Source organism: Pipra filicauda, unplaced genomic scaffold (assembly GCF_003945595.2).
Source record: "Pipra filicauda isolate LSUMZ 115617 unplaced genomic scaffold, ASM394559v2 scaffold234_size1211729_pilon, whole genome shotgun sequence".
NCBI classification, from domain to species: Eukaryota; Metazoa; Chordata; class Aves; order Passeriformes; family Pipridae; genus Pipra; species Pipra filicauda.
In genome coordinates this window covers 460,084-593,201 of record NW_024104348.1, presented here as the reverse complement: position 1 = coordinate 593,201, position 133,118 = coordinate 460,084, and the positions used below count along the sequence as shown (strand labels likewise).

General features: G+C 39.6%; 2 protein-coding genes across 3 annotated transcripts; one reads left to right on the top strand and one right to left on the bottom strand.

Moving 5' to 3' along the window:
* Positions 1–7,143: 7,143 nt before the first annotated feature.
* Positions 7,144–12,970, bottom strand: LOC113988464 (trypsin-like). The gene is made up of 5 exons (XM_039381634.1): positions 12,899–12,970; positions 9,451–9,707; positions 8,592–8,845; positions 7,812–7,948; positions 7,144–7,401 (listed from the first exon to the last, which is right to left on the bottom strand). Exons 1-5 carry the CDS (start codon positions 12,968–12,970, stop codon positions 7,252–7,254), a joined length of 870 nt encoding a protein of 289 aa, XP_039237568.1. The 3' UTR covers positions 7,144–7,251.
* Positions 12,971–64,938: 51,968 nt separating this feature from the next.
* Positions 64,939–123,074, top strand: PRMT8 (protein arginine methyltransferase 8). 2 transcript variants are annotated; one of them, XM_027722104.2, is made up of 11 exons: positions 64,939–65,085; positions 66,024–66,167; positions 97,160–97,345; positions 99,348–99,503; positions 105,211–105,274; positions 108,966–109,108; positions 109,497–109,584; positions 112,126–112,241; positions 117,410–117,560; positions 119,843–119,964; positions 121,622–123,074. In XM_027722104.2, exons 2-11 carry the CDS (start codon positions 66,093–66,095, stop codon positions 121,703–121,705), a joined length of 1,185 nt encoding a protein of 394 aa, XP_027577905.1. In that variant the 5' UTR covers positions 64,939–65,085; positions 66,024–66,092; the 3' UTR covers positions 121,706–123,074. The 2 variants fall into 2 exon arrangements, with proteins under 2 accessions (XP_027577905.1, XP_039237567.1); XM_039381633.1 differs by lacking the exon at positions 64,939–65,085 and having other exon boundaries at positions 65,508–66,167.
* The last annotated feature ends 10,044 nt before the right edge of the window (positions 123,075–133,118 follow it).

Below are 133,118 nucleotides of genomic sequence, written 5' to 3'. Positions count from 1 at the left end.
TAGGAGAAAACAAACAAACAAACAAACAAACAAACCAGTTTCAAAACTAAATGTAAATCTGTTTTGAAAAATAATGGTTTCAGGACTCTCAGTTGAAGCATTAAAATGGGACAGAAAAAAACAAATTTGTGGACCTACAAAGTTTTCTGATTTAGGAGGTAGAGGAAAAGTTCACCTTGTTCATTGCTCATCCTCCCCCTGGACGCCTTGGTGAAAGGACACTGCCAGCAACTGGGCACACCGCTGAAGCAGCAGCAGTGGCTCCAGTGCAGATGTTCAAGAGGAAGGGAAGCTCACTTACCCAGAGGAGCCAGGATGGCCACAAGGAACCAGTGGAAATCCATTGAAGAAGGCCACCTCCTTCCAGCAACCTGCCCCTGGTGACAGCACAGACACATAACTGTGTACAGAGGAAAGGCTGAGAGGAAGAGATACATGTCTTTGTGGGTGGGCAGGGGAGTGGGAGGGAGTCAGAAGTGTGAGAAGGCAGTTGTCTGCCTGGGAACAGTGGGAATGACACCTGCACACAGTCCTGAGGTGCATGTACTCTGCTCCACTGACTTCCTGCTCTGTGTGTGTGTGTGTGCATGAGTAGGTGGAGTTAAGTGTTATCACAGGAGCATGATGGGGCTGTGTGGCAGCCTGAGTGTGGTCATGGCACAGGGATGCACAAAGAGGCACCAAATGAAGGGAAGAGAAAGGGTCCTCAGGAATGCATGTTTGTGTCTGTGCCCACAGCTTTTCTCCTCTCTAGACACGCTCAGACACACAGACTCCCAAGCCGGCAAGCTGCAGAGTGGAATCTTCTTTGCTGATCCCAGTCAGGCCTGACGTGTTGCCCAGGTATGGAAAAAGTGCTGACCTGTCATCCTGGTGTCTGTTGTTGCATGCCAGAGAGTAGTTCTTTAACTGTTCTTCTCTTACTCCAAAGGGGGATCTCAAGGAGAGAAAATGCTGTCTTTGGCTCTGTCCTGGGGCTACCTCTTGAGAGACTGCACCCCAGAGAGATTTCTGAAGAGAAGGGTGTGCCCCAGGGGATATGCTGGTACAGACTTTCCTTCTCCATGCCAGAGAAGAATTGATGCTCTCCTGCACTCCTTATCCAACAGGACAAGAATGGACAAAGCTGGAGAAAATAATGTCTTCTTCTTGACACAGAGCCTTGTTCACCATCCCAAGGCAGTGGGAAATCACTGCCAGCAGGAAGAGAGGCTGATAGTTTGTGTACACTGGGTTGGCGTACAGAGATCTGACCGAGACTCTGCATATCCATGCTGTGCTGCTGGCCAGCAATGCAGGGCAGTGTGAGGCTGGCCTGTAGAAGACAGCAAGTGATCCGGTTGCTCAAGGTTCTCATGGACCTTGCAGTAAAGATGTTCCCCTGTGTCCCTTCAGCTGAAGAGAGCAGCGACACTTCCAGCTCCCACCCCCTCTGTTGCAGGTCTAAGTATGTCCCATTGCATTCACTTCCACCAGCTGCCTACAGAAGATTTAGGAAAGATCCCAGTTTCCTCCAAAGAAAGAAAAGGGAGAAAAGAACAAAGGGGGTGGGTTACATTGTGCAGGCAGCTGGAAGGAACCGCACACCCTCACAACACCCCCAGCACTTCAGTTGAGAGGAGACTCAACTGGCTTTGTATGTGGAAAGGGACTCCATTTCCCATGGGATTCCCTGAGGAGTGCAGGTGACAGGGCAGTGCATAGGGAGCCTTGCAGAGCACATGGTATTCAAGGAGTTAGGGATCTCAAACAGGCATATCCGCTCTGTTGGGCCTTGTATTTAGGTCTCAAGAAGCCTGTATGTTAGCATGGGAATCTGCAGTGTGGGAACCTTCTGGAATCCCTGCTACTGGCCTGTGCCACACACTGGTATATGTTATGTATGACAGAAAGGATCACAGAATCACAGAATGGGTAACGTTGTGAAGGACCACAGTGGGTGAATCAGGTCCCACCCTCCCTGCTCAGGCAGGGTCTTCCTCAGAGCATGTTGAACCGGATTTTGTCCAGGTGGTTCCTGAATATCTCCAGGGAGGGAGACTCCACAAACTCTTTGGGCAACCGGTTGTCGTGCTCAGTCACCCTCACAACAAAGAAGTTCTTCCTCATGGTCAGGTGGAACTTCCAGTGCATCAGTTTCCACCCATTGCCTCTCGTCCTATCACTCAGCACCACAGAGAAGAGCCTGACTCCATCCTCTTGACACCCTCCCTTCAGATACTTATATCTCTGGAGGAAGTCCTCTCTCAGTTGCCTCTACTTGAGGGCAGTCTGGCCCAGTTTCCTGAGCCTTTCCTCATGAGAGACATGCTCCAGGCCTTTAATTGTCTTCAGATTCCTCCACCAGACCTGCTCCAGGAGCTCCATGTCTCCCTTGTACTGAGGAGCCCAGAACTGGACACAGTCCTCCAGATGTGCCTCACCAGGGCTGAGGAGAGGGGCAGGATCACCTCCCTCAACCTGCTGGCAATGCACTTCCTCATTCACCCCAGGATACCATTGGCCTGCTTGGCCACGAGGACACACTGCTGCCTCATGGACAGCTTGTTGTCCACCAGGACCCCTAGGTCCTTCTCCACAGAGCTGCTTTCCAGCACATCGGCCGTCAGGCTGTACTGGGAAGCAATGTGGAGTTATTTGTCCCCAGGTGCAGGACCCTGTATTTGCCTTTGTTCAATTTCAGATGGTTCCTCCCTGCCCATCTCTCCAACTTGTCAAGGTCCTTCTGAAGGGCTTCACAGCACTCCAGTGTCTCAGCCACTTCTCCCAGCTTTGTGTCATCAACCAACTTGATGAGGAGACTCTCCAGCTGTTCATCCAAGTCATGGATGAATAGAACACTCTGTCCTGTTGGAAAATTTCAGTTAGCTGCACGGCTTGCTAAGACAGTCTTTGGGAAAGGTAAACTGTGTGTGGATCAAGGGGTGGAAGGCATTGATCCTGACCCAGAGAGCACTGTACATGGAGGAGTTAGTGATGCACATAACAGTTAATGGGAGTAGGCACAGACCTGTGCTGTGCTGCACACAAACCACAAACCTTGGCTACATAACAACCACAGAGGAGTTGTTGCAACAGAGGAGCATGTGGGTAGCTCCCACTTGGAACTGGCTACTTCAACACCTGCCTGGTCTGACCTTGCCTTTATGTAAAGGTGCACCAGGAACTTCTCACGCAAGCATCCTTTTTGTTTGAAAGTGAGAATAAACTCTCAGCATCTGAGAAGAGGAAGAAGGGAAGGCTAGGAAGCAGAGGAGGTAAAGACTTGGAAGCAATCTCCCTGCTTGTGCAGCACCCAGAAGGAGGAAAGCAGGTCCTGTTTGTGCAGGGAGAGGTTTGTGCTCAGCTGCCTCAGCAGCCTAGCCGCTGTGTTTCACTCTCAGCACAGTAATACATGCCAGAATCATAGAGAAAGGCATGCTCTATCGAGAGGATCATACTGTCTCCTTGTATCTTACTGGCCTTGAAATGACTCTCAAGATCCTTCTCAACAACTGCATTACCACCTTCCACTGCAGAAGCCACTGGGGTCAGCCTGGAGTCCTTCCGTGAAGGCAGCATGTACCAGTACATAGCTGTGCTGGAATCTTTCTTCTTGGAACATCTCAGAGTCACAGGGTGGCCTTCTTGTATCACCGTGTCTGCGGACTGTTCCAGGGCCAACACTGGATAGGTAAAGGAGTAGCATTAAAGAGAAGGAAAAAATGGAAAAATGTGAACTAGGCACTGTGAGTTGGTAGAGAAGAGGGTACACAAAGAATTAAAAATAGACCGCCATTGTAGGAGATTTGAGGATTCCTTCCCATCTCGTTCATTGCTCATCCGCAACACTTTGTGGAATGAAACACTGCCAGCAACTGAGTACCCAGCTGGGAGAGCAGCAGTGGGATTGATGCAGGTGCTCAGGAGTGAGTTGAGTTCACTTACCCACAGGGGCCATCATGGCCACAAAGAAACAGCAGGAAACCATGGGGGAAAAGCCCCTCTCCTGTCAGCAACCTGCCTTCTGTAGCTGTGCAGAGATATGTGAAGAGTAGCACTGAGTGAGGATGAGACATATTGGGGTGGGGTAGGACAAGAAAGCATAAACCCTTCAGTGATGCAGTGGGCTGGGCGGTGGGGGTGGTGGGGGTGGGGGAGAGGCAAGAAGGGGGTTGTATGAACAGAACTATGCTGATGTTGCCTGGCAGTCTGAGTGTGCAAGGCAGAGGAATGCTGAGAGCTCCCCTTCTCCTTCTGAAGGCCTTGAGAGATTAAAGAACAAGATATAAAGGACACACATTGGTCCGTAGAATTTTTACCATTAGTTTTCCCTGTCCTCCCCAGCCATGACTGGTTCAGTTCCTGTCCCACCGCCCCTCTTCCCACCCAGCTGTGTGATGGCTCTTTTTTTCCTATGTGGTACTGTGAGCACAGTAAATAACATCAGTGAGAGGCAGGATCAGGAAAGACACCCCAGCAGCCCATGCATTTCAATTTCTGAGGGCTCTCATGGACTTTGCAGTGAGAGGGAGAGGAGAAGAAGGTAAGTTCCTTTGAAGAGCCCAGGGACAGTCAATGAGCTGACATGGGAAGAAAGAAGGGAACATGTGTGGCCCAAAAGGAGAGGCATGAGGGAGAAAGGTGCTGAGGATCGTGGTCAGAGTGACCTCTCCCTCCACTTTCCTTGCTGACAGGACATAGCCTAAGTTCCTCCAGAGATGGTTTCTCCCTGGGACCTAGTGCCAAGTTGGAGAACCCTGGCTGTCTCAGCCTGGTGCTGCCTCTGGGACCAGGGCTTCTGGCAGTTCTGCTTTGGGAGCACACTTCATCTGGCAAATTTGAGGATTGCTCAGGGACTGAGACCATCTGTGTCATTCCCCCCTCTGCCCTATGAATCCAGCTGTGCAGGGTGGTTTGCTTTCCTGGCAGGACTGAGCTTGTCCTTCAGTGAGGTGTGGAGGGTGCCACTGGGATACAGCCAGTGAAAGCAACTGTACAGTGACATTTCATTCACTCGTGCTCTGCCAGTGACACTTCTCTGCTGCTCTGCTCACCAGCTGACGAGATCCAGGCCGCTGGCATCCTCTCCACTGTGCCCTCAGGTGTTTCTGCTCTGAAAAACCTCCCTGTGGCCTTTCCTACATGGGGGGAAATCTGCAAAGGATAGCTGGAGAGCCTGACGAGCACCGGGATGAACATCTGGGAGACTGGCAAGGGTGAAAGGAACACAGGGAATAAATGACAGAGGTCTTCACTATGCCAAGCCCTACTGGCAACACCTTTCCCTCTTCCTCCTCCTCCTTCCTGTGCCTGGAGCTCTACCTGATGACAGGGAAGGAGACTCAAGTGAAATGGACTAGGATTCCTGGTGGTACTTCTGTTCATAATGCTGGGAAGGAGAAGGCACTAGTCTTCTCTGTGTCACCCAACTCAGTGCTCCTGCGAAGAAGAAAGTTCATTGAAAGTCATGAGGAAAACTGTATGCAAGTGCTAAGCAGGAGACAGGATCAACAGGTGGAGACTGTGATATGGTGCTGTGTTTTAGATTTAGGATGAGAATAATGTTGATAACAGAGTTTTAGTTGTTGCTGAGCAGTGCTTACCCGAAATCAAGGACTTTGCATTTTCTCCTGCTCTGCCAGCCAGGAGATGCACAAGAAGTTGGAAGGGAGCTTTTCCAGGACACTTGACTCAAACTGGCCAAAAGGACATTTCACACTGCAAACCATCATGCTCAGTATATAAACTGCAGGGAGTTGGCCAGAAGACACCAATTGCTGCTCAGGGAGAGGCTGGGTATTGGTCAGTGTGTGGTGAATGACTGTATTGTGTGTCACTTGGGTTTATTGAGTATTATTCCTCTCTCCGTTTTCCCTTTCATTACTGTTATTATTATTATTGTTGTTGTTATTATTGTTGTTGTTGTTTTTATTGTTGTTATTTTGATGATGATGATGATGATATTTGCATCTCAATACATGTGTTTTACTTTTTTCCTTTTCTTATCCCCATCCCACCGGGGGCAAGGGGGTAGTGAGCGAGTGGCTACATGGTACCTAGTTGGTTACTGGCGTTAAACCACAACAACTGGCATGCTAGACAGCATCTCCCTTTTCCCACAGCTACAGCATGAACTACAGCCCCCATGACCAAACCTATGCTTCTCACTCCATTAAGGAATTTCCAGCTTCTGTCCTTGGTGGATTGTGAAAAAACCTGAGCATCAGATTGCTCTGGGCACTGGCATTCTCTTTTGCTTATCAGCAGCACTACAGATAAAGAAGAGCAGGCAAGTCAGGATAGCCCTCATCTTGCAGCGAGCAGCAGGGGATGGAATTGATGAACCAAAAAAGATGCTAGGAAACACCAAAAATCTCTTCTGAAAATCTCTCCTGGACTTCCTCCTGGTCATTGTCCTGGTCACCAGGACCATTCCATGACTAACCTGGGATGTCTCCTGCTGCAGGCAGGGACAACTGACAGTTTAGCTCCTGTTGCTTCCTTCATCCCTTTAAGCCATAGACCTCACTGTTTACCAATACAGGGCAGCTGGGGAGACAGCCTATGTATGTGGCTACAGGTAATTACTGTAGTCAAATTAAGGTAGCCCAAGTTAATGCCTGTGTTACCTCTACCTGGAGGTCTGTGATCTTGATAACCTCATGTCCTAGGCAGCTGGAGTTGTGGTTTGCAAGCTTGTGACTGAATTTGCATGGTTCCCAACAAATTCAAATGTAGAAATTGTGCATCAACGATCCTCAATCTCTTCAAGTTACTCTGCTGTCTGTGATCAACATCTCTAGTTACTCTGCTGTGCGTGATCAACATCTCTAGCCTCAGTTTGTCATCTGTGGTTCTCCACAAACCCAGAGTACCTAGGTTTCATGCTGAAGGGATTGGAGAGCTACACATGGAGGAGGCAGAGGCCTGAATTTTCCTTTTGGAAAGGAGAAATGGGTAGAAACTGACATAAATGGAAGGCTCCAGAAACAACTGCAAGTAACTAACTGAAAGACTCCTGAAGATAGTCTGCAAAGTGTTCCAAGATGCTACCACTTGAGGAGCACTACAACTATTAACTACTTTGCCCAAAGTGACGTTCATTGCCTCTGTCCTCCTTATCGCAGCCGAGGGAAGTTCCCAGAGAAACAGTGCACAAAGTAGGGGTGCCTGAAAGTCTTTATTAATTTTTCATGGTGTTTGTTTGTCCAGACCCAAAAGAGAGGAAAGGATGATGAGAAAAAGCAGGTCACATTGAGTGAGAGGGTCTCAGTTGGCGGCGATAGTGGATTGGATCCAGGAGACGTAATTGCAGACCTTGGTGTAAACTCCAGGGTAGCCTTTCTGGGCACATCCAATGCCCCAGGAAACAATGCCCTGGAGCTCTCCGTTGCAGACCACGGGACCGCCGGAATCTCCCTGTGCACACAAAGGATATGGATAGTCAGCCAATGGCATCAGCCTGAGCAATGAGCCCGAGATCCCTGAAATCCCTGACATTTAAGGAACGTCTGTCAGGCTTACTCTAGACAGAAATTCTGCAAAGGTAGAAGGTAGTTCTACATTTCTGATGAGCACTCTCCCCCTGATGCTATCATGCCTGACTTGAGCTCCAAGGGCACCACAGCTAAGGATGAAGAAGCTGCCTGGTTTTGCTGGATGTCGTCCTTGTCAGATGCTTAGGATATGCGTGCCCTAAACCTCTGCTGTCATTCAAAAACTCAGATGTGCCAGGGCAGGGAGTAGAGCTGATTGTGTGACATGAAGGCCTCTTTGGCTGGGAAAAGGCAGGAGAGAAGCAAATGGGACAGGAGAGGCAGAGGATTTACCTGGCAGGAATCTTTTCCTCCCTCCAGGAATCCTACACACATCATGTTGTCTGTGATCTCACCAGGGTAGGCGTTCTGGCAGTCAGTGGCAGAGAGCACCGGAGCATTCAGGCACTGCAGTTCATCTGGATAGTTACCTACAAGAAAACAAGGAGAGATGGTTGATGACATCGCTGAGTTCCTTTCATGGCCCAGAGAAGTTCTTGTTTAACAGGCAAGTAGTCACTGGACAACCTATTCCAGCAGTTGTCCTTTTTCATCTGAACAGTAACCACAGCATGGATTCTTTCTGTTTAGATGGAACAGACTCTACCCATGGGCCCACCATTCTACACTGTAGCCACCTTAATTTCTCTGGTACCTAGAAAATCATCAGTTGGCAAGTGTGGAGCCACTCTTGTGGCACATATGCTGGAAGCAGCCTGAGCCTCAGGACAACGATCCTCTCCTCTGGTGCAGGTTTAGCTGTCATCAGTGGATTAGATATCAGTCACTATCCACCAGTGTAAGAGAGAGGAGGTGTCTAGTAGGAACTGTAGATCCCCAGTCCCAGACTTTGCCCTTATTCTCAAAGAATTGACAACTCTGTTGACAATAGTTACATTGCTAGTGCTTGGCATGGCACAGCTGAGAGCACCGGGCCACAAAATTAATGGCTCTGTGAACGTGCTGGTAAACAGTGCATGGGTGGCTTCAGTGATCCCATGTTGGAGTTAATGGTGAGATCTCTGAGAGTGTCGCAGGCCCCCGGGGGGCTGTACATTCCCACAGAGTACTCACTGCCACTGCTGAGTGTGTTGCCCCAGCCGGAGATCAGGCAAGTGGTGCCGGTGGCCACACAGCTGGTGGGCAGAGAAACCGTTTGGATAGCGTTGCTGAGCTGGGCTGGGGTGGCAAGCTTGATGAGCATGATGTCATTGTTCAGGGTATAGGCACTGTAGCCAGAGTGGCGGATGACTTTAGCCGAGTTAATAAACTGCTGTGTTGATTCTGTCAGGGCCAGGTTATGTTTCCCGAGCTGCACTTGGATGCGACTGCAAAAAAGAGAAGGCACAGCATGTACTTTTCTGTTACCCTTGTACAGCTTAAGAGAAACCTCTCTGTCACTTGATGCCCTTGCTTCAACATTGCTGCCCCAGTAGCTCTTTTGGGTGGGTTATCTTTCTTGTCCTGCATAAGCCGAGGGAATCCACACTGAGATCTTTACCCACTCCCAGTAGGTGTGGTGGATTTCTGTAGGGTTATGTATGGATGGCAGTGGAATATATTGCAGTGATTTATAGAAACATTCTGGAAAAAGGCAAACTACCATCAGCCTGACCTCATTGCTCTTCCTGTTCTGTAGTGACCCTGCTTTAGCTGGATTCATGGAATGGACAGGAAATCATAGCCCGTAACTTGTTTCTCGATTATTCCATTGTCATTCCAGAAAGTGCTCTGCGTTGACAGAAACATTTGCAGAAGGAAAAAACCCTTTTGGGTGCCTCAACCCACCTTCCTGAATGAGCCACCCATCCCTTGGTTGTCTCAGGTCAGAACAGGGCCACTTCCCTATTTGTATCTCATAACTCTGAATTCCTGCTAGAAGTGAGCTGGAAGAGAGAAGTCAGTTGGAGAAGAATGTAAATTTTCCACTTACTATTTGTAGCAGTGAGCAGCTGACAGGACCCACTGGCTGCTGATGAGGGAACCTCCACAGAAGTGATATCCGGAATTCAGGGACACCTGATAGGGAACAGAGTTCTCTGCACAGGTGTAGCCTCCCACGATCTTGTCGTCATCATCCTCAGCGATGGTGGGGAAGGCAACTGGGAGATAAGAAGTGCCACATGTCAACACCTGGCCTAAGGTACCTTGTGCACCCCACTTGGAGGTTGTGCTTCTATAAAACTCAGGCTAGCAGTGGTGAGCAAGTGCAATGGACATTCACTTGCTGCACCCTCCAATAAGGTGATCAGGCTTAGTCTGGTGTCTCCCAAGTCCACAACTAAAGCATGTCCAGTTACTCCCTGAGTGAACAGAAGAACATAGAAATTTGCTTGATGGATGGGAGGAAAGGTGTGTCTTCCCCAGGATCCTGTCTGCAGAAATGGTCAAGAGTGGACTGAACACAAAAGTACAAAACAAGTCCAGGAACCCCGGTGCCATTTCCTTGGAGCAAGTTGAAACGAGGTGTGGCTTTCCCACAACAGGCTACCTTGCCATTTTGCTCAGAAAATCAGCTTCCTTTTACATTACAGAAGTAGAAGTAAAAATCTACTCACCAGCCGCCCCAACAAAGGCGAGAAACAGCAGGCACTTCATGGTCTTGATGCAACCTCAAGCCCAGACAGGCTGACTGGAAGCAGGAGCCGCTAGAAATACATTTTTGGATATGGTCTTATCTCTAGTCCAAGGTTTTCTCCAGACAAAAAGTACACAGTGGAAAATTTGAAGATCCAAACGTGGGCATTAACAGGCCCTAGTAGAAAGTACAAATAATATATCTGTTAATCATAAACCTCTCTTATGACAGAGAGCTATTTTAAATTATTCCAGAGGGTAGCCTTCAATTTAAAAATACAGTTTGGCTTTGGCAGATGCCTAGTTGTTTGTCTGCCTCATTCTTAAACTCAGCACCTGTTGAGAAGAAGTCTCAAACCCCTTTGAGATTCCTCTGTGCTGATGATGTCTTTCTTAGAAATGCATGTTTTCACCAGAAGCTGAATTTTGTAGGTAGTGGACAGAAAGATACAATGCATTTATTTGGGGAGATGGGGGAAAGCCAACAAACCACTGGTTAACTTTGTTAAGTTTATCCCTTTCCTTGAATAGTGTCTGTGTGTTTTGCCATATAGAAAACAGTGATTTCCTAAATAAAATTCCTCACAAGTAATTTCCAAAGGGAGTATGATGAAAAACTATTTTGTGTCGTCCACCACTTCCCAAGTTATATACTTCAAATATGGGAATGTTCACCTTTCCTAATTTCGCGCTCCAAATCTCTAAGAAAATACCTGCCAAAGCACCAAGGCCTGCTTTTTGTTCATCTTTGTAGTGTTCCAGAGACTAATTTTTGCGACAGAAGAATTTCAGGGTCATGCTGATGTTTATGAATGTAGTGTATATGAAAAAAAATACTGGGAACACAAGTAGCAAGTTTTTCTGAAATCCTTCTTGGGAAGGTGGAGGATTTCTGTCATGATGCAAAGTTTGCTAAAGCTTAATGCATTTGATGAAAAATCCTTTCAATTTTCCAGACAGGTGCCAACTTCATCATGTTAGCTCCTGAAAGACATGGGATACTCTCAAGAGACATTAAACAGAAGCTGGATTTTTTGAGATGCTTGAATAGCAGGAGAGACTAAAAAGGAATACTCTTTCTATTCCATTCCATGATCCATGTTTTGAGAGCCCTGGAGGACTGACACCCAAAGTGGCACTGTCCAGATGAAGTTTTCCTTTAGGCTAAAGCACATGTCCAAGGCCAGCAACTTTTCTAAGGGGCTGCATGGATTTTGTTGACCTTTAAACTGGTATCACTGCCCAGCTTTGTTAGAAGCATGTTTTATTTTGGGAAAGAAGTAAGGATTAGAAGCTTTCCGTGGTAAAGCAAAAGGTCCATAACAGCACCCTTTGTGGAAAGATTACCAAAGCTATCCAATGCCATCATAGCTAAGCAGAACAAGAAGAATTTCTAGTCTACAAGAATGTATAATCTGATCTCCCTGTGGATTTATAATTTCTTTTTCCAAAACATGCCATTGGCATTAAGACAGGCTGTAATCAGATACACTGCTGAACATTCCATATTATATGATTTTATAGGGTCTTTGAAAGAATACACTCAAGGTTGTACATCTGCTGCTGCAAACGAATCTCTCGGTTCATGCAGTGATGCTGCAGCAGAAAGGTGGTGGCTTCAGGGGCACAGGAAGGAGGAGGACTGGTGAATTGAGGGCAGCTGTACTAGGTATTATCCATGGACAAGCAATGGCAGTTTACATTTCTAGAACTCTGTCTTCCTACTTCAAGTGTTTCAGTCAGCTGTGTCAACACTGGACTCAGATAAAGGAAGTCCATTTGTCCAGGTTGATGAAAGATCCCGGGAAAGAGAAACCTGGTGAGACCATGGTCTGACAGAGATAAAGCTTCCTGTGAACAGAAATCAGAGGAGCTTCTGAGGTTAGTCCTTTTACATCTCGCAGAGCTTGGTCATGAGGACACCATTGCTTCTCTCTTCTCAAGTTTCTCCTGTGTAGGAGCAGCTGCTACATTCTCCAAAGCTCTCCACATCTGAGCAAACCTGCTCTTGCAGCCTTTTGTTGTATTCTTTTTTCAAGTGTTCCTCTTTCACCTATAGCCTCTAATGCTTTTCTTCTAATTCTATCCATGCCAGAAACATGGATTCTTAGTGTCCTAGAGAGAAAGAAGACATAGCACATGACAGTGGCCTGAGGAGCCAGGGGAAGGATGGTTTGTTTGTTGTCTGTTTCTCTCCAAGAATCAGGGAGAAACATGCAAAGCTTGGGGGTTGGGGCTGGTTCAAAACACTTCCTCCTCTTTTAGGAAAGCTGTGATGTCCTTCCCACAGGTTTTTGTGAGAAAGGTTGCAAAAGCTTTACATGGCCTCAAAAAGAGCAGGGACACATTTATGGAAGAAAAATTCATGGAGGGCTATGACATCTGATCTGATCTCTCTCATCCTCAGGAATGACTTGGTGCTGGACAGTTCCCTGCTACTGTAGCCCAGTAAGAGAGCAAAGATTATCATAGATCTCTCTGGACTGTCACCCGTCCGCCAGTGTGTCACTCATGACCCAGAGAAGGACAGGTAGAGTTGCTTAAGTCCTGCATAAGTTTGGAGAGTTACCCAAATGCATCCCTTCATTTTCTGGAGCATAAAAGGTCTCCTGGGAGCATCACGGCCCCTTTTGAGCAGGATGGGAGGGTCTGATCTGATAAAGGTGTGTGTTAGAAGGTGGGTTTATCTCACAGTGTTGTTGGGTAGTTCAGGCAGAGATGGAAGTAGGGATAGCACTTAATGATGGAACACTTGCCCTAGTGGTTCCAAGTTCTGGAAGGGGTTTTCTTGGGGTGTAAAATACCTGTATTTCCTGGGCAACATAAAGGGTCCTCAGAGCATTGTTTTCCATTGCCTCCTCCATCACCTCCTCCATCGCTTCCTCTTTCTCTGCTTCTGCTGTGTTCTTCCACAACCTTTTTCTTTTACCTTCTCTTTCTCTTCTTTTTCTTCTCTGCCATCATTTGCCACCCCCTCCTGTCCCCTCCTCTGTCACCTGCACTTATTCTGCAACCTTCTTCGTCCTCTTCCATCACCCTCTTCTGACACTTCCTTCTGCTGCCTTATTCCACCACATTCTCTATTGCCTCCTCCCCTCTTCCTCCACCATCTTCCTTTGCATTCTTTTGATGTCTTATTCCGCTACCACCTCCTCTTCCACTGCCTTCTTCCTGTACCCTCTTCTGCATCTTACTTCTGTCAACTTCTCCATTGCTTTCTCCCTCTCTTCTTCCACCACGTTCATCTGCCACATTCTTCTGTTGCTTTCTATGCATTTTCCTCCTTTTCCTCCTCCAATGCCTTCTTTCACCACCTCCTCCATCACCTCCTTCATTTCTGCTGCCACCTTTTTGACCACCTTCTTCTACCACCTTCTTCCATCACCTCTGTCACCTCTGCCTTTTCTCCTTTCACCACCTTCTTCCATCTGCTCCTCCTTCTCTTCTTACACCACTTTCTTCCACCACCTCTTTTATCACCTCTGTCGTTGCCTTCTCCATCCCCTCACTTTCTCTTCTTCCAATTCATTCTGCTGCTGCCTTATTCCATCACCCCCCCTTTCTCGTTTTCTGCCACTTTCTACCACCACCTCCTCTATCACTTCCTCCGTTGCCTCCTCTTTCTCTTTTTCACCTGCCTTCTTCCACCACTCTGTCACTTATTCACTCTTTTCTTCCACAGCCTTCTTCCACCACCCTTCTGCCACCTTCTTCCATTGCCTCCTCCTTCTTCTGTCACTTTCTCCATAGCCTCCTTTTCTTCTTTCGCCACCTTCTTCCACCACCTTCTTCTGCACCTTCCTTCTTCCCTTCTTCTACCCCTCCTTCTCTTCTTCTGCCACTTTCCTCTGTCACCTCCTTCATGGTCTCCTCCTTTTCTTCCACCTCCTTCTTCCAGTGTTGTCTTCTGTCACTTCTTCACATTCTCCATCACCTCCTCCTTCTCTAATGCCAACACCTTCTTCCGTTGCCTTCTTCTTTCACCTACTCAGTCACCTCCTCCTTTTCTTCCTCTGTCCTACACCTCTGCTGCTGTTTTCTTCCTTCCCATCCTCTTTCACTTCTGCCCTCTCTTCTTCCATTGCCTTTTTCCATTACCATTGCTTTCTCCTTCACTTCTTCTGCCACCTTTTTCCTTCACCTTCTCTGTTGTCTCTTCCTTCTTCTTCCACTGCCTTTATCCATCTTCTTCCATTGAGTCCTCTGTTGTTTCCTCCTTCTTTACTTCCACAACCTCTTCCATCCTCTCCTTCACTGCTTTTTTCCATCGCCTCCTTCTTTTCTTCTTCCAATGTCTTTCTGCTGCCTTCCTCCGTTGCCTTCTCCATAGCCTCCTCTTTCTTTTCTTCCAACACCTTCTTCCTTCACCTCCTCCATTTTCTTCTGCTTTTTGTCTTCTGTGACTTTCTTCCTCTGCCTTTTTTGTCACCTCTTCCATTACCTCCTCCTTCTATTCTTCTGCCTGTTTCTGTTGCCTTCATCTGCCACCGCCACCTTCCAATGCAAAGGCCTTCATTCTGCCACCTTCACCTTCTTCTACCTTCTTCCGCCACCTTCTGCTGATGCCTCTTTCCACTGCTGCTGCCTTTTTGCACATCTTTCTCTCCTGCCTTCCTCCCCTGCTTTCTTCTGTCACTGCCTCCTGTCAATGCAGTCTACTGTCACATTCCATCACTGCCTCCTGTTTCTGCCTTCTGCTTCCGCCACCTCCCACTGCTGCCACTTTCCACTGCTGAATTAATCAGCCACTGCCTCCATACGCCGAAACTGCCTTTTGTCTTCACTGCCTTTACCACCACATTTCTCCATCACACCCTTCTATGACTTTCACCTTTAGCCACTGTATTCCTCCACCTTTTGCCTCTGCCTCTGCCTCTGCCACCTTCTTCTGTCACCTACTCTGTCACCTCATCTATCATCTTCTCTTCCACCATCTTCTTCTGCCTCTTTCTTCTATCATCTTGTCTGTCACCTGATCCTTCTCTCCTACTTTAGCCTTTTGCCACTTCTTTTGTCACCTTCTCCTTTACCCTCTTCTTCTCCTCCTCCATGGCCGCCTGCTGCTGCCTGCTGCCACCCCTTGCTTCTGCCACCTCTTCCACCATTTCCTCCTTCTCTTCTTCCACATCTCCAAACCATCCTAATGAAACACTTATTGGCAAGCCCAGTAATGACAACTGTTGTTGTTAATGACTATATAGGAATTTCCGTGTCAGGTCATGAGTAAATTATTATATTGGAAAATTTGTATTTGAAATTATAATTATGAGAGAAGTGTAGCATTTCAACAGCATAAAGAAGATTTTTTTTTCTCTAGTATATTGCTCACTGGTACTACTCAGGTCCTAACTCTGCCTCTGTCAGTAATCTTGTGCTACTCTACTGACTGTTGAGTAAATAACATCACTCTTCTATGTGTTTATCTTTCTGCCTTTTTTGTGTGTCTTAGCTATATATGGTGGAGATTTTAAGATAGGGACACTTTACATTAGTTATTTTCACTTTGCCCAGCATAAAGGAAATACAATGGGATCTTTACAGCAAAAAGTAGCACTGAAGTGTCATATTCAGACTATCCTTTGAGCTCTTTGGCAACCAAGACACTATTTCATATTATCACAGGACATTTTTTGCATGAAGGAACATGCAGGGGTTGGGGTCTGTGGTCCAACCTCGAACTTAAAGCAACACCAGTTTTTAACCTAGAAGAGGTTAAAAAGGTTAAAAAGAGGTTGATTAGGGACTTACCCAGTTGAGAGTTGGAAACCTATAAGGAGGGAGATTCTACAGTCTTTCTGGGCACTTTCTGTTCTAGCACTGTAGGACCCTCAATGACAATTTTTTTTGCTTTTATTCCTGCAACTTGTAACTATTCCCTCTTGTCATTATTGCACATACTATGTCTCTATGTCCCTACATCTGCCTTTTTTGGCAGTGAAAGATTGGAATTATACCTCCCACTGTTCCACCTGCCCTTAGCTTTCTTCTCTTCAAGACAAAGAATAACAACTCTCTTGTTTCTTCTCGTATGTCATGTGCCACCTAATCATCTTGGACACTAATCAACTGGTTGGCCATATGCTGGAAATTCTCCAGGTTGTTAATACTACTTCTGCATGGAGGTGAAGGTGTGCACAAAACTGGACTTTATTCAGTCCTTTACAGTAGTCAGGTCTCTGTAAGGAACATAAGGGGTTAGTCATCAAAGTCAATAACACAGGTCAGGCAGAAAATGAATAAAAATGCTTTTTGCTAATGAAATAGGTCTGTACATGTGATGACATAAAAATGATCCATGTTGCTCTTAAGTGGAGGAGGGCCAGAAAATTTTTTCACTATTTTTACATGGTACAAAAGAATGTTAGCTATTTTTCCTAACCTAGGAAGCAGGGTAAGAATACTGGTAGTACTGCCATCAATTTCACTGAACAAAAGACTGACACAATTTTTAACATTTTTCCCTGTCCTCCAAAGGATGAGTATATTTTCTTACATAAGACCTCAGTTTTAATTCAGTGCAATTCTGTCTTAAGGATAGGAGTAATTTTAAGGTATCAAAGCCATATCAACTCTAGCATGCATCTTAGTTGTAAGGGCTAGTCTATATTCTGTGTATGTAAGTTGTAGGTAACAGAAGTCAGATGAAAACGGCTCTATGCTTTGACACAAGAAATTTGTGAGAGGGAGAAAACTTTCATTTGCACTTCTGCAAGAGTAGGCCAGTTAACAATGGAATCAAGCTTGGGGTTATTTATTATATCTAGCTCTATCTATTGCTGTATTAACAGCTAGTGCTCATGGGACTTGGAAATATCGTTCTTATTGGACAGCACATTTCTGTACAGCTCTACATTGATTTCAAAGTTCTACAATTGTGTTTGTATGGTACTGTAACCCAATATGTCAGGCAGAACTTCTGTTATTTAAGGTCCACAGAAATTCCCTTGAAGTCTGTCGGATTCCAAAATCTAGATATGAGAAAAAGAAAACTGCTAAGTTTAAACGAAAGCCTTGGGCTGACAGAGACTGGGAAAAAACCTTCATCCAGAATCCAGACAAGGATCCATTGATGTCATGGATTTGGAATGTCCTGCCTAAGCCCGGAGAAACCATACCCTGATCTCATCAAACCTATGCAGAAGACCTTTTGTGCTTTATGTCTCCCTTTATGTTCCCTGTATCCTTGCATTCTGTAAACCCAATACCTTTTTCCCCATGAAAATCCCCGAGATAAAATGGGTTTTTCCCCATGAGGTAATTCCTAAGACCCCAAGAAATGTAACTTGGATTTTCCCCTGATGTCATCTCTGTGAAAACTCCAAATTGCGTGTCAGGTTTTTCCCTTATGTCATCCCCTGAAACCCCCTGTTTGTAATAAATTGCAATAGTTACAACCCCCTGTTGAATATGTAGACCCTAAACCCTTGAAATATGAACTTCTAAGTCCAATAAAGCATTCCAGTTTTCTGCCTCTGCTGGGATTGTCGTAGTTATTGACTCGCTACAGAAGTCAGAAGCAGGAAGATGATACTTCAATCGCTATGAACAGTACACTAATGCCTTTGGAAAGTAAATACTCTCTGGAGCATATCGTGTGATTTCAGAGTTCTTCCTTCTTATTTGGGTTATTCTCACTGTTTGGGCTTTCACTTGATGTTATTCTAGCCTTTTGAAAACTTACTCTGATAATTATTAAATATTTTATTATGCAGCATCCTGCAGCTTCAGGGCATGCTGAAGGGCACTGCTATGATGTTTTATTGGAGTTGCCAGTGAATGTGGTAATGTCTGGGGTGTGCTTTTCTCTGGAGTGTTCACTTTACATTCTGTTATCCTACTTATTTCCCCATTTCTGGATGCTAAAATGGATGCCTGTAACTGTAAACAAAACAAAATTTGGATCGTAGTTATGAATGATTCTGGATGCTCTCTGAGTAGGATGGTGTTTTACTGGAACAGAAACTCACAAGGGCTTCCTGTACAGTTAGATATAAGTGGTCAACTAGTATTTTGGCTTGCCCATACGCTTGGCCGGACATGAAACCAAATCTGTTCCCAAAGCCATTTATACATGTTAACATAGGACTGAGCCTGATCAAAGAAGCGCTTAATCTCAAGACTAGAAAAGCCTTCTGATCCAGATGCAGTTCACAGCAAGAGAGGACCTAGCTCACAGCCAAATAATTAAGAAAAGGTTGTCTTGCTACTAAATCTTTATTTTAGAGCAACTTCTTTTGTGTAACTGTGTTTCCATTTCTCCCAATAAAATGCATCTGCATGGCAAAGTTTACTCAGGATTTTTTGCTGAAAATTACCACTTTGGACTATAGCTTGTTATTAGTAGTCACAGGAAGAACATGTTTCCTTAGATAGCTTGCAATGTCATGTGTTCATATCATGTGCTTTACACTTGTGAAACTGAGAACAGAAATAGGCCAAGTAAACAGAGTTCTTTACTGTAACTACTGCATGTTGTTAAGCTTTTGTCAGTGGTCAGTTTATGCTATGTGCACTCTTTATAAGCTCCTACTGAATATTTGCAAATACTCTTTAAGAACAGCTTTCCCTTTCCTTCTCTTTTCTCACAGCTTTCTGCTAGTTTTTTACTGCACTTCATTTCTCTTCTCAGAACAAGGTCTTTAATCTTCCACTTGCTGACTCAATAACTTACTGAGATTTTAAGCAAAATGGATTCATTCAGAGAACTCAGAGAAACTTGAGAGTTATGAAATTATTCATATCCATTGAATTATACTATTGATCCGTTAAAAACTTTTGTTGTAAACTAGCCCCAGGGAGGAATGAGTTGAAGAAGTCAATAAAATCTTTGCTTTGACTTTTGCTTAGTTAGTATGTTGAAAGCCATTAAATCTTACAGTCATATCACACATATGCTTTGTGTACTTCCTGAATTGTTTGACTGATGGAAAAACAACTGAAACAGGGCTAAAGACCTGGAAAGTAAAACATTGCATAAGATTTACATTTACCGTGCCATTGATGTTGCTTAAGAATTATTCTTTTGATACCATTGTTTTCAACTGCAAGAGAATTTAGTTTCCCCTGGGCAACTGAAACATAGAAGAGAAACTGACTTGAACCAAATAACAGCAAAAATCAAAGCCCAGTGTATGTTGGCTCAGTTCTTCAGAGCTCAGGAATACACTGAATGACTGGTGTCTTTTTCAGGCCTGAAATGAGAAGCTTTAATAGATATCCCCAGTTATGGGAAGTGGTTGTTTGCAAACTCATACCAATTAAAAAACTCCCAAATTATTTTCACTTTAATTTGGAAAACTAGGATTTAATGGAACAACTTGCTTTGTCCCTTGATCAGAGAGCTCTGGCAGGAGGATCTGGCAGTCAGGCAGATAGCATTCTTGAGTCCCTTCCCCTGGCTGAATATAATTTTCTTAGTTCAGGTAAGCAGCCCAATCAATCTGCCAGCACAGAACACAGATTTTGAGAGTGAATGCAGAATTTCTTCCCACATTTCATTATTTTTAAAACATAAAGAGGTTGCAAAGGCAATATCCATGTTTACAAAAAGAGATTGTGGTCTTCAGAGCCAATGTACTTACATATTTACATACCTGATCACTGGTACTTAACTGTGCACAGCTGCAGTTCTTCTGTGGAACTCTCAGAGGCATTGTGTGCCAGGAAACAAAAAGTGGCACTGTCAAAGCACAAGATTTTCAGCCAATAATGACCAGCAGCAATAGACTTTACCCATGCAGAACAATTATAAAAACAAACAAACAAAAACCCCAAAGAAACCGAACAAAGCCAACAAACCAAAACATAAACAGTTTCTGGATTTCTAAGTTGTTTCTGTTATAAATGGTGGCTTTAATTAACACATGTGAAAAGTTTAAGAAACAGAAATACAAAAGATTTAACAGAGACAAAGCCCAAGCGTTTCTAGATGAAAGTCATCTTTCATCCAGGGTGAGAGAAAGGGTGAAGGGCATCTAGTAAATATCCCTTTGAGAAAGTCATTCTTTAGCTCTTAAATCTGAGGCTTCTTGCATCTCCCTTTGAAGCACCTGGTACTTGCCTCAAGGCCAGTGTACTACTTCTGTGTTACCCTTAGCATCTGATGAACTCAGTATTTGCTTGGTTGTATGCTTGGAAAGATGTGGGAAAAACATGGACTTTACTCCAGTATCTTCCCAATTACAGCAAAAATAAACTGTGGTGTTCACTGACACCTTAGGTGTCAAACTATGAGTTAAAGCTAAATAAATACCAAGCATATTTTGCTGCAAAATTGCATTTATTCTTGCAAATGTCATGTCTGGTTTCCAGTGAAGAAAGATGAAAATCATCATGTTGCACTTCAGATCCATTAACCTAGTGGATGTTTAGAAAACACCTGTATTTTTATCCCCTTTAAAGTTCCAGACATCACTGCTAAGAATATTTTATGACTTCCAGAACTCCATTCTCTAGAATCATTAGTTTGCAATTGTCCAGACAAACAGGATTAAAGGCATTCATCAGAAACTGAAGTATCATTTGGTGCATTAGGTTTTCTTGCCAAGTGAAGCAGAGAGACCTCATTAAAATTAATTTTAGCACATCACTAATGGAATATTCTCCTGGTAGGTTCAATATTTGGTTTTTTTTAATAACTACTTTCTGGAGCCAAGATAACTACCATACTTTTTATGCAGAGTTGTACATTGAGGAGACTGTGCTTCCGTATCTTTGGCAAAGTATGTTTCCCCATGTGTATTGATACAGCTTTTTGTTCCATGCTGCTGTTTCCTTCATTCAGGATGGTACATTTAAAAACGAGAATTTGAGAATAGCTATTTACTCCCTCTAAGCCCTGCAGCATATAAACTAGACTGAAAGAGCCACGTGGCTGATTTCCACACTGTCCTTGTGCTATAATTCAGAAGAATCAGAAAAGAATCCCCACACTCTTCATTCTTCCTGTTTGGTAGCATTTTCCACCTTTGACAGGGCAAAAGAGGGGTGCAGCAAGAAAAAACATTCTTGCCACAATCTCATCTGAAGAAAGTCTTAGAAGCATAATTTTTTGCCTTGTTTCTTTGCTCTGTGTAGCTCAGCAGAGATCAGAAGCTACCCTTAGCTTCCAGGACCTCAGGGGCAACTACTACTTTTCACATTTGGGCAATTTTGATCAGGGCACAGTGAGATGTAAAGAGATGGGTGATCAGAGAAGTAGCATCTTAATGTAAACATTGAAACTGGGTGTAAGGTAATGGAAAAGCAAACCACATTACTCTGTAATTTCCTTGTCTATTTATTGACTTTTCTTTTAATTTTTATATATGAAAATCATGGAAGATATATCCCAGCTCTAACCTGCCATACTTCTTGAAAAAGTTCCAGCCCACTCTTGGAAACATTCAAGGTCAGGTTGGATGGGACTCTGAGAAACCTGGTCCAGTTGAAGATGTCCCTGCTCATTGTAGGGGGGTTGGACTAGATGAGCTTTAGAGGTCCCTTTCGCTCAAACTATTCTATGATTCTACAATTTTCAGAATTGCAGCAAAAGCCTGGTGGCATAGGAGGCAAGGTCATGACACCAATATAAAGGACTATTAAGTGCTCGTAATGAAGCTGATGAGAAATTATATTTTCAAAAGGTGACTTTTTGAGTGAAAACCATTTAGAATTTTGCTAAGAGCTGGTCTACATTGCCAGTTTGATTTTTCAGGATAATTGTTTCCCTTTTCTGAAGAAAATTTATACCTGAGTTTGATGTCTCCTCTTGCCACACCTGGCTTTTCTCCAAATTAAGTACGTTGATGGCCCTTGAAATAGAATAATTCTGGTGTTCTCCAGTCCATAGCTCTGGAAGTCTGATGCATTTACCATGGTGTCAGGTCTACCATGTTTCTGGCAAACTTATATACCTGGATACAAGGATTATACTCCTTGTTTGAGTTCAAAGGAGGCTACTCTGTCCTTACTGGCATTGATAAATCTACTGGACTTTTCTAAAGTGTCTTCAATTTGCAGCAGTGGGTTGCAAAAAGAATCAAAAAAAAGGGACAAGAGGGGATAGCATGAGTGTCCTATGGGTACAGGAATCTTACAGAGTGGGAATGTCTAGAATTGTTGGGAATCTGCTGCAGGCCCAAATTAACATAAAGTATTAATAGAAATTAATATAAAGTATTAATCAATTTAGGCTGCAGGCCTAAATTAATATAAAGTATTTATCATTTTTGTGGTATATTCTAGTGATTCTTCCTTAGCAGGAGCATCTCAACAAGTCAAAATGAAAACATGGCCTTGGATGAAAAAATCTCAGCCAACCACAGCTTTTGTGCAGTGCATCAAAGAACTGGTGACCAAATGCAGCTGTGCAGAATGCAGTGAATGCTATGTGAATATGATTATGAGCATGTAAGGAAAGACATAAAAAATAAGAGTTTGCACTGAGAAGAAAAAGAAGCAATGATAAAGTGTTTCAGAGTTTAGCCTTTTAATAAATGGAGTGGATGAAATTTTGTATTTATGCTCTTGTCACTTGCTTATTTGCTCTGCAGCCATCACAGAACTGCCAGGTTCCTCAGTTTGTCTACTTGTAAAAATTTGCATATGTAATATTGTGTGCAGATTGTGGTGCCCTTTTATACCAACGCTCACTAGCCTGAAAAATAAGGCAGCAGTTTAATTATATCATAGGTTCTGCCAAATTTTTGTTTTCATTCTTTCTTTTTTCAGACATCTTCATACATGCAATTCCTAATAGCTAGAGGTATGGTAAACCTTTCTTGGATTGTTTCCTTTTGGAGAGTATAATTTGATTATACCGAATTCAACTCACAGCAAATTAAAAATATACAGAATATAGGTCTGAATATATATTATTTTAATGCAACTTCTTGAAAGTCTAGTAACTGAAAGGTAGCTACCATAAAGGCATATAACTCACTGTAACCTGATCAGAGTTGTTTTCTACCAGCAATTGGATAGCTTTTTGTACTGCTTTTATGTAATTCAGTTGCTTAAAAAACCTTTCTTTTTATGTACCTTTATTGAGGTTGATATGTGCTTATATACTTTGATGTCAGTTCCTGTGTTTTGATATTCCTGCCTATGGAGTACTTATTACTTGACCCAATAGGGCTGTAATACTATGCCTCAAAAAGTGAGTTAGAGACAACTACCATAAATCTGTTCTTGATCCCAGATATATGAGTGTAATCAATCAGCAGTTCCAGTCAGCAGACTTTAGTGAATCATGTGCTTTGGTCTACTTTTGGTGGTTGTATAAGATATATTAATCAACAATCCATGCATGTTTAGAAAATACTAGACTCAGCCTTTGCTTTTCGATTTTAATTTTTTACATTGCTTTGATGATTATAACATCATTAGGTATAGAGGGTGGTTTGCTCATCATAGTCTGATGATTTGCTGATGATTTAATCAAGCACTAAATTCAGAGAGGAATGTGACTGCATCTGGCTTCCCTTACTATTTTTAAAGAGACAGGGGGCAGTCAGTATTCCAGGAACATGACAGCTTTGCAATCATATTGCTTATATTTAAGTTTTTTGTAAAGATGTTCATTATGTGAAGTGTTTATGCTAAGGATGATTATGAAATCAGTGGCGAATAAGGGGCTGGCTTTTCCATTTATGAAGTCTTAATGGGACCCTGGACCACTCTTGCAATGTACAGCACAGTAGAGTATCAAGACAGTCACAAGGTGGTCTTCTGAAAAGCTTCATATGCCATTTGAGAAGCTGGTAATGAAGGTGTCTGGTTAGAGGAGATTAATTTCACTAACTAGTGTCAGACAGAAACACGCTCTGGTCTGATATAGAGAGAAATGTGCCTTAACCTGAAAGATCCTACAAGAACTTACAGTATCAGTATAAAAGATTTTAAAAATTTTTCAAAGTATTGGGAAAGGATTTTTTTGTTTGAAGTTAAAGAGCAATATGAAATTGTTCACACAAAGTCAATGGTAATCTCTGCATATAGAGCTATCTAGAAGACACGTTGATAGCAAAAATGAAATTGATTTCATAAGGTTTTTGTTGAAAGAGGTTGTAGAGTAGCATTGGCTTTCTGGTTGTTCATCAGTTGCCAGTGTAGCTTTTTACTTATTGTCCTATTTCGCATTTAATCCATACCCAGTTTCCATTACATATAGCAGCTAAAAGTCCAGACATCATTGATCATTTTTGAATTACCTCATTCCAGAAGTAATTTTTTGACTAATTATCGCTACTCTGGCTTCATCCATGAAGTGTGATCTAACTGAAATTATTATCTTGTTGAGATAAGGAAGACCAAAACATACTTTACTAATTCTCATGAACAAGCTGTGACATATAAATAGCTATACTGCCCACACAGTGCTCCTCTGTTAGGGAATCAGCATTCCCTAAGACAGTCTGCAGAAGTGGACTATCGGCGGAGAGGCTCGGAACAAATTGCGCACAGGCCAATGTGGTCAGACCATGTCCAATTTATTATTTAAATCAGTTAACTTTCATACAGTTTAGTTTGTTCCAGGTACATGCTCACAACAAGGCGATTGGATAGCTCAGTCTGTGCACGCATCTCATGCTTTCAGTTTATTGGACCTGGTGCTCTGTCCACGCGGCCTGAAATCATACTTGGCATGCAAAGTCCCTTGTATTGATCTGCCTTTAGGGGTTTTCCCGAGATCTGCAGGTGTTTCGTTATCTCCAGTTTCTCAAGGCTTTCTTACTATAAACATACTATTTTCTCAAACCTTATAACTATAAACACACGGCTAACAAGTATAAACATTGTGTAGTTTCACACAGCTTACAACTTCTAAAATAATGTCAAGCAAGGCCTACAGAAATGCAGGAAAAATTGTTCAGAGAAAACTCTCTGCTCTGGCCACAGTGGAGAGGCAAAATTTTTAGTCACTTTCTCTCTTGGTCTAGAATATTGTCTTAAAAAAAACTTAAAACAGATTTGCACTACAATACCAGACCACGAACATGTGCGTCTGAGGTTTATATCTATTCTAGTTACTCTACAAATGACTTCGTCCAACCAGTCTCATTATGTTGTATTATTATAAGAGCATTTCAGGTAGCAAATCTACTATGATAAATGTCTACATGAAGATAGCATCTTCTTATTGAATAGACTTGCTCTCTGAGTGTATTCAGAGATTCATGTCCTCCCTTTTGTTACTGAAACATCTCTTTTTGCTAGTTTTTATCTCTAGTTCTCTTTCAAAGTCTGAAGAGAGGAACGAGAGCACTTTGAGAGAGTGATGATATGCTTTCTTTTATGTTATCAATCTTTTTGACTCAGTAGACAATTGTTTACAATAGAAACTAAATAAAATTGCCTGGGAGTTGTTACAGGAACATGACTGAGGTGCTACGTTTGTAAAGGAATAAAGGAAATTAGTCACTCAGTGACTAATATTAGCATTAGTAGCTAGATGTGCTGAAGCCTCAGACCTCAAGCTGTGAATTTTTTCCTAGATATGCTGAGTTTTTCATCTTAAGTAAAGGGATACCTCAGAGCCGGTTCACACTGGAAGATAAGGAAGCAAAGAAGGTCACTACTCCCATCACCAGAAGCTGAAACCTTAGAGTTAGGAGGAGAAACAGCCCACCTAGAGACAGTGAAGACAACCAATGGAGAACAAGAAGACCCTAATAATACCATTGGACCAAACTGTTGCATGATGGGCAGGAAACTTAGATTGCAACGGTGTAATTCCCATGGATTCCTTTGTTTGGGGTACCAAGCCTGAGCCGTTCCTATTGTTGTACCAGTGGAATATTAAATTATTTCTTCCTGGAATCAAACATCTGAGACTCTGCTGCAGGAAAGCTGGGGTGAAGACATTTTTTAACACATTTACATAGATACCAGTGAGCATCCTAATTTATTCTGCAGAGTTTTGTTGCTAGCAACAATAAAAATAGAAAGTTTGGCTCAGATTCCAAACTGTATTTCAAGGGATGACAGCTAAATTGTAAGCAAAAACTATTTTGACTATTCTTTCACCTGAAGTCTAAGCTTGGTACTTCATAAATTTTTATGTTCTATTAGAATACAACAAAACTTTATGAATGATAAGTCAAACAATCAATGGTTGTTAATATTGTTTACTGTATCATACTACCAATACATATTGCCCTTTACAGAGTCCAAGAGAGAAGTCCTTACCTTTGCATCCCATTCTTCTTGGGAATGGCAAAAGCAAAAGAAGAACACTTCAGAAGTCTTTTCACAAAAATGACACAGGTACACAGGATCACAGAACGGGTTAGATTGGAAAGGACCACAGTAGGTCATCTAGTCCAACCTTCCTTCTCAAGCAGGGTCATCCTAAAGCACATTGCACAGAATTGAGTCCAGACAGTTCTTGAATTTCTCCAGTGAGGGAGACTCCCCAACTTCTCTGGGCAACCTGTTCCAGTGCACAGTCATCTACACAGTTAAGAAATTCTTCCTCATATTCAGGTGGAACCTTCTGTGCAGACAGATGACTCTTGGTGTCTAGTAGTGGAATTTACCCTTTCCATTCCTGCCTATACTAGCTTCCAATAGACATAAAGAAGTGCAGAGGTTCTTTTTTTTTTTTTTTTTTTTTGTTCAAACTTCGTGATTCACATCTGAAAACTTACTCACATACGGTGAATTTTCTATACCTTGTAGTGAAAACAGTGCTCCATCTGTGAGTGAGCACAGGGAGAGTGCTGGCAGGAAGTAGCTATCTGTTTACTGTCACTGTTGGCAATGTAGATTATAGCTGGTTCTCAAAGGATCAACAATGAAAATTAACCATTCTTAGGTGTGTGATATTCAGCTTGGCACTGCCCTCATCACTCAAAAGCTATCACAGAATCACACAATATGCCGAGTTGGAAGGGACTCAAAAGGGTCATTAAGTCCAACTCTTAAACCTGTACAGGATACACCTGTGCATCTCAAGTATCTCACACTTGTTGTATGAGTTCATATGTGAAGAGCGCAACAGATTGACTCCAGAAGACTGAGCTTTCCTGGCATCTTAGATGCCTTCTAATTGGTATTGAAACTTGCATGTGTTGAGAGAAAGCAGTTGTAGTGGGTCAGTGAATTGTATACATGGGACTGCAGATCTGGGTCAAGAATCCAGCTGACAGTGTTAGATTCGGTATAGAATAACACAAATCAGATGTGAAAAGCATTGTTCTCAACAGTGTACTTCTTATAAATGTTTTCAGTAGTGCTGACCACTATTTATTGACTTGCAAGAACTTTAAGTATTAGATTAAATTGCCATTCTTTACTCATCTCTGCCAAACCCCACAGAGTGGTGATTGCAGGTATGCTCTTTCCTTTCCCCTTAAATTATATCATATTCCTATGATGTGCAGAGTTCAGTTTTACCATGTTACTAATTAAATGTCTTCAGTTACTCAGCAACACCACAGTCATCCATACAATTTTGTAAATGCATTCTTGTCCTGGTTTCAGATGGGAAAGAGTAAATTTTCCTCTTAGTAACTGGCACAGTGCTGTGTTTTGTATTTATATGAAAATAACATTGATAACACACTCAGGCTTTAGTTGTTGTTATGTAGCATTTACTCTAACTCAAGAACTTTTCCATTTCCCATGCTCTGCCAGAGAGGAGATGCACAAGAAACTGGGAAGGAGCATGACTAGGACAGCTGACCCAAACTGGCCGAAGAGATATTCCATACCATGGAATGTCATGCTCAGTTATATAAACAGTGGGGACCTGGCTGGGAGCTGTTGATCACTGCTCAGGGACAGGTTGAGCATCAGTCAGCAGGTGGTGAGCGACTGTATTGTGCATTACTTATAATATTATTGTATTTTATTTTGTTTCAGTTATAAAACTTTTCTTAATTCATAGGGTTTACTTTTTTTCCTGATTCTCCTCCTAACTGAGGAGTGAGTGAGCAGCTGTGTGGTAACTATTTGCTGGCTGGAGTTAAACCATAATAACTCCATATGATAAACACATCCTGCTTTCATAGCCTTCCTGGTGAATAAAACCCCTAATGTTTCCCAGTTCAGTTCCTATGAAATTAAAACAGTTGCCAAGGTAGTCAATTAAAAGGGAGCTTAAAATAGGGAAAGAAAGCATTTTTAGGACGGGAATGTTTTCAGGTTTTTTTCCTTTTCTTTTTTTCTTCCTTTTCTTTGGCTGGCTTTGTTTTTCTGAAAAGGCAGTACCTTCTGAAAAGGCATACCTTCAGAGATGAATGTAATCAAACTAAAGAACAGTGTTTTGGTCAACCTCAGCCTATTTCTGTAGGGATTTTAAACAGAAATATTGCATCACTCAATGGTTCAAGGTAAAGCAGGCAGCTCTCACTGTCTTGTTTTTATAGTCTAAGCTGAGTGCTATGAAAATAGTAAATGCTTGGCACTGACACTAAAAAAAACTGATTAAAATCATCACCCCTTTTATTTCCCCCTAGTTAATCTTAAAATAATATTAAAATTATCACATTCCATTGTGATTATGGCATCAGAATCATATTTGTTATTCTTACCTTGCTTCTGTAGCATTTCCATTCAACTATGTTTAGTGTCCCTACATGTTACTGGCAGAGTTTACTAATTAGTTGTGATTTGTATTCTCTGCAGTTTGGATTTATTCTTCCTTAATTTGAATATTCTCTTATAACTTAACAGCTATAAGATATTTTTATTTAAATGTACTATGTTCTTTTTACATAGCCCAAGAACTTCAGTAGTGATAGATCACACCATGTTACATAGGATAATAAAAAAAAAAAATGGATTGGATTCTCAGCTTCTGGTATAAATCACCATATTTACAATGACATCAGTAGTGCTGTTTCAGTTTACATCACTGAAGCTGTGACCGAGGGTCTGTTAAGATATCTTTACAGGTAAATTCAGACATATTTTATATGACAGCTTTTTAATACAGTTTTTTCTTCACCCACCTTTACCCATAGAATTTAATTTCCTTGTGTCTTATGTCAAAACATTCTTTCTGAGAATCATTTAGTGGATCTGTTTGGCCTCACTAATTGGGATAGATACATCATTGCCTACTACACATTTCTGTACATTTGGTTTTATTTCTCATAGCAGGAAAGAAAGATGTATTGTTATTTTATATTCAAATAATGCTTTGTTTATCACTTAATCTTGCAATAAGTTTTCATTTAGAAGTGCACAAATAAACAGACTTTCTTTTTTTTATTGTCTCAGTTTTCTTTTATTTGTTCTTATTTAAAATGTATACTCTCAATTGCTAGCACAGAGCAGTTTTGGAGCTAGCCGAGACATTTACAAAGGCTTATTAGTATTATGGGTTGATAAATCTAGAATTGCATAAAATTTGAAAATATTAATAATAATATTCTCAAAATGCTGATGCCTGGCATTCTGAATTTTAGTACAGTCAATAGACTGTATCTATATTTGGTTAAGTCTGTATTCCATGACACTAGCTATTTAAGGATTGAAAACAGCAAACAAAGCACACATGACAGAAAAAGGGGATGTTAATTCCTTAATTAAGATTTTGTAACTCACAATAATAAGTAGGGAGATGAGAACAGGTAATTTGTAGGAACTTCATATGTGATTTGTTGGAGCTTTAAAAATACCACGTAAAACATATTTTTGACCATATGTGGCCATCTGGAATTACTAAGGAAGGAAAAGGAGGCTTTTAGCTTTTTCTTATCTTGTTTGTCTTCAACAGATTTCCATGGTATAGTTCCCCTCATGGCAATACTGTAGTGAAATTCTTTTGACTATAATTAATATAATCTTGATATCCATGAGAAGAAAATTAGGCTCATAATTAGGAGGCAAGACTTGCCCTCTGAAGCAAAAGATTTTAGTGTTGACCTGACAAGCTTATTGCAGGTCAAGTGAACATTTTCGATATTGCACACTGAATATCCTTATTGCTTTTCTAGTAGGGTCTTTAAAATAATGAGATGATCTCTCTCAAGTCAGAGACAGATATATGCAGAAATGACTATGATAGCATCCCCTAAAATCCTTAAAATCCCTTACCATCCTTCCCGCACAGCTAACAAAGTAGAGCATCTGTGTGTTTCTCATTTTTTTCATTCAAAGGTGGGAAAATCCAGAGCTGTATGGAAGGCTTCGTCAACAAGGGCAGGCAAAATTATTTTCACTGTATTTAAGCGTTCAATAGAAGTCCCCAACTAGCCATAGTGGTTTTTAGATCTATGTTGCATTTGCTTTAAAGATGCTTATTTCTGGCAACCTCACTGAAATTTTCTGAAACTCTCTTTACTGTTTAAATTACAATATTTTTGGCTATAGATTGCTTTTAAACAGGCAATGTAATGCTGAGGAAGAACAGGTTGTTTGCTTTTTGGATTTGTTTTTGTATATGTTTTTTTCCTTGGTAGGGGAAAAGAGCTTAGGGAAATTAACATCGTTTTTTGAAAAGAACCCCTGAGTTTAAAATGTGCATGCACAATTTGATTGTAATTGCTGATTTTGAAATAGGAAAAAAAACCTTTCATTTTTCAGATTTAAATCAAATATATGGTTGTCAATTTGATAAATTTCAGCTCTTTTCTTCTCCCCCATCATATTATTAGAGAAAAGCAGTTTATGAGGCTTCTCTCTATTTTTATTTTTTTTTTTAATATATAGCAAGCAGAGGTTTGGTCCATGTCCTGTATGTTAGCAGCAGTTAGGAAATTACCTTTGTAAAGTTTGAGATTTATGTCTGAAGTGCATCTTAGTCAAGTACTCAGAGTTCATTATGTTAATGGCATTCAAATTGTCCTTTTGTCTCCAACCCATCTCTCTGAACAAAAAATCTGCACTTTTTTTTTAGCTCTCAGGAGCAGTATTTTCAGATGCTCTTTATTTGATCTATTTGACCTGTTCTTAGGCAGATGTTTTTGTCTAAAAGATCCAAAATTTATCTTTAATTTTAGCCTACATCATGTTACCAGAACTTTGTGTAAGTTGGATTGAAAAACTTCCCATTTCAGCTTGGAAAGACTAAAAGACCGAATAGAGAATAATGGAGAGAATCAAGGATTGAATCTCTATGATTCACATAGCATAGGTAATTGGAGTACTTACATCTTATCCAGATTTTAGCTACATATGAGAGTACAACCTGAATTCAAGTACGTTGCTGAAATGTCCATTCTAGATATTTTCTGTAAATATATACCTTTAATATTACATTTAGGTATTTATTTTGTATTAATTAGGTAGTATTAGGTGTTAGGTATTATTAGGTATTAATTTACATTAATACCTTTAATATTACAAACAGTGAAGGATATTGGAAAAACTAGATAAAGCCTCTTCGAAAATACCGGCAACCAAAAAGTTCGGTTTGTTAGGGATCAATTACATTCAAGCCAAAAAATGGCAGAAAGAGACAGAATTAGTTTATGTCTGCATATATTTAGGTTTGACTGAAATCAGTGGAAAAACCCCATGACTTTTAGGGAAGTCAGTATTTTAAGGTAATATTTAGTCAAATTAGACAGCTTTTAAGACCAGGAGGAACCAATCAGATCTTTTCTAGCCTACTCCAAAACACAGACTGTAAGATTTAATTCCAGGATATCTGCACTGAATCTGTGTTTCGACTGCTCTTGCAAGTATATTTGGTTGAAACTTGCAAAGTGATTTAGCTGTTGCAGAAGAATGAATAACATCTAGACCCCTGGCTGAATTGTGTGGGCTCTGCAAGGAGACAGGACAGGAATAAAAATTGTAAAGGCATATTTTTGTCTTTGAGGTAAATAGATCTAACTCTGAATAAACACAGCAATGAAATCTGTTGAGTAGGAAGGTGCAGTTTTTATGTAATCACTTTTGGAATAGAACTTCCAATATTCTATACAGTTATCCATTTTTTAAGTTACATGAGTACAATCTGACTTTAAGTACCTTTTTGAGATGTCCATTTTAAATCTTTTCTCTAAAATAATGCATTCACCTTTACCACTTGACCTTCCAATGTAAACCTCAGTGCTCTCTTCATGTGTCCTTATTCTCAGAGTAGCAGTTTAAATCTTATTGTCACCTTTTTTAGGATTTCAGGACTTCAGTGCTGTCATCTCTCCTTAAGCATTTCTCAAGACTATCTGTCTCTTGACTCTAACGTGAAGTGTATATCTCTCTATTTTCTTTATCACTTTGTTTGGCTTGCTATCTGTTTTTTGTTTGCCCACTGAAAATGCATGCTGTCTTTCAAATAACACGTAACTCAGGTGGAAGAATAAACTGCCATTAAGATTGAGAGTATTGTGTTCTGATAGTACTTGCACTTGCCTTCCCTACTCTTAGAGAATTTGCCTTAGATCAGAAGTGAAAAATCTGAGTGTACCACTGCATGCAAATTCTTCCTATTTCCCACTGCATTTGGCAGGTCTCAACTATTTATATTTACCTCTGGGCGTTTATTTTGTTCAAGCATACAACTCTTAATGAAACATTATATTCCTCTTCTGAATCTACTTGTCTGCCTCATTTCTCTACATTTGCTTGACTTCAGCTGTTTCCTTTCAAATGCAGCATTAGCTGATTTTACATGGTCGAATTTGCATAAATTGCTAATGGCATTATAACTTTCAAAAAATTCAACATAAATCACTTGTCCCCAACTTCTGGTCTGTTTTCAGGCTTTCATACAGACCCCAATAAGTTTTATTCATTACTTCCTTATTCCTAAATTTGCCAGTGAATGCAGTGATAAATGGGTGAATTTTCTTTAAAGCTATCTGACAGCGTAACTCTTACTAGGAATTGAAAGGTCTTTTGTTCTATAGTTATTGAATTTCAGCACAGAAACTAATTTTAACACCTCCTACCTTCACTATAAACAGCCCAAAACTTTCTTGCACCACATATCATATCAGGATTTTAAAAATCTTCAAAAAAATTAGGTAATGGTTTACTTAGCAAAAGTACTAAAATTTTCCCAGCATTCGTTTTCCAGAAAATTCTCCCAAATATTTGGATTGAGTTTGTTTTCATTAAATTCTTGGTGTGAAATTTGAAAGACATAAGGTGAATTTGGTTTTAACCAATGTCTCTCAGGTGCTGGATAACAATGCCAGTGGAAAGGAATGGGGAAATGGCAGAAAATTGCAATCAACATACGGTTGTTTATTGTACAGTAAATTCTGTATTTTTACTGGAAAAAGCCACCACAAAAACCCATACATGTCCCCATCACCATGTCTTATATCAACTATTGAAATGTAGGAGCTGCCTTGCTCAGAGATAAAGTGTCTCTGCTTACTGATAATGTTTTACAACGTGAATTAACATCTCTAGCACCTTTAAAGCTTTTGCAGGAACTCGGTGTTAACCCTCTACACAAGGTCAGAGCGGTAATGCTGAGACAGAGAGGAGTATTTGTCCTGATTTCAGCTGGGAGGGAGTTATTTTCTTAGTAGATGGCACAGTGCTGTGTTTTGAATTTAGTATGAGAATAATGATGATAACACTCTGATGTTTTAGTCCTTGCTAAGTAAAGCTTACTCTATATCAAGGACTTTTCAGTTTCCCGTGCTTTGCCAGTGAAGAGGTGCACAGGACTTGGGAGGGAGTGTGGCCAGGCCGGCTGACACGAACTGGCCAAAGGGATACTCCGTACCGTACAACATCATGCGTAGTACATAAACTGGGGGTAATTTAGCCAGAAGCTGCTGATTGCTGCTCAGGGATGGGATGGTCATCGGTCAGCGGCTGGTGAGCAATTGTGCATCAATTATTATTCTTGGGCTTTAATTTCATTTCTCTTTTTCCTTTCAAATTATTTTTACCATGACTATTATTATTAAATTGTTCTTATATCAACGTACACATTTTACATATTTCCTAATTCCACTGGGGGTGGGAGAAGCATGAGCATGTGGCTGTTTAATTCTTAGTTACCAAGTGGGGTTAAACCATGGCAGTCCTTTTTGGTGCCCAGTGTTGGGCACAAAGGGTTGTGATAACAACAGATCTGACCAGAAAGTGTTAAAACGAATTTGTTTTAAGCATTCATTTTATTAATTCAAAAGTCACTGGACCCAATGCTGATTTATTTTTCTTAGAGTTTTTGCATGTGTGTTTATATAATACCTTAATTGCTGTATGTGTTCCTGGTTGTGGTGTCTGTCCTCCTTGTGTCCTGGGCTAAGGTTATCATTTTGTTGTTCAATGCAATACTGGTTTATGATATGATAGAATCGCAGGTCGCAAAACTAATTTAATCTGTGTGCTCAGCGTTGCCGTCACCTCTGTGTTTCGGGAGCCATCTATTGGGAACTATTGACAATTACACCTTTCGCCTTTTCCGCTTGCAGAGCCAACCTATGGGGAACACTTCTTCCTAATCCTTCCGTCCTTTCTTCCTTCCTTCCTTCCTTCCTTCCTTCCTTCCTTCCTTCCTTCCTTCCTTCTCCTGGCTCATTGTAGTAGCGTATGAGATTTTTAAAGGTATTGAATACTTTGAATCTTTTGAATCCTATAATCCTATTCATCCTTTGAATAACCTTGAAACAAACCTGGTCCTTCTGCAAGGATCCAGCATGTTGTTGAATATGATTCAGATCTTGTTTAGGGTCAAGTAAATATCTGTGGCATGGTACTGCAGAAAGGACTGTGTCAAAGGGACTCATTTCCAAAATAACCTCATACACCCTTGGGCTAAAGAACAAGACATTGACTGGGTACATCAGATCCCCTCTCACACACCAGCCTCTGAAAAAATTGAACAATGCGATAGACTCCTAGAGCCTACATTGAGAGCAATGAGTGGTGGGACCCTCAAATATTAGGATACACATTTAGCAAAGGCCACCTGGTTAGTCAACAGCAGGGGGTCTGCCAACTGGTCTGACACTGCCTTTTATGTACTGTAGAAGGGATTAAAGTTCCTGTAGTGCATTAAAAAAGTATTCTGGGGAAAAGAGTCTGTGGTATTCCCGCCTCAGGCAAAGGCAAACCCATCTGTAAGATTGCTTTTGCTCCAGAACCTGAGTACCCTTGGTGGCTAAAGTGGGAAGTCTGATGTGTGCCTCAAGGGGTTTTGATTTGGGGTAAGAATATCCAATTAATTAAATTGCATTATATTAATTGCTATATAGCACTGTATATTATCACTTCTACAGTGGCTATGTGCTCATCATCACACTGGGATAGGAACCCCACTCCCTTTTGATTGCCACATTAATGTCAACTAAGTGGAGAAGTGCAGTGGTGGTGGAATCAGAACTGACTTCAACATGCAACAATCCAACACCACACACCATCTTTGCTGCCTAAAAGACTGTTATGACAGATGGAGCCTAATTTCATGGACTAAATTAACTCAATGGATGGTCCATAGACTAAGGGAATATATCTAAGGGAATATATCTCTGTGCATATATCAAAAAACAGGAAAGGTGATAGAGTATTGAAGTGTGGCATGACGTAACTGGTATGGAACTGAAACTGTTCTGGTTTCAGTTAATTTTCTTCTTAGTAGCTGACACAGTGCTGTGTTTTGGTTTTAGTGTGAAATAATATTGATAACACACTGATGTTTTAGTTGTTGCTGAGTAGAGCTTGCTTTAAATCGAAGACTTTTCAGTTTCCCATGCTCTGCCAGTGAGCAGGTGCACCAGAAGCTGGGAGGGAACATGGCCAGAACAGATGACCTGAACTGGCCAAAGGGATATTCCATGCCATGGAATACCATGCTCAAAATATAAATGGAGGGGAGTTATCCAGGGACCACATATCAGGGATGGGATGGGCATCGGTCAGTGGGTGAGCAACTGTATTGCACATCACTTGTTTTTCTTGGGTTTTATGGCTCTTTCTCTTTTTCCCTTTTAAAATTATTTTTACTATTATTGTTATTATCATCATCATATTTTACATTTTTCAGTTATTGAAGTGTTCTTAACCCGTGAGTCTTACCCTGCACACTCCCTTCCCCATCCCATTGCAGGGAGAGGAGTGAGCAAGTGGCTATATGGTACTTAGTGACTGTCTCTGGTTAAACCAGAACAGTAATGCTGACATGGAAGCAGGGAAGCACAGGATAAAGAACAGATGAAATACAGCAATGTGAGCTGAGTGTTAATAAGGTTAATTCCTATTTTGTGTGAGATGATTGGCAGTGACAGGAACATGATATTTGGTTTCTGTTTAGGAGGTAAAAACATGTGATATAAGGGTTTGGAATTGATAACATAGTAGATGTAGGATCACATTATATTTCAGGTGAAATTTCTACTTCTTCCCCCCCTCTCAAAGAGACATAAAATCTGGGATGATCTGTAAGATCACCTTATAGTCAACAATATGTTTTCTTTGTAGTATGGTGTTGTACATTTCTCAGAAACGCGTTAGTCACTTCAAAATAGCATATATACATGACATATCTAGAGGCATGTAGTAAAAATGGAAAGTAGAGAAGCATACTTTTGTATGCTTTTTTAATTGCTTTGTGAGAAGCAATTAAGCTGCTAGACCCACTTGGCTTAGAAGAGAGAGGCACAGAAGGAGTTATGAAGCTACAGTATTTAATACAATAAGCATGGAATGAGGATTTGGAAGGATTCTTGTTTTCATTATAAAATTTCAGTAGCACAGGTAACTGATTAATTAATTAGTATTTATCAGTGTCCTTATCCAAGCATATGTGGCATACCAAGAATATTTGGTACAAGAACATAATGCAGGATTGGGAACAGTTATGAAAGAAATATTGGTATGGAGGGGGAGGAAATAACTAAAAATGTACTGTTGTGGTTTAACCCTCGTAGGCAGCTAAGCACCACCCAGCCACTCTCTCACTCCCCTGCAGTGGGATGGGGGAGATAAACGGAAGGGTAGAAGTGCGAAAACTCATGGGTTGAGATAAAGATGGCTTAATAGATAATGCAAATGCTGCATGCATAAGCAAAGCAAAAATGAGGAATTCATTCATTACTTCCCATCAGCAGGCAAATATTTTGCCATCTCCAGGAAAGCGGGGCTCCATTATGCGTAACAGTTATTTGGAAAGACAAACACCATAACTCCGATCCTCCCCCTTTCTCCTTCTTTCCCCGGCTTTTTAGCTGAGCACGATGCCATGTGGTATGGAACATCCCTTTGGTCATTGGGGCCAGCTGTCCTGGCTGTGTCCTCTAACAGCTTCTTCCATATCCCCAGCCTTCTCATTGGCAGGGCCGTATGAGAAACAGAAAAATCTTGATGTTGTACAAGTGCTACTCAACAATAACAAAAACTTTGGTGTATTATTGACTCTGTTTTGGTCACAAATCCAAAGCATAGTACCATATAAACTACTATGAAGAAAATTAACTCTTAGCCCAAACTTTAATCCCATTAGCTGGTCATGGAACATCTGCAAATAATGAATATTCATAAAAATCAAGGACTTTTCTTCTAGAAGTTCCTCAAGAGTCAAATTGTACTCCCATTTTGAAAAGAGATAGAGATGATCAGATTTTGCATTTCTATCAGAAAGAGATACTAACTATTGAACAAACCTAGTCTACTTCTGGCTGTTATCAAAGGAAACTGCTATCCTGTACCTCAGAGCCCTTTGGATCATGCTAACTTTAGATACATTGTCTAGCTGCAGATGGTTCTTTTTATTTAGAAGGCAGAAATAAAAGGCATTCATTTAAATGCAAATTTGCCACTATGTCCTATGGAATTTCCTCTCACTGAACAGTGTTGTGGCATACATTCACTGTGACTGGAAAAATACTGACACTCACGTATGCCTGTCCCTATTTTTGTGCAGTAAAGTGCAAGAGCTGTTAACTGTCATGATTTCAGACAAAAAACTGCCAAGAAGAAATCTTACATTATAACATGTTGACATACTCATGTATGAGTAGGGGATAGCTGTCCGGCTTAATTTTTTAATTAAAAACAGAACACTAGACTATCAACTTTTTGCAGAATCAAAGATTCACATTATCTGAATTTTTCTTGACTGATGCAAAGGTTTTCAAAAGATGAGAACCAAATGTAATATTTCATGGCAGCTAATTTGCATCTTTTCAAGGTCCCACCTTCTAGCAGTTGTCAAATTTCTCATATTTCTTCCAACAGGGTCATGAATCTGATTGTTATAACAAATATTAACAAGATTATATCAAGTAATTTCTTTTTCTGTTCATGTAGTATCAGCACTGCAGAATAAATCCCAAAACCTCAGGTTATTGCGACACTTACTCTTTCAAAGCCAGTATCGATGTGCCTGGGTTTTCTGTTTTGTTGTTTTGGTCTGGTCTGTATTGGGTTTCTTGTTTTGTTTAGCTTATTTTATTTTTCCTTTGAAACAGGAATTGTGAGACAACTAACAGCTTTGGGACAGGTATGCTCAGTATCATGTGTGATGTCAATCTTGCTTCTAGTTTCATTTTTCTCTTATGGATTTTACAAAAAAAAAAAAAAAAAAGAATATAAGAGGATCAAACCAACTTAATTATGAAGTGTGCCTGTCTGGTTATGTGGTGACCTGGGTTCTGATCTTACATTCACTATGAAGTATTTATTTTGTTTATTTACTTAGTGTGTGGTTTAGTTTCAATCACATGAGATTCCATAGTTCTTGACTAAATTAAACTCTTAGTCCTGCAGGTAAATCTAAACATACCACCTTAGCCAAAGCTACATGAGGCCTTGAATTTAAGAATATCTTTAAGAACTTCTCAGAATAATAGCCCATAATTGTGTAAGAAATAATTTTTTTGGTAACACTGTTCTAAAGTACATTCTTTAATCTCCTTCCCTTCATATCATATTTCAAGCAAATTCAATTTGCTGTCCACAAAATCTTTCAGGTATCATGTGGTATTAGAGTTTTCCTGGTTTCTTTGTCTGTGGAATATTTGTAAGGAATAATGATATTTAAAAAGTGCCCCAGCCCTGCACTGAGAATGATAAATCATACTCTAATTAAAATAAATCATACTCTAATTAAAATTCAAGGTATTAAAATTAGTTGAATGTCTCCAAGTTGTGTTCCCCATTTTCCCCTCTTTCTACCTTTTTTTCCTATACTGTAACAACCTTTTCTTTAGCCTATGAGTTCCTGTTTGATTTTTCAAGCCATGTGCTGGAAGTCTGTTGATGTAAAAGCTCTAAATTCCCTTTTCCAAATCAGCAACAAGTGTAATAAATGAAGCAGATCTTGGCACCAAACCTATGCTACCCCATCACAGATTTTTCCCTCTAACACACCTTGGTGTGGATTGGAAAGACACACTGTGGTAATTTCCTAGGTTCTCCCTCACACTGCTAAGTATGAAAAGAATCTCTCCTCTGCCAGTAAGCATGCCTTGGACTCTCTTCCAGTCTGTTATGCATCTGCTTAAAATAATCGGTGAGGGAGTGGCACATGCTGTATAAAACATTCACTGTGTTAGTACTTGAGCAAGCTACACTTTACATCAGTGTACCTATTTATGCTTATTATTTATTCTAAATTATTATTTAGGAAGGTCAGGTGACGTTAGTGCACATTGTTGCCAGGTAAGAGAAAGCCTATGCTCTGAAGAATTTACAGTCAAAATATACAAACCAGAATGGAGAACAGAACAACTCTCTTTTAGCACATGAGCACAAAGAATTCCCATACAAGGTCTACATCTGCAGCTCATTGCCGCCTTCTGCTGCTTCTGCTTCCTCTGCTTTTTCTCTGCTTCTACGTCTTTTCTGTTCCATATCCATCTTGTTCTTTATGTTCTTGTTCTTCTGTTTCTCCTTCTTCTGCTTCTTTTCCTGCTGCTGCTTTTTTGACTTCTTATTCTCCTTTTCCTTCTGCTTCTTATTCTTCTGTTTCTTCTGCTGTTTTAGCTTCTGCTTTTCTGCTTCTTCTTCCTCTGCATCTGTTTCTTCTTCATAGAATCATAGCATCACAGAATGGTTTGGGTTGGAATTGACCTTAAAGATCATCTAGTTTCACCCTCCTCAGCCAGGGGCAGGGACACCTTCCACTAGACCAGGTTGCTCAGGGCCCCATCCAACCTGATCTCAAAACATTCAGGGAAGGGTCATCCACAACTTCCCTGGGCAACCTGTTCCAGTATTGTTGTTGTTCTTCTTCTCCTTCTTTTTCTCCTTCTCCTTCTCCTCCTCCTCCTTCTCCTTCTTCTGGTTCTATTTCTTCTACTGGTTCTATTTCTTCTTCTTCTCCTTTTCTTGCTTATTTTTCTTTTTCTTCTTCTGCTGCTGCTTTTGCTTCTGGTTCTTCTTCTTGTCCAGTATATGTCAACTAACCACTATCTCCAGTGAATTTTTTTTTATGCAAGCAAGACTTATATCATTCCTCTCTAGATTCGTCTTTATCAGATGAAACATTCCAAACACCTTTGATCTATCCTGCTGTCTACTTAAAGGAATCTACATTTCTCTGGAGGGAAATTTTAAATTATTCATACAGTTTAAAATTGCTCTGTGTAGGCAAAGAGTATTAGAGTCACTGTGAAATACACATAAATTAAAATTATAAATGCAATTATTTGTTTCTTATTTAGGTGTTTTTTGTGGGTTTTTTTGGGTTTTTTTAAATTCTGTGCAGTGTTTTGTATTTCATAAACAGAGAACCTAGTAATAGATTATACAGAGCATTATGATGGTGGATAGAACCACCTTTCAGAGGAACCTCAGCAGACTGGAGAAACTAAACAAGCTTCATTAAGGTACATGCAAAGTCCTCCATCTGTGACTGAAGACCACATGGCCATGACTGGCAGTGCCTTGCTAGTGCCTTGAAAGGGAACAAGTTGGCCTTTACCTACTCAGTCCAATTCACTCTGTGGACCATGGAACGTAAATATAGTTGCATGTTAACACACTGTACTGGTTTTGGCTGAGACCAAGTTAATTTTCTTCATAGTAGCTTATATGGTGCTATGCTTTGAATTTGTGACTAAAACAGTGCCAATAACACATGAAACTTTTGTTATTGCTGAGTAGCACTTGCACAACATCAAGGCCTTTTCTGTTTCTGACATGGCCCTGCCAATTAGTAGGCTGAGGATGTGGAAGAAGTTATGAGAGGGAACAGTCAGGACAGCTGACCCCAATGACCAAAGAGATATCTCGTACCATATGGCATCATGCTCAGCATACAAAGCCAGGGAAAAGAAGGAAGGAGGGTGGAGATTCAGTTACAGTGTTTGTCTTTCCAAGTAACTGTTATGCGTCATTAAGCCCTATTTTCCTGGAAAACATCTGCCTATTGAATGGAAGTAATGCACGAATTCCTTATTTTTGCCTCGCTCATGCATGCAGTTTTTGCTTTAACCTCTTTCTTTTTCCTCTTCTCTTTTCAATTTTTTACTTACTCACCAGGTCTGTGAAGAGTAAGAACCATTTTTTGATTCGCATGCCTTTGCTTTTTGTACAGTGTGAAAAAAAAAGTCTCTTGTATCTGCAGTTGCTTTAAAGAGTCCTTCACAATCAAAGCACTGTAAAGGGAAGTCAGTATACGTCCAAATCAGATAATTTATCTCTGAAAAAACTTTAGCCTTTGAAGAAGGAAAAAAATTCTCTTATCCAAGTATAGCTATTAGTGTAACAACTGTTGTTTAACTTTAGGCAGTCATATGTTAGAACAGAGGTAACTTTAAGAATGAAAGGACACATATTTATTGATGTGTTACAAAAAATAAATACCAGAGGGAAATGTAAGTAAAATAGGATTATGTTCATTAGCTATCTGAAATGTATCTGTAATTGAAGAGAGATAAATTTATGTAACAGATAATCTCAGATAAAAATTTATCTAATAACCTTTTTTTTTTTTAATTAATGTCTCAGAAAAAAAATAAAAATACTTGCCTCCTGTAATGATCCTGACTGTGAGACTGCTATACATTGAGGAACATTGAGACTGCTATACATTGAGGAACATTGAGACTGCTATACATTGAGGATCCACGTAACAGTTTCCTGAATAAGCCCAGATTTGTGCTGTGATGTGCTTCATGTACAGTGTGGCCTTCAGGCTTGTGTTGTACCACACAAATTCCTTGGACCCAGGATAAGCTCAGACTGCTCATTGTAACAGAGGAACTTCTGTGAAGCTTCCACTTGGTACTGGCTACCTGTATGGCTTTTCTTTTATCTACCTGTATGCCAACAACTTTCTTGTAAACATCCTGAAAGGATAGGGACCCACATTTATTTTAGGCTAGCATGTTTCAGATATTTTTATGGCTCAACAAAAATCTGAGACATACAGGTTGACTGGAAGGACCCTCAGACCGTTACACCCTGAGTGAGGATTTGCAGAAATATCCTGTGGAATTATGCTTTTAGAATTTTGGGGATCCTCTAAACATTCATTAGCTTTGTCTTTGTGATATCCCTTTCTTACTGTAGTGTAGACACTCCCAGGATGGTACAGGTCAAATAACATCAGTCGTCCAATTTTAGTTGTTTCTTAAAAACCTGGAGGAGCAAATCATAAAGGTTTAAACATAAGAAATATAATTGCTGGTCATACACTGTAGAAATATTTCATAGATCTTTCGTGTGCCATTTATTTGAAATCTTACCACATGTTCTGTCTCTCAAGAGATAGAGTTTAAAGTTCTGCCTCTCATGTCTCTCATATTATCAGTCCAAAGAGATAAGCACATAAAGTTCTTTCCTTTTGTATTTCATTGCACTGCTCTCTTTTGTAAAACCTGACTTTGGTCTAAATCAATCCAATCTAAATTCTGCCAATAACAAGAGATTTTTGCCTCCAGACTTCTAGTAAAAATATTCTTTGAAATCGATTACTGTCAATCCTGCGATTTTGCTTTAGGAAAAGCAGAGTACACATCAGTTCCCATGGGCCAGATCCCAAACTATTTATTCTGCTCAAGGTACTCTGAAAAGGCAGGTCCCAGTATTACAAAAATTTTGAACATTACTTCCTTTAATTATTCTTGCTTTTGTACTCCAATAAAAAAATCATAATTCCTATTTAAAAAAGGACAGTAAGGAATATTTTTAATAAACAGAAAATATTCTCATTTGACATTATTTTTCTCTTATGAACCATGATTTATGGCAAGTCAAATAGGAATAATCATCTTAACATTTGAGTAAAACTCCGAAATAAATTAAAAAAAGGGAGAAGGTATTCAAGAAAAAAAATGTTTGGAGAAAGTTCTTTTAGAAACATACCAACTTTGGGTTTTGATGCACTGGCTTTAGCAAAGACTGCATAAGCTCAGACGCCTTCCAGAACTTTCAAGGCAGTCCACAAAGCCTCATTCAAATGCACTGAGACCCAAAAGACCAGTGGGATTCTGCCTATCCCTTTATATAAGCATGAAAAATCTGGTATATTACAAAAGGCATGTTAAATATGCCATTCTTTAACTTTCAAAGATCATCAGTTATGCATAATTGCATAAGTTTTTTGTTAATTAAACAGCGTATAAGACCAAATGCCTTAGAATTTCCAAATCAAAGTGCTCAATGAAAGACTCTAGATTTTGATATTTTCTAACTGGGATTATTGGCACAGCACTTTGATTAGATGGTTTTGCTTCTGGATACCAATATATTAACACTTTTCTACCACTTCTTGCTCCTAGAGGGTCCTTAAAGCAGAAGATTCTTGACTCTTAGTTCAAAAGTGGGAGAGAGAAATTGGGAGAAATTGTCTCTCTTGGGAGAGACAATTTCTCTCTTGGGAGAGAAATTTTGGTGCATCTCATAAAGAACTTTTAAGAGCGAATGGCTCCAGAATTCCTAAATACATCAAAATTGAATATGGAAAAAGAAATACTAAAAAACCCTCAAAAATGCAACAAACAAACAAACAAAAAAAACCAACAAAACCAAATATGTGGAAGATACTCCACTAATGAAGATAACATTGGAGGCTTCTCACAGTACAGAACATTTTTCAATTAAATAGTTGCTCACTTTTTGATGATGCTTTCACTTTCCTAGATAAACTGGAGGAACTGTCAAAAGAAACAAATGGGGTCCTTAGCCTCATTTTCTTTCGTGCCCTAATGCTTATGTCAAACATGCATGTGACAATAACCCTGGCACTCGATGCATGACAAAACCAAAGATCTGACGAACTAAGTAGGAATGCTGAGTGCCGAGATAAAATCTATAGCTAATATTAGCTAACAGTAGATGATTATCCCAACACATTTACTGTAAGTGCAGAGAATGGAGAGGAGTTGAAAAGAAGACAATACATCTTTTAAAAAATTGTATTTTAGGGTAACGCAAGACAGTACCGATAAACAAATTGGATTTTCCCTAGTGAGAGACACTTTATGAAGCAGGTGTCAAAAAAGCATAGGAGGCTTTGTATATCAAAAGAACTGTGTCTCTTAATTATGAGACTCCCACAGAACTCTTATCAAGCCAAGGAAAACATACTTATATAAAAATCAACCGCTGTTGTAAATGGATTTTAGGAATTGTGTCATGTACTGGCTTGACAACTCTGGAGGCTGAAATCATTCAATAATAAAAAAGGAAGCAGCTGTGCAGACTTTCCTGCCTCCCTCCTGCAAAAGTGTCTTGTTTCTATTGTATCAGAGCTCTCACAAGATTCTTCTAGTTTTTCTCTGAGTCTGTTTCATCCAAGGCCTTTCTGATGGCGACTGAAGGTTTAGTCCTGCCACCACAAGGATTCATTAAGTGAGACTTAAGCAGGGAGGAGGGAGCGCTACGTTTTCACTGTGATAATCGTGTTCTTGTAAACAAAGGAATATGCAATTTCTGAGAATGCTCAAATGGATTTTTATCTGTCTTTACCCTGTGAGTGATTTCTGTTTGAAACTTAAATAAGAATCACGTCTCAAATTTAAATGTAGTCTGTGCTCCTGTGCAAACCCTGAGTTCCACTGTGTCCGTTCCACAGATTTATCAGGAGTTCGCACATGGAAATTTATTGGCCTTTTTCCAGCTTCTCAAAAAAAAACTTAAACCAATTCTTAAACAGGTTCAACCAATTGTAATATGATTTTTCTGTCTAACATTGTTGCTGATCCACAGCTACAAATGGTTGAATCTACTTAATGTAAAAATTGCAACATCAGCATTAACAGACTCACAAAAATAAACTTGGAAATACCTTAGTGAGATCTGTAAAGAAGAGTGTGTCATCTCATTTTGGAGAGTAGAACAAATTAAATCCAGATAAATCAAACAAATAATTTTGAGTGTGTCTGAAATATCTGGAAGAAAGAAAGCCTGATTCCAGTGATCTTATTGTTCATTTTGTGCTGTTTAGCTACTTTCTTCTATAAGGATAATTTCTTCCTGGGCTTGTATAATATGGTCCTTTCACTAGCCAAGAAGACACAATGTCTTTGTAAATTTGCTAAATCAATCATGCAGTAAAACATGACTGCTAAAACACTCAGATCAGATTCTTACTTTTGTCATTTTCACTGTCTTTAGAAATGGTGAATTTCCTATTTGGTAGATGAAAATCTTATTCATCGTGTACATTAAGCAGCATTTTGTAAAGAAATGGAATTCAACTCAAAACTCAAAAGGATTTTCATTTATTTTATCCTTAAGTGAAACTGCTGTAAAGATTTTGGCTATATAAAAATAAAGTAGTTTATCAAATTACTTTCAATGAAAAAGAATCCTTCTAGTAAGAAAGATAACTATTACCTGTAGTTTACTGTTTTGGATCACCATGCCTGAACTAACAGAAAAGAAAAACTGGATTTGTTTGGAGCTTTTTTGTTGTTGTTGTTTTGGAACATCAGTCAGTTTTTGCCTTTTGGATAAATCAAACATTAAGCAGCCCCAGATGAACCGATTCAAATGAAATGACTGTTCTTTTTTTATCTGGAGGATACAAAACTAGTTGCCAAAGGCAACTGGTGGATTGATGGGAAAAGGAATTTAAGTATTGTCATTTAAGTATTCTACACAGAATCTGATCATCACTGACTTTGTTGGATTTTTATGAGGTTACGAGAAACTTGATCTCGTTTTTAAATGCTCATAAGGAGAACATAACACTTGTGAAAAATGATTTAATTTCAGATTTTATTTTTGGGGATGTATTCAAAGAGTAAATCTGGAAAAATTATCACAGAATCATAGAATCATAGACTAGTTTAGTTGGAAGGGATCTTAAAGATCATCTAGTTCCGACACCATGAGGGGATTTTTATGATCAAAGTTTAATTTTGCTAGTTGCATCTGAAAAGAAAATGCATTTTCTAATGTCATTGAATTATTTGGATTATATTATCTCTTTTTTTTTTTCCTGACAGAATCTTAATATTTAACTTATGGCTTTCACAATTTTTATTTAACTCTTGAAAGAGTTAATAGTCAGGGATGCGTACATAGTCAATAGCAAAATATCCCAACATATTTTCCCAAGAAAAGTGATTTTCAATAGATGATTTTTTTCCCAAAGAAAAAAGGTTTCTTAGATTCACATTAGTTAATACTTCCACATTTTGAGTCACAAACGGTTACTAACAACAGTAATTCTCTAGGTAAAAATGTACCCAGATTTATGACTGAGAGTATATCCTGGTATCAGACTTTTTAAAACAAAAGAGTACATACATATGAAAAGGCTACAGTTTTTGAAGATGCACTGAACTTGGCATTATGTGAGATGAAAACCTCTGTAAACTAGTTTTTGTGGAGTCTAAGGCCTATGAAAGAAGAATCTGCTGACTGTTGCTTTGCAGTTCAAGAGATTCCTGCCTGTAACTCTCCCCCTTGGACACTATGCCACTTACGTCTGTCCTGGGAGTAAGGGTGATGACAGGGAACACGAGCCTTCATATTAACCACTTCAGTGGAAAATCTTGTATCTTAGTGTATTCTGCCGAGTGTTTTGGCCTAAAATATCATGCCATGAACTGAAGAGTTTGAGAAACAGACATGTTGTTTTCTTTTTATTCTGTGGCTGAATGGAACGTTTCCAGCAGCAGGGACAAAAGGCACACGGGTAATGCCATATACTCCTTCAGAAAGGAAACACTGGAGCTTGCTTAGGAAGACCCAGGTTCTTAACTAAGTTGTAGCTGGATGTCACTTTGCATTGTGCAGTTCTGCAGTAACTTGAAAAAGGAAAGTATTCTGTTATGGTTCTCCAACTTCTTCTTTACCTTAGCTGATGATTTTTATGGCACATAGGTTAATTTTATTATTTATTTATTTGATGAGTATTTAATACTGTAGATTGCACGTCTGTTCTTTAAGCAGAACTCACAGTGGATTTGAAAGCAAAGATATATATAGATGAAGTAGGAACAAGCGTAGTGTTTTGAAAATTTTCTGAGATTCACTTATATATTGCAACGTGGGTGTGTGTCTAATTTGATTAGCTTATTTGCTATGTTAATAAATGGATGTTCCTTTGGGGTCATGTGCTTTCTCTTACAGAATGATCTGATGAAAACTTGTACTTTCAAAAAGACCATAATAAGTTGCACCTGCAAAAGCAAGTCTGTGTTCAATCATCATCTGTAGAAGTCATCCCATTGACAGTGATGCACAAACCATGTTTGTATTCACAGCCTTCACACAACTCTCTCAAGAAAAAAAAAAGGTTTGTCTCAGATATTCTTTAGCATATTTGCTTAGATTATGGACTAAGTTAGCTTTGGTGGGTTGACCTGCTTTTTCTTTCAGAACCAAGAATTTAAATTTCACCTTGTAATCAAAGATGTAATTTTACAACAATATTGAAGTTATATTGGGGGCTATTTGGGTTTAAAATAGCCCAAGGCATTAATGATTCTGACACAGGGACTTGAAGAGTCTCAGGAATTGAGAATCTGATAGTCTTCTATGTACTTTATATTTTGCATCTATGCCTTTTATGTGTCACGGTCCCATTCTTTCCTGCAACATCCTCAGGAAGAATATGCTATGAAAAAGCAACTTTCCGATAGCCATTTCTAGAGCAGAACTGCGTATTAATTCCTTTAAAATTCATGTTTGCTCACTCACCTGCAGTAAGGTATGAATTCTGACATGAAAAAAAGGGAGGAGATTGGATTTTGTCCCAGCCTAGAGTATTCAATGAATACTTAAAGTGAGACAGCAGTGAGACCCTTTTAAGTGCACTGTAATGCAGGTATTCAAACCAGGGGAAGAAAAAGCTCTCCTTAGCACTTAGCACACAGTGGAAGTATTGCTAAGCTCTCCCTGTTGAAATCATAAACTCAAATCTACAAGTTACAAATTTTGAAGACCTGGGAAGGGCAATCACCAATATGTCATCTCGCTCCCATGAGAGAAATTTCATTTATAGCTTCCCAGCTCACTGGACTAGCATTGGTTGGCAAAGCTTTATCACTAGGAGTAGAGTGTAGAACCCTTAAGATTCTAGAATTTTTCTCTGTATTTTCTTTCTGAGGTAGATTTTTCTGCACCATTCTTATTTAAGAAGCAAATTTCCATTCAAATGGAGATTAAAATATAGAAAGGAAGCACTGTAATAGTGTGGGAAGGAGACATAAGAGGCTCTAAAATGAAATGTGACAAAGTTAAGGATCACTAAAGGAGTCTCTGAGTTACTTTATTTTCATTACTGTGTTTATATTCTTCATTATCCTTGATTATGTTTGTATGAAAAGGGTTAATAGATTTGGTCAAATTCCAAAGTAGGTCTATTTTATAAGGTGTTGCAAAATATTGATAAAACCAGAAGACATTAAAGGGAATTAAAGTTTTTAGAAGTATGTTAAGGGAAAGATTTCAGAGAGGCAGATATGTGATTGGAAATATTCAGAAAAAATGTTTAACAGTATTAAATTCAGGAATACTAAAATGAAGAATTAGAGATCAGACAAATTTTTAAAGGAATATGCCAGCACAAAAGGCCCATGGAACTGAACTTTGTTAACACACGGCAGTAGTCTCTCTCTCCCTGAAGCGAACAGAATTGTCCTACAGGCACTACCAGACGAGTCCTTAAAGACAGATAATCCCATAAAGGATGAGTTTGAAGGGAGAAAAAGAAAAAAAATCTGATGAGTCCGTTTGGAGGGATTAATTTATGGGAAAAGAATATGTGAAGGAGGATATAAATATACCTTGCTTGACTAAGGAACAATTAAAAGAGAGAAGGGACAGAAGTATCTACATTTTTTCAAAGGGTAAACAAGTCTTAAATTTTTTTTTAGGCCTTTTTTTTTAATTTATTCAAACATATATTCCCATTGAGATTTCTTAGGAAAAAAAACCTTCCCAGAACTAAGCCCTTTCATATCAGCAAAACAGAGATCTACTATGCCTAATGGTAACATCAATCAGTCTGCATTCTCTAGGACAGATTTTAATATGACACTTAATAAATAGATAAAACAGATTTCTTGGAATTAAAAACTGTCTAGGTAAAAAAGTGAAATAATCAAAATAAGAAAGAAATACGAATTTATCATTTTTAAGATAGTTAGAGATTCATTCATCTCCCCTATGAAGCAAGAGTCCTTATGTAACCAGTATTCACTGTTTAAAATACTGTGTTAAAATGTGTAATCCTGAAACAGAGTAACTATTCCCACCATTCTCTCGTGGAAGGCTCTTGTAGCCCTCCCCTTATTAGCTTAAATGGTAGTGATTCCTTGGGAGTGCTGTCTTTGAAACACTCTGGTGCTGCCTGGTTTATGCTACGGATCTTTATTTCAGGGGATCTGAGAATCAGGCCCTTCATGTTTAATTAGGCTTGTTGCATTTGTTTCCTTTTTATTTACAATTGACTGTAAATCAACATCTATTTTTGATTGAAGTAGTTCATCTTTAATTTCTGTTCAAGATCAGCCTGCCCACACTCATCTACCTTTGGACCAGAAATTGTAGCAGGTGAAAGAGGTTTTGTGTGGAACAAGGGTAACTTGGGGAAAGGAAGGAAGCAGGTGCCAACACCAAGCAAAAAATATCTAGTAGGTCTTAAAGAGGAGGGGCAGGGCTGAAGGGAGTGAAAATTGAGCTGCATCAACATTTAGCAATAAAACCATATCCTATTGGCTTAGATTTAATCAAGAAAAATATCATAGTGATACAATTTATACAAATAATACAATTTGGAATGACACAGCTCTACTTCACAGTGCATGTGGCACTCTGAGGAGAGTTAATTTTTCATTGCTTTTGGGACTGTGATGTTCTCTTGTTAAGGTGCAAACTGACTTGTCATCACTTCTGTGAATTGAGTTTTAGTGGTCTGGTATAATTTCTTGGGGTAAATATACACTGCCATTACTTAACATACATTAGCAACAGAGCGTTTTTTTGTCTGGTTATGAAAATGCAAATACTAAGTTTTAAGACATCAATATGGAATATAAACTGCAACCTGGCAAAGAAAACTCCTAAATCTAAATTAGTGAGATTGGCAGATTTTTTGCTCTGTTGTAGGAACTGATTACTCTTTTCACATAGAAACCTTTAAAACTGAAATGTTCTGCAACCAAAAGCCAAATTTTAAAATATTTTGTGTCAAGAAACCAGAGTGAAAAGTCATACTGGAGTGTCTCCCTTTATTAGCCCTATTTTAAGAGATACTCCCTGTGGTATTCTATAACAGTTTCTTAAATGACTAGAACAGTTTGAAATATATGTTTCATTACACTGTCCATACTTTTAACATACATTCTGCAGGCAATTTATTTAGTTGGTCTTGTGTTCAGTGGATTTGATGCCCACTAGTGTCTCACTAAAAAGCCTGCTAAATCATTCTTACTTCATGATAGATTAGGAGAAAACAAAGCCCCTAATCCTTAACAATTTTTTTAAGCCTCAGTTCAGAAGAATAGGACCAGGAAGAATGCTTAGGCACATAAATTAAATGGCACCAAACCCTGATGTTAAAGTGTGCAATTACTGGTTTTTTGGAGCCCAGATCTTCCTAATACTCAAAGGATTCACTCAAATATACACTTAAAAATTAAGTATTTCCACTTGTTTTTCTGTTTATTTCTGTTTATTTCATAAACAAAATTTGTCTATACCTCTGTCTACTAAATATGATTTTTCATGCCATACTAAGCTCAGTGGACTAGTGTTCTGTTAAGAATTTGTGATGCAAGTAAGAAGATGTTAAGCTCAAAGCCACTAATAATAAATGTTATATAACAAGAAGAATCAGTGAACTAAAGAAGCACTTAGACAGCAACTAATGATGCAAGAGTTATAGAACCAGAGATGCAGTGAATGGAATGAACCTCAGAGGTCTCCACCCCAATTTCATTATTGCAGTGGGACTGTTGCCAACACTGTATGAGGTGACTGGCTTTGCATAGCCGAATCTTGAAAGTTATCAGACAAGGGAGATTACCCAGGCTCTCTGAGTGACATCTTCTAGTGCTGTACTCAATGGAAGTTTTCATTTCCTCTAAGGTAAAACCAGCTTTTCCCGAGTCTGGGGAAATTCCCGAGCAATTCGTAGTCCATCTACTCTAACTGAGAAGAGTTTTGCTCTATCATCCTTCTAAACTCCCCTTCATGTAATCAAGAACAAACTCAACTCCAACTATAAGATTGGCTCCCCACTTGTAGGACCAGGAAGACCAGTGTGATACCCTGCTCCCCACAAGGTCAGAGTGTCTTGTGTCCATGGAAGCTCAGCAAGGTACTGTGTTATCCTGCAGACCACTTTGCCTCTGAGAGCCAGTGGCCTGTTGTGGTGCCCCTCTCCCCTCAAGACTGAGCATTTTGGGCCAACATAGTGCTCTACTCCCATTAAGCTCATCATGCCTGTGGGGTCTGGAAGGCAATGATTTTACCCTGTTCTCCTCAAGGCTGCTGTGCCTCTGTGGCCAAGCAGACCAGCACATTGCCCCTCTCTCACTGAGGTCACTGTAACTCCTGGGCATAGTGAGGCAGCATGGTGCCCTGCTCCCCTTGAGGCCACCCTGCCTCCTTGATCCTCTCAGGCTATCCCACCTCCAGGGCTCAGCATTGTGCCCTGCTTCTCTCTAGGCTACCCAGCCTGGCAGGGGTTCCGCTTCCCTCTTAGCTGCCCTGCTTTGGGGTCCGTTAGGCTGAAGTGGTGTCCTGCTCCCACTCAGGATGCCCAGCATTGAGTTCCACCACTCCAGGCTGCCCCACCTCCAGAGTCTAGCAAGGAGGCCTGATTCCCTCCAGGTTGCTCTGCTTCTGGAGCCCCACATGGAGGCCTATTCCTCTCAAGGCTGCCAGATGAATTTGGCTCTGGACAAGCTGCCCTGTCTCCTTGGCCTGGCAGGTGGGCTAGTTCCCTTTGAGACTGCCTTGTTTTCAGGGCATGCTGTGGTGCCCCATTTCCCTTGAGGTCATCCCTCCTCTGGAGCCGAGCATGCTGGTGTGGTTTGCCAGTCCCCCACAGCTCCTATGCCTGGCAGGCCAGCATCGTGCTCCATTCCCCTTGAGGCTGTGCTGCCTCCATGCCCAGCCTGGAAGCTCAATGCCCTTTGAGCTGGGATCACTATGTTCCAGCCCTTGATCCCCTCAAGATATTGTAAGTTGCAGATTCAGTAAGTGATTACTACAATTAATAATACAAGATTAGTGGTAAATAAAACAAGTGCTGATTGTGAGAATGTGTAGATTTATTCTAGCATGGAAGTCTCAGTCAAGTATAGTGGGTGCTCACTACAGCCTCTGGCCTCTCTGGAAGAGAGAGCCAGCAATCCAATAAAGGCCTTCTCTACAAGTGACTCTTGTGATAGGGACACCCTGTCTTGTAGCTGCCCCAAGGGACTCATTAGCCCCACTGTTCTGGCATGAAATCCTGAGGGTAGCAACTGGAATCAGATCACAGGTTGGAGGGGCCTATTTGTCTGTGGTATGAGCAGCTGAAGAGACTTTACCAAAATTGCTGGTACAGGCATTAATGAGTCACTACCTCCACTATAAACAGAGGATTGAAGCTGTCACGTTTCTCTCAGCACTAAAGGCAAAATTTCTATACCTTGCCTTTTGGATCTATCCTGCAACAGCCCCAAAATTGTGCTAGTTCAGCTCTTTCTTCAACTATGCAGTAAATTAGTTTAGTAAATGAAATGCAATAAAAATAAACCCTTCAAGAGAACAATGTCACACCCCCAAGAAAAGGAAGAAGATTGGTTTTGTAGTTATAGTCATTGCCCTGGTCTGAATCAACCTGCATCCACACAGACAAGTGGTCTAACAAACAAAAAAAATGCAACAATGAGCAACCAGCATTGCTGTTGAGAAAAATGCCAGGCTGAGCTGCAGTTTGAGCTCACCAAATCTTTTCAGACACTGGTTCACGTAAATGCTCATTAGAAGAGAATTATTTCTATAACTACCAGCTTCAGCAAATTTCTGGTTCTGTGATCTAGGGATTAAAACTCCTGCTCCTCTAATAATCTCTTGTGCCACTGTTCCACTCTGACATGCACTCTCAAATCGATCCTTGTGATGTTGAAGTAGGATTCCCAATGGAAGTAATTGCTGGTCTTTCTGGAAAATAGACCTTCTTTAAAAAGACCACTATGGAGCTACGTCAAAAAGTTTGCACATTTTGCAAAAACAAAACAAAACAATCCCAACTTGTCGCTTCCCCAGAACGCAGAGCATGGAAATTTGTTGCACTTTAAATGAGGACAGACTGAAGCATTCTGCAATTATTATGCAATAATTGGATCCACATGAAGGAGTTTGGTATTTATTGCCTTTGTGAAAGAGTGGTTACTAATGCATAAAACACTGCAATGTTACAGAGCAGTGCTTGTTTCTACTTCTCCTTTCCTTGATTACAAGAACAGCAGCTGACTGTCAGTGTTCTGGAGGAGTAGGCTGTTAAGAGTGTCTGTTCCGGCCATGTGAGCTTGTTCCCAGGTGTCCCTGGAGGTGGCTCCAGAGTTAGGTATTCCAGAAGGTAGAATTCTCCCCTTCAGGATGAGGTGCATGAGCAAATTCTGGATTTTTAACCTTGTTATTGATGGACTGCTCTGAGGTGCTCTACATTGATCAGTGTAGTGGGTTGCCAGACAAATATCCTTGAATAGTTAAGTTCTGATAGTTCTTCCAGTTACATGTGTTTCATAATACCTGTCTAATTGCACTTTAACTAATAAAAGTGACATCCCTAGCAACCTCATAGCAGTATATCAAATGTCAAACTCTGGGCCTTCAACCCCAGTCCAATTATTCTAGTCACGTTAGCTCAGTAGGGATTTACCTCCCTGTAAGAAAGTTTGCTTCTGAGCCAAGTCCCCATTTCTCATGAGGTTTCGGCCGTGCATATTCCCCCTCTGTCAGTTTGCCATTTTGAACATTCCATTGGAGGTAATGTACACTAGAATGGGTGCACAGACACTCATAATACATATTGTTTGTTAAAAAAAACATATATTTATTTGGATTTTTCACATAAGATAATACGTGGGAAATCAATCTCTCAAACAGGTTGGTCAGCTGTATTTGGATAGTGACACTGTCAGTCTCTGTTGCGCTTTTGCAAAAGCATCTTCAGCTGAATCAAATGAGACTCACTGAACTGCTGGTCTGCTGGATTCTTATAACACAGCTGGCATACAGTCTTATGTGTGTAAATGTGGTCCAGATGTCTTGTTTTGAAGTGTTTTGTTTGACCATTTCTGTAACTGCAAGAACAGTTCTAAAGACTAGTTTCAAGTATTTATGTACAGTTTGGTCAATTCTGCAGCACCAGCTATGGGGAAGCACCTCTGACGCAGCAGTGCCTGTCAATTAGCTTATACACAGCAAGAACTGCCTGGGGAAACCTCCAGGACTGTCTGAAATTCCCACTTGGAGAGCTTCTGCAATGGTTTGTCAAATATTTTGTTGTGAAGGCAAGTAGGAACCTGGTCAACCACGTCATATTGTGTCAATCCATTGTCTCAAACGAGTTGTCTCAGTCAGCAGAATCTATCTGTGGAGTTCCTCAGTCACCCAGAGAATTAGTGATTGTGCTGAGTATGCACATTGACAAAGCCAAGATAGACAGCTACACTGTGGCTGTAACTTGTCACAAATCAGTGTATCCAGATATTATATATCACTTAGGGAATTAGAGATTGCTGGAATGGCAATGCTTAGAAAACTGAGAAAACAAGGCCAGTTTTAAACTGGAAAACCAATTTTTTTCTAATTTCATCCACCAGCAACACACTTCTAGGTAAGATCCAGTACTTACACTATGCTAGTCATCATCACTACATGTACAGACCTGTCAGTCTTTAACAACCGTATTTTAAATTAGCTCTGAGTACACATGTAACTGATGGTTCACAGGTTAGGATGATCAGGCTTGAGAGCACAGCAACAAGCCATGTTGTAATATTCTTATTAGTACATTTATAGTTTTCAAAGGCTTCTACAGTGGCCACAAACTATACATCAAATGCAAAGCTCAATCTCATATCACAATTAAAACTTAAAATCCATAATTTTTGCCACAAGAGGCATTCAGGACTGGTTTTCTTTTGGGGTGTTTTCAGATGTTTGAATTTTTGTGTCTTTCACTACTATATTTGTACTGAAGATACAACAGCTATTAGATATACCAGAGAGGAAAAATAATCACTCAGAGAGACAAAATCATTTAAAAATAATCTAATCTAAAAATATATGAAATACATTCAGCTCTAGGGAGTAACCATGACTAGGTTACTGTACCTGACAACGCTCTCTACTTGACAATGCCCTCAATTTCTTTAGCTCTTTTCCTTTTGCAAATCACAAAGTTTGAGGACTTCTTCCTCTTTGTTACTGCAAATTTTAAGGTTGTACTGGATAACGAAATGTTTGGTTTGCAGTGCATGGGATTATTAGTATAATATAAATTTGCAGTTTATAGGTGTTTGCATGATAATACCACTAATATGATACAATGATACTACAAATATCACTGTAATACCTGATATGATGTCCCAATACACTACCTGAAATGATAATCCAGGTGGTCTCTGCCATTCTTGTGTCACATATAAGAAGTGCTTTGAATAATACTTTGCACTTAGGGAGACTTTCATATTATCTCTAAACATGTACAACACAAGGCACGTACAAGATAAGGCATGTATTAGATAAGGCATGTACCACCATCAGCTAGCTGCTTATCCACACCTCAAAATGCACCATGTATGTATTTCTAACATAGGATTTAAAAACTTCAATATGTTTTCCCATTAAAAATATTTTTCAAGGTTTATACTCTTGTTTGACCATAATTTGTAGAGATCATTATAGGATTCATTATGCTTAAGGTTATTGAAGTTTGTTTTTTTATTTATCCTGACAGCAAAAGACAGAACAGCTCAAATTCCTCCTGAGCTCATACTCTTACAAAATGAGCATGACCTTTCAGATGCCATTTTAAAAACATGCCTTAAATTTGCTTATAATGTAAATCTGTGGTTTAGATTGCTGTAGTTTCCTTTTCTCTCCTCACTGAGCTGGTAATTCTTTGAAAGCTGTACACACATGGATATACTACACATAAATCATAATTTTTATTTATTTGCAGAACATACTAAGTGCAAGGGAGAGAATGTGCCACTTTCTTTTATTTTTTTCTGTCATTAAGAAATGACATATTTTGTCAAACCTCTTGCACTAAAGATTAGAATATTTTCATTTGGAGTTGCAGTGGTTTACCCTTCTTGTTAAATTCATCCATTCTATTATTGTTGTTTCCACGCTGAAGTAGGTAGCATTCCTAATGAAAAGGAATGGAACACACCAATTAGCTTAGTCACAAGAAAGGTTCTAATTCTGCATTATTTTTTTTCTAAATCCTCCATTTTAATTATGTACTGTTTTGATCGAGCAGCTTGAATTTCATTTCACGTTTTTTCCAGCATGCCAATTCTTAGATTTACGGACAGAAAGATCCTGTCAGCTACTGAAATAGACCTGAAAACTGGCTCTGGCCCAGCCATCCTGGAATTTATTTTATGTTTCATGTAATTCACTTGAGCTCCATGGCACAAGTGTAAAGCAAGAATTGGGGAAATAATGCTTTGCTTTCATCAACTTAGTGGCAAAATACCAAAGCAGGATCTGAAAGGCAATACCTAGAAAAATGGGGTTTCAAGCTTGATGGGCTCCTCTAGGCCACTTCTGTAACAAAAACCACTAGTGTCAGAAAGTCTTTCCTTAAGGAAGTTTTACCTCACCTTTAGTAGTATTAGCTATGTTCTAGCTCCGCTTTCCTTCTCAGAACAAGCTTTCACTGCCACTGAAACTGTGAACAACTCTGCTACACTGATTTCTCTAACTTAAAAAATTATGCTCAATACATCTGTATTTCCAGAGGGTTTTTATTATATCAAGCAGATTTCTGAACTCTACAAGCAAAGCCGTTACATACTGCTCACAAAATGTTTTTTACCCTGAAAGAATATACAAGTACACCACATATAAAGTTCATGTAATTCTCAATATTGGCTCTTTTGTTTATACCCCTTCTATTTTATCTAGTGTGAAGAAAGAGAGAAGATGGGCACCATTAACACCCAGGTCACACGATTATACCTGTTATGGAGAGTTTAGTGTAAGTAAGTCGATCTCTCTGGCAAGACCACAGGTGAACTAGCAGAATCTCTAGATTGTGCCAAAGTCCAGAACCACAGCAGTTGCCAAAGTCCACTACCAGATCAATAACCCAGGAGGCTGAGCTCTACTTGCAGCCAGAAAAATCATCATCTTAGGCACCTCAGAGTGCTGACTCCATACTATAACCTGGCCAAAGCCTGAATGTATTTAATTTATTGGGGACCATCATCAAGAGACGTTCTAAAGAGGTATGACCTCACTTTTACTAAGTTCTAGACACTTCTGGAAAATGGGCTACATTGTTCTCAGCTCCTGAAATACACACAATACTGACCAGACTTTCTTATTTTTTATGTTTTAGAGGGAGTCAGCAGCATTTTGGCAATTTTCCTTAATGGAAGAGGAAGGAAAATACCAAACTGGGAAGAAAAAAATGCCAACCCACTATCACAGTTGCAGTTGGTTGCTTGTCGACAGTGACGGCTGAACACATGTACATGTGTTTGAAGAAAATTGCTCACTACAGGAAAATGTGAGACATGTAGCAGAATTACTTACTCCCTAAGACAGTTATGGGAGAGAAAGCAAGAAGACAGACAGCTATTTGCCAGACCTGACAGAGACATCTAAGTGATTTTCATAGCTCTTTCAGTTAAAATGCTTTATGGGAGTGCTCCCAAAGTATTATGTGTATTACTGAAGAAGGCAAATAAATGCCTCTACCATTTTCTGAAAAACAGAAAGTGACAGAAACCACGATGACGGAATGCCTGCTATTGAGCAAAGAAACAAAAAAGGGGTGTAATTTGGATTGTTGCAACTTTATCTGTACTCAAGATAAATTCCTCTAACCCCATGTAACACAGCAATTCAAAAGTTTAAGCACAGACAGTATCCTGAGAAGCAAAGAAACAACTAAGATTTGATACTTTCAAAGCAAGAAAACCTCTTGTTTGAATGAATAGTGACATTTTTACATATCTGGTCTTCACCTCAGACTTGCTAAGCATACTATAATCCAGTAGAGAAAAGCAGAGCAGATGAAAAAGGAGAGGATCTCTAAGGGTAGAAATTTCACCTCAGATTCCAGAAAACAATATAAGGCAGAAGGTAGTTTTTCTCAGATAGGAAAGTTTCTTAAAGCTATCACACAAGAACAGAAAGTGACAAGAGAGGATGGAAGCTGGTGATTTGCATTTCTTTTCAGTAAAGATGGGTTCATGATTCTGAGAGTATTACTTCACTTTCTTTCTGATAAACTGTGTGCCAAGAGCCAATGTTCTCTACCCATTGATATCTTATGGGTAATGGCATTATAAAGAGGTTTAGCTCTTCAAACAACATTACACACCTTCTGTCTCCTGTGAGCACTTAAGAATAGAATGCAAACAACAGTCTGTCACTTCTCTCAGCATATTTTTTTCTGTGAAATTATTGGCTGCACTTATCAAATCACCTTGATGTAAGACTATACATGTATAATCTTTTCAAGGCTTCATAAGTAATATGGAAGAGAAAGCAAGAAGACAGATGCCTATTGGCCAGATTTGCCAGAATCGTCTGTGATTTTCATAGATCTTCTAGAATAACATAGAATCATAGAATTGTTGAAGTTAGAAAAGACATCAGGAAATCATGTAGTCCAACCCCCACTCAAGATTGTCAACTGCAGCAAGCTGCTTGGGGCCATTTATAGCCAGGTTTTTAATACATCTAAGGAAGAAGACTCCAAGATGTCTTTGGACACCTTCTCAGTAAAAAAAGGATTTTTTTAATTTTTTTTTTTTTATGTCCTTTTATACTTCAGTTTGTGCCCATTTCCTCTTGTCCTTTTGCTGGGTACCATTGAGAAAAGTCTGGCTTCATCTTCTTTACACCCTCTCTCTTCAAGCACTCTCAACTTGTCTTCATATGAGAGAGCTCCCTGGTTACTTAATAGTTGTTGTAGCCCTTTCAGTGAACTCACTCCAGTATACTCCTGTTTTTCTTACAAGTTTTGCATAATATTTCTTAGGCACCTCTTAAATTTAGGATAACTCTGACATCAAACTTCAGAAGTATTTTGTTGTCTGTTCTGAGTGCATGATTTGTAATTCTTCAAAAGGTTGAGTAGGAACTGAAGGAGGTCAGTATATAACATTTCATGACATTTATGTCCATTTATCTCCATCATTGTAGTAATCACAATTCTCAATGGCCTGCTTAGCTCCTTTAATCCACAGAGGACTGGAGACCCACTTTGGTGGCCTTTATAGAAGTTGTCAGAATAGGACTTTGACTGACCCAGTTTCAAATTTGAAGGAGCATTTGGGTTAAACTTAGATAAAGTTTTCAGTTTGCAAAATAGATCTTCTGTTGTTAAATAAAATGAAGTCTACAATCTTAGAGAAAAAAATTAAAATTCTGGTGATGAATCCTTGCAGAGATAGTTCCTAGTGTTTCATTATTTGTAAGCATGGCTAAGGGCTCATTCATGACAACGTGTCTGTAATTTAACCCTGAGTTATCTGAGCCCTGGACATATATTCTTGGCTTGTGGAAGTGGGTATCTCAGGCCAGTTTAGCTTCTGATAGACTCTTCTTCACTCAAACCTAGGACCAGTGTTTTAAAACTGCAATGACTCCCAGGAAAAGGCTGGAATATGGAGTGTTCATGAAGAAGGATAAGAAGATAATATACAGGGGAAAAAAGTTACTGAGGAGAGCTAAATGATCATGAGGAACAGCATAAATTAAATAAGATCTTCAAAACCACGGTGTCAATTAAAATTCAGTTTCAATATCTTCAGAATGAACATGGGCAAATTGCAGGAATAAGAGAAATATTTGAACTGCTGACAACTTTGAGAGACATAGTAGGAATAGAAGACACATTAAGAGATTGGAAAGATTGACAAACATATGGTTTGAGGCAAAGGAAATCATTGGGACTTCCTGAGCAATAAGGAACAATGCAAAGTGACAAAAGGATCCTTTGAAATGTTTTCCTTTGATCAGATAACAAACAAAATTTGGTGAGGATATTGGAGTAAGAATAGATTTTCGCTGCAATGTTTTCTAATTAAACTAGGAAGTGGATCTATAGCTCAAGAGTTGTTCCCAGTCTCTGTCTAAAGCCATTCCCCACTTTTCTAAACAAACAAATAACAAAGGCACGTGACACTTAGTCTTTTCTGCTGAAGTCTGAGGTCAAACAGAAGGGAAGAAGCCTTTTCCAGGCTGATTATGGCCTGTCTTCTTCCTTTCATCAAGATGCAAAATATTAACACAGATGAAATTTCCTGGCCTAATCTCCCCTATGACCTGTGAATTGGGGAAGAGATGCCCAATGCTTATAGAAATGAGGATGACAAGAGGGCTTGGAATACCCAGTGAAAGGACTCTGTTTTATATGACAGAACATTGCAGTGTAATAAATGCAACAGTTTAACATTGATCCAGGCCATATGACCTGTGACACAAAGTGATATTTTATTTAAATTTCTCCTGTCTTCAGCATTTCATGTCTGCTTTTCTTTGCCTTCCATGGCTACCCTATGCTTCCCTATGCAGAACCTTGCTACACAGTTTTTCATGTTGTCTGCCAGTCTTCTTTTGCTAGTCTTCCACCTGACTTCCTTCCTTATTGATATTTCTTTTACTCTCCTTATTCGTCCTTTTATTTCCTGTCCATTGTTCAACTGGAGCACTGTGTTTGCCTCCTTCTTGAAATTATGCCAGATTATCAGTGTTTGAAATAACTCTTACCTACATCAATTGGAATCATCACAGCAGAAATTGCCTTCCATCTTCTTCTCAAAAAAAATATTTTGAGGAGAAAGTTTTTATCAAAGGAAAAAATGTTCTGTTCATGCATGTCTTAGCTATATCTTTAGCAGATCACCTATTTCGCTGCTGTTATACTCAGGGTCATATGTTCAATTGCAAAAAATCCCAAACAAACAAACAAACAAACCAAAAACCTCAAAACAAACAAAAAACCAAAACAACAAAAAAACCCTAAACCAAACCCAAAATAACAAAAAAACCCAAAGCTAACCAACCAAACAAGCAAAACAAAACAATAAAAAACTTTTCTTCATAAAGCACGAAGAAAAGTTAGGTATTTTTATGTGGATGAACACTCTTTGGCTAATAATGAATCTGAACTTCCAAAGCCACAATTTGCAGCTGCTGCTCTTTTTCAAATGATCTGACTGTACCAAGGGAGTATGGATCGTCTTAGTTCCAATCCTTAAAGCTAGTCATAAGCCACTACTGGGTGTCTCTTGATCTATTCTTCTCCAAACCTGACATACCCAACTCTCCTCAGAGGTTGGTGTCCTAAGAGACCGTTGTAGTAGTCTTTCACTGAACAATCTCCAATGTATAAGCCTCCCTCTTGAATCAGGGGACCCAGCTCGGGACGCAGAATCGAAGATGCAGTCTCACCAGTGCCAAGTAGAGAGAGAATCATACTTCCCTCATTCTAATGGCCACTTTCCATTTAATGTAGATAATTATACAGTTTGCCTCTCATGCAGTGAGAAAGTCTGATGAGTCATATTCAGCGTAGATACACCTCCACCCCATAACCCCCGGATGCTTTCCATCAGGACTGCTATGCAATTTCTCAGTCTGTACTCATGCACAGGATTACCCCACCTCAAATGCAGACATTTGGATTTCATCCAAAGCTAATGACAAAGCTGGCAATAAGTCTGAATTTTCTGAGGGCCGGCACAGTATTATTGCCACACTCAGCAAGTAGCACAGCAGTCTCAACCACAGCTGCTATTATTGGAGTTCTGAAGTAATAAATACTTCCCTTTCCACTTTCTCTTTAGCACCACTCCACTCAGTTTCTAATACTTTGTGACCTTCGCGTGTACTTATACATGATATATTTAAACTCAGAAGATGCTTTTGACATCTGGCTTTGTTACAAATGCGTTCACATTTGCATTCACATGGTGAGAGTGGAATTTGTCTGCTAAACAGTATGTAGGCTCACCAGTTCAGTGTTGCTGTGAATTTCATTATCAACAAGAACTTGCACTGAGACTGATATTCAAACTGAAGGACTGAGTATCTTTGTGCACACAGACATCTGTATGTGTGAACAAACTGGTTTGTGTGTGTTAAAAGATGCTACAAGGAATACTTCTAACTATAGCTGATTAAAAAAAAAAAAAGTCCTATATGACAAACCATTTTCCCTTTGGAATAAAGCAGATTAGAGCAAATGGTGTGTGTGTTTTCAAAGTAGTTTCCTCAATCACATATAGAACATAAAAGGAGTGAAGACAGCAACCATCTGGCAGGTTCCCAAAGGAGTTCAGGACCCAAACATTCAACCTCATGCTGGAAACTATAAGACTGGAAGGTTTTCCCAGTATCTGTAAAACATCAGCACCATGTTCAAGGATGAGCAGTCAGGTATCATCTGTGTTGACAAAGAGATGGGGGAGGACAAGAATAGGTGCCAGAGTAAGTCATGCAGTATCTGAAGCAGAAGAGGGAAGGATATATTAAATCTATGCCTGCCAGTTTTGCTGGTTGCCGAGTGCTTCTGAAAATCTGATGCCTCATTTAGCTGACTAAAGAGTGATTGAGCTGTACCAGAAATACAAACCCAGCTGTCAGAGAAAACTGGAAAATATGTTCTGGAGTAGTTTTGCAAAATCTAATTCTTTTTCTCTATATAGAACACTAGTTTATTTTAAAATATTAAATTAGACTAAGTTGAGTTGTGTATATCACCTGAAAATAGAAAAGACACACTAAAACTATTCAGGTTAGTCCAAATGCATGCTGACTAAAAATTCATGCACCCACTAACCACCAGATACTCACACCATAGCAGAGAAAAACATTGTGACAAAGATTGCAGAGACATTAAGTTTTTACCTCAGATTATTTTTCACTTATTCCTCCACCTAGAAATTGAAGTACTTGATGAGAAAGCCGTCCATAGCCCAAGACTTTGAGGGTAGCTTTGAAATATTCAGCAATAACTGTACGGGTTTTCATGTTTGAAGGGTTTTAAGACCCTTGAGAGCTCTGTGAATGTCCCAAAGAAAAGTGGAGATAGCCTGCTTCCATTTCTGTCATTATTTGAGCCTCGAGCCTCACGCCTAGAAGGTGTGAAATTAAATTCTACTATTTAAACAAAGGAGATGTGGATGATTATTGAAAAAATTAGCAGTGGTGTGGAGCTAATGAAAGAACTTGAAATGCTAAAATATATGTGAGCTGAAAGGAATAGGGGGAAATCAGAAGCTTGTGAAAAACTGAATGATCAAATGGTTCTGCAAAGTATCTCGCAGAGATCCAGTCTCAAACTGTATGGCATGTATGTCTATAACATACTCTCATATTCTGAAACCATTTCATATTGTACCCTTGTACCCTACATGGCATACTGTCATTATCACTTGACATTTCAGCACACCACACACCTTCTGCTTCCCCAGGTTTCTTACTTTCATGTGATTTATTACAAATTCCTGAATCTATTGCATACCTACCGCTCTGTGTCTGAGCAAGAATTTGTGAGGGTCATTCAAGTAAAAGGGAGAGATTTGCTTATTTAATTTTGTTGGCCCACCTCCTCATCCTCATGGGGCAGGAGAATAATTTTGCTCTCTACTCTCCAATTGACGTACTCTATTTTCATTCCCCCACCCCCAGGAATATTTCTGCCTCCTGTGTGCCCAGGGACCTCCTGTTTTTTGGCAGTACTTCATGGTATGTCAGTATTCCAGAGGTCAGCTGAGGATAAACTCTAATTGAAAGATATTAAAATAGGCTGCAAGGAACAAAAATTCAAAACCCCAGATCTATCATAATCTGTTACTGATGAAGCATCTGAGCTGGCTATGTCCTTAAAATATGCATCAGAAGTAATTTTTCAAACCTCTTCTTCAGGTCTCCATTGGCACCCCCAGAGGAAATAATTTCAAACTGTTCAGAGAGCAGCAATTCTGTTCTGGTCCTCGAAATCCTTCGAGCAACACACACCCACACACCGGCATTATTTTGTCACCTCCTCCATATAAAAACAAAACAGAAACGTGAGAACAGTGGGCTGGAGATAGAGCTGTGGAAAGTGAAGTTGGAAGGATTAATTATGTAATACGCCCCCTCTCCCGCCCTTACCCACAGCAACACGAGTGAGGTAAACCCAATCCTCCCAGCTGACAACTCAGAACTAGAAAATGCCCGGAGGAGTGAGAGCAAAATAAACGTGTGGGGAGGGTGGCGATGCACTCCTACAGAGGAAGATGTCATTAGGAAAAGGCTAAAAACAAGTTCAAATCACCTTTAGCCTCTTCCTTTCCCGCCTCACAAGACCTCTCCCTCCGCCTCTTCCCCCTCCTCCCCCTGCTCCTCCTCCCCTCTTTTCAGTAGGAGCTGCAGCGGGATCGGGACTATATTTCTACAGTCCACGGCTATCTGACGGAGTGTGGATCCTCCTGAAAAACTTCAAGTAAAACAGGAGCTGGGAGCACACACACGAGAAGATATATTAAGAAAGCAGGTTTGCTACTTAACTCAGAGGAAAGAAGCTGGAGTAGACTTCTTCGGTTGCTCTCTAAGAGCCTTGCCGAGAGTCCTTGCAAAGAAAAGTGTTGCTGATTCAAAAGAAGAGGAGGGATGGGGAAGAAAAAAAAAATCGTGCATGTCTGTGTGAGAGGGAGACAACGTGTGTGTGTGTGTGTACGTGTGAATGCGTGCTTGTGTGTGAGAGGGTGTAGGCGACGGATGGGGGGAGCTTGAAATAATATTTTTTTTCTACCAAAGACACGTGAGTGCAATTCCCAGCAAAGGGCACCAAGCTCTGCCCAACAGCAGAAGGGGTAGGGAGAGGGAAGGGGAGAAGAGAGGGAAGGGAAGAGGAGAGAGAAAGGGAGAGGGAACGGGAGAGGGGGGCAGGAGGGAGGGAGAAGGAGGAGGAGAAGGGATTTCTATTTCAGAAGACATTCATAGAAAGAGGGTGGCAAATTCTGTGACCATCTTTAGAGGAAGTGTCTTGGGACATAGAAAGAAAGAAGCCCAAAGAAGGAAAATAAAGGGCTATGATTTCCTTGTCCTGTTGCTTTGTCTCTGGCTCCCTCTGCCTCTGGAAGAGTAGCCACAGGACACAAAGATGCCCAGCTGGTCACTGCACGCCCAAGTTCAGTTTAGCTGGTGCTTCTCTCCTGTTTAGCCTGACTGCTTTCACTGAAGGGGAGGACTCATAGCCCGACAGCCTTATAGTGTAACCTGAAGAGTGTGTGCCGCCTCTCTCTGCCCACCCAAAGAACTCGCTGGAGGTGGAGGAGAGGGGAGAAAGAGGAGGACTTGAAAGTGCCCGAGGAGCTCCCGATGCTAAGAGGAGACAAATATTCCTGTGGACGACGCAGAAGGGACAAAGCTGACTGATTTATTGCTGTTTTCCATATTTTTTTTTTCTCCCTGTCCTTTGGCGCACACCAGTGTTTGGAGATCTTTGAAAACACAAACCTAAACACCAGCCCCGAAGCCCCAACCCCTTGGCTAGCTCTTATGGGAATGAAACACTCCTCCCGCTGCCTGCTCCTAAGGAGGAAAATGGCGGAGAACGCTGCCGACAGCACCGAGGTAAGGATGCGAGCCGGAGCCCGGCGCCCGCGCTCCCCCAGACCCGAGCACTGATCCCTAAGCAGAAGCAGCAGTAAGTGCAGAAGAACTTTCCCAGCCCCTCCGTCCAGCTCCTGCCTGCCTTGCTGCTATAGTTTCCTGCATTTGCCCCCCCTCTCCCCCCACATACTTCCCCCCGTTCCCCTCGTTCCCTGTAGACAGAGAAGTTTGCACCCCGCCGAGCGCTCCCGGCGCTCGGGCTGCTCGGGGCCGCCGCTCCACGGCTGGACCCCCGGGAAGTTGGGTGGCCGGGCGGAGGGGAGGCTCTGCGGGGCTGAGGGGTCTGGGGGAGGCAGCGGGGGGTGTGAGCGGCGGTAATTCGGGTGTCTGAGGAGGCCGAAAGGGACAGACTGTCTCTTGCGGCAGCACCTTGGCCAGCTCCCGATGCTTTCCGCCGGCAGCCTTGGCTAGGATTGTCTAGGGGGTCTTTAGCAGCATTCGTCTCTGCAGCATCCTAGATATTACCAAGCGGAGCTGCCCGGGGCGGGGGGTGTCCGGCTGGCCTGGGCATTGCCGAAAATAGCTTTGCATTGCCTTCAGGCCGGGAGGGTACCCTGCGAGGTCTCAGGTTTTTCTGCAAGAAATCTACTCCCCCCCTGCCCCCCCGCCCGTTACCTTCTGTTTCCTCAACATTGGGGTTGAGCAGCCCTTGTTTACTTGTCTGGGGCTATCTTGACCTCACTGAGACTTCTCAAGGGATACAGCAGTGTGTGAAGCCTCTGGTCTGGAAAAGCAGAAGGATGCAGGATGCAGTCCCAGCATCTCTGGGAGCATGTGAGAAGGAGACAGGCGAAAGTGTGAGCGTGTGCCAAACTCCCTGTTTCTATTAATAAACTGTGCCTAGCACTCTGACTGAACACTTAACACATGGTTAAGCGAGATGCAGCACAGCCATGCACAGACACAAAGGACATTGCACCCCAGCCAACTTTACAACGTTGCCCTTACACACACGGGTGGCATTGAACCTTCTCCCAAGTTGCCCTGCAGGGGTAATAAAGAGCAAAAGCATCACTTCAGTGTGAGTGAACACATAACTATTCCATCCTTTATTATTTCAACATCTCTGCCAAATGTCTTTTCCTTTCAGTTAGTCCTCCCAGTAGGTGTCTTGCTCACTCATGAATTCCACATTTCTCTTTGCAATAATGTTCTCTCTGCTTGACCTTCATAAATATGCCTCCTTTGCCACGCCAGGTGAAGAGCCAAATTTTCTTAAATGAATATGATGTAAGCACTTAGTCAACGAACATGCCTGTTACTGTGCTACAACCCCATGGAGTACTGTTTGCAGAAGAGGCATCTATAAATAGCAAGAAGTCTGGCTGCACATCTGTAAACTGTCATAGTCCTGACAGCACATATTGCGTTATAGGTCCCAGGATCCCAGGACAGGATTGCAATGAGAAACGTACAAGCATAGACAGTTCCTTTCAAAGCCATTTTTTTCAATGGAAATCGGTTTTAGACAGGGAAGATAGGTGAGAAGAGCTCTTTAAACATTCCTCTTCTATGTCAGTTCACTCTTAGCACATTTTTGTTGTTTAATCATGTTTGTCTTTCTGTTTGTGCAATGCTACACACACTGCAATGTTATTTTATGGAGAAGGATTTTTTAAACGATGACAGATTCATTTCAATGATGCATACAAGTTAGAAGAATATTGAAATGCTGTGCTTCGTCTCCTTGGAGTACCCATCAGTGACAGATTTGTGAAGTGAGAGTGAAAATATTGCAGATTAGGCATATCCTGCTGCCCTTCTACCTTAAGAAAACCAAAAGGGATACATTTGTAACACGTACCTAGATATTATCTGTTTTAATAATTTTCATATTTCTGATATATACTGAGAGAAGCAGTTTGCATATGTGCAGATGTAGAAGTGCACCAACCAAAATATACCAAGACCTTTGAAGCTCTTTCATTTGTCAAGCATCTATATTTAGCAAAGTCATATGATACTAGTTTGACCTTCAAACCTGTATTTCTCTAACTTTCTCTTGAAGTTAGCAAATATTCTGTGACAGAAGGAATGCAGCACAAAATATATCACTTTTGGAGTTACCGCAGTGTGAGAGAAAATTCAGAATTGGTATAAATTTGTTTCATTTGAAACCAATGGGGTACCAGTAATACTCATTATTTGATACTAAATTTCTGAAGAACTTTGATGTCATGGTGATAGGCATGATGTAAAAGATATCGTCCATAATGAGAGATGAAGAATTAAAACATTTAAGAAATGATCAAAATGCCCCACTTCCAAATCATTCCAAAGACCTTCCAGTTCTTACTCAGATTGATTTGACCTAATTACTTATGTTACAGCTTCATAGTACATTTTTTATATTTGCGGTTTGGTGCTTTTTTCTTTTAAATCTAACACAACTAAGAGCATGAATCTAAGCTTTGGTCAAATATGGCAAGTATTCTTTTTCAGTAGCAGGGCAATTTAAAACAATATATTAAGTCAAAGAACATGGACATTACGTGAGAAACTTTTTATTCCCTTAACTACCCTTTGATGACCACAGTGCTAGGTCTTTAGCTTAAAGAGCTTAAAGAAATGATGACAACAAATACAAACAAGGGAAAACCAAAGCTACAGTAAGACGGTACTCACTGTTTCCTCAAGCAAGAAGACAAGAGAGTAGCATTACCACTCACCAGCATTACTTCCCAGTCAAGGAAGACACATCATGTTATCAGAAAACTTAGAGAAAGGTGCTCCCATGGTACAGATAGTTACATTACCAGTATTCCTGTAGCCTTACATCTTGGTCAAGTGAGTGGAAGGTCTTGGATCAGGCCCTGAATAGTTTTGTAATTTTATTGTACAGATAACAGCCTGATATCAGTCCATCTGTCAGGGTTTAAGTGTAACTAGTGGGTTTTTTGTATGTGTTTATAATAGCCCGAGTGGTTTGTATAAAAATAAAAGTCAAGGGGAATAAACCCTTGACTCACTGAAGAGGTTACGGGGTCCCATTAATAGGAAACTTGCTAAAATAGTTTCAGATCCTTGTTTGAAGTGTGCAAGAAATGCCCTAGTCCATCCCATGAATTTTAAGAGAAATGCCATTGGAGCAAAAATTGTAGAATCTCTCCTCAAGATATAATAGTGAACCTCTGTATCTCTTGTCATGAAGGGACACCTTGTTTAAATAAAACAGGACTGTTTGCATAAATAACAGATGCAAGATTGAGTTCTCTGCAAATAATTAAAGACACTGACAGAAAACAAAGTAAAAGAGAAACAGTACTTTGTAGAACATATGCATGAAAATTCTGCAAAATTCATGACCTGCTGTAGATTTTGTTTTCTGGGTGTTTTTATTTTAAATGTATTAAATGAAAACCTCATTAATAGTAGGCCTGATATCAATGATGGGAAAAAAATTGAAAGAAGTGTGTTTTTGCAAGTGTGCCTGAATGCAACTTGTGAACCTGTGCCATGTGAAAGGAATAGAATCATAGAATCATGGGCAGAGGCATCTTCAACTAGATTAAGTTGCTCAGAGAGCCCTGTCCAACCTGATCTTGAATGTTTGCAGGGATGAGACATCAACCACCTCTCTGGGCAACCTGTGCCAGTGTTTCACCATTCACGTTGTAAATAATTTCTTAGTTATGCCTCGTTTAGATATAAATGTAGTCTAAATCTATCTTCTTTTAATTTAAAACCGTTATGCTTTGTTCTATAGTAACAGGCCCTGCTAAAAAGTTTGTGCCCATCTTTCTTACAGGTCTCCTTTAAGTACTGAAAGGGTGCAGTGAGCACAAAATGCTCAATAGCACAAAGTGCCAGGGTTTATGTGCACATCCAGAAGACATAAACGTGTAAGAGGCTAGTTGCTGACTGAAACAATTCTAGAACTTGAAACTGGTCTGGATTTGTGCAACATACTTGCACAGTAACTTCATAAAAAGCAATATCTGTGCCTAAGACTTTGCAGTGTCTGTAGAGATAAATGATTCTTGTATCATTGCTAAGAATGGAGACATCAGTTAATTTATTTGTGGTAACAAAATAGTGTCCTCACTGAACGTCCTATTATAGAAACGTTGGGCTTTGGTTAGACTTGGGGTAACATGCTTAACAGATGTGCTTCCTCCTCCAGATGAACTGGTTTGGTATCATGCAGTCCAGGTCAGTGAAAGTAACTAACTGCTCAGTTATCAGAAGAGGGGAGTTCACAGTGTCCTATCTACGTGAAATCCCACCATACCACTACTGGAGTGGGGAGGGGAGGAGAAAGAGGTTGTAAAGTCTGTTGAAATCATGAGCTTCTATTTGTGATTCATGAGTAGGAAGAGGGGGTTCTCCTTAACAAGTTACCGATGGACAAATTAACAGAAGCAGAGCAGGCATGTGCCTAACAGAGAACAGTGGACTGAATTTATTCAGTAAACCTAAGCTTTGCTCCTGGTTATTACACTGTATGGTTTTGGAGATATAATTTAATCCCTCTGATCTTTCCCATTTATACTGTTGAATTCTGTGATTTATTAGTGAAAGGTGTTGTAGAAAATTCTTATTTTGTGTTATTAAATTGCCATATTTGAATGAACATTAATGAGTGGGTGATGTTTATCCAAAAGAGAAATAACACTGCTACGTGGTGTACTTCTTAGACTAACAGAAGTCATGAAAGATCTGGCATGATGTCAGATAGCCAGCTGAAGAAGCAGCTTTTGACATAAATTTCAGTCTTACTGAGTGGTGTGCCACAAACCTGTGTCACGTAACTTTGAACAGGAAAACTTGTGGTAGCTGGTGTGTGCAAGTAATATAGGTGAGCTACAGAGACCAGACCACTGGGTCATGATCCAGATGTTTTGCAATGCTGACAAGGCAGTCAGAAAGCCGACCCATGATGTCAGAGAGAAATCTTTCACTGTGGGTGTAGCCAGATTCCCAAGGGCTATAGAGCCAGCTCTGAGTTAAAGCAGGGAATATTCCACTTCAACACATTTTGATCCTTTACAATGCTCCTACTAGAACTATATAAACCATGCTTTTAGGCTAGTAACAAGGCAGTTCTAACATAGTCATAGGGGGTTTTTTGGGTTTCTAGACAATTTAGGAGTGGAGGAGTGGAAATATGTCTCTGAGCTTTCTTCTACAACTTCAGCTGTGTAGAACATTAATTTAGCTCAGCTGAACACATAGCTGAATGCACGCCATTCCTTTCTCCAAGTTAATACTAAAAGCTCAAGACATTGACCATAATATTTTGGCCCCATTGAAAAAATAAATTTTGGTTGGCATTAATAATATAGATAGGATGAAGAAACATTTATACTTAAGTAACGAACAACAGCAACCATTCAAAGCAGAGTTTCAGGATAAAAATATCTTAGCATGGATCATCCTGTGCCAGCATAGGTTTGTTTTAGAGAACAGCATTTTAGTGTCAAGAAGAGTGGTATTTTTTAGAAAGGGTATGGTTCATCTTCGTGACATCATAGGCCAGATCATATTGCATCATTGTGCCAATACTAAAAGAGAGATTCCACGCTAGTGAGCGGGCTTATAATGGCTCTTTTTTTCCTAACCTCAGTCTGTGAAAAGCACCAAGCACTTCAAAGAAGAGAGCAAGAAATTCTGTAGCTTTGTCACCTTTGTCACTGTTCTACATCCATGCCAGAAATGAGCTTAGCAATAGTTCACATGCCTTCCAGCTCTTCACCCTCAGCTTGATAGTGAAAGAGGAAGGCTTGTACAAGCCTACTGGTACAGGCAGAGCAGAGAAATACATGGAGGTAAAAAAGCATTGAGCTTATTCTTTTCATAAGGTTTTGCTTTGGCCTTTCTGAGTTTGCAATGAAGTTCAGTCCATTGACAGATGAGGTAATGAACAGCTGAACAGGGTAAGTGATGAAACTCGTTGCTCCTACCTCTGATTCCAAAGAGAATCCTGCTACCTGCTGTCCTGTTCACTAGCTTTAATGCAATCTTTATTTTGATCTAGAGTTTTGGATAAAATGGGGTTGTCTTTTCCATAATTTTCTTTCTTCGGGAATAACCTCTAAATAACAGAAACAAGAAGCACTCATCTGAAGGAAGCAAAAAGGAGATTACCCACTAACCACTCCAGAATGGAGCAATTGCCTACCTGGCTCTTTCCCATGTTCTTGAAAAGGTACTAGTTGGCTTCGTGGAGTCTCCTGGCATGCTATTGCTTTCAGACTCTGGAATGGGAGCTTAGTCACTTTGCAGTGACTATGAGAGGATGGGCATGATTTCACCCTTAGTATTTCAGTTTTAAACTGCAATTAAACTTGTGGAGGGGCAGGCGCCGATCTCTTTACACTTGTGACCTCGTAACAGCATGAAGCTGACTCAGGAGAGGTTTAGGTTGGACACCAGGAAAACGTTTTTTACCCAGTGGGTGGTTGAGCACTGGATGAGGCTCCCCAGGGAAGTGGTCACAGCACCAACCCTGTCTGAGTTCAAGAAGCATTTGGACAACACTCTCAGGCACGTGGTGTGATTCTTGGGGTGTCCTGCACAGAATCAGGAGTTGATGATCCCTTTCTAACTCAGTATATGCTATGATTCTATGATTTAAGAGGTATAGATTTATTTCTTAGGACCTAGGTTTGTCAGGTCTCAGTTTTGAAAATCAAAAAATCAAAAATTTTAAAAGATATGTTTTTCCATGATCTAAATAACTATAAAAATAGTTTGACATTATTGAAATAGTCATTTGAAATTGAATAGTTTAAAAAATCAATTTGAAAATCTGGATTAGAAAATCTATTTATCTTCATTTTATTGCATCAACAATTTGGAGACTTATAGACCAGAATTGGAAATAAGGCAGACTCACTTTAAGTTTGCTTTTCTGAAAACTCTATTTAGTGCAGAAATTAGAGATAGTTTTGCTTTGTATTTTGAGCTTGAAATGCTAGGTGATCATAAATAAAATCTCAATGTGTTTGCTTTCCAAAATGAAGAGAATATTTCAGTAACAAAAGCTTTGCAAGAGTATTATGTTGGGAACAAAATGTTTAGTTAAAATTTTTGACAGAGACACAATAAAGAAGGTGAAGAAAATAATATTCTCCCTCACTTAAAATATCCTGCCCTGCAGTTAAGACATGCGCTTGGAAGTCTGCTTGTATTGAGGACTGCATTGTACCTGGGACTTTTTAAAAGAAAAGGTAGCACTTCCCTCTCTTGTAACAGTATGATGAAAGGAAACATATAGTGATTGGGAAACAGTAATATGTAGTGGTCTCCAAGGACTAGTATTGAAGCATTCTCTCAGTGGCCACAATGCACACTTGGGTTCATGTGTGGCTTTGCAGTTCTCCTGTCCTTCTTGTCCTTTTTTGATCATACAGCTTATGTTTCCAATAGGAGAGCTCAAACCCAGACTGAGAGCCCAGAATAACATGTGACCAAGCCAGGGCCTTCCAGCAACAATCCACCAATCCAAATTTATTTCTGTCGTAGACCTTCTCATTTAGAAAGGAAGAAAGGCGATGTTAGCATCTATTTCAGTTTCTAGTTACATCCTTGTACTATTCATCAATCCATTGTGAAACTTGACCCCAGCTTGGGATAAAGACTAGCTGCCGATTTTCTTCTCCTCAGTCACAAACAGGGAAGTAATTACCCTTCCTGTAACACATTCTGAACTATTTCTGTTTGAGAACCACATACGTCATGATGTGCCCTATCTTAGACATGAGCCTGTCTGAAGCACAGGATACGTACTTCTTTTTTTTTTTACTCTGAGTTACATTAGGATATATCAGGAATAACACCACTGAGGCCTATATAAATAGGGATCACAATGGTATGCAGAAACACAGACGTGTTGATTAGAAAGAACTGCTATAGAACATCTCATGCAACCTCATACGCAGTGTAGAATAGTCACCAGCATGTTAGCCATTGCTGTTTCTAGCCAAGTCTTGAAAATAACAAGCACAAAGATTCCACTGCCTCTCTAGGCAACCTATTCCAGTGCTGCACAGACCTCTCAGTGAAAAAGTTTTTCTTGTTGTCCTATCTGAACCTCCAAAACAGCGGGTTGTGACCTTTGCACCTTGTTATATCGTCTGCCGTTATTGAGAAGAGTTTGGTCCCCTTGTCTTTGTAACTACCTTTCAAGTAGTTGCAGGCTGCTATTAGTTTGTCCCTTAGTCTACTCTTTCACAAATCAAACAAGTTCAGCACATAGTAATTTCTTCTTACAGGTCGTATTCTCAGGCCCATGACCATTGCATGATATAATTAATCAATTATTAATCTCGCAAATAACAGATTTACAATACTGTGAGAGAGGCTGACAACAAAAGCTTTTCCCCCACTATTACACCTTTGCACACACATCTGAAACCCACCTCAATCACCATTCAAATAAGCAGAGCCTGAAAAACATGCAACACTCCTCACTAATCTCCATGTCAGGATTTTGAGCAGCACCTCAGCTCCACCTCACCACAGCTCCACGTCAGGCACTTCCTCTGGCTCTCACCTCACCTCACCTCACCGTCACATTGTCATTGCTGAACCTGAAATATTACTGAGAAGATCATTTTCCTAGCTTGCTCTTTCAACTACATTACCTTTCTATTTATATCTGAATTGCTGAATCTTTATATTCTATTAAATCAAAAAGCTGATTGTAATTTTCAAGGCGGTTTGAAGCATATGTCCTGCTACCTATCTGAATCTCTTATTCAGTACCAAGAGATTAATTCAAGCCTCCAGTGCCAAACTCCATCTCACGTTTCTTAGATTTTTTTAATAATACTAGTATCATGGACAGCGTGTATGCTGTTTTAATGGAGGTTAGCCTAAAAATTGTGAAATTAGGCTAATGGGTTTATATTTCTGTTTTCTCCATATATGACAATGAATCTCTGTCCTGCTTTTCTAAGAGATTTTTTTTTAAGTAGATAAACTTGATGGAAGACAAAGATAGATAAGGATCTAAGTAAAGAAAGTGCTTTCACCTATTGTGAGATTTTCATGAAAATGTGAAACTATTCTTGTAACCTCAGTACCATTATTTTATTGAAGAAAAAAATCTCTGTGCCATCCTTCTATCTTTTAGATCTGTTCCTTTCTCAACAAAAAAAGATATTGCTCCTTAGTGCTTATAAAATATGTCTTTGTTGCCTTGTAAAAGGGAAGACAAAAGTATTTATGTTTGCAAGACCTATTTCCACCAGGTGAAACTGAGTATTCTAACCATGCCTACTGGAAACAAAGGCATTCTAAGCTCAAGACAGGTTTACCCTCATGTAAATGCAACAGTTTCAGCAGAATTATTTGCGATTTATATAGATTCAAAACCAGCTCACATCTATATATAAAATTGTATATAGAACAATGAATCACCAGTGGTTTTGCTCAAGAATAGAGTTTTCATCATACTGTTTTGTGACTGTATAAAAATGTTAGGAGTGTACTTTCGTGTATCCCTTTCTTAACTGTATTTAAAAGATGGGTCTAAAATAGCAAAAGCTTATTCGATTATTAACATAAAGCTAAAAAGGTATGATTTATATCAACATGACTCTCAGCAACTGCTTTTGAAATACACTATGTATTTAACAGGTGTGTTATAGAACCCACTGTAGTTAACATAGCTCACTGAAGATTTTTGAACACTTCAGTAAATGTTTGATTAATAATGCAAGAAATGCTGAACACACTGGTTTGCTCATGTGTGTCAGTAGCACTCAGCATGGTTATTTATTGTAGAATCAAGTTCCATGCCAGCAGGGTATTTAAAAACCTTCCTTATCTACCTTATATAATATGGAGCAGGTGTAAGTCCACTGAACTAGTGGTACTACCTCTGTTCTGAATGATAGGTACATATCCATTTTCTTAAATAACTGCTGCAAACACCTTTAAGTCAAGTGAGGCATTTGCAGCCCTCTTCAGAACAAATATTCCAAGCCTGGAATTGACAGGTTATTAATCTCAGTCTTTTCCAATGACATTTCTCACACTAGGTGAAACAAAACCAAATAATATTTAATGGCCAAATATGAGCAAGTATACTTCATTCCCTCAGTTCAGGAAGGATATTGAGGTCCTGGAGCAGGTCCAGAGAAGAGCAACAAGGCTGATGAAGGGACTCGAGCACAAGTCCTATGAGGAGAGGCTGAGGGAGCTGGGACTGTTTAGCCTGGAGAAGAGGAGGCTCATCACTCTCTACAACTCCCTGAAAGGAGGTTGTAGACAGGTGGGGGTTGGTCTCTTTTCCCAGACAACTATCAGCAAGACAAGAGGGCATGGTCTCAAGTTGTGCCAGGGAAGGTTTAGGTTAAATATTAGAAAGAATTTCTTTACAGAGAGGGTGATCAGACACTGGAATGGGCTGCCCGGGGAAGCAGTGGATTCTCTGTCCCTGGAGGTTTTTAAGATGAAACTGGATGTGGCACTGAGTGCCAGGGTCTAGTAACAACAATGGTGTTGGATTAAGGGTTGGACTTGATGATCTCGGAGGTCCCTTCCAACCCAGCTGATTCTATGATTCTATGATTAGGCTAAATTTGCAGAGCGGTTAAGAACATATGTGTTGGCCTTGCTATAAATGAAGACTAGTCTCAAAGTATACATGATTACCTTTACAATCTGAAGAAAGATTAATATTTCTTTCTCCATTACTAAGCAAACTGTCGTGGTTTAACACCAGTTGGCAAACAAGTACCACACAGCTGCTCCTTCACTGCTCTAACTCACTGGGGGAATAGGGAGGAGAATCAGGAGGAAAAAAACATAAAACTCATAGGCTGAAATAAGAAGAGTATAATAATAGAAAGTATAATATAATAATAACAACTACTGATACTATTACTAATAATACGTATTTTAATGAAATGGAGAGAGAGTGAGAAAAAGAAGTGATGCACAATATAGTTTCTTGTCACCCACTGACTGATGCCCAGCCCATCCCTGAGCAGTGATCAGCGGCTCCCATTCATCTCACTCCGGTTTATATATTGAGCATGATGTTCAATGGAATATCCCCTTGGCCAGTTTGGGTCAGCTATCCTTTGGGTTATGCTCCCTCCCAGCTTCTTGTGCACCTCCTCTCTGGCAGAGCATGAGGCACTGAAAAGTCCTCACCTTAGAGTAAGCACTGCTCAGCAACAACCAAACATCACTGTGTTTTTAACAGTATTCTCATACGGAATCCAAAACACAGCACTGTACAAGCTACTAGGAGGATAATGAGCTCTGTCCCAGCTGAAACTAGGAGGCAGACTTATGAGAAGCTTTCTTTTACTGGAATTTTTAAACTTGATATTTAAGTTTAATTAACTGCTTCAATGCAGTTACAAGATACCATCACCATTAAAAAAAATGTTAATATCCAGTGTAGTTCCAGAGTCTGATAATTAATGAATTACCAAAAGATATTCAGTTACACTATTTCAAATCAAGAAAGTTACTCTGCTCCTCATCTTAGAACTAAAATGCAAATGCAATATACAACCTTAGTTCTGAGTGAGCAGGGCTATGCTATGTAAGAATTCAATAATTGCCTTACCATTGTGATAATTTTTCATTTCAGCCACAGTTCCTTAAACACTCATTAGTATGCTTACTTACAAAATCCTTGAATATTATGTACAGTTTTGGTCACCACAACATAGGAAAGACATTAAGCTGTTAGAGAGTGTCCAAAGGAGGGCAATGAAGATGGTGAAGGGCCTTGAGGGGAAGCCGTATGAGGAGTGGCTGAGGTCGCTTGGTCTGTTCAGCCTGGAGAAGAGGAGACTGAGGGAACACCTCATTGCAGTCTACGACTTCCTTTTAAGGGGAAGAGGAGGGGCAGGCACTGATCTCTTCTTTGTGGTGACCAGAGACAGGACCCAAGGTAATGGCCTGAAGTTGTGTCAGGGGAGAGTTAGGTTAGATATTAAGAAAAGGTTTTTCACCCAGAGGGTGTTTGGGCAGTGAACAGGCTCCCCAGGGAAGTGGTCACAGCACCAAGCCCGACAGAGTTTGAGAATCATTTGGACAACACTTTCAGGCACATGGTGTGACTCTTGGGGATGGTCCTGTGCGGGGTCAGCAGTAGGACTAGATGATCCTTGTGGGTCCCTTCCAACTTGGCATATTCTATGATTCTGGAAATTACCTACCAGGTGTATGTGTATAGGTATATGCATACATATACCTATACACACAATGTTTTATATTTACACAAAATTTGAATTGCATATTATGCTGTAACATTCATTTCTTTGTGCACACATGTGCACCCATGTTGTCAGTGTTAATAAAACTGTGTCAGAGAAGACACTATTGTGCCTATGTGGGCTCATACATGGTAGAATGATAAAATCCTGGTTAAAGTCTTATACCACATCAGATTTTTATATATATATATATATATATATGTTGACAGAGAAACTCTGTATTTAAAAAGGCAGTTTCATGGAAAAGTCCTAGCTTTAAATTCCTTTACCTCCTTTATATTCACTGTGTTCCTCAGTATGGGTGTTCTGACAAAACTCAGTTTAGTTGTGGAGAATCACAGGAGGATAAACCCTTCCATTTCAAGTTGAAATAACAAACTCATATTTTAGATACAGCACTAACAGAGCTCTAAAATATGTTTAAATTCAACTAACTTGGTGAGCTGTTAGGAATAGAGACTCCCAATTCAGAAAGGGAGCATTTAAAAATATTTGTCTGTTTCAGTTTAGATCACTTCCAAGCATTCATACCTTTGATTCAGCAATTAAATACAATTGGTTTTGTTTTCTTAAATTCTCTAACACCTACACATCTCAGAGGCCAGAAAGTTCCCCACAGGATCCTCCACTTGCCAGCTTGGTGTTTGTTGCAAATACGCAGCACTCCCACACTTGTCCCTTATGTGCTTCATGTTCACAAGTCTCCCCAGGTATAGCGGCACAGACCCCCTGCCCAGGGAACCCTGACCTGGACCCCAGGCCTCCCAAGTCATTGGCTATTCCAGCTTAAAATTTGATGGTGATTATGCACGTGCATGGATGGAACTTCGAGGTAACTGGTCCAGTAGAAGGTGTCCCTGCCTATGGCAGAGAGGTTGAAACAAGATGATCTTTAAGGTCCTTCTAGACCATACCATTCTGTGATTGTATGATGGATCCAGGCTCAGTTCAGTGGTGCCCAATGACAGGATCAGAGGCAACATGTACAAACTGAAACACAGGAGATTCCTTCTGAATACCAGGAAATGCTGTCTTACTGAAGGATGACAGTACTGGCACAGATTGTCCTGGGAGACTGTGGAGATCCTGGGAGATAATCAAAAGCCATCTGGGCAAAGACGTAGGCAACTTGCCTGAGGTAGTCCTACTTGAACAGGGAGGTTGGACCAGATGACCTCCAGAGGTCCCTTCCAGCCTCAACGGGTATGTGATTCTGTGAAATCAAACACAAGATATAAATAAAATTGAAGGGCTTAGAGTTTTATGTATCTATTTAATATATCACATTCATCTTCTTTCCTTGGTTGATATTTTAAAAATCTGGTAAATCTGTAATAAAGAAACACAGTCCCTGGTTTTCCTCAAACATTTAAACCTGTGAAATGCTGAGTATGTTCACATCTCTATCGACTCTGGGGTTTTTTACACCTGATGAACTGAGCCCTAAATAAAATAAAAAGGACCAATGATTTATTACAGTTGCTGGATTGTACAGTCAGTACAATCCAGAACAAGGAAGTTATGTCAATTGATTACTTAAGGTACTAGTCAACAATTCTATATTTAGCTTTTATTACTTTGCATTATTTTAAATTTTTTAACTTCTGGATATGACTTCACTGACACAAATTTAAAAAACAAAATCCTGCTTTATCATTCGTTTTTAGTGAGAAATCCTAGGTTACATAAAGATAGTATTATTTATTTGGACCTTTTTAAGGAGATAGGGGAGATGCTGTTGTCAGTTTCTGTTTTTCTTCCTTCAATTTTTAATCATTTAGATCTTTCTCCATGGTATGGTCTCCAAAGCAAACCCTATTGTTTGTAATACACAATTTGTGTTCTGCTGGTGGCAGAACATTGCATTCCTCTGACTTGCATCATGCTTCAGAGTTCTGCTGAAAATTACTATATTGTCACTAAAAGGAGAAAAATAAGCCCTTTTTTATGTATTGTTGAAAGGTTTTACCTCCAGTGATTCTGTGGCTATAAAAGAACCATTTTTACAAGCCTTTTGCAATGCTTAAGTTCCTGAAAAGGTTCAAGAGTTGAAATTCAAATCACTCTTTTGGAATCTTCTTGATTACAGTAATTTGATTTCCGTGCTGTTTTAACAAGCATGCACAATTCATTGGCTAGGGTCCCAATGTTCTCTATCATTGGATCAACAAATCTTATGAAAATAAGATATTAATTATTCTTTGAATGGGTTAACTAGGATCTGGAATCTGCTCATAAATTCAAATGCTTTAACAAGGTGTCTGAGTTGATGGTCTGCTTGTCCTGTCTAATCAGCAGAGACAAACACGTCTGAATTGCAACTCTGCCCACCTCAAACCTGAATCATACTTTAAAGAAACCTTTTTCTTTCTATGGATCCTAAACAGAGCCTAAGGTGGCTTGGCGGCCAACCTTCAGTAATATTAACAAACCAAGCACAGTATTTCTTCATTTGTATAACAGTCCTGAAAACACACTCCTATGAAAAATCCTACTTTTTTTCCGTTTTTTTGCATTTTCAGAATCTTCTCTTCATTAGAAGGCTCTCCCTACCCATTAATTCTGAATGTGCAGCCAGTTCAGAAGTGAGAGCGGATGCTTCTTCTCCTCTATCCCATTCAGTTGCCAATCATTCCATGAACAGGAGAAATATTTAAAGAAACAGGATCTCATGAAGCTTGACATGTTCCAAAAATGAAAAAAAAAAAAATTCTTCCATGTCAATAAAACCTTGAATCACCTTGAAATGAAACACCATTTTTACTTCTGTTATTTCTCTGTTCTTCTTTTTTTCCCGTTTTTTCAGATCATGTCAATGTTCAGAAAACCAGCAAGTGAAACTTTCAGTCTTATCCTTTAACTCCCTGTTTTTGTCATTGTTTTTTAATTTTATTTACTTTAGGGTTTTTTTGGCTGACAGCACATCAAAAGGCAAGAAAAACTGAAGGTTTGTTCCATCATCAGAACACAGATGGGGTTAGTGCAACAAAGAATTTTGCATTGCAATACGTCATGCTGTGCCCATACTGTGGCTAAAGAACAATAATGGCAACCTTATATGTGGAAAGGTGATAAGACTAGCTATAAAAAGACACTGAATTTGCGTCAATGTGTTCCTTTTATAGGCCTTTCAGTACACAGAAACTTTTACTAAGTTTTTTCAAGGTTTCTTCACAACTGTGAATAGTAAAAACCTTTCTAAAGCTGAGACACTCTCTTAAGCTTTTCAGGTTCAGAAAAGTCACATGAATCATTGAAATTCACAGGTCAGAAGCACTTCAATCAGAGAACATCAGTCGTCATGCTAATCAACCTATTTACACAGCATCAATGCAAGGCTAATTTGAACAGAAGCCCAGTTATACAGATCTTTCTACTGTCAGTTACATTTTCTGCTCATGTTGTCACTAGTAATTTCCTTTTTGATCTACAGCTCTTCTAAGTTGAAATACTTCAGTCTGTACTGATTCTGCAGCAATCATTTGTTTTGCTTGTCTGTATTTATTCCACCCCAATCATTTGTGTTGCTTCTCTATTACTGCATAAGTAAAGGGAAAGATGAACCACTCATGCATGTACATGGAGGTCTCGCTACCCAGCTGCTCCTGTGAATGCATTTGGCAGAGCCAAATCTTCTCACAGAAGAAGGAAGAATCAGAACCCAGAAGGGATGTCAACAGAAAAGCACAAAGGGGCATGTGTACAGAAATTGGGCAGCAGAATGAAGATTGTCCTTGCATGCCTGAGACCTGCAGGAAGGATTCAGCTTCAGCTGACACTGTGTGGTGCAAGTAGCAGTTGCTTGTTGCAAAAGAGGCATTGACAACTCTCAGGACAGTTACAGGTTGTATTTTGTGGACAAAGCGTTCTATGTTGCGTTCATAAATCAGTCAAGAGTTTCCTTTCTGTCTTAGCCAAGCATGCACTCAGCGCACAGTAACATATGCTGCCTTGTGAATCAGCATCAATGGAAGTGCTGAGGCACAAAGTGCTGACAATCCCTTATGAAAGTGGCAGCAAGCAAGGAAGGGAAGGCACATTGTAACAGCAAAACCCAGGATGGAGACAGCCCATTAATCTATAGCAATGAGGTGGCTCAAGGTCAGCTGTTTGTGATACTTTAACTAACCTGAAAACATTCAGTATAAAATTCATACATTCTGACTCCCAGAGAAGCCTGGAGAGGGAAGAGAAGATGAACTCTTCATTATAAGTCTTGAGGGAAAGTGTCTTCCTGAACTTAAGGTGCCCAGGAGAGAACAGAGTCAGAATTTTCCTACCATACACTTTACCATGTTTGAAAGGCAGAAAAGCCACTGATTTCCTTTTAGAAGCTGTGGCTCCTGAGCACAAGTTTAAGGCTTTCTGCCAGTTTCTCCCCCAGGGGTTTAATTACAGTTGGACCCCTTACATCTGGTAAAAAAATAAGCTTTGAATGTCCTCACAAGAGTTTTATTCCAATGATTACAAATGAAAATAAAAATTGAGGATAGGCATTAGAGTTTAATATGCTCTTGGTCAGTTTCTTTTCAATGCTCCATGCATGGAGGGTGTAACATTAAATCTCAAATGACTTATTAATATCTTATTTGAAGGCAGTTGACTTTACATGGGATTTCTGATTTGGTACAGAAATACAAAATACACCGAAAATGCAATACAAATGTATGTTACACTTAGCAAAAGACAAGATTGCAGTTCAATCACAATATGAGTGTGCTTTTGTAATATGCTCACTGACCCTGTTACCAGGAAGGAAAACATGAGTAGAAGTAAGCTGAAGCCCAATGCTCTCATTGAAATTATTGGTTGTTCAACTCTTGAACTTTACATTGGTCTGAGCTATGTAATCACTTCCCCCCATGCAAATCTGGCTAACCCAGGGAGATATTTGTGCTCATTTAAACCACAAGTTGATCCACTCGAAGTCAGTTTCTTTGCCACAGATGTGGTCAGTCACACCCTGTATTATTCCCTGAATTTCATGGGCACTTCATCCTTACCTGTCTCCAGCGAGCCTTCTTCATTTGTAGGGGTTGATTCAGAGAGTTACGTTCCACCTCTAGGGGTTTTGTCCATTGCAAGAGGAAGCAATACTCTGATAACCCACATTAAGAGACGACTGACTCCTTCAAAGTCACACAATGAGATGGACTTAAAATCAACACAGAAGAAAAAAAGACTGCCAGGTGACCAAGAGAAAATCTGTGCTATAACATATTAAGATCCACTGAAGTACAGTTTCAAAGGAGGTGGCAGGGTGTCATTGCTCTGTGCAGGGAAATAGGCTATTTTTTGCCAGTTGACAAATTGAAGTGCCAAATTGACTTCCATTCAATGTTGGTGCCTGTTTGCTGGTAGTTCTGAAGCAGTGCTGGACTGTAAGTCATTGTGCTGATTTTCTCTGGCACTTCAGCTCAGGAATTACCATTTCTCAGTCTTCTCCTTTCTGTCCTCATTTATTCTGCAGAGGGTAAGAAGTAATAAACTTGGATACCTTGAAAACAGGGACGCCTTCTAGAGCTGAAGTGCATCTGAAACTACACTGAAGTGTAGATCAAAAGCTTGGCTAGGATATGGAGTAGGGGGTCGTTTGAATGTTTTTCCCTTCCTCCATACTAAAGCTCAGCAAAGGCTACAGAATATAATGTCTCCCTAGAACTGTTGTGAAACAACTGAAACTCAGTGAGAGGGGAAGAGAAGACTGGCATATCAGCAGCAAAGTGACTTTCAGAGATCAGCGCATCAGAAATTTGATAAGCAGAGGAGGCCTTCCATTAAATTTTCTGCTAATTTAAGAAAATAATTTGTACAGAAAGAATACTCTGGTTATTTTTGCTAATAATTAGCCTCTAAAAATAGTGGAGCTCTACTTTTTCTTGTGAATTTCAGCTTACTGCCTAATACTGAAAAAGGGCCTAAAAATAACTGGGTTTATAGTTGATTAGCACTTTCTGGTTTTTGTTCTTTCTCACTAGAGAGTCAGTCAAGATGATGCTGGGGAGGAGAAGAGGTCATCCATTGGCACAGCTACTTTCCCTACAAGAAATGTATTATGAGCACTGATAATGGAGACTGTGGCTCCCCCCAACTTTTCCTCAACAGATTTTCATGCACTTGCCAGGGTGATGTGAAGTAGCTTGAAAGTACCAAGTCTCTTTTTTTCCTTTCCATTTTGTGTCCATCTTGAGGAGTTTCTCGTAAGGGGGTGTATCACTTGTTATTTAGTTGTGCATCACTGGAACCCTGATCTATTCAGCAAGGCAGACGCTTATGCAGCAGCAATGATAGTAAAAACCAGTAAAAAATCACAATGGGAAGTTCACGCTTCTCTGGCTTTGTATCTTCATATCTCTTTATGCAGTGATCTGCAACAAACCCTTTTCACTGCATTCAACTTTGGTATTTTCAGTGCAGGCTTCTATAACTTCTGTTGCTATTTCTACAACAAGCTGTGCCTTGTGATGTGAGGCATTTTAAAGTAATCTGGCACATGAATATCTATCTCTCCTCACTTGAAAATCAATAAAAACTTTCAGTCACATTTACATTCTGTGTACTGCTTCCAGACAACAGTAACATGTCTTCCGTGGCCTGTAGTTGATCACAAAGTGAAAACAACCGCAAAGGGTTTCATGTCTCAGAAAATGACCTTGTCCTTAATATTTTTTTTCTTTTCACAAAAAGAGCTGACTTGCCTAGCCATCCTTAAAATAGAACTAATTACCATCTGTTAACAGACCCCTAATGCTCTGACTATAGATCCCTATGCACCATTCCTGGTTTCACAGCCATGATGATAAATTGTCTGTAATTCAGAATTTATGTGGAATTACATTCGTTTACCTGGGTGCCCCACCACACATTATGGAGGCTTCTTTTGTAGAGGCTTTCACACTGAATGTTGAATTCTCAGAAATGCAAGGGCAGTCTTTTAGTCTACCTACTCTGTGAGCTATACTGTAGAAAAGGAGCATTAAGGTAACACTGATGAGTCGTCTCTGATGCACACAGAAGGGAAGGAGCCAACAAGGGCAGAGAGTAGTGAGAAACCTAGATCCTCCTTCCAGCTAGTCCAAGTTCGTGCAAAGGCAGTCATAGAAAACTGGCTCATTTCGTACTGAGCCCCACATTACAGGAGGAAAAGGAGCTGAATCGTGACTTGTTAAACAACGATACAGGCTTTGAGCTACTTCTGGGGAAACATAGCATGGAATGATCTCTTCATTCTGTTTGATTGCATAGTGCCAAATCTACCCAAGCAGCAGAGAACATGACTCACCAGGAACCCTGAACTTCGTTCATATGCACAGAGGAAGAACCATTTACCCCTGTTCCAGCTACTGCTTCACAGTACCCAGGTGTCCTAGAACTAGTGCTGGATTGACAGGTCTTGAAGACTCCACTCAGCCACACATCAAACTAGGGGTTTCCTTCCTGTTTCAAAAAAAGAGGCAGGACTAGTGCTATTTGACCAATTGTATTGCAGAATACAAGGAGAAGGGGCAGACATTACACCTGTAGTTATAAGCCAGTGCTGGTCTAGCAATATGACACCTTTGCAACCTTCTCACTCTGCCACACCAAACCTGAATGGGAGTTGGAAGTGGTAGGGAGAGTTCAGCCCCTGAACAGCACCCCATAGCTGTGTGTTATTTGTTGATGGTATAGAAGTGCTTGCCCAGTCAGGTCAGAAGGGACATTACATATCGGTATCAGTGCAAGTATTTAATGTTGACAATTATCACTGCCAAATATAGAGGTGACTCTGCAACGAATGCCCAGGAATTAAATTGATACTTTTTTAATTATTTTATATTTTTTGAGTTTGTGACCAATATGTTAAAATCATCTGGAAGACCTGATGCATTTTATTAATTCAGAGATATTTCTTCCCTTATGCAACTCCCTGAAAGGCAAATCAGAAATAAAATGACACTAAAATTGGAAAGGCTCTTTATTTCCCAGAGGCTGTAGCCTAATTCAAATGGAAAATTCTGCTATCAGCTTTTCCTCTTTTCACTTTCAACAATGGACAGGCAGTAGTCATACCTCAAACCTGCCCTCTGAACAACCACGAAAGCTACAGCTCTAACAGCTCAGAACAACAGGCGTTTCCACTTCTTATATCTGTGTGTCTGGATTGCTTTTGTTCTAGGGAGTTTTGGATGTAGCACTTTAGAGGCAAGAGATCTGTCAAAACTCCCCAAAATCAGAAATCTCAGAAGGAAAATCTGATGCAGGAAAACATACAACATAGTTTATACCTACTGCTTGTTCTTTTCTGGTTAATCAGATGGAAGAGGGAAAGTATTCCATGGGGATCAGTCAATTTAAGTGCTCCCTGACCTTTATCGGTTATTTTAGGTATTAGGGACACTTCAAATTTTTATACAAGTAATACCAATCATGGTTGGCAATAACAATCTTAACTCTCACAGTTGACCTTGGTTTTAAATTTTAAATCCTCATGATGATATCAGAATTTCACTTAGTCAACATTGATAGGCTGAGGCCCATGCATTAAGGCACCTTCCTGTTTTTCACTACTGACTCATCTTCTACCTAATGAATAAAGAATGAAATTAAATTAAATTATCACCTTCTTTAGTCAGAAAAGGAGAGGCTTAAAATGATAGGGAGGTAGGAAGGATTTTTTTTTTTTCTTCGTAATTTGGTTTTATTTGCCATTCATGAGTCCTTTAGAAGGGTAGGGATGCTCCAGTGGAAAGCAGGAACTTGCAGTGTTATCATGTCAGACATAGCTGTAAATCTGTATGAGTCCAGAAGCTTCCACCTGTAAGGGACACTGGCTTTGGGAAGCTGCTGGTTGCAGTTTGTGCTGCTTTGTGATCCACACGCACTAGAGTCAGCTGTTCAGACTGGATTCTGGAACAGGAAAAAGGCTGCTGTAATATACAACAATCAGAAAGCCCATACTTCTTAACAAGGCACCAAATTCAGAAGAGCTCTATCAGAAAGAATGCTCTTCCTAGCTGTCCAGATATATGGTACTGAGTCAGAAAAAGGCTGAGAATTCAAGAATGTCTCTCAGAAACACCACAGACCTGATGGTCTAGCCTTTGTTTCTTAGTCTGCCAGATTTACTTATAGGTGTCAATCTTTTGACAAAATAACCAGTATGCTTGAGTATATCCACCTCTTCCATTCCTCATTACAGTGAAGAACGGAAACAAAACCACAGGACATCTAGCCACAGATCTTCACAGATTTATTTATTTATTTATTTATTTATTTTAAATTCTCCTCTATTTAATTCTCCACCTTTCAGACTCTTTCCTCATGCAACAGAGACCATTATGTTACAATAAATCCATATGTTGTATATATGGAGGGAGCAGCATGGTTATACATGAAGATCCATTTCCAGATTATTAATTGGGGTTAACCCCATGAAATGGAGAATGAATTTAGCCATTTGCCAGCTGTGGTTCACTTTTAATATTATCCACCAGAGGGCAATGGTTCTAAAACACAATCCCCCATTGAGCTGAAGCTGTGAAACTGTTTTCAATAGAAATGTGTTTGAGACTTTAGCCAGCACTTGAGAACCCCCTCACTGTGCAACTTAGCTCACTCCTCAGGAGGCTTAAGGGGTTTCAAACAAACAGATGGGCAACAGAATCTAATGACAGACCATCTGCTCAACACCACAGAGTACAGGTGAGAAAGCGCAAGACATTTCTCCAGCTGTTCCTTTTCACAGGGATCTTGTAAACCATAAGGTGTTGCAGTTAAGTATCTAAAACAATAATAGACATTAGATCTATCACAGTCCAAAGATAATGAAAATGAAACCTTATCCTAAAGAAAGGTACCTCTCAGCACTTTTAAAATAATGCTTTGCTATCCTTTCATAAGTGCTTTGCAAAGAGTAAATTTCAGTTAATTGTAATACATTTCTCTCATATTTCCTACTGCTCTGTGCTGAACTAGGACTGTTCGTGCCCTGCACAGGCCCTTCTACTCTACATAGAATCATAGAATCATAGAATCGATTGGGTTGGAAAAGACCTCCGAGATCATCGAGTCCAACCCTTGGTCCAAATCCAGTCCATTTACTAGATCATGGCACTCAGTGCCACGTCCAATCTGCGTTTAAAAATCTCCAGGGATGGTGAATCCACCACCTCTCTGGGCAGCCCATTCCAATGCCTGATTACTCTCTCTGTAAAGAATTTTCTCCTGATATCCAACTTAAATTTCCCCTGGCGGAGCTTAAGCCCGTGCCCCCTTGTCCTATTGCTGAGTGCCTGAGAGAAGAGACCAACCCCCACCTGGCTAGAACTTCCCTTCAGGTAGTTATAGACGGTGATGAGGTCACCTCTGAGCCTCCTCTTCTCCAGGCTAAACAACCCCAGCTCCCTCAGCCTCTCCCCATAGGACTTATGCTCCAGTCCCTTCACCAGCCTTGTTGCTCTTCTCTGGACCCGCTCCAGCACCTCAATATCCTTTCTGAACTGAGGGGCCCAGAACTGAACACAATACTCAAGGTGTGGCCTCACCAACGCAGAGTACAGGGGAAGGATCACTTCCCTGCTCCTGCTGGCCACGCTATTTTTGATACAGGACAAGATCCCATTGGCCTTCTTGGCCACCTGGGCACACTGTTGGCTCATGTTGAGCTTCCTGTCAATTAGTACCCCCAGGTCCCTTTCTGCCTGGCTGCTTTCCAGCCACTCTGTGCCCAGCCTGTAGCGCTGCAGGGGGTTGTTGTGGCCAAAGTGCAGGACCCGGCACTTGGCTTTATTGAACTTCATCCCATTGGAATCAGCCCATCTCTCAAGTCTATCCAGATCCCTCTGCAGAGCCCTCCTGCCTTCCAGCAGGTCAACACTCCCTCCCAGTTTGGTGTCATCAGCAAATTTGCTGATGATGGACTCAATCCCCTCATCTAAATCATCAATAAAGATGTTAAACAGGACTGGACCCAACACAGACCCCTGGGGAACACCACTGGTGACCGGCTGCCAGCTGGATGCAGCTCCATTCACCAGCACTCTCTGGGCCCGACCCTCCAGCCAGCTCCTAATCCAGGAGAGGGTACACTTGTCCAAGCCATGGGCTACCAGCTTTTCCAGGAGTATATTATGGGAGACAGTGTCAAAGGCCTTGCTGAAGTCTAGATAGACCACATCCACAGCCTTCCCCTCATCCACCAGGTGGGTCACCTGATCGTAAAAAGAGATCAGGTTGGTCAGACAGGACCTGCCCCTCCTAAACCCATGCTGGCTGGGTCTAATCCCTTGTCCATCCTGAAGGTGCTGTGTGATTGCACTCAGGATGATCTGCTCCATAACCCTGCCAGGCACCGAGGTCAGGCTGACAGGCCTGTAGTTGCCAGGGTCCTGCTTGCAGCCTTTTTTGTGGATTGGGGTGACATTCGCCAACCTCCAATCATCTGGGACCTTCCCAGAGAGCCAGGACTGTTGGAAGATGATGGAGAGCGGTTTGGCAAGCTCTTCTGCCAGCTCCCTCATCACCCTGGGATGGATCCCGTCTGGTCCCATAGACTTGTTAGGATCCAGCTGGCTCAGTAAGTTGCTAACTACATCCTCCTGGAATACAGGAGGGCTATTCAGCTCTCTGTCTCTGTCTATCTGCTCTAGAGGCCAGTTGTTCTGAGGGCCACCTGTCTTACTGCGAAAAACTGAGGCAAAGTAGGTGTTAAGTACCTCAGCCTCAGTTAAGTACCTCAGTACATGCATGGCAAAATCTCCATCTTAGTGAAAAGGAACACAACTTCAATTCAACGTCAATATCTGTAACTACAATTTGTCACTTTTTTTTTCCCAGTAGCACTATGCACTAAGCAGTCATGAGAGCAGGTTGGATGAAGAGGATTTTAATTCCATGCACTGGCACACAGAATGGTCTAGAACTGCTCAGACTTTTATAAATGCTACAGATACTTAATATCACTCCCATTCTTGCACTTTGTCAACTCACATCCTATCATCTCAGTCCAGTTCTGTTATGTGTAGCTTCAAAAGCTTTTCATTCCTGGGTGCCATGTCCTGTTCTTCTTATAGTGTGCATTCTTTAATCTCATGAAAACAGGTTCTGTTTGCATTGTGTGTACAAATCTATTAATCCAAGTTTATAACTCACCTTATAATCTACACTAGGCTCAGGTTTATAAACCTTGCCACCTGTATCTCCCACATAATTCAAACATAACTCTCTATGTCTCAATGTCATATGGGTGGAAAGAACCTCTGGACATCACCTAGTCCAGCATCCTGCTCAGATAAAAGTTAACTTTAAAGCAGATCAGGCTGGTAAGGGATACTCTCAGATGAGTTTTGCAATCTACAAGGTTGGAGACCCCACAGATCTGTAAGCATTTATTGCAGTGCTTAACCTCTGTTAGGGAGAAGAATTATTCCTGTGTACCCAACTGGAAATTTGCTTGCTTAATTTGTGACTTGTCACTAAGAAGATTCTGGCTTTTCTGAAATAGACAGTCCCCATTACCTTGGGTCAAATCCACAAAGGTATCACAGCTCTTATCTTGAAATTACACATCTAATTTCCTTTTTAACTTTTAAACAATAAGTAACAACTTTGCAAACCTTTGTGATCTTTACATTCCTTCTTGCTACTTGGTGCTATTTCTGCTGAAGCCTAAATATCCCAATCACACCTTTATCATACTGAAGACCTGCTTGCATCTTCTGCTTTGACTTTTTGAGGATTTGTACATTTAAGGCAGTGTTTTCACAATATTTTTGCTATCACCATTACCTTAGGGATATGATGTAGCAGTTGTAATGTACTCTAAGCTATGCTTGTCTGTAAAAAGGACAGTGAATTTCCTGCTGATAACAAATGGACAGGTTTGTCTATGACAAGTTGATCTGGCATTTCAGATACTCCATGTAGAAAATTCAGAGCAGTGCTCGACTTTGAAGTGGCTAAAAAGGGGTAGCTACAAACCAAGCAGTTTTAAGAATCAATTCTCTCTCTCTTACAGAGTTTGTCTGACTAGATTCACAGTGTTAGAGATATTTGCAGTTGCATTGAACTGATGGTTATTTGCAATTTAAAACAGTCTGAACCTAATTTTCATCAAGTAGAAAGTGGATTTGTAGCTGCTGAAGAACTGGCTATTTTATCCTGTTTTTGAGACATATCACAGCATAAAGCTTCCACTAAGCAAACATTCTTTACCAGTCTTTGAAGGTCCTATTTCCTGAAAACATGTACCTAATACAGGCATATATAACATTCTTGTTTCCAAGCAGTTACATCTGCCTGCAGTTGAATGCTTGTCTCATCCGGTCTGTGTTGGAACCCTTTGATTTCTGGCCATTTTTCACTCCTTGTGAACTTCACATCTTCAGCATAAAAAGGTTTTTCCAAGAGTAAAGGAGCTAATCATAGAATCATAGAATCAACTGGGTTGGACAGGACCTCCGAAATCATCAAGTCCAACCCTTGATCAACTACTGCTGTGATTACTAGACCATAGCACTGTCACATCCAGTCTCATCTTAAAAACCTCCAGAGATGGAGAATCCACCACCTCCCTGGAACCTTGTTTCCTGCAAGTATGTGCTTTTTATGCCCTCATCTCCCACCTTAGTTCAGAGCAATGCTTATTCTTCTTCCTACTCCTTCATCACCAATCAGACAGTATGATTAGTCTGCAGGCTGCACATTACACTTGTCACACAAGCCAGTGGGCTTAATAAACCTAGAGCAAGTAGAAAGCGTGACAACTGAAGTCTAGCTGTTTAAATCTTAGTGGATCATCAAATCACTTACCCTTCTACCTTATTTCTGATTTTCAAAAAATGTATAGGAATATGAATGTGTTTGACATTCCATTCTTCTTTCCAATTAGACTGGGTTGGACAAACTCAAAAGTTATCAATGGGGGACACAGACAAGATACTGTAGGAGCTTCACTTCCTCAGAAAAACAGGTTAAAATCTCTTTGATAATGGACTAAATTCCTTGCTCAATCCAAAGATCACTTAAGATAAGCCCAGGACAAATATTTACTTTAAAAGAATACAAGATAAAGGAGACAAGGGAGGTTTTAACCTGTACCATTGTGTAATGACTTTCAAGGAGTGGTTGTAGAAGCCTAAATTTTGGCAGAAGAATATCAAATTCCTCTTATATTTGGCTATGCCTTTATATCTACAGCAGGAAGAAGCTGTATTGCTAGAATTTTTGTGGTGATTGCATATCAGTTGATAATCTTTTCCACACTAAAGGTTTAGATTATTAAATTCAGAATAATGAAAATGATGCTAGGCATATTCTATTCTAGTAGTTCTGACAGAGAAAGCTGTCTGGCCCAGAAAATAAGTATAACCAACATTTAGATATGATAAAACCATTTTTTTAAAAAGAAGACAATGACGAAATTGAACCATATTAAACTATAATTACATTCTTAATTAGCTTCTTAAAGAAAAGGTAAGCATTTCCAGGCAAAGGTGCTGTTAACATCCTAAATTACATAAAAATGTCATAAATAACTAAGAATTTGTCAGGAATAAAACACTGGAGCTTGAACAATCGTTTTACAAGGACTGGAATTTTAACCTCCAGTCTGGTGTCTCCATAGTAATATCAAGAAAGGAGAATTGAAATTCAGGTTTATTTTTACTCTACACATCACAGCTTTTGTCACAAACCTTCTAAAAAATGTGTTGTGCATATTTCAAAATCTTGCCTCTCTGTAGACAGATGGATATATTTAAAAGGCTCAAATTTTCAAAAATAGACCATTATTTTTGAATACCCAGTTATCTTTTGTATTTTGGGAATTTTAAACCCAGACGACCTTGTAAGTCCATGTTGAATTGATCGAGTTTTCAAGGAAGAATTTCAACACTGAATATCCACTGATGCACATGGGCGACTCTATCTGAAGGTCACATCTGTCACTGAGATGCCTATGTGTGTTTTAGAAGCCTATGTCAAGATGTTTAGATGTGAGATTTTGAGAAATGAATGAGGGTTATGAATTTTGCCTTTTGTAAGAATTCAAAGCTTTTTTTAAAAAAGCAGTCCTGTGCTAGTGCATTTGATGTATCTGCAATGTACCAACTTTGTCCACAAAAGAAGAAGAAAGAAACTTTGTTTAATTTTTGAAAGTAGGTAAATATCTCCCTAATTTCCTTTTTTTTTTAAATGTTGAAGTAGTACAGAGCAGTGGGACTTAAGTCCCATAATAATGATAGAAAACAATTACTTCTCAGATCCTTCAGACCCTCCAACTCTACCTTCAGTAGCAAATGGGAGATGGATAAATAGAGAGCTGCATGTTTAGCACAGGGATTAATGAATTCTGAGGCAGCTGCTTGCATTCTTTCAAACTTCATCTGCATTAGCAGTGACCAGCGTTCTGGAACCGTGCGCAGCTGACCAGGATCTATACATGAATTCAATAGGTTCTTTACGCTGATGTGAGGTTTGCCCTCTGCCCATACGCTTTGCCTTTTCAAGAGTTACTCAAAAGATGAGTTGATTCTCAGGTAGGGTGTACACAAGCAAAGCTTGTAAATCATATCAGGGATTCTGTTCAGTTCCAGAAAGAATACAGAAAATTGTCTTTACTTTATAGCTTTTCTCTTGGAGGCATGATTTCTGCTAAAGTAGTTATATCATATCCCTAAAAGCTTAGCTGTTTCTAGTTTACAGTCACAGAGCTGTACATCTGAAGACTTAAATTTTTCTGATGCAATAGTAGCTTTCATTACATTTCTTTATTCTGTAATTGTCCACTGTGTTTATATGTCTTCCCCAGATATTTGTTGTCATAGGACATGAGTTACTCCTAACTGAAGTTGTTCACAGAGTCTACAGCAAATTTATGACAGAGGCATTTCCTGAGCCCCACTCACAAAATTATTAATGTAATTGTGACCTTGTCCTGGTATTCCAGAATTACAGTGCTACACACAGAAATTTTAGCAGTAGGTATTACAAATGCTGCAAAAAAAATTACATCATTTTAATTCGAAAGGTCTGTGTTGTGTTAATATGCCTAAAACAGAAGTGAAGCAGCTGATTTAAGGTCCCTGTGACAGTGCTGCTGGCTGAGAAGATCACCACCTCCGTGCAGTTTTCTTTGACCCCTTCTGCATGAGGCTGTGGTACCCATAGCACAGGATGGACAGCGCATGACCTAATGGTATTTACAGAATAATATTGTCACACAACCACCATCAACACACTGTAGCACGGGCTCCTTGGCTGCAAACTAAGGCAGCTGAGAAGCCGACCTAATAGGCTTCTACTTCTGCTACAAGGGATATGTTCTTTCTGGCAGAGATGTGGATGGACAGTTGAGAACAGAAGTCTTCAGGTACTATAGATACGCCTGAAAAGGACTGTGAGTCAAAGGGGTAATACTGTCTCAGTAGCTTAATAAAAGTCATCTTGCCACCCCTTGGCTGTAGCAAAATTCAGCTGTCTTGCTGAATTATGAAATAATTATGTTAATTCTTTTACAGGAAACAAAATCGTTCAGACAACTTTCCTAGCTTAAGTTGCTGGATTTATTTTCATTCTGTGTCTTTAGTCACAACAAGCCTCGTTCTCCCAACCCTGTCTAGATCCTTCCATGCAGCCAGGAGCAGAACAAATACTTCTTGATACCCATATAGAAGATTTGCCTTCAAGACTAGTCTCTTTTTCTGTAGAAAATGCCTTCTGTTGTACAGCAAACCACATTTGGATTTGTAGTTTGACAGCACCAGAAATGCTAGAACCCCCTTGTTTTCATTTACAAAAACTGACATAGCTTCTCTCTAGTACGTAGCTTTAGAGTGATTGCCTTTGATGTAATATCTTGTGTCAGGAGACCTTCTTACCTAAAACAGGAACAGAATTAAACATTCAATGACTGTTCTACATGGTTTTATTTTGTAATTTATATGAATATATGTATTTTGGTTTTAAAATGATGCAAAGGACAAGATTATAGGAGAAAAGTATAAGACATTAGAGAGTTCGTATTATATTAAAACAGAATTCCAAATATCTACAGTTTAAGTCTTTGTAATCCAGCAGACAAATACACAAAGTACTACTGAGCAAGGTAACTGCAAAAATTACATGGTGTATACAGCAATGGAGAAAAAGGTTAGGATATAACCTCAAGTATGTAATGAAAAGTAGCAGGATCATATTTTAAAGGGTTGAATATTACAAGCAACACTTTGACAGAAAAAGTTATCAAGGTGTTACTGGTGGCAGTGAACAGGCAATGAAGAAGTCTCTCAAGAGAAATGACTGCAGATGGACACTTTTGAAACTAGATCAGGCAGAAATACAAACACCAATTGGGAGCAATTGTATTCTGCTTGGGAGGTGAACTGGGTGAGGTGAACTGGGTAAGGTGATGAAGTAAAAAATGTCAGAAATAGAAAAGACTTATAAATAAAGCACTTCTGTATCTTTGGGGGTGAAAGGTGTTACAGGAACATAAACCACTAGTATTCATTTTTCAGAGATGGACCAAAAAACCCATGAAAAGGTGACACACTTAAATCTTCAAATGAACAGGGGGGAAATGTGGGGTTTTTTTTGTTGTTTTTTACATTGAAGCAAACTGAACTAGGCTAATTGATGCTATTCAAAGAGAGTACAATGCATTGATATCTCACAGTACCAAACTATAGAAGATAGAGTGAACTTTATGAAAGGAGCTAGAAGAGGCTCAGGCAACTCTGGTCCCCACTGGGAAACTACTGAGTTTTAACAAAAAAAAAAAACAAACAAGAGGACGTGGCACATTTTAAGTGAGATTGACCTTAATATATGAAGTTGTTGACCCATAATTTACAGTGATTTAGTACACATGTGAAGCTGTATCATGTTGCTCAAGCATTCCTTGTTTTCAGCATTTCGCTTTATGTTAGGGATCAAAGATGTAGATACACACATGGGCCAGAGCATGGGGCTGTTTTATCTCATGTTTGCAAAACACTCTGTTTTCTGTCTTATATGCTACAGGCATCAAATCTGAGTCTAAGGGGTGTGAGCATTCTGTGTCTATTGAAATGTTGATATTGGAGATATAATACACACCAAAAAATTAAGTGCAGTGGGCCATAGTGTGTTGGTAACACATGACTCCTGCATCTCTCAACAACAGGAAACTACATTAAGAGATCACATATGCCACGCAGCCCCCTATGGTGCTTTCTGGACAGGCTGAGAGACTTTCAGATAGCATCAGAGACTTTCAGATACTGTGAGCATTCTCAGCCCTACCTCATCAGTACAGACAGGTATATTACCTGACAATTAAAAATTGATTTGGAATCCTGTTCTCCTTGTTGGCAACACTGTTCAAGATGCTTTGATTATGAGCTCTTCTTTTCACGGGAATTATTTATTTATTACAACTTGCCTCACACAAAGCTGTGGCAGTTTGATAGAATATGACATTAAAGAAGAAAACCTTCTTCACTGCCTTGTGTCAACATTTGCAGTAACCCACTCTAGCCAACACCAATAATTTGCCATTACTCTGCACTAATTTAGGTATCTGCAGAGAAACATCAAGGAAAAATCCATTAAGGCAATTTTCCAAGGCAGAACAAATAAGTCAAAGATCCAGGAATAGAAGGTAGCCTCAATCTCACTTATGATGCCCCAGGTGTCTTTGAACTTGCTGTCTCCTAGATAGTTAAAATAATATCACTATGCTAGATATAGAGAGAAATGTTTTCTTTTAATGATACCTTTTTACAATATTCCATGTCCTTCTAGGTTTGCCCCATTCCATCCCAGCCTCCACAGCCTACTGTTGTTCCAAAGCCAGTTCAATCTGTCATACATGTTCCATTGCAACCAAGCTGCCCAGGCCGAGGCAAGATGGCAAAACTCATCAATCCAGAAGAGATGACATCCAGGGATTATTACTTTGATTCCTATGCTCACTTTGGAATTCATGAGGTAATGCTTATTTTTATTTCAGCAATTATTAAATAAAAATGTAGTAATAATGATAACAATAATAATTATGTTTTCTTTGATTTATTACTTATTTATCCCCATCCCACTTGCTTATGATTATATTCCTCTGCCTTTTCTCAGATGAATGTATAATCTGGTTAAAGTGCCAAAGATCTCTAGAGACCTGTACCCCAAACCTCTGTCCCACTTAGATACTTACATATGAGTTCTCCCCAGAGCTTATAGTAGCTATCTGTACAGTGATGAGCTTTACAAGTTCATCAATTTAGTGCATTTATGAGGGCTGCAAACTAACTTGATTACACATGGAAACTACATTATTGCTGAGTTAGGTCTTCTGTTCTCTTGCGTATTTGATCACAGTCAGCAGCACAGCTACTCCACGGACAAGAGAAGCTGAGTAGTTTCTTGACTCCTGGCATGTTACTTGAATTTCTGAATGCATAAATTGCATTGATGGGAGCATTAAGCTCAGTCGCCTCCAGTAAATACACTCCTGGAAATAATTCAAAATACACAGTGGACCATATTTATCTTCAAAAAGTTTACTGTAAACCAGTTCTAAAGAAAACACTGATATCTTGCCCCACTGATATTTACATGTCCCAGGAGGACAGGATCTTTAAGACTAGGATGCAGAAAAGCAACAACGTGAAATGAATCAGTGGCACTTTTCACAAACTGCATAGCAAACAATTTCTATTTCCATTACTCTAGTAATTGTTTGTGGGGTGTATACGTAAAAGTAAGATTTCTATCTGCCAATAACATCTTACCAGTGTAGCATTCAGAAATTCAATCCAAGAAGGGAAGAAGAGAGAGGAACAATTGAGTGGGAAGAAGACCTAAGAGAAATTCTGAAGACACATCAGAGACCTCGAATCAGATTGATCTCCTGATGAAAAGATACAGTCATGTAGGTCTTGGGGAATTCAGGGAGTATGTTAAGCCTCTTGCTGAGGCTGGAAAGTGGGAGGTTTCCTCCTTGCCTGCAGGAGGTGTGCACTGGTAGAGGATGTGTCAACAAGTAAAGGAGCTGCTAAAGGAGGTTGGCAGACTTTGGAGCATCAGGAACATGCGGAAGAGACCACCTGGATCTTCTCTGGGAGCCTGAAGATACAAAAGCCTAAATCCCCAGCTGTGCTGGAAGGAGGGGCAGTCAGAGTCTATACTTACCAGGTTTGGAAGTGTAGACTCCTTTGATGGTGAAGGCTGGACACTTGTGACTTCTGGTAACAGGAGGAAGGCTCTTGATCCACCTGCAGGTCTCTACCTACAGAACAGAGTCAGTGACTTCATTGTAGATGAGGGGTAGGAATTTTTGTCCAAAAGACTGTTAGAATCAGTTGACCCTGAACCATGGAGAAGCACTGGGAGCAAGTGCCAAGCGATAGCAGCAGAAGACTCTCCCTCAGGGGACAGAGGCCCCCATCTGCTGAGAAGACCTTCTGTCAAAGCATTTGGATCTGAGACATGGTGTAGAGGCTGCTGACATTTGTCCAGCCCTTAGACCAGCCTCAGACTACTGCTGCTGCTCTTCTACTTGAGCAGCAACGAGACCTGGAGCATATCAAGTGTGACTAGGCAGCTCCTAGGATGATGATCAACAGCAAGGTGTGCTGTGCCAGGTGTTTTTTTGCCTCAATCCTAACAGTTCAAATGGCTTGAGAAGAAGTGCTCCCACAGGTCCACAGTTGGTTGTGCAGCTGGTGTCAATGATAAGTTTTCAGTTTTTATGTCTATTACACACTCTTTAAGGATTGAGGTCTGCTAGGAAGAGATGCAATCCACCTGAAAAAAAACAGGCCAAAAGGCTATCATTTTACAGTTGCTTTGATGTGCGCACCCCAAAATATTTGAAAAACCCTTCATGTTGTGTATTAATAATGCTTAAATGATAACAAAGGAATGCTTTCAGCAGCAGTGTTGAATGCATCTAAGCACTTCAAATAGTAACACATTGCTTTTATTTCCATCACAGGAAATGTTAAAAGATGAAGTGCGCACATTAACCTATAGAAACTCAATGTATCACAATAAACATGTTTTTAAAGATAAGATTGTCCTTGATGTTGGAAGTGGCACAGGAATCCTCTCCATGTTTGCTGCAAAGGCAGGAGCCAAGAAGGTATATGGGGTAAGAAGACTTTCTCTCATATTTTGAATTTGTTTGTGGTTTTTGTCTGAGAATTTGGCTTGGTGATTTACCTTTTCTTACTTGCCTTGGTTTGAAATTCTTCTCTCCAAGCTCTTCTATGGCTTGATTTACAGTGACTTCAGTAGAGTTCTGTTGCACTAGTGTGCCTTTTCCAAATTGACATGTAATGTCTTTTCATCTGTGGAACCTTTGGTGACCCAGTACATAACCACATATCTTCTTGGCTGAAAAATAATGTTAAAGAGACTCACTCCTACTCAGAGAGGTTAAAAGAACTATCTTGCTTTTTTAAATTTTCAAGGTCTGCAACTTTGTAGTCTTGGAAACAAATTTCTTTAATACACTTTTCCCTGCATATTACAACTCAGCAAATCATGAAAGAAAGCCTGTGTATGTTTTCTGTGCCAACAATAACGCTTCTCAGAGGCAGAAGGAAATTATTACCTTAAATACATTGAACTTTAGGAGCAGGAATGTGCAATTGTCTGCAGAGAAGTCATTAGAGAGAGCACAGATTTGCTTCCTAAGTATTCTGTTATTTGTACTGACTCTAAAATGACAAATATGATCTCTTTCTGCTTTGGACTTCTGTTTGCCCTGCAGACACAATGCAACATAGAAAAGGGGAACTAGATCCTATCTCTCTACGTAGTTCTTTTAAAAAAAATTGTTTACTCAAACTTAATTGGCTACATCTGTGCATTTGAAGACTGATGTCACTAAGTACCTAAACTGTGTGTCTTTATTACTGGTAATGATACATGAAATGCCAGGGCTCCTGTTCAATTCTCAGGCTTATGTTTTCAAAATCCAATGTTATTTCTGAGTGTCTCATCTGAGTGTTGGACTAGAGCATGGAAGTACAGATAGATGAAAACAAAAGGTGCTGGCAAAAGTTTTGGAGCTTAAGTATGAGATTTTGTGTACAGAACTGGCAGCTAGAATGTATTTTCTTGTAAATCAAATATAGAATTTACTGTCTCAAAGCCTCAAGAAGGAAAAACCCATAGCTTTCTCTGATGCAGAAATGCAAGTCTCATGCAAATATATTGCAGTGCTCCAAAAGTATAAGCATATACAGAATGATGATGCTGTGCTCCCACCTTCTATCTCTCAGATCCCTGGCCATATGGTCTTCCTCCCTCCCTTGTGCTGGCACTGATGCTTATCTGATTCTACAGTGAGCCAGCTCACTGACAGAAAATTCACCGAGTAAAATAAAAGTAAATACTTTTCCACATGTTTGGTGGTGGTGGTGGTTTTTTGTAGTGGTTTGGTTTTTTCTTTGGACTTCTTTACAGTTCAGACTGTACCTCAGACCTTCAGAAAGCTCAGTGGCTCACCAGTGCCAGCTCACCTATGGACTGTTCAGTACTGAAGCTGGGGGGTGTTCTATCCAGGGAACTCTCTTAGGTGTGAAATCCTCTGCTATAGCCTGCAAATTTAAACCTTCCTGTCACATGAGCTACCTCACCATGAACCCTGTAACAGAGCAAGCAGAGTGGTATTTGTATTGAACGAGCAGATATTTCAGAGATCTAACAGTGGAAATCTAACAGTCAAATTCAGGCTTTATGGTCATATTGGCAAAGAGTGCTGATGGAAACTGTGAGTGTTCCATTTAAAAAGCAAACATTTGCCATGAGTTATTACATAGAGCTGAGACGTTCCAGTTTCTTTTCTAGAGTTAGATGTGATTTTTCAAATAGCACAATGTGGGAACTGTTGACAAATGCAAAGTGTTGGTTTTCTGATTACAGCGCCACTAAAATCCATCTCCTCTTTCTCACTCTTTCCTTTCTTCGGGTTCAAATTCATCCACTACCCTGCCTGCTTCTTCTTATTCCCTCTTATTCACTGTTGGAACTTATTCCTTGCCACTACCTAAGCCAACTGCTAGAATCATCTCTGGGTCTTCAAGAGACATAAATCATAGAATCACTGACTTAAAGCTATATCAAGTTGCCCAAGGATGTCCAGTCCAATTCGGAAGATGTCCAAGGATAGAGATTCTAAATCCTCTCTCAGCACCTATTCCAGGTCTACAATCAGCCCGAATCTCCCTTGCCACAGTTCATGATTACTGACTTTTGTCCTGTCACTGTGCACTTCAGAGAAGAGTTTGACTGCCTTCTCTGCAGGCCCTTTTGAGATAGTTAAAGATAGCTGTTGAATTGGGGTGAACATAACCAGCCCCCTCATTTTCTCTTCTTTCTTCATGTGCTCTGAGCCCTAACCATAGTGGAAGGGTAACAATCCATCACACAATGATGTTCTTCTAACTGGGGAACTGTTGTAAGACATGTAGAAGAGAGGATTGGCATGTAGATGTTGGTGTCTGGGAGGAGTGAGTGGGAGACAGAGAAATACATTCAAATATCCCTTGAAATCTTGGTTCATCTGCTGCATTTAGTCATACAAAACTCAGGACAATCACTGCAGTAAACTATCTGAATTCTACAGCATTTTCAAACAAACAAGACAGTGCAGGTTAAGAAGGAGTTAAGCAGACACAGGAAGTGAAGGCACATGTTAGATGTTAGCTGATTTGCATAAAAAGGTGCTGATGAGGACACAGCTCAGGGGAAATCTGGGAATGTGGTGACTGTTTGAGAAAGAGACCACAGTAAAAGAGGAGACATTTGCAGAATTAGATCGAAGACTGAGTAGTAAAATGGAAGTAGAAATGAATATACACACACACAACCAGATACAGCTGAAGAAACTCAAGGGTCCATACTGGGACCACTACTATTTAATATCTTCATTAATGACGTAGATAGTGGGAATGAGTTCACCCTCAGCAAGTTTGCAGCTGACACAAAAATGCATTGCGCAGTTGATATACTTGAGGGAAAATATGCCACACAGAGGAATCTTGTCAGCCTTGTGGAGTGGGCCCATGTGAACCTCATGAATTTCAACAAGGCCAAGTGCAAGGTCCTTCACTTGAATCAGAGTAATCCCCAATGTCAGTACAGGCTGGGTGATGAACTGATTGAGAGCAGCCCTGCAGAAAAGGACTTGAGGATACTGGTGGATGACAACTGGATGAGAGCTGGCCATGTGTGCTTACAACCCAAAAAGCTAACCGTGTCCTGGGCTGCATCGAAAGATGTGTGCCCAGCAGGCTAAGGGAGGTGATTCCACTCCACTCTGGTGAAACCCCACCTGAAATGCTGCATCCAGCTCTGGGGCCCCCAGCACAAGAAAGATGTGGACCTATTGGACTGGGTCCAGAGGAGGCCACAAAGATGATAAGAGGGGTGGAGCACCTCTCCAGTGAAGTCAGCCTGAGACAGCTGGAGTTGTTCAGCCTGGAGAAAGTTCCTTGTAGTGGTTTTTCAATATATAAAATGAGCTTATAAGAAAGGTGGAGAAAGGCTATTTACCAGAGCCTATAGTGATAGGACAAGGGGCAATGGTTTTAATCTGAAAAAGGGTAGATTTGGATTGGATATAAGGAAGATATTTTTAACATGAGGGTGGTAAGGCACTGGCACAGGTTGCCCAGAGACCTTGTGGATGCCCCATTCCTGGAAGTCTTTAAGGCCAGAATAGATGAGGCTTTGAGCAACCTGATCTAGTGGAAGGCGTCCCTACCTGTAGAATGGAAGTTGGAACTAGCTGATCTTTGAAGTCTCTTCCAGCCCAAACCATTCTGTAATTCTGTGACTGTAAACTCAGGTACAAACTTATTTTATTGGAACACACAGTTTTCATAAAATCCAAATGCTTTGTTAAATAGGACAGATTTGAGCAGATCACTGACTTGAAAGAGAACCTGGAAAAGACATGAAAACACTGATTTTTTTGCTCTTTTTCTTCACCTACAGAATTCAGTGCTTTCTTTTTTTTCTGAAATGAGTTACTTTTTAAAATAAAATTCAACCAAAGTATAGAATCCAAGTCAAAATGCCAGTGAACAGCTTTAGTTACCCTAAAGGAAGTTTATTTTCTGAAGTATCTATACCTTCATGAAACATTTAATTGTTAAGGTTTTTTATTATTTTGCTTCTTTGCAAATGAAGCAGATTTTTGGAAACTTGTAGTCATTCATGAAAGACGACTTTTTATTTCTCTGCATTTTTTTCTTTAGAAAGGTTGGAAAGCCACCTCCAAACACCTACATGCTCATGCTTTATTTAAAAATCATCCAAAATGTGCAGTGGAATTGAAAATGCCAGACAGGTGTGAATACAGGCAGGGAAAATCACAGAATCACAGAATATGCTGGAAGAGACCCACAAGGATCATCAAGCCCAACTCCTGGCCCGGCACAGGACCATCCCCAAAAGTCACACCATGTGTCTGAGGGAAAATGAGTATGTTATAATGGCTGTAACTGTAGATGGGGCGTAGAGTCTATACAGTTTACAGTAAGGGAAGAAGTTGGATGGAGCAAAAAGATGGTGCTCTCCCCCAGGGATTTCTTCCTTGAACTCTCTGGACTGACACTCAAGTGTCCTTTCTTCAACACAGTTTTGGTTTATATTCAGGCCATTGAGCCAGACATTTTAAGGAGTAGTTTATATCCACAGGCAAGCTAAGTAGAATTAATAGTCAGGTTCCCATGGGGACTGGGATTGATATTGTGACTGCTATTATGTCTGTGTCGTATACAATATAAAAATAATAAGGGATTTGTTTGTCCTTCCATCCATTGTCCCGCCATCTGTGAGTACTATCAGAGAGGTCAGGCACAATTTAGCTTTTAGAGATTAAATGGGATTCACTGGATATATAAAACACTTCATTAGAGATAATACAGTTCTATTTGACATTCCCATAGGGGATTTAGAGAGACAAGGATTACGCAAAGTAGTATTGGCAGTTTAATGTCAAATTTGGAAAAGGTAAATTAGGAACTGATTCAGTGACTACAAGCAACTTTGGCCTTCATGATTTTCAAAGGGCACAAAAAACAGATTAATGGAATGTAGTATTTCTCTAAAAGATAGTAAAGGTCATTGCAAACATGGGCTTTTATGCTAGTGCGCAGATTGTACCAAATTTAAGAGCAAATCTAAAACTAGAAGGTACTTTGTAATTGTTTTCCCAGTAAAAGCACAGAACTCATCAGAGGAAAAGACATGCAGTTCTGGATGTTTTTGTAAATAAAAAATTTCAGTCGTTTCTTATGTGTAAAATGTCCACATTCATTTGGGATAGCATGCATTGCTAAAGATTATAGAATTTTCATGTAGACAAATAATTGCTTCTTGGCACAGACCAGTATTGGCATAGTTTGAATTTTAACATTATTCAAAAAAATTGGATGTATTTTGTTTTAAAATATGTGTGGAAATGTAGCACCATGCTAATTCATTCCCTTCAGCTGAGTTTTTGGGGAGAGGAGGCAATATTCTAAAGTAGTAGGAATAAATTAAATAATGCAATTAATAAATCATATAAATTTTGTAGTTAGGACCTCTTCTTTTCCCCACATTTCAACAGTTTTAAATCTTTTCTGTAGGAGCCAGTTCAACTCAAACACAGACTTCAATTTAAATATTAGGATATTATTGGTTATGATTCTCCAGACACAGGTTTGATTTACTTTTTATCAATGGTTGCATGTTCTCTAGAGTCTTTGCTGCCTTCAGTAGAAATATTTTATTCACATAGCTGAGATCTGTAACATATTACTCTTCCTCTTGCTTTTCTTTTTTTCTTTTTTTCCCAGATTGAATGCTCAAGTATATCTGACTACTCAGAAAAAATTATCAAGGCCAACCACTTGGACAACAGTAAGGCATATATAAATACATATAAATATATATAAATCCTTTTCTTTCAGGAAAAAGAGAAGATAACTGATTTGCTTTCTCTGATTAATTTAGGTTGTGTGGTTTATATATAAATGGTAGTTTTGCAGAATTGACTTACATAAATACAAAACTAAGCACCTCATTCTAGGCACTACAACAATTCTTCACAGGAATTACTGTTACTTCCACATTTACTTCTAGACTCACAGACAATAGAAGCAAATAGGACTTATCAACAGGCAGTTTGATTTAGGAAAGCAGACAGAAGATCCCATATTAGAGTTGAACTTTTCAAATTAATTCTGCCATTTGAATTCCACCTTATCTCTTAAATAGAATTCACACACACACACACATATGCTGACATTCAAATTGAAATAAGGTTCAAAGCAAAAAAGTATTCTACAGCAATATAGATTTTTCACTAAGATTTCTGACTTTCAACTTTTAAAAAATACTTTTTTTTTCCAAAACATCAAAACACACAAACAAAAATGTCCTGTTCTCAAAATAAAACTATCATAGAAAACTTCTTTTTTCTTGGAAAAAAAAAACCTGATGAAATTTCCAGGAATGTGGAAACTCTAAATTAAAAAAAAACAAACCACACTAAAAACACCCCCAACCTACTGAAAATTCTTAGCACAAAATAATCTCTAAGCAGCTCTATTTCATGCCTTCAGTCCTCCTCCAAATCACAGTACACAAGATATCTTTGTAACAGCCTAAAAAATCCGTCTTTTTTTAACTGAGGCTGTGAGACAGTTCCTGTTAAAAAGTGCTCTTTGTGAAGAGCTTGCCTTTGCTGCAGAGCAGGTCAGGTCTGAGCTGGCTGGGCTGTTCCATGTGCCCCCACTTTTAGCTGTGTCTGCACTGATGCTCTTCTCACAAAGGCACAGGAATAGATTTCTGTTCTGGTTTAGATCTGTTCTAATTTTTATTGCTGTCACTGGCACTTTCTGACTAACACGGAGCTCTTTGGGAGGAGAATTTTTTGTACAGTATGGATATTCAAGGGGTGTGGTGTGAAACAGCAGTGACACGGGATATAAGAGGACAGCCAGCATGCGCAACTTTTGGTTCAGGAAAAGAAGGAATTATAGTAAAGGACCACAAAATACTCTTCTTCACAGTAGAGATAAGGCACTAAAGCTGTGAGGTGTGAGCTCAGCTTGATTGTCCTGCACCTTTGATGCACAGCTCGTATATTCCTGGAGTGACCTTCTATCAGATAGCAACAAAAATAGCATACCACAAATCAATTTGCATTTGGATTTCCAGCAACAGGAATTGTGTGTGAAAGGACCATTGTCAGAATAAATTAGAAGGTTCCAATGTGCTCCAGAGGTTGCAGAAGGTATTTATCTCCACTTCTTTCTCCTGTTTCTACAAGGAGCAAGTCATTAAGAAACTGTGGAGGAAGAAGCAGAAACCCCTCCCCTTTGTCAGGAGACTTGTCTGGACAGGTTCAGCAGTCTGCATGACTGCAGTTTGGTCACCAGTATAAACAATTTACACAGCTGAACTAACATTTACACTCTCGCACTTTACACTGACCAGCATTCACTTTCATTTTAATGCAGCCAGGTACCAAGCCAAAGGACCTTGTTGCTCATGGAAATTTTTCTTTTTTTCCCCCTAAATGTTTAGAGAAATGCAGACTCAGCAAAAGGGGCTGAACCAAGAGAAAACTCACTGTTTCCAGAACAGATACAATACAGCTGGGGACAGCACAATCTATTCCCACATGATGCCTTATGAAGATGTTTCATCAAAGTGAAGGGAGGTGGAAGGAACTTGTGCTGCTGCTGCTTTTACTGTGGCTGTTCTAGGTGTAAACAGAGGGCTTCAAAGTCTGCAGGTGTGTCAGTCTGGCAGCTGTCAACAATGCTAAAATTCACTCCAAAAGAACTGTGACAGTGAAAGATCCTAGGAGAAATGAGAACTCAAGAGAACTCATAGCTGGAGCTTATAGGCAGGCATAGTCTTCAGTATAACAACAGATGAACTGTTGAGTACTGCGAAAGAAAGGAGTTTAAAGAATGGGAAAGAGAAGAGAACTCTTCTCTTTTCCAATCAGGTTGCTCTTACCAGCTGATACTTTGTGTTACCAGTCTGAATCAGAGTGTTCCAAGCCTCTTAAGGGGCCACTGGATTATAAATTTGCTATGCAAATAAGGTGGTCACATCCGGTTAGAGTCATACTAGTACTGCACGTATTTGGGAAAGACAAACCTCATTTTTCCTGGGCTGAGTTCTAAAATTCACTCAATCCACACTTCCACTCTTAACCAGCTAATCTAGTTATAGCTAAATTAAATTACCTTCATCTTTCCCAAACTGAATGTTGACCATTTCATCAATAAAAATTGCCATTAATTAAGAGTAATAGAATAATGTTATCAATTAGTAATGGAAAGTAAAATAGTCCCTGTTCACCTTATTCCTAAATTTCAAGTGCATCTGTTACCTTGTCAAGGAAGAATCCAGAACCACGAGACTTTATGCACTGCAGCAAGCAATATAAATAGCAGAGAAACACACTCTGTAAGGTATTTGTCACAAGCTGAAAATACATTTGTAAATAGGAAATGTATTTTTTAAAAAAGCAGGAATGATTCGTGACTTGTGTCACTTGTCCGGAAACAAAACTATTTGTTACAACTGAACTGAATATGGACCACCATTTAATTTTTCCTTAAGCACTGTGTCTGTTCTGGTGCCAAAGAATTCTATCATTAGTCATTGATTTACTTTTGTAGGGCATAACCAGCGTCCTGTAAAGTAGTATACAGTATTGCCAGTAATTTTTAATGTGCTGTGTTGTAATAGTGTCTCTGAAGATCTGGTATTCTACTATATCAAACTCCTAACAGCCTTTTTAATTTCCTTGAAACTAATTTGGTGATGAAGTACCTGACAACAACGTTTCCCAGCAGTCACTTTGAGTAACTCTGGAAAACTGTGCACATCTAAAACAGATAGAAGATTTAGATGTGAATGAGTCAATCATGAAGCAGAAAGGAATGAAAAATTATTTTTCATGAGAGAACTGTTTGTACAAACTTTCTTGTTTGTGTACTGTCGGGCTAGATATGACTTTCTCAGTTGAGTCAGCTCCCCCTAATTCATGGAAAGAATAAGTCCTAGTTTTCCTCACTGGGAATCCATCATCATATGTTTGAAAAGCAGATGAGAATTAGATCCTAGTTCAATAATCTGTAATATCTCGGTGGTAATATCATGAATGTGCAAAACTGCAGGCATGTTTAAAGGATTCTAGGTGGATTCTTTGAATTACTTGGTCAATGATCTAGAAATCTTCCAAATTTCAAAGGTCATGTAAAATGAGATCATGCAGGTGAGCAGGTAAGGCTGGTTTTTCTGTTTTTTAAATATGGGGGGTTTTTGTTTGGCCTTTGTTGTTTTGTTTTGTTTTGTTTTCTTTTTTCTTTTTCCTTTTATACTGATTCTAAAACTTCTGTTTATTATACTTACTGGAAGTAGTTTTTAAATAGTTTAAAATCCATTGAGTCACGTGGAGTCACCCCTTATCTACAGGCGTTCAAGAAGAGAATCATATTGAAAAGGTCAGCCTGACATTCACCAGTAAGGAACTTATTCAGGTGTTTTATTATGTGAAACGTATTTCTTTGGATTCTCTTTTCAGTAATCACAATATTTAAAGGTAAAGTGGAAGAAGTTGAATTACCTGTGGATAAAGTAGACATCATCATCAGCGAGTGGATGGGTTACTGTCTGTTCTATGAGTCAATGTTAAACACAGTCATCTTCGCACGAGACAAGTGGCTGGTAGGTGCTCTGCATGTCATACTCCTTGCTGGAGCAATCATCATTTATTTTCTGACTACAAGCCTTCCCTTTGCTACTGGCACCAGAATAAAATTCAGTTACATCTCCAAGTGCCATTTCTTGGGCTTTAAGATAAAAAACGGGAATCTCAGTGAAAGAGCTTTGCTTTTGATTAGCTGCTGGCTGGTGAAATTTGTATAGACACTACCTAATGACATTGCTACAGGCTGCAAGAATTGCTGTGATTAAAGCTGGTGTGACAGTCTGAAGGAAAACAATAAAGGCATGCAAGGGGTGCTTGTCTGGTTTTTGTATGTGCAGTTCAAAATGTGATGTCTTTGTCAGGTGAATAGATTACGAGATCCATTTCCCCAAAATTCATCAACAGAAACCTGGAGGGCTAATGTTTCCAGACCGAGCTGCTTTGTACGTGGTAGCAATTGAAGACAGACAGTACAAGGACTTCAAAATTCACTGTGAGTAACACTTTTCTGTGGTTATTTCCCTAAAATATTTGATTTATAAAGGCTTACTGTAATCTCATTATTGGCAAAGGATTGCAAAAGCCAGGAAATCACACTGACCAGGCCAGAATTCCAGTATAAATGTGAACATTAAGGGTACGTTAGTCTGCTGATAAATTCAGGAAACTTGCAGTAATTTAAAGTGCACAAAAGAAAGATGCATTAGTAAATTGATGTAGACTTTGCTTAGAGTTATATTAATACCCCTACCTGTATTTAAAATGTGGATGATAGGAGATTTAGTTTTTTGGTTCTTTTAATAAATATATAATCTACCATAACAGCCAGGAAAATTGGTGATATTCTTTTGCCATGCAGGTCCTTGTTTTTGTTTTTTAACATAACAAGAACAGAAAAATAATAAAATGCAAATTAATTATAAATGTTACAAATTAATTATAAATGTTACAAAATAACCCTAGAAAAAATTATATCTCCATAATAAGCTCGTCAAGGAAAAAAAAAAACCCACAACATGTAATGCTTTTTTTAACTTTTAAAAGCATTTTCTGTGAGAATTTTTAAATTAAAAATAAAGATTAGAAATTTCAATTTTACTTTTATGTTAAAAAGGGTTCTAAATTTTTTTTTATATATATATATATATATATATATATACTTCATAGATGCATAAAATTGACTATTCTCTTGCTTTTAAAATGTTGGGAGGATTTCCTTGAAGTAGTGACCTCTACAGGTGACCTAGTCCAGGCTCCTGCTCCAAGCAGGCCAGATTTCACAATTAAAGTAAGTCACTCATAGGGTCCTGCACTGCTGTCAGGAGATGGGGATTCCGTAGCTTCTCTGAGTGAAGCACCCTTAGGAGTAAACATGTTTCTAAATATCCAGACTGACTTTTCCTTTCTGAGATTTGCCTTCATTCCCTCATCATCAGAAATGAATCTGACTTTTTCTTTGTTTATGTGGCAGCAGATAGCAAGTAGATACCACCGTTAGTTTTTGCTGTCCCAGGCTAAGCAAACCCCATTTTGTTAGACACTCCTCATGTCTTAGCATGTGGTTCATTTTCATCACTAAAAGATCATATTCCTGGTTCATGTTCAGCTTGTTGTCCCCAGGTCACACAAGTTTGGATTTATTTGATCATAAGATCATAATAGTTGTGATGAAATGAGTAAGTTTTACATTATTTCAGTTTTCTTTTCCTTTTAAATTTTTTTGCTTTTATTTATTTTTCAGAGCTGGACAATTTCACTTAAAGGCATTTTCCATTAGGGGACAAAAAACCCCACAAAATTCCTAAGCAGTTATAGTAATCAAAGATACATAAAAAAGTTTGCGTTAATTTAGTGGGTTCAGTCAATCTTTAATAAAAAAGTCTAACTCCTTGCCTCTCACCTCCTCTCAGAAGAAAGTTTGGTGTTTCTGTATTTAAATTCAGTACTAATACACAGAACTGTCAATCGGTCACATTTGCTGTTTTAGGTCAAAAGTGAGCCCAGTGCAGCATGGCGGTGACAAGAAGTCTCTGAAGGTGCTAGGGTGAATTATATCTCCTCCTCAAGCACAGCCTAGATTTTTCTCCTTGGTTACATGATGACCTTGACAGCTAAATTCCTTACAAAATGTACAGATTCAAATGGATGTATGAAGCATTCATTCTGTAAAGCAATCAAAGCCATTTTGGCCTAAAATCCTTTATGTGCTTTTTTCACCTCGTGTTTGAACCCTTTCCTTTCTAGACCTTGAGCCTTTTTCTTTTCTGTTCTTAACTCGGGGAGAGAGGGGGTTCATAATTAAAAAAAATGTTTCAGGTTCTCTTTTTCTCTTCTAAAATGTTGTTTTCCTTTAAGACACTTTCTTTTCTAATTTCACCTCTAATTTCTCTTTCCCCCTCGCTTTACGTACCCTGTATTTTCAGTTCTTTCCATCTCACTATCTGTCTGCACCACCATCTTGTCTCTCCTCCATTTTGCTTTTCTGTCATGATGTACATGTACATTAAAACTTGGATGTCCCAAATATTGAAACACAGCTGTAATTCTACTCCTGTCAGTAATTCACTTGCTGAAACTAAGACTACTTAAATAATCAAAAGAGCATGCAAAGTGCTGATTGAATAGCAATCTGTGAAAAAAAAAAGTATTAACCAGAATGGATAGGAAAGGATAGAATAACCCTAACAGCTATTCCAAAGACTCAGCCTGACATATTATATGATTTTGGGCAACACTCTCAAATGTCTAAAGCCACAATAATCATCAACAAATCTCATATAACATGGCTTTGGAGACACCAAAGAACAAAGACCACTTCTTCAAAGATGTACATTGAGGGGTTATTTTGCCACAACTGCATTATCTGTAAAATAACAGTGATGACATAGACAACTGGGGCAGAGAGCAAAGAGCTAAAGAGGAAATCTGAAAATTAGGGGATGGTAGAAATTCTTTCAAATGAAAGATGCTTTGAGAAACAAAATATACTTTCTATTATTACTGCTAATCTTGACATATCTCTTTGCATTGACAGGGTGGGAGAATGTGTACGGCTTTGACATGACCTGTATTAGGGATGTTGCCATGAAGGAGCCGTTGGTGGACATAGTAGATCCAAAGCAAGTGGTGACCAATGCCTGTCTAATAAAGGTTTGGTAATTCCAAATATACTCAATTATGAATGTTTACAACAACTAACTGTAGGATCCTTTGGAGACCTGCTGCTTGTGTTTTACTGCTACCTTTATATGCTTTTATCTAGCTGCAGAAGCCATCATCATAGAATGCTATCATGCTGAGAAGGAAAGACATGCAGTTTTAAATTAGTCAGTACTGGTATGCTGCACATGCTTAATACTGTCACATGAGCTAAGCATGAGCAGTGATACCTTGATTTCTTATGGAATACCCAAAAGCAAGATGTTCCTTGTGACTCTACTCATCTGGCTACTGCAAGCTGTAACTCAAGACTCTTACAAATTTTATGTATGCAAATACTGGATAAAGAGAGACATGGTGTATTTAGATATGGATTTTAATTGCCCTACCTTCTTGTAAATAGAGGTTGGAAATTACTGATGGAATGCTGCTGAGGAGAAGGGGTAAATGAATTTTGTTTGCAGTAAAAAAGATGGAAGCATCAGTTTCTTGTCTGTCTGATGATACAACTAACTTACTCCAGAATGTGATCAGAATTGAAACCTAATTTATTTGTCTAACTTCCTAGTTCTTAGCCTTATCCAGAATGCTACTGTGTTCTTCCAGCCCCGACATCTCCATTTAGAGGTTAGCTTGTACCCTGCCCTACATATAAGACAGAATGGTCACTAATCTGTTTTCACAAGATCACGTTAAGAGTGGAGGAACTGCCTGCAGGAATATTTTAAAGCTCTAAAATTCCTTCCACGTGAAGTAATCCTCCTCATGTGGGACTACTCTCATAAATAAGGCTGTCTGCGTCAACAGCAGTGGAAGGATCAGGTCCATGAATCCAAGAGTATGCTCATTTATCCCAAAGAGTCAGTTTTAATTTTTCACTTTCACTTTTTGCCAGTAACAAACACGGCATTAAGCATTCCCACATGTAATAAGGAAAGACATACCTCTAGTCTGCAGAACCTTTACTGAAAGCAGCAGAAAGGAACAGAAGTAGAAACTCTGTGTGACAACGTATGCATGCACAGTCCATCTGCACTGAGGGGAACACAGGATGGTTGTGCCTGAAAACAGCCTGAGCCAGAGCAATTTCAAATTGCAATACACACAAAGGAAACAGCTATTTAGAGTGCGTAGAATATGTCCAGAGAGTGAGAGATAAAGGGGTAAAAAGGGGTTGGCTTCTCTGGAATAAAAAACTGCACACCCTTAAATGGAGTACACATCCAGCACTTTATTTAGAAGGTCTTTGAGAGTAATTGGTTTTACGAAGACAGACAAAAATTTTCAAAGTGTTCCTATTCAGGTTTTATGTTTCGTTTTGACATCTTTTGTCCATATAGTGAATGGTGCTATACCATATAGTGGCACTGCGAGAGCAAAGCAGGTAATAACTACGCAGTCAGAGACCACTTTCCATTCCAGAATCTGTCACTCTCACAAACTGATCACTAAAAAAACAGAAAACTGTTAATGAAAGGCATGACGGAGGGAGGCCTATGTTCAAGCTAGCAATATGGAAGCCAGAAAAACAGAGTCTGCATTGTTGGGTGTTTTTTAAATTTCATTTACTTTTGCACATGGTGTAAATATAAAGTATATTTCTTTAATCCTGAAAATATTTGTGAATTCAGAAAATTATATTAGCCTAAGAAAACATTTGAGAATAAACAAAGCCATAATGTTTAATTATTCAAATGTTTTATTACAGCACTTCAAGATAGCACAGCTTGTTCATATTAGATTCACAGAGGGATTTTTAGGGTGTATTCAACCCAAAGCCAGCTAACTTAGGATGCCTACAAGATGAGTCTGGGTTCTCTATACATTAGTCAGTGGATGGACTAGTCACTAGATGCATTCCTCAGAGACCAGTCAGAGCCCTGTGCTTCTGCAGTTATTTTGATTCCCAATTTAGATGCTCTGAATTGTTCTACAAAATCAGCAAAATAAGACAGCCCGTGCACGCTGTGTAACCATGACACTTAGCTAAAATGCTGGAGACTTGAGAAAAAGTTCCTGTTTTGTACTCCTCAGAAACTGGATGTAACACAAGTCTTGAATCCTTTAAGGAACTCTAGCCACTAGGCCACAGGTGTACTGGGGGTGGTATGCAGAGAATACAGCATGTTCTGTGTCGTGGAAGCCATTTCCTTTTGAATGATTTCCTCTTAAATATATCTCAGGGGCACAGGAATGGGAGTCGTCTGTTTAATTTCCAAGCCAGGGAGAGTAGTGGGATCAAAGCATCTTGAATCAATCAGTCAATAACTGAACTCAGGATAAGCATACAGGTGTCCTACTGAGGGACTACTGCTTTCAGTAATATTGCCAAAAAAAGGAAAAGTTTGTTTCAAACTCAGTAAAACAGTTGTTTCCTTCTCTGATCCCCTTGTACTTTGGAAAAATACAAATGTGTTTGGGTTGACTGAAAACTTTTTCTGCCTGTTAATTCTGATTTGGTGTCAGCACCAGAGACTAAAATAACAATAAATCCATTGTTCACACACCTGTAGAAAAACCTGCAACTGACAAAACCAAACAAGAACAAAGGATATGCCACATCCAGTTTGTAATAAAAAATACTGTTATGCTTTCCTGAATATCCTTCCCTATCTAGACACAGAACTAAAAAAAAAAAAAAAAAAAAATCTGTTTCCGTGTTCTTTCCAAGTACAGATTACAGCTCCTGCAGACACCACTTTAAGATTACACAGTTTAATGCTACTTAAATCACAAACTGCCTTCCTTGCACAAAAAAAAATTATGCAACATTCTTGTTTATCAGAGCCTGTCTGGGAAGGGGATCAGAAAAGAGGTGCTGTGGCACTCTAGAAGCAACCTTAATTCTGATTCACATGAAGAAAAGGGATAGGCAGCAAGTCAGCATTTTTTCCAGGAGCAAACCTGATTGAAAGCTGTTTCTCCCATCAGAAGAGAGCTGCCTTCATCCACGGTGATACCATTCAAACAAGAAATAGTAGCTGGCAACACAGCATCTCAACCTCACTGTTGATTCTAAATGATACATCGTTTGCTCAGTCCTAAAGCGATTTGTGCCACAGGACAGTCTAAGAACCATTCTTTATGAAGTGAATGTGAAAACTAGACCTCTCTCTGTCTCTGTGCAACAGGGACATGTACCATGGGATGTCTCATGGTCTTTCATGCAGTGTCAACCATGGTCTGAACCCCCTTACTCAGCTGATAATTCTGACACTTTTACTGCTGCTTAGCTTAAAACATTTTATTTTCGTACTGTGATAATAAAGAGCTGTATTTTGATCACATTCCTGCGTAACTATGCCCATTTTGTTGTTGTTGTTGTTGAAATCTGAATGAAATCTGGTAAATCATGACTTTTCCATTTATTTTATGCAATGATAGTATTTGTCCCCTGTGCAGTTAGCTGCAATAAGCAGTGCCATTGAATATAAGAATATATAGGTAGCCAGACTACAATTCAAAGAGATCACCAAAACTGGACTCATCTGTTCTCAAAATTATATTAACTAATAAAAAACCCCACATATTTGTCTCATACCTTGTATAGTAAAAAAGGCATGTTTCTGTCCTTAAAAAAAAAGACTGTGAAAGTGACCAACATTTTAGGCAGCCCATCTGTTCAATATTTTTGATAAATTTCTACTAACTTCTCTAATAAAAATATTTCCTCGTTCTTTTGATTCCACTTTACCCTGCAGAGCCAACACGGCTCAGAGAGAGGGAGCTAGTTCCCTATTATGTGCCTCACCATTAGACTTAAGTCACAATTTCCCCACAGTGATACCACTAAAAAGACACCAAAAATTACAGAAATCTGCAGCTATCACCCACCAGTCCAGTCTAGCTTGTCAAAGCTTGCAGTCTGCTGTGGAACTCTGCCAGGAGACCTCAGAAGTTCTTATTCCCACTATGCTTTTTTCTTACCTTCTTTTAAGGGCAAAAACCCAAAAAACATTTTAAGGCTATCACAGTTTTAAATGATCAATTATATGCATGGGTCACTTGTAAACACTAGTGCCTCAGGGTGTCATCGTAATGTAGTACAATAATTTTCATTATGTTTAAGTTGTTCTTGAGCAATGCTAGCCAGACAGGACTAAAAAAACCCCTCCAATGGGCAGTCTAGACTCTGTCCTCCATTTTTGCAGGGTGGATCTGAAGAAATGCTGGTGAGATCAGAGATAGGATTCCTGGTATAGGGTGGTAGAGAAAATTTGTATTTCTGCCTACAAAACTTCTCTTTCTCTGTATGCATGAGCAATGAGGGTATCAGAATGAGCAATGAGGATATCAGAAAGTGCACTGATTTCCCACAGTATTAGAACACAATTAGTAGTACTGCAGACTTATTATCCTCCTTATCATGACTACGAGTTCTGGAAACAACCCAGATAAAAGCAATACCAAAAGCTGGGAAAATCAGGTCCATCTGGCAAACACAGTTTAAGCCTTGAACAGGGAGATTTAAATATTGATGGAAATAAGCAATCTTAAAGACTACATCATTGCTTCCAACTACTGCAATCAAGCTATAGCACAAGTTACATAATTTGCTTCTGTCTTGTTCAAGAGTAAGGTCCCTGTGGACTGTCCATTTGGAATCAGTTATCTGACAAAGGACTAGAAAGCATTACCATTAGAAAGCAGGACCCTCTCACACCTCAAATGTTTCAACTGCTTGACATGGTCAAATCACTTTTCCTTTCAGAGATGCACAAACAAACAAAAAGCTTATTTTTATTAAAAACCCAGCTCTGCCAACATCTTTCCTCAATGCTGACAGTCTTCGATGACAAAAGGTCTTTGAACTGGGACCTATATCTTCATTTCAACATCCATCATGCCTGCATTTGTCAAGGCAGGTTTTTACTTTGATTTCCTCCAGCTCCTACAGCCCCTCCCTGCCATTCCCAAGAACACACAGTCTTCCGTGAGTGGCCTCTCTTGCCACACTCTGTCAGCTTAGTCACATAACTGGATCATTTGCTATTTTTTTGATATATTCAAGTGTACCACTGATTTCTTACAGTACTAAAGGGCTGCGAGTTGTCTTTGTGGCTGATAATTAAATAAAATGCTAAAGTAGATAACTCAACACTTACCTGAGAGTCACAGACTTCTGCATGTAAATGTCTTTTTCTTTCTCCTCGAAACAGGAAGTAGATATTTATACAGTGAAGACTGAAGAATTGGCATTTACTTCTGCATTCTGCCTCCAAATTCAACGTAATGATTACATTCATGCCTTGGTCACCTATTTTAATATTGAATTTACAAAGTGCCACAAGAAGATGGGATTTTCTACAGGTAATCTGTATTTCTTTTAATTTCATTTCTGTTGCTATCAGTCTATCAGTTCTGCTGTCCAGATGGTACAGAAAGGTTTAATTTACCACCAGGTTTGAATTTCAGTGATAAAAATTACTGTCATTCTGGGGAAGGTGAGCAGGATGGGGAAAGGGCAATTGCTTACAAGAATTCTATGGAAACAGAGGCTGGATTTCACAATGGCTACCAAGCTTAGGGTTCAGTGGGAATTATGACCTAGGAGTTTATGCCCCTCACCAGTTGTATCTAAATCCCATGTCAAGTTTTCAGATTAGATAGGGAATTATCGGTTCAGTGAGAGATAACAGCTCTGCATGCTAGTTTTCCCTAAATCCAAAACTCAACAAAGCTCTTGCTTGTCTCAGAGTCTAGAACAAAATCATCATTTTTTCCAAGCACACACTGCTTATGTAAATCATCTCTAACAATGTGAAACTCTAACTTACCTTGGTGAGCAGATATTTAAAGGAATAACCCCATTCCTTTAAGGCATCATTTAACTGACTGAACAAACCACAGTGTTGCAAGAAATGCAAAAACCTCATTCTGTATTAGCCTGACTGCATACAGGAGGTTGAAGGAAGTGTTTCTCTGCCTCTATTTAGTACATCATGATAAGGTAGGTGCAGAAGCAGTTACTCCATAAAAAAGTCATTTGGCCATCTGTTGCTGAAGGTCACCACTGTCTGGAAGACTGATTTAGATTCTCAGCTGGTGTCTGTTGGCAAAGCTCTACTGAATTCAGTAAAATATACCAGTTTGTGGGACATAATGAAGTGCCACTTGATTGATATGTAGTTTTTTTAATTATGAAGAAAATAAGTATGTGATTTGGAGTGGACTTGAAGACCTGTGCCTATATTACACACACACACACACACACACACACACACTCTTCATGGGGCACAAGTTTCCAGTTATGTCAGGCTTTTCTAAGGAACATAGCTCTGCATAAGGGTATATGTGTGTGTACAAGGTAGCAGTTACAATTTAAAATATAAATTCAATTTAGTTTTGGTCTAACACATTTTCACTTAAAAGTTTTACAGAGGCATGTCCAAATAGTAACAGAGCCTGGATCTGAACTCCTACAAGAAGATGTCTCCATTTAAATACTGTAATTAGTAGTCATTAAAACTGTCTGGACACATAGAGAGAAACTATCTGGTAAAATACTTTTCCTTTGGAAGATACCAGTTTGCCAGCACAGTTTCTGAGGAAAAGTTTGTTTATGTCAGTCTTCTGATACTAGAATTTTGGGGGAAAAAAACCAGTTAAAAATTCCTGTCCCGACAGTTTTTTGAAAATGCAACAGTATTTCCCCAGTCACAAAAAATTTCAAACTCCAAATATTTTTTTAAATATTGATGTTGAAATGAAATAAGATCATTATTTTATTTCACAGTGTTAATATATTATTAGTATGATACAATACAATGGCCTCATGTGACTGGGGATACAAATAGAAGAAAAATAAATTTCTCAGAGGATTTTTTTGCCAGATCGGGAAGCCTCTGAACTTGTTTAGCTATTCTTAGCTTCCTAGATGCTCCTGACTGCAAGAATGCTAGAAACACTAAGTAGCCAATATAATTTCATTAGGCACTGCTCAAAGATTTGAATTTAAATCAAGGGGGGAAAAAAGTAAATTAACAGCCTGAAATAGCAGAGGACTGTCAGAGGGATTCTGCTAAGCAAGACTAGAAATTCATTCCATCTCTGGCAGATTGCCCACGGTATATGCCTTTTAAAAATCCAAAGCCAGGTCAAGGTGCAAGTACCCTTTCACCAGCTCTATCCTCCTGGAAACTATAAAATCTGCTGTTCTGGGATCATGAGTGAAAGGTTTCATCTGTGGCATTGTAAATAATAGTTTTTGATGATTTTGTGTAATTATTTTTTGAACTAATTTAGACTTCTGACATTCAAAGCACTTAGTTTTAAAGATTTCCCCAATTTGAACATGTGGGGGTTGAAAGGAAAGCATCAAAAAGTGCCTGTCTTGCTCTGTAACCTCCTTTGTGGAATCCTTCTTGCTGGGTGTGATTCACATCTGACATATTCCACTAAAAATTAGAAGACAACCCACTGACAGCCATAGAATTAATTGTGTTGTTGTAAAGTATATTTACTAGTATAGTACATAAGTTAAAGCATTCTATGAGAAGAAAGGTTTTTTCCAACAGTTCCCAAGTCTTAATTGGATTTGCAAGACATGCAAGAAATTTTGATAAGTAATACCCATATATATATATTTTTAGCACCTGATGCTCCTTATACTCACTGGAAGCAAACTGTCTTCTACTTAGAGGACTATTTAACTGTGAGACGAGGAGAAGAAATCTATGGGACTATATCCATGAAACCAAATGCAAAAAATGTGGTAAGTCAGCATCCCTGATTCTAATTCCAGCTCCATAATCTCACAAACTCACAAACTATAATCAACAGTAAAGAAAATGCATATGAGTAATACAATGAGAATGCTAAAGGCATTCATGTTTATTAGTAAAAGCTCTAGTGACAGCTTCACTAAAGCTGCCAACCACAATGATAAAGCAGTGCTAATATTACAGAAGTCAGCCTGCAAACAAGCTAGCATGGGGAGAAAGGATTCAAATACATCACCAAATCAGGTGTCCTCTGTCATCTGCTTTATTCATATTTTGTGATGCAAGTAGGCAAAGGTCTCTTCATAGTGTCACTTAAATCAATGGTAAGATCCCTTCTGCCAACATAGGATGATCAAGAGCAAGCACTTCAGTTCCACATCTATGGCCATTGAGTGATCTCCCACTCAGTGCCCACAAACTCTCCAGTACAAAATCAAGTGACACATTTCATTTGGATGTCTGTGTGAACTCACTGATCAAATCTACTTAACTCATTAATCTAGTGATAGGGTTGTTTAAAAATTGTGGCTTTCCATAGACGATGCAGTGTTTTATTCAAGACTAAAACTAAAGCGTGATGGATTTCACACTACAATGACTGGTGAAAACTTCCTCAGTTTCTCTACTATGGGCTGAATCCCTCTATGTCAGTTATTCAGTACTTCTTTTAACTTGTGAGGAGACTATGAGACACACAGCTGCAGCAGTTGTAATTATTGAACTATTGCATTTGTTGACTGCAGCAAATCTTAGCATTTAATTGTCCTCCTTTTTTGTGTTACTTTTCCATTTTTGTACCAAACACAGTTTAGATATGGTTTTCATAGTAGTGAAACATTATACAGGAGAAGAAATAAACACAAAATAAATTTGGCATTAAAACAAACACATTCACCCCTGAAGCTACTGCTTGCTGTGAAAGAGAGGAAAATAGTCTGTTTCCTACCTTTATATTGTCCTTGGGGGACTGGCAAATTTTCTTTTGCATTGAGCATATCAATTTTCTTTGAGAGAAATGAATAAAATATCTCAAATTTGTTTGCACAGCAGTAGGCACCTGAATGCAGATTTACATGCTGAAATTAATGTGTTCTTGATAGTTGTCATAAAGCAGAGATACCACCTTGGTTCAAAAGGAAAGATGAAGGCTTTCAAAAGCTTGTAGAGTCAGAGCTTCCTTTTGTAGGGCTATGTAGTGCCTCTTTCCTAAAACCATGTCATTATAAGATAAAGAATGAATAAGGGTTTCTATACAATGGGAAGTTTACTAGATCTATTCTGGAATAACCCCTAGTGTGAAAGCTCTTTAGCCTAGATAAGGAGCATCTCAATGGGGAACACCCTTCAGAAATTTTTATATGATATGCATCATAATAGCACTTCAAAAACTTCCTAGTAGTAACCGGGACATTAAATCAGCCTCAAGAAGAATACAGAAATATGACCTAAGCACAGATTGTATGGTGAATGCTATTACACATCCTACACCCCGCTTTTTCAGTGTTAGCACCATTTAAAACGAAAAGAAGTTAGAAATCACTGTAGGTATCTTGAACCTGCAGGTCTTTTCAACTCAAACAGTGGTAACTGAATTGATACACTAAACTTATGGTGTTACTTACATGTTACATTTAAATCTTTTTACAGCGTGACCTGGATTTCACAGTAGACTTGGATTTTAAAGGACAGCTATGTGAAATGTCAGTATCTAATGACTACAAAATGCGTTAGCAGGAAACCTTGCAGAAAGATGAAAAGGAGAATTTTATCAAGTCTTGAACTGCTGAGCTTCAAGCTAAGAACAACTGTTCACAAGATTATTTTATTACCTACTAGAATGTTTACTCTGATGGAGAGCGGTAACCCGATCTTTCTTGCAGATAGTACAGGGGGGCTGGGATCCCACTGTGAATGTACAGTATACAGAACTGTAGCTTTTGTCAAACATAGGAAAAATTAAGCAACAGTCTTGAGTGTTCTGGTTAACTTCAGGATGGCAGAAGATGCATATACAAATTGTATTACTTACTGTGAATTTCTGGTTCTTCCAAGCTTTGCATGTTAAGATGATTAGGGCAGTTTTCTCACTATGAAAGACTACTACAGCACATTACTGTGACAGTATTAATGGACTTATATTCAATATAAATGAATATATATATATTGTACATGAGAAAAAATAATTTCATAATAGGAATTTGTTTTGTGAATATTTAATTCTCATTATGCAGTTATGGAAAGATAATGATGTTACCTCTGGCACTACTCTAGGCAGTGATATATTCCATTAACTGTCCATCCAATGTTATAGCTTTGGTAAATACTTCATGCAAAGTGTACATAAGAGCTGGGCATTTACAGGAAGTTCAACAACTATATTTTTGAGTGTCCTCTGGAAAATGTGGACCATTAGTTTTGAAATTCACTTTCACAACTGGATGTCTGTCAGAGCTTTAAAAAACATTTGCTTTTTATCCTTGAAAATATTCTGTGGTGAGTTTTTATAGCTGGATTTTGCATGAGACCTGAAATCAGACACCTAGTATTTAAATGTGATGAATGCAAAGTCTCTGAAATGGTGGATAATTCATGTTTTTTAGCCATGCCATATTTCAGTTCTTTGCAAGATTCTTAATACAAAATAATTAAAAAAATAGGAATTAGTGTTTCCTTTTGGTGATGTTTTAGATAAGTTTTAAATTGCAAATACTATTCTCAAGAGTGCAGTGATTTGCAGGAACAGATTAATGTCTTTAAAAATTGTCAATGGCTTCTGATAACACTAAGATGTCTGTAGCTTCCCCATCCCCTTAAGCCCCTTGTTTTTCTTACAAAATCTCCCGCTTTATTGTTAAACCATTAAGTGCTTACAATTCCGTATATGTATGTATCAGATCTTTTTACTATATGAATGTAGACCATTTAATCACATGTGATTCATCAACAACTGCATCATCAGTCCTATCCACCCATTTTCCAGTCTGTCTGCCATCAGGCACTAAACCGCTCTATCATGTATTGGATAAGATTGACTAGTTTTTTGCCTAAAAATCTTTTTAATCACCTGCAAATAAAGCATACTTGAAGATGTATTTTGCCAGTATTTGTCAACTTCTCATGCTTTCGAAAACTATATCTATTGATTTTCCCTTCACAGAAACTGTACAGTGCCTCCATTTTCTTATGGTCTAAAGATTATGGTCTAGGGATTGTATCACATGGTATCTATGTAGAATGAAATTAAACTGTATTTCAGCAGTAAAAGATGCTTTTTGCAATGTAGTTCATCACTGTTGTTTTAAAGCACTTTTCGTTCATTTTTTTAAATGAGGGTGAACAACTTTCCTCACAAAATCACTAGGATTTTATCTGTCAATAATGCTGTCATTTTCAAGGAATCAGTTCAGCTACTCTTTCAGTAATGGACTGGGAAAAAACCTTCTATAAGTCCCTTTCTAGTCACACTTCTGTAATTCTAAGACTTTAAGGTAAAGAATTCTACCAGATTTTTTTCTCAGGCCCCTCCATTTATATAAAGATACTCAAATGTTTCCATCTTCTCTTTTGCCGCTAATCACTGAGCTGACTATTACTGAAAGAAGAAAGACTCTTGCCTCATTTGCCTGAATTATACTTTAACAGCACTTCAGATCATCTACTTCTATTGCCCACTGCACGAATCTTTAATAAATTTAATATTAAAAGAATAATAAAGAAGAAAAAAATCCACAGCTTGTTTAAAACAAAAATAAGAACATTAAAAAAAAATTCCCTAGGGTCTTTACAGAGAATGTGCCATTTTTGCCTGACAGACAGCACTGGTCAAGAAGCAGAAAAAAAAAACTTGATCAGGACAGCTCATTAACCAATTTGAGAGGCATTCAAGCAGTGTTGAATATTGACTGCCCTTTCTGCCTCATCTTTCAACTACTGACAGTGTGGTGAAGATTTCTCTTCAACAGTGGCCAGTGGCCACCTTGCCTTAGTACTTAAAGCGCCCATTCACTTCAGCATTGCAAGATTAAGTCCTGGTTCATACTGTTAATGGCACAGTTCTGGGATGGTAATCAGACCTCAGGCACACTCAGTCCTGGAAAACTGGCTTGTGTTTTTCTTCATTTCAAAAACATATCACATATTTCTCCATCACAAAAAGAACTGAGAGTACCTACTGCAGTGTGGCTGAGTGTTTTGAAAATCAAAGTGATCAAAAAGCAAATTCAGGCTTCCAAGGCCATTATAGGTGTTACCCACCACAAAGGTTTTGAAAGCACCAATAAGTTCATTATCAACATCAGTGAAATAGGTATGCAAAAACTTACAGACTGTTAGGTTTTGCTCGGCAATCCAGCAAGTACCTGCCACTGAGTCTGAGCCTAATTTTCTCAAGGCTTGAACAAGAAGGTCTCCTGTGGACTCCAGGGTTGAACCAAAGCCACTGGTTTTCAAAGCTTTACATTAAAATACTAATGACAAAATGACTGCTGACAACTGAACCAGACACATGTTTAAAGCATTTAGTTTCCTTCCCACTGACAGGAAAAGAAGAGCATGAGCTGAGGACAGAGCATGAGAAAGAAACTGATATACAGTATTTACACAAAAGACTGTCCCTGATGAGTAGTACAGCACTGGAGAAAAGAGAAAGCAGGTCACCTTTGCCTTGACTCTGATCCAAGGCAAAAGTATTAAATCCCTCTCAGGGATTTTCCTGTCACTTGAAACACAAAGAAACATTAAAAAAAATTAAATACTGAGCATGGCTCTAAAAGGCATAGTGGGCAATTCACACTTGCAGTGCTTGTAAGGATTAAGGATGCAGTCTGTAATGTTAGGAGGGCCACTCTATTCCCAAGGTTCTCTACAGAACAGTATAGTATGACTCCATTCTCACATGCATTTCTTATTCCCGGCACAAACTAGCCCTTTACAGATGTTATTAAAGTTTCAGGCTTGGCTTGGGTTTTGCAGGGGTCATTCTGGGGACTTTCCTGTGTGCAAAATTAGGAAGTTTAGAGCCTTTTTACACCATCTTAGACTTTTAATAGGGGTTGAAACAGTCCAGAATATAAACAATAGTATTACCCAAGGTGGCATGTTTTTACTACAGAGCTAATTTGAAGAACCTTCCCAGAGATAATTTCTTACAGGATTTGTTTTAAATTTAATACTAACTCATAATTTAAGAAATACAGATTTGATTATACATAACAGAGAGAAACTTCATTCACTTAGAAGGTAATTTATAAAGGATACATTGTGTTCCATGTATATAAGGAAGAATAAATCCCTGCTTTAAGAAGATAAGGAAGTACAGGCTGGGAGCTGACCTGCTGGAAAGCAGCTCTGCAGAGAAGGACCTGAGGGTTCTGGTGGACAAGTTGTCCATGAGCCAGCAGTGCCCTTGTGGCCAAGAGGGCCAATGGTATCTTAGAGTGCATTAGGAAGAGCTTTGCCAGCATGTTGACGGAGATGATCCTGTGCCTCTACTCAGCCTGGTGAGGCCACAGCTGGAGTGCTGTGTCCAGTCCTGGGCTGCTCAGTTAGAGAGACATGGAGCTCCTGGAGCGGGTCCAGTGAAAGGCAATGAAGATGATTAAGGACCTGGAGCATCTCTCTTACGAGGAAAGGCTGAGGGAGTTGGGCCTGTTCAGCCTCAAGAAGAGGAGACCTCATCAAGGTATATAAGTATCTGAAGGGAGCGTGTCAACAGGATGGACCAGGCTCTTCTCAGTGGTGTTGAGCAATAGGACAAGAGGTAACAGGCAGAAACTGATGCACAGGAGGTCCCTCTTTACTGTGCAGGTGACCAAGCACTGGGACAGATTGCCCAGAGAGGTTCTGGAATCTCCTTCCTGGAGATACTCAAAAGCCACCTGGAAACAGTCCTGAGTAATGTGCTCTAAGGGACCCTGCTTGAGCAGGGGTTTAGACTACATGACCTCCAATAGTCCTTTCCAAATGTAACCATTCTGGGATTATGTGATTTCCAAGAACAGAGACTCCCCAACCCCTCTTGGCAGCTGTTCCAGTGGTGGGCTAATCTCACATAAGCATTTTATGTTCAACTGGAATTTCTCATGTTTTAACTTGGGACTGTTGGCTCTTATTATTTTACTATTTGCCCCCGAGAAGAGTCTGGCTCTGTTTTCACTGTACTCTCCATTAGATGCTGGAAGATACAATTAGTTCCCACCTTAGTTCCCTCATGGTACCTCCTCTCTTCCCTATACAACCCATGATTGCACCCTGGCCTTTTATATGAATTACACCTCATATGCACCTGTAATCCCTCCTCCCCTTTTTTATCTTCTAACAGAGTCTAAGTATATATTGCTTCTGTTACACAAGTTTTAACAAACGTACCTAAGGGTTTTGCAAAGAATATAATCCCAAGGATTCACTATTCAAAGAGAACTTCAGGTTCTCTTACTGCATTGTGTTGGTGGCATTGAGGACACATTTTATGAGTAATTTTCAGGTTGGCATACAAGGTCTAAGTTTATGCCAGTGTGTGCACTTGCCTAGTTTGAATATACAACAAAGCCACATGATTTCTTTTTCAATAGGCATTCAGCATTCACAGACTAGTTCCAACTGGAAAAGTGGGAGGTTTTTAGTCTTTTTTGAAACATTTATTTTCAACATTTCTCAGAGATCATCTCAGATGTTAATCCCCAAAGCACACAGGCACGTGGGAGGAAGACAAATCCTTTAGATCACATCTAAACTTCCTAAAAATTAAATGTGAATTTACAGCACCTACAAATCTTCTTAGAGCAACTAAAGAAATAAACCTAAAAATTAAATGTGAATTTACAGCACCTACAAATCTTCTTAGAGCAACTAAAGAAATAAACCTGGTGTTTCAGATCTGATAGAACAATATATTTAAAGAGCATGTTAATCATGAGCTAGAGATTTCCCAGAAAAATTATATTTCTGCACAATATGTTGACTGAGGTGAGCCAGGGCAGTAGTACGCCTACAGGGAACAAGAATGTCCCCTGAAAATAGCTGCTGCTTCTGGGGATAGACACGAAAAGGTAAAAGACATGTGTTCTACACAGCTGAGATGGAGAAAGAAGCAGACCACTGCTCACAGACGGCTGCTAAAGCAGAGCACCCATCCTTTAGACAAAAAATTATTCCAGGGCACAAATACGGCTGAAGGGAAAGAAAAATGTTTTTATGACCTCAAAATTTTTGAAATCTCCACTGTTCTCTTTGCCTATATTTCCAGTCTCTGCAGGCACCAATACAATTTCCCTGAATTTTCCCTTTTCTTAGCATGTTTGATATTTTTCTCATTTTTCAATGGAAACAAACATTGGAGATAAGTGATGATGCAAACAACATAAAGATAGCATCTTTTGAGAAAGCTTGGAGAGAACTATAGCGTGATTGTGAAACAGAAAGAAACCATGTTAGCTTTGAGATGACAACTACAACACAAAATCAGTCTTCTCACAGAGCATACAGGGCTACAATCCAGGTCATTCCTCTGAATCATCAAATGTGGTCTTTTAGAAGCACACCAGCAAAATCAAGCCTAAGCTGACCTATAAATCTTCATGTGGAAAATGGAACATCCTCTTTTGCAGATTGACTCTGTGTTTTTGTGCCTAGCCATTTTCCATTTGCTCACATAAACCATCAGTATTTCCAGTACAACACAGCCCTAGAACCAGAAATGGACTCCTCTGTTAAGGTCACGACAGTATTTAATCACAAACCATACCAGCCCTGCCATTTTGAAGCAGGTTATGAAATGGCAGCCCCGAAAGGCATGTGTAACTCATTAACAGTAACTTGCAATGCTGATCAGTTAGCAGAAGTACTTTATCATCATAGCGGCATATTTTCACATTTATTGGCATGACAAATCAGTGTCATTAGCTAATGAGATCTGATTGAAGCAAAAATAATTGCTATTATCCCCACTAACAGAGTATCTCAGAGAAAAAAAGCTCATTATTTTCCTTGCTTTCTATGGGATGAGTGTAGGTAGGCAAGCAACAAAAGTGCTGTGTCAGGCTGAAGCATGAGGATGTGATGGATAGAATTTGTATGTCAAGTAGACAAAACACATCATGACAATAAATTCTGAGCTACGAATTGAGGGTATGGAAGCAGCAGAATTCAAAAGGTCAAGGTATCCTTTACCAGTAAAGATGTGGAGATAATTAGGAAAATAATCAGCAAATACTCAGAAGACCAGGTAAATTGGTCTGACTTCTCCCACTAACAAAGGTAGCAGAGACATTAAAACATTTTCTGGTGAGAAATTTCCATTTGAATTCTCTTGCCAAGTGATACTGTTAAGTAGGAATTCTGTTAAACAGCAGGATGTCTGATCTCAATCTGAGCAAACGCCTAGACCATTCCAACCTAATGTTCATGGGTCCAAATGCAAAATTCACTTCTGCTTGCCAGAACATTTGACACTGTGTTCTGTTCTTCCCATTCTTGTTCTTTCAACAGTAGTGGCACAATATGCTATTTCTTTTCCTTCATCTTGAGATGTTTCTAACTTTTACTTTAGTGATATACAGGATTCCTCTTCTGGAACCTGCTTATAAATCAAAACCAGACCTAAATCAAACTTTTCAACTAAGCTGTCCTCATCTCTTATTTGCCTGTGTGTCGTGTTCTTTTTATTATGGTCCACTCATGTAAATGCCTGTGGTAGTGAGGATAAATCTAGTCAGCCTGGAGATCCTGCCAGTCCCAAGGAACTCAGGACATTTATAAGGAGTCAGAATTTCAGAAGTCAGAAAGGTCCAGTGATTTATCAATCTCTTGAAAACATCCATCCCCACTGCTGAAGCAGGACAAGCTGGAACAGGTTGTTCAGAACCTTTTATAGTAGGGTTTTGAATATCTCCAAGGATGGACACTCCACAACCTCTCTGAGAAAACTATTTCAGTGTTTGACCACCTACACATTAAAAAAAAATAATTTTTTTGTTCAAATGGAATTTCTTGTGTTTCAATTTGTGCCTGTAGCCTCTTCTCCTGTCACTGGGCACTCTTGAGAAGAGTCTGTCTGCCTCCTCTTCATTCCCCACATCCATGAAGTATTTACACACTCTGATAAGATCCCTCTCTCTTCTTTAGACTCTCTTGGCCCAATCATGTAACATGCCTGTAGCAACTAAAAATGTGGGTTAAAACTCTAGCTTGGAGGACTGTATTCCGTAAAGTACTGACTTCTGAAAGTATCTAGAGGCTAGTTACAGTAGTCTGTCCAATCTTAATTGCTAGGAGACTATAGCAAAAAATGGTTAGACAATCTCATGATAGATGAGTGCAACAACATTACTTAAGAACAAGTTACTGATGGTATTTCTGTATACCATAGCAGCAAAATGGGCACAGTAATTGCATGGAATTTTGGTGTCCTGATTTTTGATTTGGGCTAGCAGAGTTTGTTATTCGAAATAAACACAGGTGGTTCTCTATGAAAAATAAAATTAAGCTGTGGAACTCCTTGCCAAGGATACTGTAGAGCTGATAGCTTTATATGAGTTCAAAATAAGACTCAACATGTTCCAGTCTTAGAAGAGAAGTCAATGGAGGGTATTTTAATACATAAAACCCATTTCATCCTCAAGAAGACCCTGCAAAGTAGGGGGTGCAAATCAGAAGAATATCAAAGAAAATATCATAAATTGTAGCCCTATTGATATTTCTTTTAGGCATCTGGTTTTGGCCACTGCTAGAGATAGGATACTGTATCAAATCAACCTGCTGTTTGATCCAGTATGGAAACTGGAGAAAGAGCAGAAGATGACTTATAGTCTCTAGGTATTGGCATTACATATTAAAGGCTCTTTACTCTTCTGTAAGAGAATATCAGCCAGAAGCTGAGGCCAGTCATTTCAAAGAGAAAATAACAGCATTTTTAACAGTGAAGAAGACTACCAACTTTCTGAGCAGTCTGTTCCAATAGTTAAGGTTGTCAGTTCTTAATGCCTTCAAATCGAGATACAAACAGAATGTTTTAGATTTAATTCAGAGTAATGGGGTGCAATGGAATAGTAGGTGACACAAAATCAAATTGACTTAATGGGCCTTTTTCCTTTCAAAATCGTACAGTTCCATAAATCATATCTTAGCAAAAAAGTTCATTGCACATTTGTGCAGGGAAGAAGTGCAAAACTACCAAATGTAATTCACTGCCGAGGACTTCTTGCCTTCTGAACCACTAATGGACAGCAAAAGCAAATGGAAAAATACTTTTAAATTAAGCTAACATTTTAACCTGAAATACTTTTCTTTAACTGCATAATTGTGGGATTTACAAACTTTTATAAGAAAACTGAGCAGACAAGTGTTTTTCCACGGCAGAAGATAAACTTGTCCTTTGATTTCTTATTGAAGAAGGCAGTAGTTTTCTCTGTAGAAAGTAGAAACTACACATCTTATCTGAGTTTAGTAATTCCTTGCACAGTCTCCCCTGGGGCTTCTAATGACTCCAATGATTTCAGTGTAGAAGGTGACTTTACAGTGTGGTTACAAATAAAAATACCTATAGCATACCTGTAGAAAGTTTTACTCCTATCATTCATCTTTCTCTGCTGACAGACATGTCATTTAATGCAAATCAGTTTCTCTGTTAGAATAATACCTAAAGAAGCTCTGTCGCTGAGAAGCTGCATTAATGATTTATGCCTCATTTCAAAGGGATGAGCAACGGCCTTATTACAGCTTCATAATATAAATCCATACAATACAGGGTTGCTATGACAACTGATGAGCCCTAATAGCTAGATTCAAAGGACCTTGTTCAAAACTGTCACTTAGTGCAGTTCAATGTAGCTCAGTCATTTGCACCTGTAAGAACTGGGAGAAGGCCATGCAGGAACAGAACAGAGCAGAACAGTTCACTTACAGTCACAGCTTTACAGCTGAGTGCCTTACCTCTGAGCTATGCAGTGGTAGCCTGGAGGCTTTTCAACCCCTAACAGAAGTATCCAAACTGGTGTTTGGCTGCAGCAATACTGGGCTCACCACCGGCCCCCGAAGCCACCTGAGAAGCATGGTGAATTAGTTCACATCCAGTTCCATTTATCCATATTCAAAAGATGAAATTACAAAGAGATAAGACAATTAAACACCTTGCTGATACTGAAAATGGGCTGCCCACTCCTCTAGACTTCTTTTCTCAAAACTGTGATCTTAGCTGTGTTTTCCGCCCAAATCCTCCCACTAACTCTGATATTTGTCAGATTTTGCTGGGCTAGTTCAGCTCACTAATCCAGTAGATTAGTGAACTCTGCCTTCTCCCCCCCACCCCCCGCCTTTTCCCTTGAGATTCTGACAAGGGAGTAACTTAAAGTGGTTTATTGCAGAGTTCTAATGCCCTGGAAAAGATAAAATGGAGGAGTAATGACTAGCAGGGATGGTTGCAAACCTATCCTGTACTCTACCCCTGAAAAAGATGGCACCTGAGCATTTCTAACAGCTATACAGACACAGTAATATACACATGCATGATTCATAAGCTTGATTTGCTCTGTAAAGGCTAAAGATGGCACAAGATAAAACACCAGGCACAACACCATATATTATAGAGGGATGATAGTTGTGGCTGCTGCTGTTCCTTTTTGCAAGTCCAGACAAAATCTGAGCTGAGTACATATTGCAAAGGTGCAGATACACACACAACACAATAATGTCATCAGCCACACAGAGAACACAGCAGGGTCTTCACTGTTCATTACTCACATACACATAAACAGAACTCAAGTAATATGAGCACTTGAGTAAGACTCGGAGTCACATAATGTTCTACTTGAATGTCTCCATTCCACAGGCTTCCCTACTCACTTCCTGTTTTCAGTGAAAACCAGTAATTCCTAGTGAGAAAGCTCCTCTGAATCTGAGTTCTTCTAGGAATGTTCTTCTTCTAAGACTTGCAATGATTGTTGTGCCCAGAAGAAGCACGTTCTAGAAAAGGCACTGGAAGGACACATGGCTGCAGAAGCTAAACATCGTTTTCCAGTATAGCTGGATTTGTTTGAAACACTTTCCTCTTCAGTTTTAAAGGAAAGCAGCAATGCTTATCTGACTAATCAGATGTCCTTTAACTTCCAGTATATTTGGAAGGAATCAGTGTCACTACATACAGTATTTCAGATTAGTAATAGGAAGGAACTTTTATATCTGCCTGTAAATTTAACCTACAGATTTTTTTCCCTTGAGAAGTCTATTTTCATCACACAATAATCAGTTGCCTTTTACTAGTTTCATATTAAAAGAACTTTAGTTGTTTGAGGTGTAAACAGGTCAAAGTGTCCATCTTTCTTTTTTTCAAGAGTGTATGTGAGTGCTATTGCAATTCCTGTAATTTCAGTAATCAAAAAGACCCATTATTTCAACAGCTGTGGATGAATTCAGGAAATTGCTACTGATTAGCTTTATGAGCATCTTTCTGCTTTCTAAAACAAGCTTCCACTTGTGCAGATGATGAAGTGGATTTATTCCAAAACGATCTCACATGGTAGAAAATTCTGCCAATATACGGATGTTGCAAACAAAAACGGTCTCAAGTTAGGAAATTTTGCTTGAGTTAATTTACTACGAAGCAACACAAATATTTTATCGATGATTCAGGTTCTGGGGAAAGAAAAAGAATGCAAACCACTAGACAAAAATATTCATGTACATTTTTTTCTCTCCTCCGCTCCCAAATTTCAGTTTCTTTTATCTTCACGTGAGGTACACTCTGTTAGAACTTACCCAGTGAGCCAACAGGCAGCACAGAAGTCGAGGCAATGTGCATAACACTTGGGCCAAACCAAGTAATATGATCTCTACCATTCACTGCCCAGTGCTTCCAGTTGTCCTGGACACAGGGATTCCAGTTGTCCTGTTCTTCATTTTTCCCTGCTCAAGCATGAGAAGTGACCACTGATTGCAGTTCTTTCAGAGGCAAACTTTCTTCAATTCCTTGTGTGTGGAGTGTTCCCACCTTAACAGCTGCAGATTGCTCCTAAAATATGTCATGGGAGGAGGTGCTGTGCACTTCTCTCAGTAAGGTTATAGTGTGCAATGATTTTTTTCCACTGTTGCTCGGTTTGCATCTGGGCAGGCTGGAATCATTTCTGGCTGGCACACAGTACGTCATGATCTCCCC

Excerpts from the sequence above, each read along its gene's own strand:
- LOC113988464 (XM_039381634.1), bottom strand. The coding sequence starts at position 12,970 with ATGGAGGAGGTGATGGAGGAGGCAATGGAAAACAATGCTCTGAGGACC. Across the intron at positions 9,708-12,898 it reads ATGTTGCCCAGGAAATACAG|CCTGAGTTTTATAGAAGCAC; the intron begins GTATTTTACACC and ends CACCACTGCTAG. Across the intron at positions 8,846-9,450 it reads GCTGCTCACTGCTACAAATA|TCGCATCCAAGTGCAGCTCG; the intron begins GTAAGTGGAAAA and ends TCTTTTTTGCAG.
- PRMT8 (XM_027722104.2), top strand. The coding sequence starts at position 66,093 with ATGGGAATGAAACACTCCTCCCGCTGCCTGCTCCTAAGGAGGAAAATG. Across the intron at positions 99,504-105,210 it reads GAGCCAAGAAGGTATATGGG|ATTGAATGCTCAAGTATATC; the intron begins GTAAGAAGACTT and ends TTTTTTTCCCAG. Across the intron at positions 105,275-108,965 it reads GGCCAACCACTTGGACAACA|TAATCACAATATTTAAAGGT; the intron begins GTAAGGCATATA and ends TTCTCTTTTCAG.